The following is a 144,179-nucleotide window of genomic DNA, read 5'->3' as shown; positions in this document are numbered from 1 at the left end:
AAATATTTCTCATCTCTTTTAAAACTATCGGTAAGGTGCCATCAGGGCCCTGCGATTATTTTGAGCTTAGCTAGGCTTTTTACGACATCAGCCTCAGTTATACATACATTGATCATAGAAAATACTGTATTCGTACTAAATGGTGGTAAGTTACTCGTGTTCTCTACTGTGAACATTGCCATTAACAAAGACCAGTTCCAATACTAAGATCACAAGATCAGAGGACGATAAAAATCCCCGGATGTTGGTCTTGCTTTACCCCAGATATCAGGGATGCATTGGGGGCATCCTTGCCAAACAAGAACAATCCCATGTTTTATTGCATGCTGTTGCGATCACGGAGGAAGAAGGCACTAGCCATAACTATACTACCTTAATCAGAGTTACTTTAATCGGAGTAACGCTTTTTATTCTCATATTTATTAGTGCAAATTTTGATGGCATACTACAGAGGCCCTAGTGCTATGCATGAGCACCTGAAAAAGAAACGAAAAGGCACTCTCCTGGACGATGGACCACCAGAGAAGGCAAAAGCACCCTAAGTGATGAATATTCATGTTTATTAAATTAGTATTAATATGGAGAGAATTTTAATATCTTACCTCCTTGTAGCTGCTAAATACACTCATTATTAAAGCCATAAAGTAATTTGCCTTACAATCTCCATCGAATATTGTTCAACAAAATGTTTAGCTAGAATCTGGGCTTATTCTACATTGATTGAGTGTGTGTTCGTGGCATTGGGTTTATTGTAAGTTTGGATCAGTGTTATTATCGTAACGTAAGACTTGAATAAAAATGGACACTAAATAAAAGAAAATAATTTGTGATCTGAAATAAAAATGAAAACTATATTTGCAAAAAAAATCTAAGAAAAAAAAAAATCTAAGTGCCACACCACCAATGTCTTTTTACCTTGTTTATCCACAATATTTCCTCTTTAAAAAGATGTTGTGGTTGCTAAGCTGTCCCTTTCTTCACTGCCATGTCAGTGCTTACAACTTTCCATGATTTATTAAAAATGTGGGTGATCCGCAAAATGAATTTAACAAGCATAAGTATGCACCAAATTTATACAGACTACTAACTTCTGGGCATCGCAATATACATCTCATTAATATTTTAGGCATACTACTAATTTTTTTTATCGGATTGTGGGTGAAAATAATGTCCATATAGTGCCGAAAAGCCAGTGTCCGTTATCAAAACATAATTAACTTTAATTAAACAATCTATTTGATCATCTGGAGGAAAACTAATCATTTAGATTAATCGACCAATTGGTAAAATAGTCAGTACATTAATCCACCGATAAATAGTTGGTAGTGACAGTCCTACTGGAAAGTAGAAGCTATTATACCAACAATGGGCTGACCAACTTCATGTTAATACCCTTTGTTATGAAACGAGATGTTAGAAAAGCTGGTGTCCATATACTTTTGTCCATGTTGTGTTAGATTCCTGGGGAATAATGGGGATGCCAGCCCAGCCATGGAACCAACTGTTTTCCATCCCACAACTCCAGAAGACATCTGAAGGTGTCCTGTGGCATATGGTACCATGATGATCCTTAAAGTGCTGTAACTTGTGAAGTGGGTTTTGTCCAGCATATCCCAAGGATGCTCATTCAGATTCAGATCTGGGGAATTTGTCAACACCTTGAACTTTCTTTCATGTTCCTCAAACCATTTCTGAACATTTTTTGCAGTGTGGCAGGGGGCGTAATTCTACTGATGGAGGCCACTGTGATAAAAGAATACTGCTACCATGAAGAGGTGTACTTAGTCTGCAATAATGTTTAGGTAGGTGGTATGTGTCAAAATAACAGATGAATGCCAGGACCCAAGGTTTCACAGCAAAACACTGCCCAGAGTATCATACTGCCTCTGCCAGCATGCCTTCTTCCCATAGTGCATCCTGGTGCCAAATCTTCCCCAGGTGGACAATTTAGATGCACCTGGCCATCCACATGATGTAACAGAAAATGTGACTCAGACCGAGCTACCTTCTTCCATTGTCCAGTTCTATTGCATACTAGCTCATTGTAGGTACTTTCAATGCTCAGCAGGGATCAGCAGGGGCATTCCGACTGGTCTGCAGCTATGCAGTCCCACAACAACAACAAATTTATTTTTATATAGCACATTATCACAACATTACATTGTCTCAAAGCCCCCAGTGAGTAAGCCATAGGCGACAGTGGCAAGGAAAAACTCCCTAGAAGGAAGAAACCTTGGGAGGGACCAGACTCAAAGGGGGAGCCCATCCTCCAGGGGCCAGCAGGGATAGTCAAATAGAGAGATGGTTAAGTGCCAGAGATGGGCCAAGTCACATTGTCCCAATCATAAGATTTGGGAAATAACTGGAGAGCAAGGAAGATGACAAGCCAATGCCGATGCCGAGTCTTCTTCCAATTGCCAGGCAACCAGAGGTAAGGCAGCGGGTCATACATGGAAGATCAGAACGGCGAGCTGGATGCAGGGACGTCACTGGTGGTGGCGACGTCACATGTGGCCGGGTGTGCTGGATATCTTGATAGATTGAGGTCTCCAGGCATCACCCCCCAGGAGGAGTAGGGGAAATAAAATGTACAATTAGGCAAAGTAGAGGAGGCTATTGGCAGTGCTAAAAGCTAGGTGAGTGCAATATGAAGTGCAATGTGTAAGCTCCAGCAGATATGGCTATGGCAGCATCAGTAGGAGGGAGAGGCAAGTGGGAATGCAGGCATGGGGAGTCCCTGAAATGTCAGCACTCCAGTTCCACAAGAGATTGCGAAGCTAGAGTGACAGCACTGATAATCCAGTTTATCCAAAGCCAATGGCACCGATCCCCACCCAGCTCTACACCTCACACTACAGGTCTGACTGGGAGTGAAGAGTTAGCTAGGGCTAGAACTAGTGTCCCTTTACGCTAAACTAAACAGGTGTGTTTTTAGTCTGGACTTGAATATTGAGAGTGAACCTGAAACCCGCACATCCGGTGGAAGACCATTCCACAGCTGAGGAGCTCTGTAGGAGAAAGCTCTGCAGCCTGCCGTAGCTCTTTCTACCCTAGGCACTAACAGATATCCCATGGCTTGAGAGCGAAGCAAGCGTGGAGGGTTGTATGTGGTCAGCAGATCACTAAGGTATTCTGGTGCAAGGCCATTTAGTGCTTTATAAGTTAATAGCAGTATTTTATAGTCAATTCGAGACTTAACTGGCAGCCAATGAAGAGAGGATAAGACCGGTGTAATATGATCAAATTTTTTAGTGTTTGTTAGAACTCTGGCTGCAGCATTCTGTACCATCTGAAGTTTATGCAAGGATCCAGACGGGCAACCTGATAAGAGGCCATTACAGTAATCCAGTCTGGAACTTACGAAGGCATGTATTAGTTTTTCTGCATCATTAAGTGAGAGCATCTTACGAAGCTTGGCTATGTTCCGTAGATGATAAAATGCAGTTCTAGTAATACTTCTTATGTGAGCATCAAAGCATAGATCTGAATCGACAAGAACGCCAAGATTTCTAACCACCATGTTAGGTTGTGTAGGAAGGTTACCAACGTTGAGGTGGTGAAACTTATTTCTAGCAGCCTTGGAACCAATTACCAGAACTTCTGTTTTTTCTGTGTTTAACATAAGGAAATTTTTTGCCATCCAGCACTGGATATCTAATAGACAGTCTTCTAACCGAGATAGCAGTGATATATCATCAGGGTTAACAGATATACTGAACAAAAATATAAACGCAACACTCTTGTTTCTGCTCCCATTTTTCATGAGATGGACTTAAAGACCTACAATTCATTCCAGATACACAATATTACCATTTCTCTCAAACATTTCTCACAAATCAGTCTAAATGTGTGATAGTGAGCACTTCTGCTTTGCTGAGATAATCCATCCCACCTCACAGGTGTGCCACATCAAGATGCTGATCTGACATCATGGGTAGTGCACAGGTGTACCTTATACTGCCCACAATAAAAGGCCACCCTGGAATGTGCAGTTTTTTGCTTTATTGGGGGTCTGGGGACTCAGAACCGGTCAGTATCTGGTGTGACCACCATTTGCCTCATGCAATGCAACACATCTTCTTCGCATAGAGTTTATCAGATTGTCAATTGTGGCCTGTGGAATGTTGGTCCACTCCTCTTCAATGGCTGTGCGAAGTTGTTGGATATTAGTGGGAACTGGTACACGCTGTCGTATACGCCGGTCAAGCACATCCCAAACATGCTCAACGGGTGACATGTCCGGTGAGTATGCTGGCCATGCAAGAACTGGGACATTTTCAGCTTCCAAGAACTGTGTACAGATCCTTGCAACATGGGGCCGTGCATTATCTGTCTGAGTGGCTGGTCTCAGACGATCTTGGAGGTGAACCTGCTGGATGTGGAGGTCCTGGGCTGGTGTGGTTACACGTGGTCTGCGGTTGTGAGGCCGGTTGGATGTACTGCCATATTCTCTGAAACGCCTTTGGAGACGGCTTATGGTTGAGAAATGAACATTCAATGCACGAGCAACAGATCTGGTTGACATTCCTGCTGTCCGCATGCCAATTGCACGCTCCCTCAATGCTTGTGGCATCTGTGGCATTTTGCTGTGAGACAAAACTGCACATTCCAGGGTGGCCTTTTATTGTGGGCAGTATAAGGTACACCTGTGCACTACCCATGATGTCAGATCAGCATCTTGATGTGGCACACCTGTGAGGTGGGATGGATTATCTCAGCAAAGCAGAAGTGCTCACTATCACACATTTAGACTGATTTGTGAGAAATGTTTGAGAGAAATGGTAATATTGTGTATCTGGAATGAATTGTAGATCTTTAAGTCCATCTCATGAAAAATGGGAGCAAAAACAAAAGTGTTGCGTTTATATTTTTGTTCAGTGTATGTATAACCGTGTATCATCTGCATAACAATGAAACCCAATACCATGATTTCTAATAATGTTACCAAGAGGTAGCATGTATAGGGTAAACAGTAGCGGGCCCAGGACTGATCCCTGTGGGACACCATATTCACCTTTTGTGGCCTTGGATGATTCATTGTTCACATGGGCATACTGATAGCAATCAGATAAATATGAGCGGAACCAAGAAAGTGCTGTCCCTGTAATGCCAACTACACCTTCTAACCGGTCCAAGAGGATATTATGGTCCACAGTATCGAACGCTGCAGTTAAATCTAGCAATACCAACAGAGATACACAGCCACGGTCAGAAGCCACAAGTAAATCATTCATTACTTTGAATAGAGCAGTTTCTGTGCTATGGTTTGGTCTAAAGCCAGACTGATATAATTCATTGGCATTATTTTTTTGTAGGAAAGAGGACAACTGACGAACTACAACCTTTTCCATGATCTTTGAAATGAAAGGAAGATTTGAGATAGGTCTATAGTTTCTATTCTGTTCTCTCCACTGTTCTGTAGCCTTAAGTCCATAGTATGTGTGCCTGTTCCCGCAGGCTGCCGAATGGCTTAACAGGCTACATGTAAGTGGTTTGCCACTGTTCGCCACTCCCCTATGGTGGTTGTGGGTTAGAGCCTGGCCATATCCTTAATAGCAATCTAGTAGTATGTTGTAAATCAGTTCGATGCCTGTTTTCCTGATATGCTGACAGCTGTTTGGACTTGGCAGTTTCACAGTAGTCCTACATGGTCATTTGCTATCTAAAACAGGCATATGGAGTATTTAAATTGACTGAAATGGAGAGTTATGTTCTACATGGACACATCGACTAATTGGGACTGGGACATCATCCCATGTCTTTAAGGATCCCTTTCTCTCCTTCACCTTTCTACATATCAGTTTATAAAACACTGATGCTCTAATTGTTTAACTCCATACGCAATGAACAAAGCAGTACAGGAAAAGTGCAGGAGTGTAAGTCTTAATGTTTGTTCATTCATTGGCTGGTTGTTTTTTTTAAAGACTTATTTGTTTCCTATTTTGTTTGCACCAACAAAAAAAGTAATACGTTCTAATGGCCCACATAACTATACATGGTCTCTTTTAAGATTCAGGGCCGATGTGTCAGTTCACGAAATAGTAATTGTTACTACATAGAGTAGTAATAGATGCATCTTTATAATGACTAATACTCACATCTAGGTGAAATTTTGTGTGTCGGGCTATTTTCTTCATGAAATCAGACTCATCTCATTTTCATGGGTAAAAACAGGAGATGGAAACTTTAAACAAATCACTACAGTCACATGGAACGATGCAAAACCAAGCAAAGAATCACATGGCAGATGTGGTCATGGTATGCTCCTTACATAGCTATGTCTCTCTCATTACCTGCTCAGTCCAATGTTCAGGAACGTGCTGCCCACACTCAGCCACACAACCATGGATACTCAGCATTGGCTGCCAGCCCTGCTTCTAGGTGAGTAGATTCAGTAATATATGCTTATCTGTGATACCTGAGAAATGTCATATTTTTCCAGAATTAATGATATTTCAAAGATAGTCACTTCAATGGTGGATGGCTGTGTAAGGTTACACTCTACCTTCCTGCATTAGTGTATTAATTAGCTTTAAGTAATTAATTTTCTATGTAGAGTTTACGATTAACATTGTTTGTCAATGACTTTAGGAAATTTCAATATTGCATTATGGAAAATCAAGACGTAAGTAGTATAAAATATTTTAATCCATCTTCTAATTGTATATTCCAGTGAGGGGTATGACAGAGGTCTGGAATCTATCCTAGACAGCCATATGTCTGGGGTTTCATTCACAGTAGCCTACTCTAGACAGGGGTATGAGGAGGGCCTGCAGCCTATCCCAGGCAGTGTAAGGCTGGGCTAAATCCTGGATGGGATGCCACTCCATTATAGGGCACGTCAGGGGCGCCGCTAGCAATTTTGGGCCCTATGGCAAAATATGAGGTTGGGCCCCCCTACCACACCCATTCAGATCTCTGGGGGCCCCTAAAGGGCGTGGGCCCTTAGAATTGTCCCAACTTTCCCCCCCTTAGCGGCGCCCCTGGGGCACGTACATGCACTACCTGCAATTTTGAGCCACCAGTTTCCCTAAGTGCATGTTATTATACATGAAATGGAGAACAAGCAAACTCCACACACACATACAGTAACAGAGGTTAGATTTCAACTTCCATCTCTGGAGCACTACCCACTGAGTCACATAAAATATAAAAATAGATTTCCAAGTTGACTAAAATAATGGAAAATTACTGTCAAATTTTTGCATACTTTTTTATAAAATTATTATTTTGTTCATATCTTATATAAAAGGCATAGCTCTTACCGTTCTATTGTGAAAGAGGTCACAGAATCAGTCCTTTTCCATTCCTGGCTTTGCTTATCTTACAAACTGGATATAAAGATTCCACTTTGGCAACAGAAATTGATTACAACTGAGAAATCAGGTTCTAATGGAAATTCATCAAAGTTGTATGTAAGTATGTATGTTGTATGTAAGTCACTTGCATTCTGCTAAATCATCAAGCTTGCATAAAAGCTCTCCTGTTTGTCTCCCCCCAGTTTTTTCCACGCATTTTGATTGCTTTCAGGCTACTTATTATTACGTAAATCAGTACCAAACCTGGGAGGATGCACAAGCGTACTGCCGCAAGACCTACACTGACCTCGCTATCGTCAATAATTCTGAGGATCAAAGCAACTTCATGAAGACGATGAAGGGTGCATCATATGGCTTGGTTTGGATAGGACTGTATCAGACGTCCTCCAACTGGAAATGGAGTAACGGTGACATGGTCACCTACCAGGCATGGAACAGATACATGTTCTGTGCTTTATCTGATACATATGGTTTCTGGAGAGACACTATATGTGACTATGAATATCCTTTTATATGCTACAAAGGTACGTGATTTCAACTAATAGTAATAATAGAGTGTAATATTTGATGCATTGTTTTTGCACCAAAATTATTATTATTATTATTTAATGGCGACAAATACCATTGGTTTTGTTCACTATGGAAGAATTAGATTTTTGTTCTCTTATGTACAATAAACATGGAGACTCATGTGCTGTAGTATGTGTAAAATGCACAGTTAATTCACATTTGATTTACATTATGCAAACTTTGTGAAGGGCAAATTAAATAGAAAAAGCAGCATGCATGCACCCATATTTTATCTGGTTATTCTGTACAGGGTTGCAGGGGGGCTGGAGCCTTCATGCAGCACAGAGCACAAGGCACACCATGCTTGGGATGCTGGTCCATCACATGACACATGGTCACTCAGACAACCTGAGCACCTTAGGAATGCCAATTCATCTAACTGCATGGCCTTGGACTGTGGGATGAAACCAGAGAAAAATCTGCATATACAAACCCCCACACCCAGAGCAGAGGTCAGAGTTAAACCCCAACACTAAAAGTGTGAGGCAACAGTGTGCCACCATACAATTCTATTGAATAAGTTAATAAATATTTATTAGGAGAGCAAAGCAGCTTCACAACTCCTGGTTATTGGGGTTTGAATCCAGCCCTGGCTATGTGTGTGGAGTTTCCATTTTCTCCCTGTGTTCGTGTGGGTTTCCTCTGGGTGCTATGGTTTCCTCCCACAGCCTGAAAAACACAGTCAGGCAAATTGCTGCCTCTAAATTACCTATAGTCTTTGATTGTATTTTGTGTGTGTGTGTGTGTGTGTGTGTGTGTGTGTGTGTGTACAGTATGTGTCCTGTGATGGACCATCCAGGGTGTTCTCTGTCTTGTGCTCTATGCTTCCTGGGATAGGCTACAACCTCATCATGACCCAGCATTGGATGATATTCATATGGATAGGTTGATTGATCAAATAATGTTATCAAATTATGTTACGTGTATTTAACGTTCATCCATTTACAAAAAAAGTTCTGTACTATTGATGTAATGAAAAGTTGCATAATATCTTACTAAATTTTATATAGAATGTGGCTGTTATGGCAGGGCATGGCGAAGGTGGGGAAAAGAGGGACAATCCATGGAGTGGCTCATGAGATAACAGGGTTTATTAACAAAAAAACCTGAACACAAAGGGGTCAATACAAAAGAGATAAGAACTAACTAAAAAAAGGCAACACCACAAGGGAACTGAACAAAACAGGGAAATAACCATAGCTGCTGACATTCAGAGTAACACCTACAATGACTGACTGAGGAAATGAACAATGGCAGGCACTTAAACATATGGATAACGTGAAATAACAAGGGGCAGGTGTTGACCGTCACAAAAATCACCTAATCAAAAATACAAAGGCTTGTACTGTGAAGGGGGTTTAACCAGATCAGATTTAACCCGGAGTTAATTTGCAAACACGGGGTTGACAAAATCAGGTCGTATTAATCAGTGCTAATCTGGGGCCTGTACTACGAAGAGTTACAGTCTTATCGGGGTAACTTGTCGGATTTATGGTAGTCTGGGCAAAATGTAAGTGAGTGAATATGAAGTCCATTTAAACTGTGGTACCTTAGATCCAACAAGTTAACCCGATAAGCCAGTAACCCCATTTCGTAGTACAGGCCACAGTACTACGATGCCGGTTAAGAAGTTGATTTGTTCCATCTGTGTTAACTGAATTGGAGTTTGTACGCGTTCACATAAATGGAGCACGTTCGGCAGCATAAGTCCCTGTTTGACTCATGGCGTGATCTCCATATTTCACGGAGGTAGCCTGCATGCTAATTATGCAGGGATATGAGGAGTTTAAATCAACGCTGCAAAGAAAGTCCAATACCCCTGCAGCCAAGAAAAGCAGGCAGGCTTGTTAGCAATGTATTGCCGACCGAGTAAATGCATAATTACATTTTCATGGTCATATTAAGTATATTAGTCATATTAGTCAAGTATTAGACTATGAAGTGTTGTTTGAAAAGAATTGAAATACTGTTAATAAATATAAAGGCTCACAGATGCGACACAATTCAGAAGTTACCTATTATTTGCTGTTAAGTAATGTAATGCTCCCTAAAGTTCCATTACTGTGATGTTACTCATAATGTAAACCTAATGTTAACAATAACTTAACTGATCCGATTTCGAATGCAATAGTAGTGGAAAGCGTACGTGGCAGCAAGTCAAGATGAAATATAAAATCATGTCAAGTGGCAGGGCTATATGTATTTATATTTCTACTCATTACGAAGCATTTGTTGTGTCTAGCCTCCACTTAATAATGTGTTTCTATGTTTTACAGCTAATAAGAAAAAGGTGTCTGTTCATATTACACTTTACAAAACAGAAGCATATGTGTAGTGATAAAACGACTAGGAACTTGTCAAATTTTTCCTTAAAGTGCAATACTATCAAAATTGTAGACCAGTCATAGCAAATACATGTTACAGAAGAAGCTAACAAATTCCAAATCACCACCTAATGTGATTCCAATAAGTGAAGAGAAGGTGAACCTAAGGTAGACGTATAGCCCATATATCAGATCTAAAAGCATATTATGAGACAAATACCTGTACACTGATGCTGTGAAAAGATTTGCGATTCACATAATCATCTTCATGCTCCCCTAGGGGTGCACTAATTGGGATGGGTGTGCATTCGATGATTCTTATGACCCTTGGGAATCCTATGAGAAACTGTGTTCCATAAAAGCAATTTCCCTAAGAAAATAGAATATTTTAATGCTGCGATTTAACTGTGATTGCATGAAACCATTAATTCCGCAGAGCATTTAAATGACCATGGAAAATCAAAAATGGATCCAACACTTTAGGTAGAGCACGCAGCACTTTGTGAACCGCAGTATTCTTGCTCAGATGTTCAGCATCACCTATGGAATACATAAACTGGCCACTGGAAAAATATCGCAGAAAGCACATTGTCTCCTCAATCGTGAGGGCATTGCTATGGCGAGTGGAATTAAAGAGCTCTGGACCATTCAACGGACAAAGCTAACAAATTTCCTTGGATGAGAATTTGTACCTTTCATGGAGAATATTGTCTGGGTATGCCAGCAGATTCTGGCAGTTTCTAAAACCCCTGCCCTGTGGAGAGAGCCTCCCATGATTCGCGTGCCAATGTCATCTTCGGAGAAATTGTAGGGCTGGAAACCTCGACTTAACCAAGAACATAACCTGGGGCCTGTACTACAAAGCGGGGTTATTGGCTTATGAGAGGGTAACTTGTCGGATTTAAGGTACCACAGTTTAAATGGACTTCATATTCGTTCACTTACATTTTGCTATGCGGCAGCCTAGGGATGAACATGCTAAGGATTTAGGGCTACAGCGACACCTGCTGGCCAAACAGAGGCAAAACAAAAGGGATACGTCTATATGGGCACTGATTCTGACAGTAACATATTAATGTAATACTTTCCTACAGTAACACATATCTTTTTGTAGTGTAATGTTTGTAATATACGATTTTCCTGATTTACTTCTATGGCTGGATTGACTACAGTCCATAGTCAATGTTATTAAAATATTTAATTTGAAAATGTATACTCACAAATTGTTTACGTATCAAGATATTTTAAATCAAAATCTGCTGATGCTGGCAGACATTGTTAATCTTTCTCTAATCCACAGAACTAACGAATGGAGTTATAAATTACACCCTAATCCAGCAGCCAAAATCCTGGACTGATGCTGTGACGTACTGCCAGACTCATTACACAGACCTGGTGTACATTAATAGTTCTTCTCAGAACGATGAGGTGACAAATCTTGCACAGGGAGTTTCATACTTCTGGATAGGACTGAGCAACAATCCCTGGACCTGGGTGGATGGAGGCACCTACTCGGTGCGGGACTGGGGAAGATACCAGCCAAACAATCTTGGAAAAGACCAAAAATGTGTCCTGGCTTCAGAGTCTGGATGGAACGACTATGAGTGTTATGTGTATCTTCCATTCTATTGTTGCAACCGTGAGTACAGCTTAATGTGGGAGAATGCTAACAGAGCTGAATGGCATCAAGACACAGCACTGTGATTAAATTTAATTAGCTCACTGAGAGAACTACTGCATTTGCACAGGTACAGTATTTATTTTACATCTATTCAATTTCTGCAGCTGCCTTGTCATCAGCCCTGGCAACCAGATGCACTCTGGAAGTTTCATATCTGCGCTGGGAAGACAGTTTAACATACTGTGCCAAGAAGAACCAAACTTTGTTAACTATGAAGGTTTCCACTGATGCATTTGACGTCACCGCAACCGGGCTCACCATATGGATCGGGCTCAATAGCACCAGACTGAACTGGACCTGGTCCAATGGACAGCAGGCAGCCTATACCAGCTGGTTGCCCAGAGTCTCTTCCTCAACAGGAAATTGTGCCATGGTCAATTCTGATGGGTACTGGGAAGATGACGCCTGCACTGCAACACATCCATTTATATGTTCCACAGGTAGCATTTAAACCATTACTGCATATATTAAATATGAATAAATGTGAAACATCCCTTACCACCCAAATGTTTTAAATTCAAGTTATGAGTTGAAGCCAACATTTATTGCTTTTATTTGTGCTTCATCTTTCAGAGACCAATGGCACCCTTAACTACACTCTAGTCGACCAATGGATGGCCTGGAAAGATGCAGTAACATTCTGCAGAACGCACTACATTGATCTGGTGTCTATAAAGAGTATCAATGATAGCATAGCATTGAAAAATTTGGTCCCAACAGGCAGCTGGTACTGGATAGGCCTGTTCAATGACCCCTGGGTGTGGTCAGATGAGCAGGATCCTACGTTTAGTTCCTGGACGGACGTTATAACTAACTCCGGACGATGTGTGGCAGTGGACATTTATGGTGTTTGGAGGGAATACAACTGTCTAGCCCAGCTACCCTTCATCTGCACTGGTCGTGAGTACTTTTTTCCTCATGTTTTCATCAGACTTGAATGACTGTGCAGAAGTTTAAATCGAACCATTACTAGTATTTTAGAGATTTATTTAAAATGATCTTCATAATATTTATGCTAAATGACTCTGTCTCTCAGTGCCTACGCTGCATAAAATTGTATTGAGGGTCAACCTCGGGAATGTGTCAGAAGACCTGGATGTAGATGACCCTTCAGTGGCAGATGATGTTCTAACTTCGGTATAATTTCCAGTCATTATGAAAATTGTAACATTTTAAAAAAGCAGCATCATTAAAAGCTATTCAGAAATAATGGTTTTACATATTTTTTTACATTCCACCCAATAAATTTTTAGGTAAAACTTTAAATAAAATATTTTTCCCCACTAATAACAACCTAGTGAAATCTCCACAAATTTTGAGTAATGTATGTCTTATCATGTGGTCATGTTAAGTTCTGTGGTTAAAACAAAGATATATACTGTAATTGCTAATTGTATAATTAACTGACTTGGTAAATTCTTCACTGTCTTCACAGATAAAAGGAAAATTGTCCCGTTATACTTCACTGGTCAATACCACTTTCCTCTGGAGAGACCAGGATGGACATATATTTCATGAAATATATACCAATCGTCCTGGTGATTACCATTCATATCTCAATTTCTTTGCAACTCCATTACATTCTACTGTAAACCTCAATATGAATCTAACTTGGTTCCTTTCTTTAAGATAATTTCTTGAGCTGATATCTTACTAAATGTTCTTTTTTATTTCCAGATGAATGTACAGTTTGATGATGATCTACAATCCCAACAAACTGCATTTAATACTACTGCAAGTGACTTACAGAATTTCTGTAGAATATATATGTGTGTGGAGTTAATGCTGTTAAATAATAGGATTATAAATGTTGCAGAGTAAAAACCAACATCAACCCTTTTACCCATAAAGTACAAAATTTTGTGTAATCCATTTGTGTAACTCTAAACTGAAATATGATTTTTTTTGTTTGTGACAAAATAATAGGTGAAAGACCCAGAATTCAGTTATTTGATTTGGGTGGACCTGGAGTGCTGCTCTGTGCAGATTTTCATTCCTCAAGCTTAAGCTTTTTATTGAGTAAACTAGACATGCACAGACTGCAATTTTGTTGGCCGATTCAGATCTTTTGCAAGTGTGACCAGCCAATACCAATTTTTGAGGATTCCAATTTTCTTTCTAAGAACTGTAATTGACAGCATATACAAACAAAGACCAGCTTTTCTTTAATGCAAATTTTTTTTTTCATAGAAAGAGAACTTGTTAAATTTTACAATTTCCTCCAAACTGCACTAAGATACAGGATCATCTCTCACTTAAGTCTCAAAATAAAGTGCTCTGTTACTGGAAAGAGGCACAAATAACAATTAGCTGAAAATGAGTTGCTGTATACCCAACTTTGACATATTTTACTTTACCAAACAAGAGCAGGTGTAACAGATTTTCCAGTATGTGTAAATTCACCAGAGAACACAATATTGACCTTTTAATTATTTTTTTTTTTTACTTCTCTTAAAATAAAAAGTCCATTGGTTACAAATCAAAATACTATAAAATACTATACTCTTTCAAATAGGTTCAGTGTAATATAATTAATACCAACACTGCATGTTATGGACATACAATTCTCACATCACCAGTAAGATAGATTAAGATCAGGCTTTTTTATACCTTCGTACTGTACGGATATTATAGCGCAAGGGTTCACTAAAACATTCCAATCCAATTCATTTCCAGGACAAGGAGCTTTTCCAGAAAAAAATCTTAATCTGTAAGCTGAATGCATATGAGATGCAGATTCATTATCCCTCACTATGTGCTGAACAACCACTCACTGAACCTCAGGATTGATCCATACCTGAATCATATCATATGGATGTCTGCTAGGTGGAGTTCGGGGCACTCTGCTGAACCGTGAATAATGGTATCGAACAAATCATTACAGTGACAGGCGGACATTCAACATATTTCTTTAATTCTGTGCTACGTGGGCGACATGGCCATCTGTGGGGCCACCTGAAAGTCTGTCTCAATACAATCAGTTACAGTGATTACAGAGTGCAGCCTCGCCTCATTTTGGTAAGACACTAGAGGCCTCACTGTTTTTTTTCCATTGTCACTTATGCTGGGCTAGCTTGTGATGAAAACTTAGGGCCTTCAGCCATTTGCGATTCCGAGAGGATGATCTCTGGATCCTTAGGTATGGAATCACCACATTTTGAAAGCTCATCTTTTAGGATATCCTCAAAGGAACTACCACTAAGCTTTGCTAGGTAACACTTGGTGGTGCTACAGTACTTGTCACAGCTGAGATATAAACACTTGAGAGGGCTGTAATTTTATACACAAAACCAGTTTGACTACAGCTTTCTAAGCTGTATGGAAGCTGTGGTCCCAAACTCCCAAAGTCCACTCTCAAATTCAATGATAACATTCTTGTGATACTGTGACATAGGATCATCTACACGAATAACCCTGCTGATGCATTGTCTGCTTTTGTATTAATAATTGCAATAATAAGGACTGAATTTGACACTTTAACGTTTTCTCAATCAATTATATCCATAGATATAAAAGAAAACTTTTAGAATATGAGATCTGGCTGGTCTCTTGTTTATGAAACTAGTTTACCAAAAACCACTCCTGGCTGGCTCATCAAGTTTATGTTTACCCAGTTTACCCTGGGTTACATAAACTTCCCAACAAGAGAAAGGAACACTTCTGATCAAGTCTCCTTCAACATGCCTACAAACCCAACCCTCTGCCACATCTGAGACTCTCAGATCATCTAACTCTTCCCTGATCCGAGCATACAAACCACTCAGCTGTACAATGTAAAAAAATTAAAATATAACAAGATGGAAAGTATGCAAAGTCATTGTCTCAGAAAAAATAAGTAAACTTAAGATGTTAAGTTAGAGTAATTTGTTTATTCTGACTGTGCAATGTTACGTTAGAGTAATATGTTTATTCTGAGTGTGCAGTACTTAATTTCTTATTAATTAGTTCAAATAACATAAACTTTTTAAGTGCTGTGTGATATCAGATTTTTTCGTTTTATGTACACTTGATAGTTAAATCAATCACTAACCACAATCTACCACTTAGTTCTACTCACTCGCCATTTTTAGGTTCAACGAAATTAAATAAAATTTCTTTGAATCGAGAATTATACATTAATAATCCATCTATAAATATTGAGTAAGGCTAAATAAAACCATGTTTTTATACATTAATTCCTTGCACAAGAAAAGGAAGATATGTCTCTCACAATATTAAACAAGTAATACAGTTAGCCCTCGTGCATTTGCGCTTTGTGATTCGCGAAAATTTCATTGGAACCAAACTTATTTGCATCTGTGATTTTTTTCGCACATATGCGTTCCTTTTTATGTACATACTGTATTGTACCTTTACAAGATGTGAATCCCATTCATAAAGTATATTCACTTTGGAACTGTCATGACCTGCTCGTCCAATAATCCCGTGTGCCACGCCCCCACATATACCTCCTGTGGAATCCCTGTGTGATCAGCGCTGTTTTGAGTTGCTGTCATTAGTCCTGTGTATTTAAGTCTGCGTTTAAGTATGTTTCCCGAGTCCGGTCATTAACGTCATTTTGCCTGTTCCATTGTCCTGCTTGTCTTTACCTTTTGATTAAACCCTTTGTTCCCCGATTCCTTGCGTCCTGTCCCTGCTTCCCTGGCAATATGTCGCAGGAACGTTAATTGTTACATTAAGGCTACGTTCACACTGCCAGCCATATCGTTCAATTACGATTTTTTGCTCAGATCGGATTTGTCTATCTTGACAATTCACATTCATAACTACAAGTGACCTGTATCTGACTCTAATGTGAACGCATCGGTCCTCCGAAATGTCACGCATGCGCACATTGATACGTTTTTACATGGGTCAACTGTGTCACCAACAACAAAAAATGTCATATCTGTGGGCTGACTCATGGCATTAAAAATGGAGGCATTAGTAGCTCATGCATGTATCACACTTTGCTCTGGAGGACGACAAACAGTGAATCAGCTGTACATGAGCAGGTTGAAAAGGAGAAAAAAAAGTCAGGCAGTTAGCTTTTTCTGTTTTCACAGTTATTCCTGGAACTGCTGCACCATGAGTTTATTCAGGTATGGGCAGGACGGAACGGAACAGAACAAAAGCTCGAACATCAACTAACATCAATGATGGACAAAGAACTAAGGCAAGACATGGACTGAAATAGACAGGACTGGGTAAAAATAATCAGACACAGCTGGGCTAGATCGGGGAAGCACACATGGATAATCAGGGGGCGTGGCACACACGAGGATCGTATGAGCCGGGCATGACAGAACTCCCCCCCAAAGGCGCACTCTCTGGGCACGCCTCAGGGGAGGCGATGGATGAGACGAGGGATATGGGACCTGGAAAAGAAGAACAAAACCATTAATGGGGCACAGGGAACAGGACGGAAAAACAAAACTAACACAAGGGCATAAGCCACGACAGGACCTGACACATGACGGGGAAGGTGGACAGACAGATCAGGAAAGGGGACATGGAGGGAACAGGCGGAACAAAAGGGCCAGGAGTGAATGGAGGGAACACTGGGGAACGAGGAGCAGAAACGGGAGGAACAAAGGGACGAGGAGCAAACAAAGGAGGGACAAAGACGGGAGACCAGGGAGAGGAGGGGGAATAAAGGGGAGCCCGAGGGAGCCCCAGCGGGCGACGGGTGGCGGCTGGAGGTGCCGCTGGCAGCCGGGAGGCTGGAGCAGGAGGGGGCCTCGGAGGGGCTGAGAAGGCAGGGTGAGGGACAGATGGAGGGGCCGAGGAGGGAGTTGGAGGGAGCACCAGGGAAGGGGATGAGGGAACTGAAGGGGACCCTGGCGAGGGCAAGGAGGGGGGGGACGTCGTCCGACGCGCTGGAGTGGGGGGACCCGCAGGGGACCGAGGAGCCGTCGCCAGGGAGCCCGCAGGCGACCGTGAAGGAGCCGGAGGTGGGAGCGAGGCAGGGCGACGAGGCCTCGGAGGGGGACCCGTAGGCGACCGCCGACCCGGAGGCCCAGGACCCGCAGGCGCCATCCGAGCCCCAGCACAGGCGAGCGAGGGGGCAGGGCGGGAGGGACCCCAGCCCTACGTCTGTGTCCTCTCCCCTTCTTGGACAGGGACATTAGGATCCCTGGCCGGGGTCGAGCTCGCCGTAGCGAGGGCAGAGGAGTCACCAAAAGGGTCCCCGAGGGGTCCCATTCAAGCTCCTCCACCTCCGAGCAGGGAGAAGTGATGGTTGGACTGTCGGGGACCTCCTCGGAGACTGGGGCAGAAGGTACAGGAGTGGGGTCAGGAACAGGAGCCACAGGGGTTACAGTCACTGGGGTAGGCTGAGGGAGCGCCTCAGGTGTGGGCGCGGGAGCTGCAGGCAGGGGCGGCTGCTCGGGCGCTGGAGCCACAGGCAGGGGCAACTGCTCAGGCTGCGCAGGCGGCTGCTTGGGCTGCGAAGAAGCTGCAGGAGGCGGCGGCGGCTGCTCGGGCCCCGCAGAAGCTGCAGGAGGCGGAGGGAGCGCCTCGGGCCGGGCGGATGCAGCAGGCAGAGGCGAAGGGAGCGCCTCAGGCGCAGCTGCCTCAGGCGCAGCTGCCGCAGGCGGCGGGACTGGCAGGTCCCGTGCAGGCAAGACGGGTGTGGCCCCTTTAAGCATCTGGGGTACACGTGGGATAGTGTACCGCACCGCGCTGGCCCCCTTATTAGCCAGCCGCTCGGGCCGGAAGAAATACCGCTCGAGGGGCGGTGGCAGCTCGAGGGGCGGTGGCAGCTCTTTGCGGTGGCTGGGCGCTTTCCCCAGACGGGGGAAGCTGCCTGCGCAGGCAGCTTAGCAGCGCTGGTGACTTTCGGATCAGCTGGGGAGTCCTCCAGCTCACCAGCAGGAAGCGAAGCAGGGATGAGCGTGCATGCCCCCAGAATGATCGTCGGGTGGTTGCTTGCTTCTTCTTGCTCCTCCGCCGACGAGTCAAAGTTGCTGCAGGAGCCCGTGCCAAGTCTGGCAGGGCGGACAGCAGGAGGACAGTCCCAGGCTCGCGCAGCGCGACCCTCCGCTCCGTCCGGAGCTCGGCCAGCTGTCAGCGTCCTCCTCAAGGGACAGCTGGTCCAGGATATCCCAGTTCCAGCTCACTCGATTCCATGCCGGGAGATCCTCCCGGATGCCAGGCTGGGCTATCCAGAACAACATCTGGTCAACGTAACTAAGGTACTCCTCCTCGGTTACGGAAGGTGCTTTTGTCTTCGGGTCTGTCATTCTGTCACGATCTGTCGCGAAGCGGGTTATCGCACAGGCAGGCGAGCGAGCAGAAAGCAGGCAGGCAGGCAGGCAGAATACGGGGGAACTGGGGTTTATTCAGGTACGGGCAGGACGGAACGGAACAGAACAAAAGCTCAAACATCATGACAGATCCCTGGTACTGACACCGACAAACATCAGACGTAGACTAACATCAATGACGGACAAGGAACTGAAAGACATGGACTGAAATAGACAGGGCTGGGCAAAAAAAATCAGACACAGCTGGGCTAGATCGGGGAAGCACACGTGGATAATCGGGCGGGGCACACATGAGGATTGTGTGAGCCGGGCATGACAGAACCAGATTGTAAACATGGATCCCTGTTTAAGAGAGGCTTTACTTTTTCAAGGTATGTTGCATCCGTTTTCGTGCTGCAGTGAGTTTGTTGATGTCTACTACATTTTTTGGATAACCTTTATTACAAATTATTTTAATAATTTTACCAGCATGACAGATAGATAGTAATAAGCATTTTTTTTTAATAAAGATCGCTGGTTGATTGCTGTGGTTTGTCTGTAGTCACAGGCTTTCAGTTTATTTTAGAGGTTTTTAATATTTACTTGGAGCTTTTTTATATGCCTGCTATCAGTATGGAATAAATTGCTTAAATACAATTTCATTCAATTGATTTATACTTCCCTTTTTTTGCGTGTCCCAATGATCCCAGGAGCTATGTTGCCGGGGCTTTATGCCCCAGGTAGAGTCACCCAAGGAAAACACGTCCTGGGTGAGGAACCAGACGAAGTGCGGCTCAGAAGTCCCTTAATGAAGAGAAATATTTTCAATCCATGGTTTCCCTTGCCCAGACGTGGGTCACCAGCGCCCCCCCCCCCCCCCCCCCCGGAGCCAGGCCTGCAGGGGTGAGGCTCGATGGCGAGTGCCTGGTGGCCAGGCCTAGTCGGGTACAGCCCGAACAAGGTATGTGGGTCCCCCCTCCAATGGGCTCACCACCTATAGGAGGGACCACAAGGGTTGGGTGCGATGTGATTTGGGCAGCAGCTAACCTTGGCAGTCTGATCCTCGGCCGCAGAAGCTAGCTCTAGGGACATGGAATGTCACCTCTCTGACGGGGAAGGAGCCTGAGCTGGTGCTCGAGGTTGTGAAGTTCCGGCTTGATATAGTCGGACACACCTCGACACACGGCTTGGGCTCTGGAACCAGTCTCCTTGAGGGGGGTTGGATCCTTTTCCACTCTGGAGTTGCCCACGGGGAGAGGCGCCGAACATGGGTGGGCATACTTATTGCCCCCTGGCTGGGTGCCTGTACATTGGGGTTTACCGCAGTAGACAAGAGGGTAGCCTTCCTTCGCTTCACTGTTGTTTGCGCTTATGCGCCAAATGGCAGTTCACAATGCCCACCCTTTCTGGAGTCCTTGGAAGGGGTGTTGGAGAGCGCTCCTCCTGGGGACTCTCTTATTCGGCTGGTGGATTTCAATGCTCACGTGGGCAATGACAGTGAGACCTGGAGTGGCGTGATTGGGAGGAACGACCCACCCAATCTGAACCCAAGTGGTGCTTTATTATTGGACTTCTGTGCTCGTCACGGATTGTCCATAATGAACACTATGTTCAGGCATAAGGGTGTCCATATGTGCACTTGTCATCAGGACACCCTAGGCCTCAGTTCGATGATCAAATTTGTAGTCGTGTCGTCGGACTTCGGCTGCATGTCTTGGACACTCGGGTGAAGAGAGGGGCGGAGCTGTCAACTGATCACTACCTGGTGGTGGGTTGGCTCCGCTGGTGGGGGAGGAAGCCGGCCAGCCTGTCAGGCCCAAGCATATAGTGAGGGTCTGCCGGGAATGTCTGGCAGAGTCCCCTGTCAGGAAGAGTTTCAACTCCTACCTCCAGCAGAACTTCTCTGGGGGGAGGCAGGGGACATTGATTCCGAATGGGCCATGTTCCGCGCCTCCATTGTGGAGGCAGCTGACCAGAGCTGTGGCCGTAAGGTGGTCAGTGCCTGTCACGGCGGCAATCCTCGAACCTGCTGGTGGACACCGATGGTCAGGGATGCCGTCAAGCTCAAGAAGGAGTTCTATCAGGCCTTTTTGGCCTGTGGGACTCTAGAGGCAGCTGACAGGTACCAGCAGGCCAAGCGGGGTGCGGCTTCGGCAGTTGCTGAGGCAAAAACTCTGGTGTGGGAGGAGTTTTGCGAGGCCATGGAAAACGAGTTCCGGACGGCTTCGAGGAGGTTCTAGTCCACCATCTGGCGGCTCAGGGCGGGAAATCGGTGCAACATCAACACTGTTTATGGTGGGGATGGTGCCCTGCTGACCTCAACTCGGGACGTCTTGGGTCAGTGGAAGGAATCCTCAATTAATTGAGACCTCCTCAATCCCACCGATGTGCCTTCCAATGTGGAAGCACATTCACCCCCAGAGAGGTCACTGAGGTGGTTAAAAAGCTCCTCGGTGGCTGGGCTCCTGGGGTGGATGAGATTCGGCCGGAGTTCCTCATGTTGTGGGGCTGTCCTGGTTCACACGCATCTGCAGCATCGCGTGGACATCGGGAGCAGTATCTCTGGACTGGCAGACCGGGGTGGGGGTACCCCTCTTTAAGAACTATAGGGGGATCCACATGCCTCCCTGGTAAGGTCTATTTGGGGGTTCTGGAGAGGAGGATCCGTCAGATTGTCGAACCTCGGATTCAGGAGGAGCAGTGTGGTTTTCGCCCTGGCCCAGGAACAGTTGACCAGCTCTATACTCTCCGCAGGGTTTTGGAGGGTTCATGGGAGTTTGCCCAACCAGTCTACATGTGTTTTGTGGACTTGGAGAAGGCATTCGACCGTGTCCCTCGGGGAGTCCTGTGGGGGGTGCTCCAGGAGTATGGGGTGCCTGGCTTCCTTTTAAGGGTGGTTCGGTCCCTGTATGACCGGTGCCAGAGCCTGGTCTTCATGGGCGGCAATAAGTCAGACTCGTTTCCAGTGAGAGTTGGACTCCGTCAGGGCTGCCCTTTGTAACCGATTCTATTTATAGCTTTTATGGACAGAATTTCTAGGCATAGCCAGGGTGTTGAGGGTGTTTGGTTTACTGACTTCAGGATTAGGTCTCTGCTTTTTGCAGATGATGTGGTTCTGTTGGCTTCATTGGACCGTGACCTTCGGCTCTCACTGGGACAGTTCGCAGCCGAGTGTGAAGCAGCTGGGATGAGAATCAGCACCTCTGAATCCGAGACCATGGTCCTCAGCCGGAAAAGGGTAGAATGCTCTCTCCAGGTTGGGGATGGGGTCCTCCCCAAAGTGGAGGAGTTTAAGTATCTCAGGGTCTTGTTTACGAGTGAGGGAGCGATGAAGCGGGAGATCGACTGGCAGATCGGTGCAGCGTCAGCAGTGTTGCAGGCGCTGCATCGGTCTGTCATGGTGAAAAAGAGCTGAGCCAAAAGGCAAAGCTCTCGATTTACCAGTCGATCTACATTCCCACCCTCACCTATGGTCATGAGCTGTGGGTAGTGACCAAAAGAACGAGATCCTGAGTGCAAGCGACAGAAATGAGTTTCCTCCGCAGGGTAGCTGGGCTCTCCCTTACAGATAGGGTTAGTCATTCGGGAGGGACTCAGAGTAGAGCCGCTGCTCCTCCACATTGAGAGGAGCCAGATGTGGTGGCTCGGGTATCTGATTAGGATGCCTCCTGGACTCCTCCCTGAGGAGGTGTTCCGGACATGTCCCATTGGGAGGAGGCCCCAGGGAAGACCCAGGACATGCTGGAGGGACTATGTCTCTCGGCTGGCCTGGGAACGCCTCGGGATCCCCCCAGAGGAGCTGGATGAAGTGGCCAGGGATAGGGAAGTCTGGGCCTCCCTGCTGAGACTGCTGCCCCCATGACCCAACCATGGATTATGCGCCGGTGCACACTACCATGCCGGGACAAGGGACATTATCACTGTCCTTTGTGCAAAAGGACAGTTATTTGTCGGGTTGACATGGAAAGGCATTTAGTGCTGTGTCAGAGACTTCCTGTTTCCTGTTCAGAGTTTGCTGTACCCACTGCAGCAACAAGGCTGCCACCCACTGTACCCTCTGTAGTAACAAGCCTGCCACACGCTGTACCCTCTGCAGCAACAAGCCTGCCACCCACTGTACCCTCTGCAGCAACAAGTCTGCCATACGCTGTACCCTCTGCAGTTGTGGTGGAACACTCATATGCGCTGCCATCTCCAACTGTGATGACTGAAGCAGACATAAACACAAATCTGGTCAGATGCACTCAATGTAGCCTTACTGTTCTTTGGAAAAACTTAAAAACACACTTGCTCAGGAAGCATGTAGATATGCCACAAGATATTACACAGATGAGTCATTTATGAAGTGTATGTTTTGATGAAAAAAATGGCATATTTGCTGTACTAGACATGGGTTTTCAGTCCCAGTACATGTACATGTACATGTGGGGTAAAACTCATCAGGTCAGATGTGAGTTAGAGGAATGTCACCAGTATCATCTACTGGCTCAGAGGAGTGGACTTAGCTATAGTTTATGTGAGCATGTCCGCTCTATAGATTACTGCAGAAAAACTGTTCCAGAAATATTTCTCAAAGAAGACATCCTGAGGGTGTCTCTGAAATTCTTTGGCGAGGCAAAGGCTGTAACGTGTATAAATAGGCAAAAAGTTGCTCAGGTGGCACATGTTCAACTTGCAGTGATGGTGGAGTTTGGGGAATCAGCATCACAGATATGTCTTTCCATTCATGATTTTAAAATACAGAGTTTGGTAGATTATTTGTGACATACAACAAACAGAAGAACACCTGGCATAGTGCCTGTGCCAAGCTGCGAACATTGTGTCCTCACAAAAGCATTTCAAAGTGGTTTCTCTTTCAAACACAAAGAGATATCTTCAGGACAAAGGTTCCACCATCACCAGGATCACCCTTACTGACATCAGAGGATGCGTCTGGATGTCTACATAATACTGCTGTGGAGCGAAGTGTGTGCTACATATTTAAAGAAAAAAAAAATTCCTCAGACACTGAACAAAAACATAAAATGGAACCTCAAAAACAGTTTGTTCCTGTTGAGACAATGTGTCAGTTATCCCCAGGTCATCCTGTAAACGATAAGGCAGTGCAGGTCACTAATAAAACTTGTCAGTTGGTGGGCCTTACTGAGAATAAGTCTGGGGAATCAGATGCCTATTATGGATTTATTCCTGTTATGATTTGTCACTAATACAAACATGATACTCAAACACATTCAATGTAATTTGTCTTTTAGATGTTACATCCTTTCATAGGAGGTGTCCTCAATGCACTATGGTATAGAGGTACCATGAGTGGAAAGATGGCCTTCACAACTTTGATGACCATATTTTCCTACCTCTTGAACTGTGCCTTTTTCTCAGGGAAAATATACAGGTCAGGGTGTCACCAATTTGTTCTCCTTAGAATGATTAAATTACTGGCACATGAGTGTGTTGATTGATTTTTTTTTTTTATTTCATCCTGTTTGTTGTTGCTGTCTAAATAAATTTATCGGTTGATTGAGTATAATTATTAAATGTTGATCATCATTTATACAACTAGTGTATGCATGTGTATATATATTATATAATAATTATGTGCAGAGTGAATGTGAGAAAAGAAGCTGGTTCAGATGGAATCACCGGAGGGATCTTTAACACCTTCACAGATCAGCCAACAAAAGTATTTGCCACCATCTTTAACCTCTTGCTACTCAGTCTGTAGTCCTCATCTGCCTTAAGTCAGCCACAATCTTCCCAGCAAATACCACAGAAAAGTACTGTGAACTTGCGTCAATGACTATTGCCCAGTTGCTCTAACTCCCATCAACCCAAAATGTTTTGAAAGACTTATCCTTTCTCACATTAAGTCTGCCATCCCTGCTGACCTTCATCAATACCAGTTCGCATGTCAAGCAAACAGATCGTCAGAAGATGCAGTTATCACAACTCTCCACACAGCTCTTACACACTTGGACCAGGAAAACCCCTATCTAAGAATGTTGTTTGTGGACTTCAGCTTGGCTTTTAATGCAGTCATCCCCCATAAACTGGTTCAAAAACTGAGTAATCTGAGCTTAGGTAGAATACTGTACACATGGATACTGGACTTCCTGAGCAGCAGACCCCAGAACGTCAGGATGGGAGATGCCACATCATCTACTCTCATCCTTCACACTGGTACACCACAGGGGTGTGTCCTCAGCCTGTTGCGGTTCATCAGAGAAGTATGAACCAGCCTTAACCGTTGGCCAGGAGAAAAGCCCACTAGATTCCATTCTAAGTGAGGCACTACAATACTTGGCTGACCAGATAACTAACATGGAGCACAAACACCCGGACTCCCTGTTCATTGTTCTAGGGGACTTTAACAGAACAAACCTCAGATGAAAACTGAAATAATACTGACAGCATAGTAAATGTCCTACCAGGGACAAAAGGGACCACTGCTATACCACATTAATGGACCCCTACCGCGCTCTCCTCCATGCTGCTTTGGGAGTCGGTGGTCAAGACGGTAAGGAAATGAATCAGAGAGGCTAAGCTGCAATTACAGGACTGCTTTGATTGCACTTGTTGGAGTGTTTTTAAGGCTGCAGCTACTGACCCGCATGATCTCATTGAGACAGTGACATCCAGCCTCAGTTTTTGTGAGGACAGTATTTTAGTCTGTCGAAAATTTAAATGTGACTGAATCTTAGGGGTATACTACCAAGTTAGTTTTTAATTACAGACATTTGATGTCCACAGGCAGATATGCACACCAATCATCTTTGCATTTTGAGCCCTTTTGCTATATGTGCTAAGTATTATTACTATCTATGAAAAGAGGTGATCTCTGCTGTGCAAGATATTGTTTCAGCATTTTAAGTTACAGTACTGTAATAGCAACTCTTGCACACCCCTTGGTTTGTCAGGTTCCAAGCAATTAATAAATTAATTTTAGAAAGTTCACACATGCACTTTGTGTTGAATAGCAAAGTCAGTGTCTTTGAAGAAGCAATCCATGAGAAAGTGTACATTCAAATATTTGTCCTGCATGCTCCTTCTGTGTGCCACGCCCCCTCGTTAATCCCGTGTGGATTCCCCGTGTTCACCAGCTGTTTCCAGTTGCCGTCTTTAGTCCAATGTATTAATCCACGCTTCAGTTTGTTTCCCCAATCCGGTCTAATGTCCGTCTGCGTTTGCTTTGCTTTTCATTAAAACCCCATGTTTCCCCGACTTCTGGCAGCCTGTGCTTCTGTCTGGACTCCGGGCGCCTTTTTGCACGACAATATTCAAGGATCTGTTAAATCTGCCACTTTATTTGCTTTTAATGTTGGAGAATGCAACATTGAATTCATACGACCTGTTGCACTAATGTGGAATAGTGATAAGTTTTGTTCAATTTAAAGAACCAATTCTATCAAACTGTTCATTTAAATGAACTAAATGTTCAATACAAAGAATGGGGGGGGGTACACATTTTGTTTGACAGTTAGGACCTACACTGTATACCTTATTATAAATTACACAATAACCACACTCCTGTCCTTGCTGTATACCTATTTTATTATTTATGCATCTTAATACAAAAAAAAGCTACTGTATCTAACTCATTTGAAAAAGAGCTAAATTTTAAAATATATTTTACATATTTTAATTAGTTATTTACATATCTAGTTCCCTAATTTTGTTAATATTTGTACAAAAGGTTCACAGGGACTTTCAGTTCAATTTATTTATAGAGCACATTACACATGACAGCAGTTGGACAAAGTTCTGAACAAAATCAAAATACCATAAAACCCACATACTATACAAACAGAAAGAACAAAAGAAGCTTCTATACTGAGTTAAAAGCCAAACAATAAAATTGTGTTTTAAGACAGACTTTAAAAAAGGATAATGTTGGGGGAAGATGAATATGCAGAGGCAATGCATTCCAGTTTTGGAGCTAGAAGAGACTGATCAGCCGATCTAAGTGTTCTAGATGGAACATGTGGCCTTAAAAGGTCAAGAAGTTGAGGCATATAAACAATAAAATCTGATGATAAATCCGGAAGCACACTGGGAGCAAGTGAAAAGAGGCGAATATAGGAGTAATGTGGTCACTTGGTTCCTGTTAAAAGCTGAGCTGCCACATTTTAAACTAGTTGTAGGCATGAGTGAAAGCCACAAAGAAATAAACACATATATTACTTTCAAAATCCTGGAAAGATAAAAAGGGTGTGATCTTAGTTTTCCAGTTTCAGCTAGAAAAAGTTAGTTTTGACAACAAAATGAATATGTTTATCCAATTTAAAACCACTAGCCATTATCACACCTAAACAGCTGGCCTAATGAATAGTTCCAGGGGACAAAGGTCCAAATAGTGGGCGTGATTGTACCGGACACAAAAATCAGTACCTTAGTTTATTTTCATTTAGATTCAAGAAGTTTAAAGCCATCCACAGTTTAACTTCTCCAAGACAGTCCAATAACAGTTTTAACATATTGGTGTTCTTCCGATTCTGAGGTAGGTAAATTTGGGTGTTGTTTGTGTAACAATGAAATGAAATTCCTTAGTTCCAAAATATGGATCTTAAGGGGAGCATGTATAAGAATCTTATACTTTTTTTAGTATAAACTAAAAAAAGAGCCCCAAGGAGCTCCACACAAAAGGGGTGCTGAAAATGAGACAAAGGCCCCAAGGCTAACAGAAATCTTCTGTCAGAAAAGTAAGATCTAAACCACCCTAGGGTGGTTCCTTTTGTACTGAGACAATGCTCCAAATGAGAAACTGAAAAACAGTGATCAACTGTGTCAAACACCGCTGTAAGATCTAAAAGGATTTGGATAGCTGACTCCCCAGTGTCCGTAACTAATAACAAATCGTTAAAAACATTAAAAAGTGCAGACTCTATGCCCCCTTCTCCCTCTCTGGTTGCACTATTGCATGTGTAAACTGTCTTGGCACAATGCCAGAGGCCAAACTGCTATTTATAATATTGTAACACTGGCGGGGCGCATGTCCCAGCATGCCCCACGCGCAGTTGTAAATAGCCCTTGTTGTGTTTTTGCTGTTATTGTTAATGGTTAATTCCTTACTGTTGTGCGTCACGCCAAGCAGAGGTAAATAACATCCAGACTGCAGGGTGTCATGCAAACCTCTTTGTGGGGGAGGCTAAAATAATGGGCAGGACGTGACAAGGTGGATAAGAGACACAGGCTCAGACTGGTTAAGAAAAGCAGAGCAGGTGACAATGATGGGAGGATCATGAGATGGTTGCGAGGTAAACGCTTTAATACTTATAATCTAAACTAGAAAAAAAAAATCACGAAATTTATCATAGGTATCTGAGGACACATGGGTTGAGGGGGTGTTAATGACAGTATTAAGAGTATTAAAGAGAACACGGGTTTATTGGAATTTTTGGAAACAATATCTGAAAATGTGAAGGATTTCAATGATGGAAACCTTGGTATTTAGATAATCTCCAATGATTCAGTTTTTATAACAATATTTGAAATCAGCCATTAGTTTATTGATTTCTATGGTTTTATGTTGGGCACACCTGGCATGAATCTATTGTTTCCTTTGTTCTGTTCGGTTAGAATTAATACCTGCGATTCTAACTGTGAATGCTTGTTTACTTTCTGTTTTGTGTGTAAATTACCAAACACCACACTTATACAAACCTACCCGCAGTAATATTAAGAAATTTGGGAACCCTTCTCAGCCTGCATAATTATTTACTCTACTTCCACCAAAAAAGATAACAGTGGTATGTGTTTCGTTTCCTAGGAACATCTGAGTACTGGGGTGTTTTCTGAATGAAGATTGTTAGTGAAGCAGTATTGTATGAAATTAAATCAAATGTGCAAAAATTTGGGTATCCTTGTAAATTTGCTGATTTTAATGCAAATAACTGCTCAATACTGATTACTTGCAACACCAAATTGGTTGGATTAGCTCGTTAAGCCTTGAACTTCATAGACAGGCGTGCGCATGGGATCCTCAAAGCAACTCTCAAAAGATCTGAAAACAAACATTGTTCAGTACAGTTTAGGGGAAGGCTACAAAAAGCTATTTCAGAGGTTTAAACTGTCAGTTTCAACTTTTAAGAATGTAATCATGGAAGGCCACAGGCACAGTTGCTGTTAAACCCAGGTCTGGCAGGCCAAGAAAAATTCAGGAGCAGCATATGTGGAGGATTGTGAGAATGGTTACAGACAGCCCATAGATCACCTCCAAAGACCTGAAAGAACATCTTGCTGCAGATGGTGTATCTGTACATCATTCTACAATTCAGCGCAATCTGCACAAAGAACATCTGTATGGCAAGGTGATGAGAAAGAAGCCCTTTGTGCACCCATGCCACAAGCAGAGTCGCTTGTTGAATGCAAAAGCTCATTTATACAAGATTTTGGAACAAAATGCTTTGGACTGATGAGAGAAAAATTGGGGCGGCATGGTGGTGCAGTAGTTAGTACTGTTGCCTCACACCTCTGGGACCTGGGTTCGAGTCTCCGCCTGGGTCACATGTGTGTGGAGTTTGCATGTTCTCCCCATGTCGTCGTGGGGTTTCCTCCGGGTACTCCGGTTTCCCCCCACAGTCCAAAAACATGCTGAGGCTAATTGGAGTTGCTGAATTACCCATAGGAGTGCATGTGTGAGTGAATGGTGTGTGAGTGTGTCCTACGATGGGCTGGCCCCCCATCCTGGGTTGTTCCCTGCCTCATGCCCATTGCGTCCGGGATAGGCTCCGGACCCCCTGCTACCCAGTAGGATAAGTGGTTTGGAAAATGGATGGATGGATGGATGGATAAACAAATATAATCATTTGTTGACCAATGACAAAGGCAAACGGTGATTCCCGAGAAGGACACAAGCTTTAAGATAGTTCCTCAGGAGTGCTCCCCATCAAGGCAGGCATGTGAATGAGTGAGTCCAATCCGTCCACGCCGAACCATATCTGTTATAGCCTCTCCCATTAACAGAAGCACCACCCATCTCCTCAGCACCCTGCAATACACACAAAGAATACAAAAAAGGGGCAGAGCCATCCCAACAACCTAAGAGGATCGTAACTGTCATGACCTGCGCATCAAGTCCTCGTGTGTCATGCCCCCTCATCATCCACATGTGCTTCCCCGATTGTGCCCAGCTGTTCCCTGTTATTTCGCCCTGTCTTGTGTATATCAGTCCACGTCTTCCTCAGTTGGGGGTTGACGTTATGTGATGTTCATAGCGTCTCCCTTTCAATAAATCCCCGGTTTTCCCTGTATTTTGCCTGCCTGCCTCATCCTTCCCTGCTTCCTGCCTGCCAGTCTGTCCATCCAACCCGCAATCATAACAGAATGATGGACCTACAAGAAGAAGCCCCGCAGCAGACCGAGAACTGGCGTCTCAGTCTGCTGCAAGAGGTGATATTCTAGTGAAACCAGCCCGAGGTCCAAGAGGACTCGGTAGTGCTGGATTTGGCCAGTAAAAGCGGCGATCTTCTGGCGAAGATGTCCCCACCCGAGGGCTTGCACTTAATGAGAGAGGTGCATGCAAACCTCCAGCGGTTGATATAGCGCGTGACGAAGCGGAGGTTCCAGCCGATCGCGCCGCTCATCGCAGAGGCTGTCCCCCCACTGTCCATCCCATCAGAAATGGCGCAGCCTCCCTCAATGACCACGAACCGGAGGAAGAAGAGAAGAAAGCCGGTGAAAGCCCCGACGACCGTCCTCCTGGGAGCCGCTTCTCTCTCCCCTGCTTCTCTCCCTGCCGGTGATCGGGAAGTCTCCCCAATCACCCCTGTCATCACCACCGCCACTAAGCTGCCTTCGCGGGCGGCTTCCCCTTTCTGGGGAATGCCCCTGGCTCTGAAAGGGGCCAGGGCAATATTGGATGCTATTCTGCTTGTGAGGCAGCCACGCTGGAGCCCGTGCCGGATCTGCCTGTCCTGCCAGCGCCTGATCTGCCTGTCCTGCAGGCGCCTGTTTTGCCTGTCCCGCCGCCTGCTGCACCTCCCGAGGTGCTGCCTCCGCCGCCTGCTGTAGCTCCGCCCTAAGCCCCTCTGCCTCTGCCGCCTGCATCTCTGCCCGAGGCCCCTCTGCCTCCGCCGCCTGCATCTCTGCAGGCTAAAAATGTGGCTCCTGTCCCGGTCCCTGACCCCACTCCAGTCCCCCCAGCTCCAGTCCCCAAGGAGGTCCCGGACAATCTGACCATTGCTCCTTCTTCCTTGGACTAGGAGGAGCTGTAGTGGGACTCCTCGGGGACCTCCTTGATGACTCCTCCCCGGCCTGAACCCCGCATGTCTGTGTCCCGGAAGGGGAGAGGACACAGGCGCAGGGCTAAGGTCCCACCCACCCTGCCCCCTGGCTCGCCCTCGCTCGCTTTGGCTGGGGCTCGGGGGGCGCCTACAGGTCCTGGGGCTCCGGGTCAGCGATCGCCTGCGAGTCCCCCTCCGGTGCCTCGTCGCCCTGCCTTGGCCCCGCGTCCGATGCCTCATCAGTCCCCTGCGGGTTCCCCCGCTGTGGCTCCTCCATCGCCTGTGGGTCCTCCCACTCTGGCGCGTCGGGGGACATCGCCTTGGCCGGCTGTGGCTATGCCGTCGCCTGCTGCATCTTCTCCTCCCTCCTAGACTTTGCCGGTGTCCCCTTCAGCTCCCTCGTCGCCTCCCCTGGTGCCCCCTCTGGCTTCCTCCGTGTCCCCTTCGCCTGTCCCTTGCCTTGCCTCCTCGGTCCCCTCCTGCTCCGGCCTCCCGGTCGCCTGCAGTCCCTCCGGCTGCCGCCCGTTGCCTGCCGTGACTCCCTCTGGCTCCCCTTTGTCCCCCATCCTCTCCTCTTTTGTGTTCTGTCTCTGCTCCTCGTCCCAGTGTTCCTCCTGTCTCTGCTCCTCGTCCCCCTGTGTTCCCTCCGTTCACTCCTGGCCCTTTCGTTCCAACTGTTCTCTCCGTGTCTCCATTCCTCATCTGTCTGTCTGTGTTTCCTGTCCTTTATCAGGTCCTGTCTTGGCTTTTGCCCCTGGGCCTGTTCTGTGTATCTGTTTTGTTCCCGGTGCCTCGTTAATGGTTTTGCTCTTGTTTTCCAGGTCCTGCGCTCCCGGTCTCGTCCTGTCCACCGCTCCCCTTGGGGCACGTCCTCGTGTGTGCCACGCCCCCTCATCATCCACGTGTGCTTCCCCGACTATGCCCAGCTGTTCCCTGTTATTTCGCCCTGTCTTGCGTATATCAGTCCATGTCTTCCTCAGTTGGGGGTCCATCATTGATGTTAGTTGACATTATGTGATGTTCGTAGCCATCTACCTGCATCTCCCCTTCAATAAATCCCCGGTTTTCCCTGTATTTTTCCTGCCTGCCTCATCCTTCTCTGCTTCATAACAGTAACACTGCATTCCAAGAAAAACATCTGCTACAGTACCTACTGTCAAATTTGATGGAGGTTCTATCATGCTGTGGGGTTGTGTGGCTAGTTCAGGGACTGGGGCCCTTGTTAAAGTTGAGGGTCAGATGAATTCAACCCAATATCAACAAATTCTTAAAGATAATGTTATGCATCAATCACAAAGTTGAAGTTACGTAGAGGTTAGATATTCCAACAAGACAATGACCCAAACACAGGGTTGTCAAACGCCAAACTGTAAGACACATACACGGTGGGAGATGTACGTAAGCTAATTACACACGAGAATCGGACAGGGTACACACAAGACACATGTAAACACATGTATAACAATAAAGAATTAACCATTAACAATAACAGCAACAACACAACAAGGGCTATTTACAACTGAACGCGGGTCATGCTGGGACATGCGCCTCGCCGGTTCTACACTGCCCCCTCCTTAGAAGTCGACCATCCCAGTGACTACCACCCCTAGCCCCACCTCAATTACGAGTCCCAGGAGTCCATTTGGCAGCCGCCTCCGACGACAGGGTAGGTCGCTCCCCGCGCTGGCGTGCCTAGCTGCTGGCTGGTGCCGGCATGCCAAATCCCTGCCGATGCTACAGTATATTAAAAGGAATTTGCTACTTTGAAATTTCAGCCAATGATAAACAAAAATCCAAAAAATTAAGAGCTTCCCAAACTTTTTCATATGACTGTATGTATATGCTTGTGAAGACACATATTACCTGAAGACCCTGAGTTATACCAGAACTAGACTACAGGATGATTGTGCCTGAGTTGAGCAATATAGGTTCTCCAGGACCCTGAGACTTAAAGTGGTGTTCTGGCCGACACTCTGATATACACACAACTTAAATTAGACTCAGTGCAGGGAGAATGATCCCAGAAGTTTCTCCACTACATTGATGGTCCTTTGAGCGAGATAAAAACAACATAAGAAATTCACAAATGAGAGGAGTCCATTTGGCCCATCCAGCTTGTTTGGGGAGAACATAACTAATAGCTCAGAGTTGTTAAAATCTTATCTAGCTCTGATTTAAAGGAACCCAGGATTTTAGCTTGAGCTATACTAGCAGGTAGACTATTCCATACTCTAACTACAGTATACACTGTGTAAAGTAGTGCTTACTCAGTGCTTACTCCGACTGGGAGGCCGGAGCAGGAGGGTACCTCGGAAGGGCCCAGGAGACAGGCCGAGGGACAGGCGAAGGGGACGAGGAGGGAGTTGTAGGGGGCACCAGGGGAGGCGACGAGGAAGCAGGAGGGGACACCGGTGAAGGCAAGGAGGCAGGTGGAGCCGCAGCAGGCAACGGTGTAGCCACAACAAGCAAAGGCGACGTCCACCGATGCGCCGGAGTAGGGGGACCCGCAATCGACCGAGGAGCCGATGCGGGGGGATCCGTAGACCGACGAGATGTTGGAGGCGGGACTGAGGCTGGGCGACGAGGCGTCAGGGGGGGACCCACAAGCGACCGCTGGACTGGAGCCCCAGGATCCGCATGCGCCCCCCGAGCCCCAGCCAAGGCGAGCGAGGGCAAGCCAGGGGGCAGGACGGGCAGGGCCCTGCTCCTGTGTCCTCTCCCCTTGGAGAGTCTAGACACCTAGAGATGTAACACAACATCCTATTGGCCTTTTTTATTGCTTCCCCACACTGGCTAGAGTGGGATATGGAAGCATCAACATACACACGGAGGTCTTTACTTCAGTCAAACCCATAAAATATCTGTACTTTATATTTCTGCTCCCTATATGAATTACCTTACATTTATTTTTGTTAAATTTCGTCTGCCAGGTATTGTCATGCCCGGCTTGTGCGATCCTCGTGTCTGCCACGCCCCCTGATTGTCCACGTGTGCTTCCCCGATCTAGCCCAGCTGTGTCCGATTATTTTTGCCCAGTCCATGTCTTGCCTTCGTTCCTTGTCCATCATTGATGTTTGTCGATGTTCGAGCTGCTGATCTGTCCTGCCTGTCCCGTCCTACCTGAATAAATCCCCAGTTTGCCCGTATTCTGCCTGCTTGCCTGCTCCTTGCTCGCATCACTTACCCGTGCGATCGCCCGCTTTCTACGGTGATCGTGACAGAATGACGGACCAAATAAAGAGGAGAAAGCAGAGCAGAAGGAGGAGACCAGAGGCGCCGACGATCCACCTGGGAGCTTGCTCTCTCGCCAGGCTTTGGCTCCTAACTGGGAGCGAGGAGGCGCTTTATAGCATATTTGGGCGTTTTATTAGCATGCTTCCAATCATAGGGTATCACACCAGCAGATAACGATTTCTGGAATACTTAAGTTAAAAGTTGGCTAATAATATCCCTCATCTCTTTTAAAACTATGAGTAAGATGCCATCAGGGCCCTATAATTTATTTATTTTGAGCTTAGATAGGCTTAGTACCACATCAGCCTCAGTTATACATTTATTGATCATAGACGACGCTGTATTCAACTAAGTGTTGGTAAGTTACTCGTGTTCTCTACTGTGAACACCTGTGTAAAATAATCATTAAACTCATTTACTATATCACTTTCATTTTTAATTAGAAGGCCCTTACTATCCTGCAAATTAGTGATTGCAGCTTTTAGAGCTCTTTTGGAGTTAAAATATTGGAAGAAGCTTTCATTGTCATCCTTAGCCTCCAATGCAATCTTTCTACATTCCTCTTGGAGAGTCTGATGTTATTTTTTAACTCAGCCTGTAGACTTAGATACTCCTGCTTTATTTTGAAATCATTAGTTAATTTCCATTTGTGGAAGAGAGCCCTTTTCCTCCTGACTTTATTCTTAATCTCCGTAGTAAACTACCTTGGTTGTAGTTTCCGAGATTTAGTTTTGCTGGAAACAGGTATGAAGTCCTCTTGCACTTGCAACAATGTGTTTTTAAAAAATTCCCATGCCTCTTCAGCTGTTTTTCTATTTAACTCTATCCAGTTTACAGTTTCTAGTTTCAGTCTCATACCAATAAAGTTAGCTTTCCTAACATTGTATACTTTTGATTTGGACTTTGCTCTTTGGACACTAATATTAACCTCAAATTTAACCACGTTATTATTACTACCATCCAGTGGTTCTAAAACCTCTAATTTTCCAATCCTATCCTGATTTTTTAAAGAAACAAGATCCAGAAGGTCTTCTACAAACTGAGAAAAAAAAACTTGTACTAATTCCATCATGTCGAGTTCACGTATAGAAGAGCCAGGGACTGTGTCCCACTGTATCCCATGTAAATTAAAATCACCCATAACCACCACATCATTTTTATTACTAATAATCCTGATATCATCATATAACATTCTGCTTTCCTCTGCAGCTACATTAGGTGCTCTATAACAAACCCCGACAATTAGGCCATTTGAGTTTTTAGCATCTAGTTCTATCCATACAACTTCTGTAGTTTTATTTTTATCAATGAGCTCCCTTGCCTGCAAGTTTTCTTTTATATACACTCCAACACTGCCTCCCTTCTTGCCTATCCGGTCTCTATGGAACAATGTGAAATCATCCAGATCATATTCTCCATCATCATCACTGTTATTCCTATAATGTCGTAAGTGTCTGATGAAATGAAGGCTTCTGTCACGCTCGTGGATTGCGGGTACGGCGCACGGACAGGCAGGCAGGTAAGGATCAGGCAGGACGGCCAAAGTCGGGGTAAACTAGGGGTTTATTCCGGGGTAGAGGCACGAACATCGACAAACAGCAAGTAACATCAATGACAGACAAAGGCTTCAGGCAAGACGTGGACTTAAAAAGACAGGACTGGTTGAAAATAATAGGACACGGCTGGGCAAGATCGGGAAAGCACACGTGGGTAATCAGGGGGCGTGGCACACACGAGGAGCGGACGAGCCGGGCATCACAGCTTCTAAATCGTGATTTTTTTTTGTAATACTCCTAGCATTTAAATACAGACCACAAAGGCTAGGCCTTTTACAGTGCCCACTTTTAATATTAATATTAATTGGGGCTTTCCGTCTCTCTCCACCTATATTCTTAACTAACCTTAAAGCGGTTAGACAACGTCACTTCAGGTGATGCCGCCTCTCTGATCTGTGTTGCCCTTTTCTACGTCTATGACCTACGTTCACCCAGCTCTCTCGACATACCTTTGCATCACTCTCCGCCCCCCCCACCCCACGCATAAACTCTCACCTCTAATTCCGTGTTGTGTCACATGAGAGCCAGTTGCTCCTTGAGGTCACAAATCTTGACCATGAGTGAGTCTACTAGCTTAAATCGCTCGCAGATGAAGTCTGACCAGATGCAAACATCCAAAAGGGAAAACATGTTGCTGTCACGCCCACACAGGCGGGGCAGAGCACCTGCCGCCGATCACAGAATGATCGTTCGGCCATTTAACCACAACTCTCCCAGCAGGCTATGCGAAGTATTGTTGCCATACCTGTGATGAGCCTTACTAAGCGTTTTCTCTGTTCTTTGTCCTCCCGGTTCGTATTGCCTGCTGTGTCCTCCCTGCTCGTTCCCTGCTCCCTCGCCGGCCATCCTGCATCCTCCCCGGATCCCCGTCTCGTCTGTTCGTACCTGACTGACTTCAACGGTTCCCAACTCTCGCCTGCCCCTTGACCACGCTTCAGCGTCTCCCTCTTGGCTTTTGTTACACCCGATCGGAGAAATAAAGCTCCCAATTTCGGGGTCTGCCTCCTTCCAGCTCAGCCGTTATAACACTTGCAAACACAACACTGAGCTGGCCCCATAATTAACTACCTCACTATGACCCGTCCTTTACTGCCAGCCCAGTATATCTATATAGCGTATTTAACTTTTACTTGATCTATTTAACGTATAGTTAAAACAAAGTGCAGAGTACAATAAAACACTAAATTATCCAACAGCGTGAGAGAAACCTTTGAAATTAAACTTATAAAATAACCGAAATAACCAAATTAACAATTACCTACCCGAAACCGTGCTGAACCATGTTTAACACTCGCGCTGTCTATTAACAAGGACAAACAAGTTCTCATGTAGACCGAGAAAAAAAAATGTAAATAAAAAATGAAACAGCAACCACCCACGTAACCATACTGCAGTGGTTCTCAAAGTCGGTCTTCGGGCCCCACTGCCCTGCTTGTTTTCCTGCTATCCCTGCCCCACACACAAGTCCCAGCTGTCTTTCAGCTTCTGATTGACTGAACACACCTGACCAGGTAATCAGCAGTGTGTAGGGCAGGGATAGCTGGAAAACTAGCAGGGCAGTGAAGCCTGAGGACCGAGTTTGAGAACTACTGCCGTACTGGCACACAAACACTCAAATATACTTCCAAATGATTCTAGTCAACCACTTCTACAGGCGCAAAATACAACACAAGTGCACACAGCGTCTACACCACTCCCTCACAGTGCAGCAATCCCAGCAGCCTCTATAGCCAGCAAACAAGCTGCATGTCCCAGGAGTTGGATTCGTTCCCCTTGCCTGTTATGATATAGATTACAAGTTAGGGTACATCAGTTGACTTTATGACTGGCATGGGCAAAGAGAGTGGACATCTTACTGGGAGGGCAAGGCCAAGAGACCCCCCTCACCTCCTTCCAGGGTTTTCCATCCAGCTAGAGGTTAAGGAGGGTTACAAGTCTTCAAGAGATGGATGAAGGCTGTGTGCCTGGAAGTCAACAGCATAGTCCAGAGGATCAGTAGCCCCCTAGCTGCAGGTGGTGCAAGAACAGGAGCAGAGGCTAAATGACAATCCTACTCCTCAGTGTCCAAACCAGTACCTTGAACACTAATGAGAATATGAGAAGTGAGTAATAGTGGCTTCAGCAGGAACACCTCCTGATGCATCAACCACAGCAGCGCGTGACATCAGAACTGGCATAGCTCTGAGCCTTTAGGGCATAGATGAGGTAGTTGGTGAATGCTGCCTCTAGCCTTCAGCTCCATCCACCTTCCTTCTGCATTCCTCAACACCAGGTTGTAAGCACTCGGCCCCTGCTCCGGCATACTCTCCTTGGCCTTCATCTAATCAACCCCTGCTCTGGGGCATCCCTCTGCAGCCTTCACTTCGTTAGACCCTGCTCCGGCGCGTCCTCCTATGGCCTTCGCCTTATCTGCCCTTGTATTGGCACATTCTCCAATGACCTTCTCCTCACCTGCAGACGTTGCCTTCTCTGCTCCGGCGTGCTCACCCCCCTGAACCTGACCCTCTGCTGACCTCTAGCCTTGATTCTGACCCTTCACTGGCCTCCAGCCTTGGCCATGACTCACTGTGGGCCTCCAGCCCTGAACCTGACTTTCGGGCTGCTGCTGGATCCAACGAGAGGTACTCAGGGAACGACCCTCCCGATGACCTGGAGTGGAACCCTTTGGGTCTGGCCCTGAGTTCCGCACTAGGGACCCCGGTGCCTGCCCCAGACTCAAGCTACACAGGTTTCCTATCTGGAATGAACCACTGGTCTACACGGGGATCCAGGAAGGGAACCGGCCATGTCTCAATCTCTCAGAGAGGGAGAAAGGGGCACGCCATCCAGGGTCGCTACTTTGGTGCCTCGGGGCTCTGTTACCCTGCAGTCCACTCGGATTCTGGTTCATGTTCCTGTCCCCATTCCTGTTCTCATCGTACAGATTCCCCTGTCTCTGGTCCTAGCCCTGTGGTCCTGGTGATGCCTCCTTGCCCTGTGGTCCCAGCAACGCCTCCTTGCCCTACGGTTTTGGTGACACTTCCCTATTCCTGTCCCACAACTCCCATGATGCCTCCTAGCTCCAACCCTGCCATCCAGTCAGTTCGACCTGGCTCTACTGATCTCCCAAACCCCAGGGAGAATCGCTTCCTAGGGTCCATACCTTGTTTTCAGGGAGGCAGCAGAGCCCCTGGCCTGGTCCTTTCAACTCCTGTGTTTCAGTTTTTGCACCAAAGTCCTGTAAAAACTGTAAAAACTCTGTACTCTTTTACACTGTAAAAAAAGACAATTTTTTCAGAATTTTAAACTGTTTTATATCAATTTGACTGTAATTCGCGTTTTTTTCCTGTTATGTTAAATGACAGACAAATTTTATTAAAACTACATTGCATAAACGTATATTTACGCAGTTTGTAAAATAACAGAGAAATCCCTTCAGTGAAACTGAACAATTTCTTTTCTGTATTTTGACTTATGGTTACATGCTTTATCTGTAAAATTTAAATGTTTTTACTGTACCAACATGTGCTGTTGTTTTATTAAAACGCAACAGCACTTTTTTGTGAATTTTCTTTCATTAACTTTAATTTTGCATTCAATGTATATAAAATCTACATTGGTTAACCGTTCTAAAACCTGTTGCACATTTCATTCTTAAACATATATCTACCACAATTATACTGTGTTGTTGTATATATATTAAATGGTTTATGTAGAGTTAAGGTTACAAACATTACAAAAAATAATAAAAAAATTGATAATACGGGGGATGTACGAGTCACCGAATTGGTATTTAGTGTAATTATATTATTAAATAATTACTCATCGAATGCTTAATCCTGAGTCTGCAAGTAGATAAAAGTAGATTGTCATAGCTCAGCTTATAGCGTGTTTATCTTAACATGAACAATCAGGAGCGTTTATATTGGACTTAAAGAGATTTATAACTTCTACATTCACAAAAGGTCTATACTGTGATGGACCGGACGCTTCCGGTCGCAACAATTTCAAACTTGTGCACATACGCAGAGGTCAGTAGAAGGCTCTATTTATCTGTTTAAAGAAATAAAAGGTTTGCAGATCAGAACTGATGGGATCATCTGAGAATTGATACAAGAAAGCACTACGAAGTCAGAGAAGGACTAAGACACATATTAAGGTATGTATATTTAGACTTTTTAAAATATATGCTTTGTTTGACAGTGTTGCCACCAGGCAAATTTCGCGTATGCACCGATTGCAAATGAACAGACCGTTGGAAGTCATAGAAGTTTTAGATTTGAGTGGATTAGATAATTCGCCAAATAATAAAAGCACAGCTAAACTCACAGGTCAGATAAGGACCGGGGAAAACTGGTCAGTGTAAGATATATCTTTTATAGATATATAGTCCGTTTATTCCTTAGTATTAACGGTTGGTTGCGTTGTTTTATTTTGCAGATAGATAATATTATATTAAGACTATTGTAGACATAGCTAATGTTAAACAGGTTATAATTAGCTAACGTGAAATACTAGCATATCATTTGTAATATTAAGATAAACATCTAACATTATGTAAATATTTTTAAGAAAGTGTCTACCATTACCCTGTTACGAAATATATATTCATAGTTGCTAATTATGCATTACAAAATGGTGATTTCTGCATTTGGTTTCTGATTAAGATTTTTTTTCCCCCCTCAGATACTCAGATTCCATCAGATACCATATTGACCATCGTGTCTGAAGTAAGTTCAATGTAATGAGCAACTGTTCCTTCAACATCTTGAGATGTCAAGTTTGCATTTATACATATACAAGGCTTTTGCCAGTTTATGTACACTGAAAAAAATGACTTGCAGGATTTACTTAATAAAATCCTCGTAACAATTTGCACTAGCACTTTTAAGTAGATTTTACTGCTGTAAAATGAAGTACAACTCACATGCCAATATCAATTTAAATTTACTTATTACTCAACATAACATTTATGAAGATAATAAATAAATGTTACATAATTATATTTAAGTAGCAAGTTTTAATTAATTTAATTAAGTAAAATCAATTTAAAAAATCAAGTAAAGTCAGTTTATGGAGAATAATATTACTATAAAATATTAAGTAAATCTTACTTTAATATAATAAATATTACTGTTATGATATAAATATTTTTTATTATATTTTCTCTATTGAACTCTTTCAGTTACTTAATTGTATTAAGTTAAATTACTCAATATAATTATGAAAATCTTACAAATTCTGTCCTGATAAATGTTACCAAATGAATGATTTTTTTTCTCTGCATTGAATACAATTTTATGTCAGACCACACAACTAAAATGCATTGCAATGACTTTATTGTCAAACATCATCAATACAGTTATCACAAAATCAATATAAAACATTTCAAACCAAAACATACAACCACACTCTCACTCTCTGTCACACACATGTATTAACAATGTAAAAAGGCATTTCAACACTTCAAAAAAACAGCTGAAATATCCCTGGGGAGCACCGGTCTTATTTTAAACAAATAAAACATCTCTCTGACAAAGCAATCACAACAATCAAACCATTAATTTTCAACACACAGTATGTCACTCTCGCACACACTCACACACGCAGACACACAGAGAAATTAAGTATATAACAATTAAAAAAAACTTCTTAAATTTCTCTGAGGACTAAAACTCTTACTTTACACAAAATGTCAACAGCTAGAATTACAACCTTAAAACTCTGCTACAGCACAACTACAACATTTAGACATTCCTGCAATTTAACATTTAAACCATCTTACAAACAGGAAAATAGTTTTCAAAGCCAACAATTAGATATTTAACTTCTAAGACAGCAATTTCAACTTTAATGCTTGCACTTTTGGGGACATCTTGATCACATCTAATTCCAGAAATAGTTTCTGAAATACCTCAAAAGTGTAGCGCAGTTTTGGGGGGTATGCAAGGTTGAGGCCATAAATGAGCCCCATAAGCAGCATGCAGGCTTTCGCAGTACTGCCACGTCCAGACATCATCTCCTGGCCTTCAAGAAGGATGGACACATCCACTGGCTCCTCTCCATCAGCACCATGGACGACCAGGATCTTGAGGACGTGTTGAGTGGCATCACTGCGGCTGTCCTCCTGATCATTTAACAAAGATCAGCTTACATTAAACTGAGTGAAGTCTATTTACAGTGAACCAGCATTAGTAAAACATTTGTTGCAAGATGTCTGCACTCCACTGAGTGACACTGAGTGTCACTGAGTATCCTCTGAGTGACAGCTGCTTTAATATTTCTCTCAGCCTCTGCTGTGAGCAGTCAAAGCCACCATACTTTACAGTGGCAGAAAACCCTATGACCTTGTAACCCCAGAGCAGGTTTATTTTTTGTCATTATGCTTGTGAATCATTGACAAATCTCTCTAATTTGTTCTTCTAGATGATATATTTCCATTGTCTTATTTGGTTGAACAGAATACTTCCATCCCCTCATCTTCCGTCCTTTCTTATTTAAGAAGCAACTTGCTTTATTTATAATACATTAAGTTTTGAAATTGAATCATAAAACAATTAAATTATGATTTACCAGGCAATCTTCAAGAAGTTCCTCCTCTTTCTCCCCAAGGTACACAATGAGGCTACGGATAACAGCTTCACGTCTCATCTCAAGTCTTTGGCTCTGTGAACAAATTATGATGTCAACACTAAACAACTATTTACATACAATGAACAGTCAATTGAGAGCAGACATGTGCAAAGAGCAGTGATTTCTGCACATGAAAAGCTAAAGTTCCAGAGTGTAAGGGCTTGTGCTATGCATGTGGACATACCACATATATAGCATGAATCTTTGCGCTCTATAGCTTCTCTGCCCCTGCACATGTCATCTTTTCAAACATGGCTCTTGCTCCATGTGTGTTTGAGAGAGACAACAGGCTCTTCTCTGTTCATAAAAATATAAAGCCAAATTTTGAACAAACTTACCTGGCTCAGTTTGTCCAGGAAGGGCCTCAGCTTGGTACCCATGACACCTCCCTTGGCCTTCATCAGGGCAGTAAGTTTTGGTGTGTAGTGGTCAAGTTTAAACATGAACCTCTGCTCCAGGGAAACTGTTGTTATTCTTCTAAATTCCTCCTTGACCTGAATTGACAAAAGATTCAAAAGTACAAAATTAAGAACCATGTCAAATACACACTCATCACTTTCTCTTTCACACACTCACTCGCTCTCACACACTTGCAGTCTCTCTCTCTCTCACATACAACATTAGTAACCAGGCCAAATAGTCTGATGCGAAGTAAAGGAAGGGCAAATTCTACATAAAGCTGCACATACAATGCTCAGCTTAAAAAGAGTAATTTGGTCTACAGTCGTAACTGGGAAAGAAGTACATTTCCAGTATATATTACATAACAGTAGTTCAAAATATATCATTCTAAAATCTAATTATTGTTACTGGCCTACACACCTTTAAGGATTTAAAAATGTATTTACCTCAGCTTCACAAAAAAAAGCAGGCCATCTCTCTTTGAAGTCATCGGCTCCTGGACTACCACTCACAACCTCAAGCCTTCGATAGAACGTTTTGGCCATTTTTTCTTGAATCACCCTAGTGTTGTTCTTCTTCTTTACCTCGCTAAGAAGCTCCTGTCTCTCCATTTCCAGTGTGTCATTAGTTTCACCACTTGGATGTGGTGGAAGATAGTTAACCTCTGCTTTCTTCGCTCTCTTGCAGTTTTTTGCAGGATTTCTCTCACTAGGAGATTTCCTTTTCAAGGAGTTGATATCAAGTTCAGGACAAGGTACTCCACGCCTTCTCATTTTAGAACGGTAATTAGCCATCTTCCATTTAAGACGCTGCTGCCATCCATACGTGCCTGAAAATGAAGTTGCAGGCTCCCTTAAGCATGGATGCTTTTTTAACAGAGCTTCTACGACTGCCTCAATCTGAGGAACAGAGGGATAGGCAGTATAGCGGAATATTGTTTCTGCTAGTATTTCAGGTATGTCAGAGTTCAAGCTTGGATTCTGAAGAAGTGAACCATCACTTTCATAAGCCCTATTTCCTTCATGAAGGGGCATTTCAACATTAAATGAAAAGTTGGGTATCACAAAATTAGCAGGCCATGGGTCTGTTCGATACTCTGGGGACTTTTGTAAAATGTTGGTGTCAGATGAACCAAGTGAGGAACTGTCATCCTGGCAAGACTGATCCAGTGACACTGGAGATGAGGAAGATGCAGCATCCTGGATGGGAGTTAATGTAAGAATAACAGAAGGTTCTGTTTTCACCAGTTTGATTGTGTCTTTGTCCTTAACCTCATCAGTTGAAGTTAGAGTGAAGAATTGACAAAATCTTTGTCCATGTACATAACAGTATAATTTCCCTGGAGTTGAAAGTTATCTTTTGCAGCCGCCCAAAGTTCGTCTACAGTGCTAGGGAATCCATCTGGAAGGGTTAACTTGTGAACCTTAGTCTCTTCCATGATGACTCGTAGCTGGACAGGTGACGACATTATAAGTTTTGGCAAGTCGACCTGCAAGAAAAAACAAAAAAACAAAAAGATGAGAAAACATATTTCAAAAGTACAGTTGGGTTTTGTAGGCCTGGGTGATAAATTGATAATGGAACAATAAGACATGGTCAATACAGCTTCGATGGACTAGTCAGGATTAGATCTGTATTATACTAAAAAATGCACATTTAATAAATACAAAAAATTTAACATATTATAAATAAAATACATGTATGTATTGCCTATTTTGAGTCTATATTTCTACAGTATAATGTTCTACTACTACAACACATTTGTCATATTCAACTTATGTTAGAGTGTATCTGTGTATTTTATCATATTATTATCCTCCTATATGTGTACGTGCAACCCTTAACAACTAACCCATGGCCCAGAAAGGGTTGCAGACAAGATGTCCTCACAGGGGCCTACCAGATTGTGACGCAGGAATAAGAGACCTTGAGAAAGGAAACAGATTCTGTCAACATAGCAGGGGGCCCACCTTGAGATATGTAATGCTTTGTATTAACCCTGTTTCACGGAGGCCTCACACAGCATTGACTAGTTAAAGACAAGACCCATGTAACCCCTCCCCTACCCTATAAATAAAGAAGCCAAGGGACTGTCCGGTGTGACACTCAACAGAGGCGCAGATACTGTCTGTTGCACCTGAAGTGGGCACCCTTGCGCAAGTAAAACAGAAAGACGTGTGCTGTCTCGATTATTCCTGGGTCCTAGAAGTGGAAGTGTGTGAGTAGTAAGCTGCGGCGCTTCCTCACACAGGAGATTGTAGGAGTGAAAGCTACGGCGCTTTCTCCAACATAACTAGATTGTAGGAGTGAAAGCTACGGCGCTTCCTCCTAACATAAATTGGTCCTTCGAGCCGGATCCGGAGAGAGATACCAGAGGGCGCCGACCAGTCCGCCGACGAACGACACCGAAAGCTGTCGACAGTCTCGCTCATAGGGAGTGAGTGAAAGACCTGCGACGTGAATTCGCCACAGGCCGGTGGTTAGAACCGTTCCCTGACGGCTGGGCTGGCGCCTGACGGGTCCCCGGACAAGAACTAGAACCACTTCGTCATAAAGGAAGGACCAGGTGAGAAGCACGACGCTGCAGCAGGGAAAGCGGGTGTGAGTTGAGAGGGCAGTAGCGGCCCCATACACCCGGCCTAGGTGCAACAACATACTGGTGACCAAGGGAAAAAGGACGGGTTTCACCCCTGAAAACTGACACCGCTGTCTCTTTAGAGGACAGTAGAAGGCCGTGCCAGTGTCCTCCCGAGGTCTCATGCCAGGGACTTGCACTTAGGGGTTATTATTTTTTGTATATAAAAAAAAAAATGGGGCAAAGTCAAAGCAAGGTAGAATTGGCGGGCGATGAGAAATTCATGGAAAAATATAAGGAGGGGGCAGGAATAATAAGCAACCAAAAGTGGCGAAAAAAGCATGGGTTTTCAGGAACCCTGAGTACAGAAAATATTCTGAGATTACAGACAGAATTGAAATTAGAAATGATGTCCGGCCGCTGTACAGGCAAGGACAAAGTACAGAAAAGACGAGAATATGTCTTATCCGATGTTTGGTTAGAACAAAGCAAACTCCGTGATATAGCCAGAAAAAAGAAACAGGAAAAGAAAAAGGAGACGCTGCAAGCGGCCCTTGTTAACATAGACGAGGAAACACCGCCGTCTGCTCCCCCGCAGACACCAGCGGACGGCCCACCAGTACTACAGCATCCCCCACCATAGCATAACATGCCAGACCCCCCACTTCCTGCTGTGCGGGGAGCTGAAGGAGGGAGTGCAAGGCCACACCAAACGAGAGCGACAGACCCGCATTTACGAATGCGAATAAATCCCGAGAATAAAAAAAAACACAATGGTACCGTTCGGATTCCGAGGATGAATCTGAACTGCTTGCTCCCATGGTAGAAGTTGCAAACCCCCGTATAGCCCCTGGCGAAGGAGGCCAAGCCTCACCAGCAACAATATTAGTATACCGCCCCTGGACAGCGGAAGATAGGGCTGCTGCCCTAAAAGGCATTCCACCCATAGAGGATGGAGTACCTGAATTCTGGTCCGCCATGACTGAGTTGCAGGTCAGTTTTCACCTAAATGGAAGAGAGCTGTTCCGCTGTTTTAGACAATTACTTAATCATAAATGGGGCCGGGTGGCTGGAGACTTTACTGGACAAGGAGCAAACAATTTGCCCCTCGGTCACGATGACCCACAATTACAACTAGCATTGGGCGACTTGAGACAGAGACTAGAAACAACATTTACAAGACGAGTTGATTATGGGAGAATAGCCCAATGTAAGCAAAAGGAAGGCGAAGAGCCAGAGGATTTCTTGGACAGGGTACGCCCGTTGTTCAGGACAAACTCTGGGATTCCTCATGGGGAGGACGAGAACGGGGTGTACCAACAACAATTAAAACGGGCTTTCCTAGCAGGGTTAAAACCTGAATTAAAGAAGTATATTGATAAATACTGGGTCCATCAAAACACAGGTACAGTGCAGCAAGCCGTTGAGTATGCCCAACACGCTCAGAAAGCTAAAAAAAACTAAACCAGAAGCAACATTCGTAGCCCGAGGAGATCAAATAGTGGCGTATGCAAAACTGAGATACAGGAACAAACTAAACCTCGTGCTGACATTGCACTAACTCCAATTCTGGGCACCGTGACCCTGTTCGTCGATGGCTCTGCAGCCAAAGACCAGTATGGGAAAAACAGAGTTGGATATGCAGTTGTGACTAAAGACAAAGTAATAGAGGCAGGGGCCTTACCATCCACATGCTAAGCCCAAGCAGCAGAATTATATGCTGTAATCAGAGCCTGTGAAATACATGAAGGACAGGAGATTACAGTATATACGGACAGTCAATACGTGTTTTCTGCAGTATACCACTATGCAGCAGTATGGAAAAATAGAGGATTTAAAAGCTCCCAAGGAACATCCTTGACACACGCAGCACTTCTACTTCGATTGTTAGACGTTGTACAAAAACCAAAGACACTCGCGTTATGTAAATGCAAAGCACACCAGACTGATAATTCAGAGGAAACGAAAGGCAATGCGTTTGCTGACCAAGCCGCAAAGGCAGCAGCCCAGCAAACGCCAGAAAAAACAGAGAAGGGGTTATTCCTTATAGAACAAGATGTACTATATGATGCACAACAACAAGCTCCTACGTCAGAGAAAGACAAGTGGATTTCGCGAGGAGCCACACAAGAGAAAGATCTATTCAAGTTAGACGGAAAACCTATCTTACCCCGCAGCCTGTATAAAACCGCCGCGGTTGTGAGTCATGGGGTAACCCATGTCTCAACAGGAGGGATGGTACATATAATACAACAACATTTTTACACTATAAATTTTTCCAATTTTGCAAAAAACTACTGTAGAGCATGCCTTATATGTTGTAAACATAATGCGCAGGGCAATCTAAGACCCAAACGAGGCCAATTCCCTAACCCCGCACAACCATTTCAAGCAATACACATGGATTTCGTAGAACTAACTTGGTCACAAGGAGTGAAATACTGCCTAGTAATAATAGATACCTTTTCAAAATGGGTAGAGATATACCCAGTAAAACATTGCGATGCAATCACAGTTGCCAAATGCCTGGTGTCCCACTGCTCATTCTGCCCTTACCAGACGCCTCACTCGCGGAGTAACAGTGGAAGTCCGCTACAAAGGCACGAAGAAACAATAGGTTTTCGTTGTCTCAACCCGGTGAAGAAAACAGCTGAACTGTACTCCTTTAGGATGGCTCTGGTAGGGTGTCCGTGGTGGGCTAAGGGAATATTGGGAAGTCTTTTCTGTCTTATGGTAATGTTGATTCTATGGCTGGTACCAGACACTGAGGTGCAGGAGAAGAAAAGGTGGACTCCGGACGGAGTGCACCTCACTAGCATAAAAGGAGACGAAACCCATCCATTCCTACGGAACTATTGGTATCGATATGTATATGATGTGGTATCCAATAAGAATTTGACTAACTGCTACAAAGGCAAATGGTGATAGAGAATCGCATGGCGCTAGATCTTCTCACTGCAGCGCAGGGAGGAGTGTGTGTATTGTTGAACCAAACCTGTTGTACATACATTCCTGACAATGTGCATTCACCCAACATGACTAAGGCAATGCAAAGGCTGAAGGACTTGTAAATTGCTATGACCACCGACACAAGGACGCAGAACGACTATTGGATGTCCTGGTTCACTACCGGGGCTTGGTGGTCCATATTACTCAAATTGAGTATACCATTTTTTGCATTCTTTGTGATGTTCTTCTGTTGTTGTATCACAGTGATACCTTGTTTTCGTATAATGATTAATTCTGCCCTGAGCTCTGCTTTCCGAGCCCAGGAGAATATGTTTTTGTCCCTCACCCAAAACATGGAAACAGATGCAGATGAAGAGGAGCAGGGGTGGATGCATGACGCACCATGACGGACGGGCCGAAATCCTCACTGGCATGGCCCAGTCCCGAAGTTTAGAGATGCTACACCCTTGTCTCTTTTTATATCACAGCAAATGTATAATTAACATGATAAACAGGAGGGACTGTTAGAGTGTATCTGTGTATTTTATCATATTATTATCCTCCTATATGTGTACGTGCAACCCTTAACAACTAACCCATGGCCCAGAAAGGGTTGCAGACAAGATGTCCTCACAGGGGCCTACCAGATTGTGACGCAGGAATAAGAGACCTTGAGAAAGGAAACAGATTCTGTCAACATAGCAGGGGGCCCACCTTGAGATATGTAATGCTTTGTATTAACCCTGTTTCACGGAGGCCTCACACAGCATTGACTAGTTAAAGACAAGACCCATGTAACCCCTCCCCTACCCTATAAATAAAGAAGCCAAGGGACTGTCCGGTGTGACACTCAACAGAGGCGCAGATACTGTCTGTTGCACCTGAAGTGGGCACCCTTGCGCAAGTAAAACAGAAAGACGTGTGCTGTCTCGATTATTCCTGGGTCCTAGAAGTGGAAGTGTGTGAGTAGTAAGCTGCGGCGCTTCCTCACACAGGAGATTGTAGGAGTGAAAGCTACGGCGCTTTCTCCAACATAACTAGATTGTAGGAGTGAAAGCTACGGCGCTTTCTCCTAACAACTTATGACAGAAAAGGTATATAAAAACCAAAATTAATCTTTAGATCTCACACTGGAGTATAAAGGAATGTTTACCGTTGGCAGAAAGTGATTTTAATTATATCGTTATATATCGATATCTAATTATATGGAAAAAAAAAATAGTTTTAAGATTTTTTTCCATATTACCCAGCCATAGGTTTGCAGCTGAACTTCACCTACTTCCAAGGTGCAAGAATAAAAAGATAAAAATTCTAAAGAGGTTAAAACTCCAGCAATACATGTAGTATATTGAACAATGTTATTTTTTTTAAATCAGTGCTTTTCATCTTGTGGTTTCCGGTAGGTAATTAAGAAACATATTACAAACATCATTTAAATAATGTAGAGCCAGATGCCAATCTAACAATATAGTTGTGTTATATTGAGCAAGCACTGGTGGAGTTTTGACCTCTTCAAACAAATGCATGCTCTAGACAGATCGGAAAAAATATGCAATTTTTTATAATTAAAATCTGGAATAAAAAACACAAATAGGATCTGACAAGATGTTACACAATATGGAGCACATCATAAAATATATTATCTAGTTTGACATGAAGATGTGGTGTTTCAGAGAAACCATTCGTGCAGCGTCCAGTGTATAGGTAGCCAGTGGGTACAAGTCAGTGAGGTGTGACTGCTCTATTACTTTGACTAGGCTTGTGGACTCCAACTTGAAACATCTTAAATGCTCACAGTACCATGCACCTTGTAATTTTACTACAAATGCCAAGCTGTCGTAAACAACAATGATTTGTACTATTTCGGCAAAGTCGGGCAACCCACCAGTAGAGCCATATACCAATATCATGCCAGTACAGTAACTGGTGCCCTGAAATTCTGCCTTCTTTGTCAACTGAACAGCTGTCTCTTCAGGAAATTTCTGTGAAAAAAAATCCTGTATGTTCTTATTTACAACATCTAATGGAACTCTTGAAATCTTCGATACAGAGACTGCAGGTTTTTTGACATTTGAACCATGGAGATGGTATGCTATCATGGACTGGTGTTTTTTTGCCATTGACTGCAAAATGTTACGATAGCAGCCAGTCTGTCTCACTATCTTCTTAAAGAAGCGGTGCTTGGCTTCAAACCTCATTGTCCATAAGGACACTAGTGGGCCAAATGCTTTAATGAGCTGTGGGTAATGTTCTATAAAATTGTGTTTTGGAATCAATTTCTCTGCTGGAAAAACACTGCAAAATCTATATCTATGCTCAGCAATCAGGCTATCTAGGTATCCAATACTTTCATCTGTGAGGACAGGACACATTATCAATTCAACTACATCTTTTAGTATCATCAACAACTGCCATGCCTGTTCGTCTTCTGGAACTTTGGGGCCCACCATAAGTGGAAGCAGCCTCAGTAGGCACCAATTTTCATGTGCATTACCACCAATGGTTTTACGAGAGACAAAGGTTGGTGGTATAGTTTGGGGATAATTTGTCTTGTCTTTCCACTTATATGGGAAAGATTTAATGATTACATTAAGCTCTTCAAGACAGAAATATTTTTTCTTTATCAAGACATCTAAACACAATGCCAATTCTACAGGTACAAGACCCTCAAGTAAATCATGAAGCACATCAGGTGGGTAACCTGTGGTGACATGAAAATGACTTAACCTTTGAGTAATTGCACAATGCCTTTTAACTCCATGGCTAGGCGTCTTACTAGCCAATGCTGCTTCAACATCCAACTGGTGTAGCTGTTTTGTTCTACCAGGGAACGCTCCTGACCTGACCTCAAGTTCCTGAAACTGGGATCGCTCTCCCATGCAAAATCGGCAAATGTACAACCCACTGAAACTTTCAACAAACCCCCCAACTGAATGGGCACCAAGGTTATCTGCAATCACAGAAAATACAGTGCCTTTAATAAATTTTCCTAAATAAGGCACAAAAATACCATCCTCTTCAAGGCTTTTCAAAACACTTAATAATGGCCCAAGAACTTGAGGGTAGCCAAATTTTTTTTACATCATCTGCCTTGCATAAAACAGCTAAGTATATTGATGACAAAGTGGACCTTAATACTGATGGCACATCAGCCAACACCCAGTAGACAGCTGTTACCTTGTGCTTCTTGCGAGAGGTTCCTAAGGGATTACAAATTTAAAAATCATCAGAATAGAGAAGTGAAAGTCTAAACTCCTCTGCAGACAGAAATTTGTTTTCCTTGAAGTAGGAACCATCACGAAAACTGGTATACTGACTTAAAGAACCACAATGGCTCGCAGTCAACACATTCATTTCAATGTCATATTTTGTTAAAATTTGTGACAAGGATTGCAAAATTGGTACATATTGGAATGTCTTTCCCTCTTTTGCATCAAGTATATATTCTACTGATTCAACAACACAGAAATGTTCCTTTAAGTATCTGTTTCTTTGGTATGCTGTACCAAGAGGACCTTCTTCACTTAAGGCTGCATTAAGAGGATTTAACTGGCAAATGTTGTTTACCAAATCTGTGATCACCAATTCTTCAACAGTACAGTTATGATTTACTAAGGTGTTATAGACAATGTTTCTGATAACAGGTGCAGATGCTGAACATGTGATAAACTGAAGCTCCTCTACAATCTCATCTCTACATCTACTAGGCACATTGAAGATGCAGTCTAATTTAAGCAATAAGGAGCCAATTTTATCAACTATGATTTTACCTAAATCCTCACCCTGTTTGACAAGTGTTTCAACAGAAGTAGCTTCACTTTCATCTACCAACCAACTGTTCTTCTGTTGCCTGACTTGAACATATCTGAATTACAGTATGTTTAAAATCCTCAATACAGTGAGGATTATGCTTTCTACTTTTATGTGATGCAAAAGTTGAATATACATTAGTACTGTAGTCACAATCTTTAAAAACACAACGAACAGTTTCATACTTTTTCAGATGAGCTCCAAGGTGTTCAAAATATTGCCTCTCTGTGTGAAAACTAAACGAATACATGACATGAAAAGGAAACAATCTGCCCTGTCTGTTCAGTCTGTGTATGATCTCTAGACAAATGGGTGCGAAGTGCACCCCAACTTTTAAATGAACAAGGACAGTCTGTGTAAAAACAGGGTAGTGACCGCCCTTGACCAGCATGTAAATGTTTCAATCTATAATGTCTTAATAGCTCTAAACGCTTTGATGTCCTAAAATTGCAGTTTTTGCATGGCCATATCATTTTAATATGAGGCCTACTGTTTCTCCCTGATAACACCTGCCTAGAAACCTGTCCTCCGTAGACCTGAACTGTCCTGTCCAATGAGCAAGGCCACCCTGTAAAAACAAAATTTGTGATATTAACACCACAAAACATTTAACCACAATTATATGCTACATTATGCAGTTAAGAATAAGGAAACACATAAGCAATACAATATTCTGCAAATCTACAGATAGATTCATACTTACCTAAATGAAGCTAATGTTGAACGTTACATAAATCAAATTACACACCACTGGCTTATCCTGCAGCCTATCCTGGCTTGACACAATAACGACCCACTGCTGTGCTGGTCTGGTTCCTGTTGATAAAACCATATGCTTTATTTTAATAACATTTATTGAGCAATAAAAGTGACTGAATTGACTTGCATGAGGGGCTTTACATTTGGTTGACTGTTCAATTAAGGTATATATAATATCAAAAGCTGCAAAATAAATAAAATACTGAGTAGAAAATTGCATACTGTAAATAGTTGTGCTTTAGGTGGCATATTAGGTTAGCAAATTGAATTTTACTTAAACATTTCATTTAAACCCATCAGTAGTTGTTATATACTGCTGTAGGAACATGGTGGACTTTGTGTAACAGGACTCGCTTGTTATGAGGATATGCAAGGCTCATTCTAAGCTTAAAAAAAGACACACTATTCTTAATTCCAGGTTATTGTACAGTACAGTATATTCTAATTATGAAATTTACATTCGTTTTCTGATAAATCCCCTTAAATCCCACACACTGGATATTTAAGTAATTTTAATTATTTCTATCTAATTTTAAATATTATCATGACGCCATTCATAACGGCAGGATGGACTGCACTGCTATCTTTACAGTACGACGTGGTTTTAAAACGTTGACTTTACGTACAAGTTATGTCCAACAGTTAGACCTACTCGCAGCACCTATTGGTTTTAACAAAAGTAGCCGCACCGTGTTTAATAGTCGGCATACACCAGCCTAGCAATTACATTATGTTTAGCAGCACATATTAAAATCATCACGAGCTAAATTACCGGACGACTTTTCGCAAAAAAGCGGCTACACGTTCACCACTTTTCCACCCCACTGATTTTAACGATGTAATCTCTTTTCGGCAACTTTTACTATATTCAAACCATCAAAATGCACATGGGCACAATTATTATTCTAAAATAAAAGGTAATAACTTAAGCAGGGGATAGTCCAGGTACGCTGCTTCTTCCAACAGATTCAACCGCCAAACTTCAGATGTGTGATGAAAATAAGAACATAAGAACATAAGAACATAAGAACTATACAAACGAGAGGAGGCCATTCGGCCCATCAAGCTCGCTTGGGGAGAACTAAACTAATAGCTCAGAGTCGTTAAAATCTTATCTAGCTCTGATTTAAAGGAACCCAAGGATTCAGCTTGCACTACATTATCAGGAAGGGTATTCCATACTCTGACTACACGCTGTGTAAAGAAGTGCTTCCTTAAATCCAGCTTGAAGTGTTCTCCCGCTAATTTCCACCTATGGCCACGAGTTCGTGTATTTAAACTAATGCTGAAGTAACTATTTGCTTGAACAGCATCCAAACCTGTTAGAATCTTATATACCTGGATCATGTCCCCCCTCAGTCTCCTTTGCTTGAGACTGAACAGATTTAGCTCAAGTAACCGTTCCTCGTATGACATTCCTCTAAGACCAGGAATCATTTTTGTGGCCCTACGCTGCACCTTTTCTAAGGCCACAATGTCCTTTTTAATATATGGTGACCAAACCTGCACACAATATTCTAGGTGAGGTCTCACCAAGGAATTGTATAATCTTAGCATTACCTCCCTTGACTTAAACTCCACACACCTGGAGATATACCCCAACATCCTATTGGCCTTTTTTATTGCTTCCCCACACTGGCGAGAATGGGACATGGAAGCATCAACATACACACCAAGGTCTTTCTCATGATCAGCTACCTTTATTTCAGTGACACCCATGAAATACCTGTACTTTATATTTCTGCTCCCTAGATGGAGTACCTTACATTTATCGATGTTAAATTTCATCTGCCAGGTATCGGCCCAGTCACTAATTAAATCAAGATCCCGCTGTAGCTGCTGAGCCACTAATTCAGTATCTGCTACACCACCCACCTTGGTGTCATCTGCAAATTTCACCAGTTTACTGTATATATTGGTATCCATATCATTTATGTAAATTAGGAACAATAGTGGTCCTAAAATCGAACCCTGCAGTACCCCACTATGAACGCAAGCCCACTTTGACATTGTGCCTCTTATAACTACTCGCTGTTTCCTATCTGTTAACCAGTTATCAATCCAGGTCGCTACGGTACCTAAAATACCTGTCGCTTTGAGTTTAAGTAGGAGCCTCTTGTGGGGGACAACATCAAAAGCCTTTTGGAAATCTAAGTAGATGACATCATAGGCCTTCTTATCATCAACTTCCTGAGTAGCTTCCTCAAAAAACTCCAACAGATTTGTTAAACATGTGGGTATCTAAAACGCACATCGCGTTTGAATCCACACATGCGTATTTGGACATCAAAAGTGCGCATATGCCAATTCAAATGTGGTATTCAATTTTAAGATTACAATTTACTTAGAATTTCTGTGTTTATTTACAGTGACAATAAAATAATTAAACGGTATGAAAAAATATATAGTAAAGCTTATTATTTGCATACAGTTCACTTATTAAGTGAATAAAACGTGTACATATTCAAAATTTTACTTCAGAAATTCTAGTTATCACTGAATCTTAATTTTACAATGTAGAAATTAAACAGTTAATTTAATAAATTGTACTCCACCACAAAGTTCTTTTTTTTAGTGTAAGCATGTTTCTGTGCTTGGTGTTTTTCAGCTTGTTTATGTGAGCATTTTTATGTGAGTACTTTACACACCATTCACTCACACCATGCACAGCTACGGGCAATTTAGCAACTCCAATTAGCCTCAGCATGTTTTTGGACTGTGGGAGGAAACCGGAGTACCTGGAGGAAACCCCACCACGATATGGGGAGAACATGTAAACTCTGCACACATGTGACCCAGGTGGAGACTTGAACCTGGAACCCAGAGGTGTGAGGCAACAGTGCTAACCACTGCACCATCATGCCGGCCCCTATATAGTTTTTTTATATTTTTCTTAATATGTATAAGGATCATTTTGTTATAGTGAAATTTACTGATATAAATCATTTAGGCACTAAGAATTGAGAAAGAACCTAAATAGCGGCTAGAAATGACCGACCAGGCAGGCAGAAGTGTGCTTTTGTTATCTCACAAGCCATGGAAGGGTGGGATGGGGACACATAAGTGTGGGGTAGGAACTGTTTCCTCATTTCCCTAACGGTAACCAGAATTGGAGGGCCCTTAAAGACCTTTCATAAGACTTTATTAAAATAACTAAGGCTTTATTCTGTCAATTTTTTTTTAAATAACACCAGCGGATAAACGGGCCATTATAGTCAATCTCTAGTCTCGCTGCATAGTGGATGACCGCTGACAGTGACACTGTTGAATTTGGACTGTTTCATTGTCTTTTCTTTAAAATTTACAAGTCTATTTCTATCTGTTTTTTTCACAATAAGTTAATGTGTTTTGGGGGCTTGGATATACTTTCACAGACCTAACTCTAAAGCCCCTTATCACTGGTGTGTGTGTGTGTTTGTGCTCATGAGCATGAACAAACATTTACTGAAAACAGCGTGTTTATTAAAATAACTAAGTCTTTATTCTGTCAAAGTTTTTTTTTTTTTTTTAAATAAGGACTAGCGGTTAAATGGGGCGCTATAGTCACTCTCTAATCTCGCTGCATAGTGGATGACCACTGACACTGTTGAATTTGGACCATATTTCATTAACTATCAAGCAGGCTGCAGCTCAGTTACCATTGTCAACTTAATATGTTACTCCAGCAAGTATCTCAAAACAAGTTTGTAGATGATATAAGCAGGGGCCGTGGGGCACCTTGTCAGATGTCTGACATTTACTGAAGAATGTCTTTATTAAAATAACTAAGGCCTTATTCTTTAAAGTTTTTTTATCGGTATTTGAGGCCTGATGATGAATGCAGCTTACTAGTTCCTATTAAATGTAATTAAATAACCATGTCCACCTTCTTTAAAATAACAAAAATATATCCTAAATTCTTACCCCTTGCCTGATTCCGCAGTTCCTACACCCCATTTATGTGTCCCCTATTCCACCCTTCCATGGCTTGTGAGATAAGAAAAGCTGACTTCTGTCTACCTGGTCATTTCTAGCCACTATTTAGGTTCTTCCTCAAATCTTGTTGCCTAAATGACACTCATACTAATTTAAAATTTTGCTATAACAAAACGATGCGTATACATTTTAAGAAAAAACATAAACTATATATGTCTGGTGTTTTTTGATTGAGTTTGATTATCAAACTCTAAGGCCAACCCTTGGGAGCACGCTTGTATGTAGCTAAATTCCACTCAGTATAGTTCCTATCTGGGACGACGGTGCCATCTCTGGATCGAACGGACTCCTTGCGGTGCCGTGTTTTATGAAATGTGCAAAAATTTGTCAGTTACCTTCTATGTTGAAATCTTGAAGATGTTTTTGATGTATGTTGCTAAATACCACTCACTAGTTCCTACAGCTATTAAATGTAATTAAATAAACCGGGGGCATCTTAAATAAAACTAACAAAATACAACTAAATTGTTTTGTTCCTTAAATCTTATTAATTTCAAAATTTATACAAATTCTTCATACAACCGTTTGAGCTATGGCACTTTATACCGCTGATTAAACAATTGTAGTTAGATACTTCATCCAACCCCCAGGCCCTCAAGGGGGGTGTCCAGGCCTATGCCCGAGCCACAGAGCTGTGGTGTTAGAGATTGACTTTTATGTAAATTAGAAATATATTATTTTATACTATTTACAAGTAAGACAGATGAATAAATAAAGGTAATATGCTTTCTGCCAGGATTGGAATGCTGGCTGTCTGCTTCTCACACTCAGGACCAACGGTTAAATGAAATGTTACAGTCACTCTGCAGGCACCGTGCAACAATTTGTCAACCAGCAGCCATTTTGTTTCATTGACGCTTCCTTCTCATGGGCTTATTGCTCATGACTGCAAAAGCTCTTGCGCCGACACCCCGTAAAGTTTTTCTTCTTTAAACATTTTGGTTAAATATAATGGGTTTAAGTGCTTTCTTCTTTTAAAATTTGCAAAGTGCCCAGGGCTCTTGTGCCTACTAACATGTGGCTGCGGACGGATCCCCGCTGGACGTATATGTTCTAGCTTTCATTCATCCTACTACAGTCGAACCTCGTTACTACATACAAGACGGGATATCAAAAACGTGTACGTTATAAGCATAGAACGTTGTAACCACTTAGTGCAAGATGGATGAAAGAACTCACGAAATATCCATGTAAATGATAAAAGTTTAATAAAACAGACCCTTAAATTGACTACAAAACAAACGAACACATTATTACTTGTTAAATAATTCAACAAAGCTCATTTGGATCCTTGAAATTTTTCTTAAATGACTCACGATTACTTAGTGCCGGCCGGCGATAAACAGCAACGAAAATACATAACGGCTGGTCAAAATGGATTTTTAAAATAAACATTCGCATCCAAATTGGCATTTGGCCTGAAAATATTAATGAAATATTGGTCAAATTAAATCATAACGCAATATGCATAAGCAACGCAATAGACAAATGTGCATTATTGGGCGAAGATCATTTAGATACAAGTAGAGAGCGGGGCGAGCGCTGTACGTTGTAACGATGGTTAGTTTTCGTATTTTCTCTAGAAATTTGGATGTTGTATCGAAGTTTACGCTGTAAGGGTGTACGCTGTAAACAATAGCTGCTATTGGAATAATACATAGGCTAAAAACGGGAATTAGAAACCTGTACGTTGAAAAGGTGAAAATGTATCCGGGGTACGTAGTAACGAGGTTCGACTGTATATGTTTTTTTATTCCTTAAAACGTAATAAAAAAGAACACATTAATGGTGAATAGATACATCCGTAGATGCCCTGGGACACATCATCAGTGATGTTTCCTGAGATCTTTGGGTGTTTCGGGTCTCGCAACATCAGACACCCTCCTTCAGGCGACCCAGCCAGGGCTGATCAGGCCCCAACTTGTGTCCCAGCAGCATTGGCCCACGTTTCAGACCTCTTCATCCAAATCCACCTGGAGGCTCTCTCTGCAGCCTCTGTGGTGGACTTGATGGCTTTTCTTTTTGCAGCTCCAGTGATGCCAAGTAAGGTGTAGACTTTACATAGGGAGCGAGCCGCAAAGCCTCGACATCCCACCTCTATTGGCTCGCAGCGGGCTTTCCAGCCTCTTCTCCGACATTCCTCTATGAGCTCTTGGTATTTAAGCCGCTTCCGTTCGTTGGCTTCTTCCATGCGGTCCTCCCAAGGGACTGTTAATTCTAATAAGAGGACTTGCTTAGAAGAGACAGAAGTCAGCACTACATCTGGTCTCAATGAGGTTGATGTAACATACTCTGGAAACTTGAGCTGCTTGCCCAAGTCAACTCGCAGTTCCCAGTCTGATGCCGATGAAAGTAGGCTGGATGTTGGAATTGACTGTGGTCGTGGCTTCTCTCCAGCTTTCACAAAGGGTACTACCCTCCGGCTTCGGGTGTGTATATTGTTAGCCACTGCAGTAGCTATGGTCTCAGCTACTGTCTTCAGCACCTGGTCATGGCGCCAGCGGTAGCGTCCACCTCCAAGGGCTGCTGGGCAGCTGCTAAGGATGTGCTCCAATGTGCCCCTTCCTGGGCATTGGGGACACGTTGAAAGGTCGCACTTCCCCCAGACGTATAAGTTAGCAGGGCTTGGTAGCACATCGTACACAGCTTGGACCATGAACTTGATACGCTGTGGCTCTGCCTTCCAGATGTCATTCCAGGTCAGCTTCCTCCCCAGCGCTCCTTCCCATCTTGCTGATGCTCCTTGCTGCTGCATGCTCACCATCCTGCTGGTCCTCACCTCCTCAACACCTGCCCGTACCTCCTCCAGGACAAGGTGGCGTCTGTCCTTTCCCTGGGCCCGGTGGAACCGTGGCTGTGGGAATGACCCCAGCCCTGCTCGTCCAACGGCCACCGTGCCCACCAAAGCCCTGTGCCTTAGACGAGATTCTGCCAGTTCTAGCCCCTCTTGAGCTCTGAACTTCCTGCCAGTCTTCACCACAATGCCTGCTGAAGCAACTCTGGAGTCGCTGGATTCTCGATAAACAAGTGCCTCTCTTGTACGAGAAACTCTAAATTCCTCCTCCAGGCTGCTGAAAGGAAGCTGGAGTTTGTTGCTTCTGCTGTATAATGCTGCACTAGTTAGACTGCGTGGCAGGCCCAGCCATCTTTGGAGGAAAGAGCTGATCTTTCTCTCCAGGGTCTCAACAGTGGACATAGTCACCTCGTACACTAACAGCGGCCAGAGGATGCGGGGCAGAATGCCATGTTGGTATAACCATGCCTTGAACCTGCCAGGAAGGCCAGATTTATCTACTGTGGACAACCAGGCTTCAAGCTTCTTAATGGTAATTCGGACCGATGCTGTGTCTCTGAGGCTGCAGTCGAAAACCTTGCCTAGGCTTATGACTGGTTTCTCAGTGATCGTTGGTATCGTTACACCGTCCACACAGAAGCGAAACTTGTCCACCACTTTCCCTCTCTTCAGGACCATGGACCTAGATTTGATTGGTTTAAAGCTCATCCTAGCCCAACAAATGAGCTTTTCCAGGCCTTGAAGGATCCACCGGCATCCAGGCACTGACGTAGTGGTAACTGTCAGGTCATCCATGAAGGCTCGAATGGGGGGCTGACGAATTCCAGACTTGGACAGGGGGCCTCTACACTCCATCTCAGCTGCCTTCACCAACATATTCATGGCAAGGGCAAACAGGATAACTGAGATTGTACAACCAGTTATAATCCCTTTCTCGAGCCGATACCAATTGGATGTTATGCTCCCTGATGTCACTCTCAACCTGAAGTTCCCATAGTAGTTCAGGATGAGGTCCTTGATCTTATCGGGTATGTAATGACGGTCCAGAGTGGTTTCCACCAGCTTGTGGGGAATTGACCCATATGCGTTAGCTAGGTCCAGCCACAGCACTGCCAGGTCCCCCTTCCCTTCTCGTGCCTCCCTGATCAGCTGGGTAATTACTCCGGTGTGTTCTAGGCAGCCAGGAACTCCAGGAATGCCACCTTTCTGTACTGAGGTGTCGATGTACTTGTTCTTCAAGAGGAAGTCTGTCATCCTTCTGGAAAGGATACTGAAGAAGACCTTCCCCTCCACACTGAGAAGTGAAATGGATCGGAACTGCTCCAGCCTGGTTGAATTCTCCTCCTTAGGTATCCAGACACCCTCCGCCTGTCTCCATTGGTCTGCAATGGTTCCCCTCCGCCAAATCACTCGCAGCAACTTCCATAGAATTCTGAGGAGGTTTGGACAGCGCTTGTACACCTTATAGGGTACTTGACTGGGGCCTGGAGTGGAGCTGGCTCTGGCTGCTGTTACCACCTCCTGGACTTCCTTCCAAGTGGGTTCTGAGGTGTTAAACTCCACTGTAGGGGTTGGCATGACCCTAAGGGCTGTCTGTGGTCCAAGTCCTTGCTCTCTGACTGGGTCGCTGAGGGTGTTGTGCAGAAAGTTGTCCACCTCTTCCTGGGAACACTCGAGACGTCCGCTTCGTTTCTGTCCCAACAACTGCTTAGCAAAACGAAAGGGGTTGGCTATGAAGGAACTTCGCTTCCTGGCTCTCTCCACCCTCCGTCTCCTATGCCATTCAGCTCTGCGCAGGGTCTTAAGCTGCTTCCGGATAGTGTGTCGAAGCTCCGCGAGAGGTGGCTTTTCCTCTTCATCTGCTACCTTGAACTGCTTTGCCAGTGTACGCAGTTCTTTTCGTAAATGGTGGACTTTGTCTGCCCTCCGGTTGTTGATGTAAGTGGGCTTACTGGACTTGGCCTGCTCGACGCCAAACCTTTCGGCCCCAAAACTTGTTATAATGGTGGTCAGGTACTTCAGTCGGCTTTCTACGCCTCCCTTTGCTGTTGAGTTGACAATTCTAGATGTATCATCATCAAACTGCTGCCACAGCCCATGCTGCTTCGCTTGAGGCCACTTAATACGATGATTCTGGACTACTCTGCTGGGAGTTGGAGTGCTGGGCACTTGGAGGTTCTGGGCACTGTGGGTTGTCTCCGGGCCAGGCTCCTCCTGCGTCTCACCAGGCGTTATTCCTGTGCGTTGTGCTGCGCTCTCCTGCTCCAAGCATTTCATCCGGCTCTGATGGATCTTTAGGCCTCGGGCATTCTTGCAGACCTTGCCGCAAAAGCATCTGCTCGTCGTCGATATTCCGTTTTCAGAAGTTGTCGTCATTAGGTCCGTCCTAATGGGGTGCTCATTACATACATGTAATGTATTTTTATTCCATTAAAGTTTAACGGCAACCCTTATCTCCCAAATCATATGGCTCCCTATCGGCAACACGTGACATAAGCATGTATGATACTGCATATGGACATAAATCAGAATAAGGGATACGCCCCCTCCTGCTTATGATGTCATAAACTGAGCCATATTAAGCTCCACCCAATGTACCAGGTAATATCTCTCTCAGGGAGGAAAACAAGGAGATGGAGCAGACATGACACTGTGGAAGGGAAATTCCAGTAGGGCCTGGGGGGGAGGGTTATAATAGAGGGAGTGATGTTAATGTGTTAGGCCTTAGGCAAGAAGACTGTGTATGTCTGTGTCTGCCACTGACCCTGAAACTGGAAGCTGAAGCCCGTCTATATCTGGCTAGCTACCTGAGGCTAATGTTGCATGCACAGAAAACATGACGGGAATGTCATTTTCTCAATAACAAATATACTCATCAAAGTTTATGATAAATTGCCCAAAACAAGCCACCCTTTGGCTCAGCTCCTTCTTCACCATGATAGACCCATGCAGTGCCCGCATCACTGCTGACGCTGCATCGATCCGCCTGTCGATCTCCTGTTCCATCCTTACCTCACTCGTGAACAAGACCCCGAGATACTTAAACTCCTCCACTTGGGGAAGGACCCCCTCCCCAACCTGGAGAGAGCACTCTACCCTTTTCTGGCTGAGGACCATGGTCTCGGATTTGTAGGTGCTGATTCTCATCCCAGCTGCTTCACACTCGGCTGCAAACTGCTCCAGTGAGAGCTGAAGGTCACGGTCCAATGAATTCCAACAGAACCACTACAAAAAGCAGAGACCTAATCCTGAGGTCACCAAACCGGACTCCCTCAACGCCCTGGCTACGCCTAGAAACTCCGTCCATAAAAGTTATGAACAGAATCGGTGACAAAGGGCAGCCCTGACGGAGTCCAACCCTCACTGGAAATGAGTCCGACTTACTGCTGACAATGCGGACCAAGATCTGACACCGGTCGTACAGGGACCAAACAGCCCTTATAAGGAAGCCCGGCACCCCATACTCCCAGAGCACTCCCCACAGGACTCCCCGGGGGACACGGTCGAATTTTATTTTTATTCACCTTTATTTAACCAGGCAAGACAGATTAAGAACATGTTTCTTATTTACAACTGTGGCCTGGAAAGGGAAAAGCCTTTAAAAAAAAAAAAAAAAAAAAAAAGTAAAATAAAACATTTTAAGAAAAATACATATATACAATATAAACAAGTTTACGAAAGGAAAAGAAAATAGAAAAAATAAATAATAATGATAATAGTAATAATAGATAAATAAAGAAAGAAATGAAGCAAGAAACAGTGAATATGTTGCATATTTACGGAAAAATGTCATAAAATATTATATAAACAATAAGAATGTTGGAGCAGCAATGAAAAGAGCAGCAGTGAGTTGGAGCAGCTAGTCTAAATAACAGCGACACACGTCTTTATAATAAGCTGAAATCCGAGATTGGAAAGCTGATTTATGAATGAAATTATCCAGTTTTAACATTTTCTGCAGGTCATTCCAGTCTCTAGCAGCAGCGTTCTGAAAAGACGACAGGCCAAGTGCAGAAGTAGCCTTAGGAACTGTCAACAGAATCAAATTAGCAGATCGAGTATTATACACAGAAGTAGAAAAGTGTAACAAATCCTGTAAGTAAGGAGGGGAAAAACCAACGAGAGTTTTGTAAATAATCATAAGCCAATGGATTTTACGGCGGGTGTACAATGAAGACCAGTTGAGAGAAGAATACAGGGTACAATGATGGGTTTTAAAAGGGGCATTTGTTATGAACCGAATGGCAGAATGATAAAGAACATCGAGCTTCTGAAGCAGGCCTTTGGATGCTGATCTGTAAATAACATCACCATAGTCAAACATGGGAAGGATTGTCATTTGAACCAGAGTTTTCCTTGCAGATGATGTAAATGCAGAACGCATTCTATAAAGGAACCCAAGTTTTAATTTGATCCTAGACTGCAAATTGTCAATGTGTTTTGAAAAAGATAGAGTATTATCCAGCCAAATTCCCAGATATTTGTATTCAGTAATCTGGTCCAGTGGTGTCCCGTCTAGGGAACAGATACCTGGAGAGCTTGATGGAATATGACCTTTTTTACCGAACCACATAACTTTAGTTTTGGAAGTATTTAACTGGAGGTGCAAATTGGAAAGAATCTGTTGCAAACTATTAAAACTAAGTTGGAGTTGCTGCAAGACTGTAGCAGGGGAAGGACCTGTAGAATAAAGAATTGTATCATCAGCATAAAGATGGATAGATGAGTCCGTAACCGAATTAGCAACAGTGTTAATATAAATAGAGAAAAGTGTAGGTCCAAGTATTGATCCCTGCGGGACACCATTGGTGACTGGGAGAGGCTGGGAAAGGAGTAGTTCAGATTTTACAGACTGCACTCTGTCAGTAAGATAATTGGAAAACCAAGACAAGGATTTTTCAGAGATGCCTGTGTCATGTAGCCTATCAATAAGACGTTTATGATTGACAGAGTCAAAGGCCTTGGCCAAGTCAATGAAAATAGCAGCACAGTATAATTTAGAATCCAAAGCAGAATAGATATCATTTAAGACTTTAAGAGTAGCTGTTATACACCCAAACCCAGTTCTAAATCCTGATTGAACAGGTGATAAGATATTGTGTGCTTCCAAATAATCGGTGAGTTGACCATTTACAAGTTTTTCCAGAACCTTGGAGATACATGGCAAAACAGAAATAGGCCTGTAACAGTTGGGATCTGACCGGTCACCACCCTTAAAGAGAGGAAACACTAACGCTGACTTCCAAGCACGAGGAATTTGCCCTGTGCATATAGACAAATTGAATATATCTGTGATGGGAGTGGCGATAATGGAAGCAGCCATTTTGAAAAAGACAGGATCCACCTCGTCAGACCCAGCAGATTTATTGGAATCCAACCTAAGCAATTCATCCAGAACCTCTTCCTCTAAAAAAGCCCGCAAGGTGAAGCTATGAGAGGAGGACGGAAGTATTGTAAGATGAGGGAGACTTGGAGAAGATGCATTAGAGCAGTTACTAAGATAAAGAGGCGATGAAGCAGAATTTGGAAATTCAGAGATTAGTCCGGAAGTTATAAAGTGCTTATTGAGGAGCTCCAACATACACTTCTTATCTGATACTACACGGTTCTCTAAGTAGAGTGAAGTAGGTAACTTACAAGATGGTTTATTTTCCATCTCCTTTATCGTTTTCCAAAATTTAGAATGCCTTCTCCAAGTCCACAAAGCACATGTAGACTGGTTAGGCGAACTCCCACGCACCCTCTAGGACCCTGCTGAGAGTATAGAGCTGGTCCACTGTTCCACGGCCAGAGCGAGAACCACCCTGTATCCGACAGACCCTCCAATCCAGAATAGACTTTACCACCAGAGAATAGACTCCCTATAGTTGGAGCACAGCCTCCGGTCCCCCCCTTGGCCTGCCAGTCCTCGTCAGTTGCCAAAAAGGCACAATAGGACTCCTTCTTCAGCTTGATGGCATCCCTCACTGCTGGTGTCCACCAGCAGGTTCAGGGATTGCCACCACGACAGGCACTAACCACCTTACGGCCACAGCTCTGATCAGCCACCTCCACAATGGAGGCACAGAACATTCAGACTCAATGTCCCCCACCTCCCCCAGGACATGGGTGAAGCTATGCCAGAGGTGAGAGTTGAAGCACCTCCTGACAGGGGATTCTGCCAGATGTTCCCAGCAGACCCTCACTGTACTGTACGTTTGGGCCTACCAGGCCTGACCGGCTTTCTCCCCCACCAGTGGAGCCAACCCACCACCAGGTGGTGATCGGTTGACAGCTCCGCCCCTCTCTTCACCTGAGTGTCAAATACATACAACCGCAGGTCTGATGACACAACCACAAAGTCAATCATTGAACTGCGGCTTAGGGTGTCCTGGTGCCAAGTGCACATATGCTTGAACATGGTATTCATTATGGACAACTCGTGACGAGCACAGAAGTCCAATAGCAGAACACCGCTCGGGTTCAGATCGGGGTGGCCGTTCCTCCCAGTCATGCCACTCCAGGTCTCACTGTCATTGCCCATGTGAGCATTGAAGTCCACCAGCCGAACAAGAGAGTCCCCAGGAGGAGAGCTCTCCAACACCCCTTCCAAGGACTCCAAAAAGGGTGGGTATTCTGAACCGCTGTTTGGCGCATAAGCACAGAGAACAGTCAGGACCCTTCCCCCCACCCGAAGGCGAAGGGAGGCTACCCTCTTCTCCACCGCAGTAAACCCCAATGTACAGTTGCCCAGCCAGGGGGCAATAAGTATGCCCAACCCTGCTCGGCCCCTTTCTCCACCAGAGAGGTGACATTCCATGTCCCTAGATCTAACTTCTGCAGCCGAGGATCAGTCCGCCAAGGTCCCAGCCTTCGGCCGCTGCCCAACTCACACAGCACCTGACCCCTTTGGCCCCTCCTATAGGTGGTGAGCCCATTGGAGGGGGGACCCACATGCTTTCTTTGGGCTGTGCCCAATCAGGCCCCATGGGTGCAGGCCTGGCGACCAGGCACTCGCCATTAAGCCCCACCCCCAGGCCTGGCTCCAGGGGGGTCCCCGGTGACCCACGTCCGGGTGAGGGAAATCGTGGATCCATTATGTTTCTCTTCATAAGGGGTCTTTCTCTTCGTCTGGTTCCTCACCCAGGACCTGTTTGCCTTGGGCAACCCTACCAGGGGCAACTTAGCTCCTGGAATCATTGGAACTTGCAAACCCCTCCACCATGATAAGGTGTTGGCTTCAGGAGAGACCGCAAAACTACAATAAGCTATATTTTATGTACAATACAGTAGTGTATTATAACGTATTTGAATTATACAGTTCAGTTATTTAATTTGTACAATACTGTAATTTGAAAAGCGTTTCGAGCACCTGTACTGTATTTTGAAAAAGTCAATAAAATTCTGTACATAGCAGCGCTGTCCGTTCTTATTACCATATATGCATGTAATAAATATACAAATGACAATTAGATGGTAATATGCCTGAGATATGAAGATTAGATCTAATGATTATCCGCTTATAGTGATCAATTTCACCCAGACAGAGGTGATCGATATAAACGATTTCCACTAAACTATTTATTTTCTACTTTTTAGGGAACTTGCTTTTTACAATAAAACTAAAATGTGACATTTTTCATAAGAAGTTTTCATTTCAAGAGTGCTTTGATTTCAGTTGTTCAAAATATTCAATAAATAACCATAAATAGTTCATCTGTGTGCATTTCCGTCAATTATGTTTAAATGATATACAGTGTTTTATTAGAAAAAATATCGCAGTTTTAATAGTTTAGCATATTTACAGGGCAAAACTTGTCAGTGAAATATGAGGGCAAAAAAACCATCTGATCTGTGATGATTTTCCTGACCGTGCCAAACATGTACAATGTGGTGATAACTGCCCAAGACACCTCATGTGCAGTGTTAGACTGCAGAGCCTCTGCAATGACCCAATTCGTGTAGAAGTCAGTCTTGGTCAGGACATACCAATTACCCTGTGACGTCCCGGGTGGGGGTCCAATGAGATCTAACCCTAACCCTCCCAAGCTTCTTTTACCCAAGTACATACTACTGCACTACCTTGCATTCCGTTATATAGTTAAATTATGTAATTTAATGTAGTTATCTAAAACTGCATTAGTACTTAAGAACTCAGTTTTGATATTATCACATGCAGCCCCACCCCGCTTTCAATCCCTGCTTTCCCTCGGGTGTGGCTTCTGAACGGCCACACCTGAAGTTTGCTAGTCTTACCTCTTGTTCCTGCCCTCTTGTTAACCAGCCACAGTCTACAATTTGCATTGGAGGGAATCGTTGCCCTTTTAAATGAAAACCGCAATACAGATGAATAGCAAAAGTGATGTTATTCCTACTAGTAAGAACTTAATTACAGATGCCTCAAGTGCTCATTTTTACTCGTAAGAACTGAATTAGAGATATGTGAAATGCCAGTTTGTACTAGTAAGAATTCCAGATATTCCAGAAGATATCTTTTAAAATTACTATCCTGCCTACAATATGACTTTTTAATAATTAATAAACTGAATTTAGGATATGTGAGGCAAAAATACAATGCAAGTCAATGGGTATATAAAATTTTATTAGTCATAATTATACAGCTTTATAATACAAATTTTAAAAGTAAAAATACAATTCTTATTAGTAAAAATTATTATTCTTACTAGTAAGAATTGCATTGTAGATAACTTGAATTCATATTCTTACTAGTAAAATTTGCATTTTTACTAGTAATGTTATTTTTAGTAAATTAATTCTATTAAGTTAATTAGAGTAAGAATTAAGTTATGACGAGGAAGCTTTATACTAATTATAGACAATTTGGCTTGCCAAAAACAGGCATCTTAAATAGAAATGTGACTATGACTGTCTAAGTTACAGATATCTTCAAATACAGCGTTTACTGTTGAGAATAGAGTTCTGGATTTGGTTTATGACTAATAAAAATACTGTAGCGTAGATCGAGGTATCGGCGGGCAGCGCAACATGTTGGACTAATGCCAGATTGTAAATTGTTTCAGTAATCAGCCGTGTCATTATAAATGTGCTGTGTGTTACGTCATGTATAGTGGTTAATGTTCCTTGTTGTACATAGTGTGTGTGTATGTATGTGTGCTTGCGCCCACCGTGTGTATTAGGAGTAAGGATGAGCACGGTGGGCAGTGCGAGTGTGTTGATTGAAGTGATACGGATCTAATAAACGCCATCCAGTGATTATATCCCGAACTAACCTTGCTGGCTAATTATTGCAAATATGTTTCACCGACCCACTATTACAATACATTTCTTACTAAAATAAATTGTATTCTGAATATCTAAAATACAATTACGAAAGTGACGATTCTAGACCATTTCAATTTTGGAAACCAACAAGTTCTTTATGCAATGCTTTGCAGTTACATTTTACAGTTTTAACAAATATGTAACTCACTCTGATTTCTTGTTAAAACTGCCTCGCTTTCATAAGCTTTTTTTTCTGTCGTTAACTTCGCTTTTCAGCAACTGAAGCGACTCGATCACCCAGCGCACTCGCGTTGAGTCCGTCAAGAAAATGTGTTTACGTTTGTGTTTCTCTTTCTCTCAGCGAATATTTTAGACCACATAATAATAATAATAATAATAATAATAATAATAATAATAATAATAATGCGATGTTATTGATAATAACAACAAGAACGTATTATTATTTTTATTATTATGCATTTATTTAAGACCCTAGTAACATGTAACATTCACCGCCCCCCCCCGGAACCGTCCCTGAATTACAGAATTGGAAACGGCTTGCCAACTTTAAAATGGTTATTTTAAAACAAAGCTGCCACCGCGCATCACAAGTAATTTTGTAATTTCAGAAGATGATGGTTTTCAATCATTAGCTCGTATGGTGTAACGATTAATCCTCTTTGGGTTTTGATGTAAGTTTCCCCCAGCTGTCGCTAAATGGCTTCTCTTTATTTTTTATTTTTCCTTTTTTTTTTTTTTGGGGGGGGGGGGGGGGGGGTGAAAAATCAGACTATTAAACGCTCAGAGAAGTTGAAGAATGAGGAATGTACTGTATGATGCCCAAAAGTGTGATGGTGAAGCAGAAAATATCCTTATAAAACGGTATTCAGTCTTTAACTTCACTTAACTATGTATTCAGACCATAACTAAAGCAGTGCACTCAGAAAAATCCTAATTTTAGAATATATACATATAAGTATGAATAATTTTACCTAGGTTTAAGTGTACCGCAGCCGTAAACATTGCTATTCTAAATGTTATTACTTTACTTGTATCATTTTTCAGTTCCTGTTTCTATATTTGCATGTTACTTGTCACAATACGAAGGGCACGGGTCAGGGAAGCAGGCAAAGACAACGAAGGATCAGGGAATAACGGTTTTAATGGGCACACGGAGAGGCATACGACACAGAACCATAGTAACAATACAATGACATGACAAGGGAAACATACTCTGACGTGGACCTAAGTACACCAAACAAATGAAAACAACTCGAAACAGCTGGTAAACATGGGGAATTAACGCGAGATGAATGAGGGGGGCGTGGCACACAGGAGAATCGGACGAGCGGGGCGTGACACTTGTGTTTTGGACAATAAAATGTTGTCTAACTTTGCTTTCTCGTGCAATCCATTGCCAAAAGTGTCACCTAATTGCTGGAGAATGTGACTATCGTAACGTTTGCATTGATCGTTGATGTATGAGTGCTTCAAGAAATTTTAAATTACAACGAATCAGAAGAAGCGTCTTCATCTTCCCTTCATTGCCCAACGTACAGCCCGCGTTAAGTGAAACATTTTGCAACCTATTTCAGCAAACCTGGTGTTTCTAAACAGTTTGTCCGTGCAGCCTTTTTTTATGGCGAAAAGTTAAGTACGCAGTCTGACAGCCGTTAGTTACGGTTACTTCAAACTACATCTTGTCTTCTTCCTGGTTCTGGCCACAAGATTTCGTCAACATCACCTGCAATGTCTTCTAGTGCAAGGAACCATGGAAAATATCTCCTGGAATGCTGTATCTAGGCCTGGCATGGACCCTGGTCAATATCTCCACATGCCTCCTCCATTGCCTGTAAAAGGGCTATGCATTGATGGGGCTGATGGTCATACACCTTCCAGCGGCAGGCAGAGAAGAACTCTTCAATTGGATTCAAGAATGGAGAAAACTGGGGAAGGTTGAGTACGGTGAAGAGTGGGTGGTCTGTAAACCAGTTGCGGAGCAAAGCAGCCCTATGGAAACTAACATTGTCCCAAATGATGACGTACCTGATCTGCTCTGGTGTCTGATCATTAGTAAGTCTGTGATTCAGGGTGTCCAGGAATGTTATAATGTGTGCAGTGTTGTATGGGCCCAGGGTTGCATGATGGTGAACAACACCATTTTGGCTTATAGTTGCATACATAGTTATGTTACCCCCATGTTGTCCTGGGACACTGATGATGGCACGGTGTCCAATAATGTTCCTGCCACGTCTCCTTTGTTTTCTAAGGTCGAAACCTGCCTCATCCACAAAAATAATTTCAAGAGCCATAGCATCTGTCTCTACTGTATCTCCATCACTCTCTGGAAGAGACAAGACAGAACAATGTAGCTCAGCAGGCCCATGCTCAGCACTTCATTGAACAAGTTACTTTACTGATCGATTCTTATTTAGTAATGTCTTTATGATGTTTGCAGCAGTGTAGCAGCTCAGGTTAGGCTGAACCCATTCCCCAGCTTCTCTCAGGGTCATCCCATAGTTTATTACATGGTCTACCACAGTGGCTGTAATGTCATCAGTAATTCTATGTCTGACTCCTCTGACCCTTCCTCCTTCCCTCCCTCATCCTACTTCACTCCTTTCTTGTCTTCCTCTTGCTTATTCACCTTTTCATCCTCGTCCTTGCCCTCCTCTAATTCTTACCCTTCTCACTCCCTGTCCAATGTTGTCCTCCATTGTAGTCCAAACCAAATGCTTAACTATGGCTTATACTGTATATAGTGCTCAGATTGATTGAAAAGTGAACCCACTATCAAAGATTGTCTTCACATGTGTCAGTATGGCCAGGCAATTGGGAAAACAGTGTTAATAATAGACATAAATGTGTACAGTTTTGCTAGAAGTGTGCTGATAAATTGCAAATTAAGTATAAAGCAGTGGTTTGTGTTTACAGTTTTGCAAATAGTGTGTTACAAAATTACAAACTGAGTGTAATGCAGTGTTTGTTCTTGCGTTTTGTGAACTTAGTGAATTGTTTTGCTACAAGTGTTAATGGTTTCAGAAATTGTGCTATAAGAATCACTGTTAGAACCGCAGCAAGTCTCAGAGAAGTGTCCAGCTGACCGCCTTCAGGTAACAATTTAGAAGTGAGTTTCCCAGTCGGGAGCAAGGTGGAGTCGGCGGGACTCCACCTCCTTGGGGTTCAGCACGCTCACCACATCCCACAGGGTTTCAGGAATCCCTACTATGGCCACAGCTTCCTCCATGTGAGAGTCTGGGGAGAGGGCAGCTGTCCAGTGTGTTATAGGCTTTATGATTTAAGCTGGTCATTGCATGCCTGGAATTCCACTGCGAGCAGTTGCGCCGCATTACAGCAGCGACATGGTTTTCCTCCATCTACTGCATGTTCTGAACCCCCACCAGATAACCTGGAACACATTGGATGTGTGGAGTGTGCGTAGCAGCTGAGGAAAGTATTGATTTTCATCTCAGTGCCCATGATAAGAGGTCAGAGCAGCCACCCTGCCTGCGCAAACTCGGGTCCCATGCCTGCCCACACTGGCACCTATTTTTCACACATGCAGTAAGCAGTTCTCAGCAAAAATAGACAGTTAGAAGATCTGTTGATAGTCACACTGACATCATACCAGCAAAATTACGCAACTGACACCGTTCACCCTGTTTCAATGTCTAGGCTACATATCATAGACATTGAAAAATATAAATATTTTTGGAAATATTTTTTCCAAAGGGGCGGCATGGTGGTGCAGTGGTTAGCACTGTTGCCTCACACCTCTGGGACCCGGGTTCGAATCTCCGCCTGGGTCACATGTGTGTGGAGTTTGCATGTTCTCCCCATGTCGTCGTGGGGTTTCCTCCGGGTACTCCGGTTTCCCCCCACAGTCTAAAAACATGCTGAGTCTAATTGGACTTGCTAAATTGCCCGTCGGAATGCATGTGAGAGTGCATGGTGTGCCCCCTGCGATGGGCTGGCCCCCCATCCTGGGTTGTTCCCAGCCTCGTGCCCATTGCTTCCGGGATAGGCTCCGGACCTCCCGCGACCCAGTAGGATAAGCGGTTTGGAAAATGGATGGATGGATTTTTTCCAAATGCATGTTATTAAAGGAGAAAATAAATGGAGGTTACTTGTGTGCTGTGTAGTCAACATAAAACCCAATGTAGGCTGTAATAGAATTTATACTGTTGATAAGTTAACAGAACATTAGGTGAAATGCAGTAGTTTTCAGGTTTCACTCACTCAGAGGGTTAAAAAAAACCCACAAAATACAGCTTCAGGTTCCTTCTGGTCATTATCACTCAGTGGATCAATAAGTTAAATTGTTTATTTTTTTGGCCGTTTAAATTTTTTTTATTGCTGTTATTATGTACTTTGGTGTGCTGTACGCTACTGGCAATGTTAGTACAGTTAAGTTCAGTTGTGAATGACATGGATGAAGTATTGTGGCTGTAGTTGTTAAAAGTAAATTCATTCAAATTCATTCATATATTCAACACAATTATTTTGTATCTACATTTCATATTCAGTGCCTGTTAGCAGGAGGAAAACACTTTTATCCTCCTACTTTATGTTGAACATCATCTGGCAGCTGGGAAACCTCATGAATATTCATGAGAAAAGCACTATCTGATTGGCAAGTTGAATGGATCCCAGAAGCTGCATCTGACAAAACAGACCCACTCAGTGGCACTTCTGCTGGAATGACAATAACTAACGAGTGATGGCAAACATGCGACTGCATCACAAACGCTCTCAGTGGAATTCCGGGATTACACATGATTTTAGCATGCTACTTCAGTAGTGGATGTTTACGTTTTGCACAAGGACAAACATGGTCTACATACCATGAAGCTGAGTCTGCAAAACATCTGTAACTGTTTATCTTATTCAGGGCAATGGAGGAGGGGAGGGGCAGAGCCAATCCAGGAAGGCAGAGAACAACCAAGGATGGGGTGCTATGTCATCGCAGGACACACACACACCGTTCACTCACACATATACCTATGAGCAATTTGGTAACTCCAGTTAACCTCAGCATGTCTTTGGACTGTGGGGGGAAACTGGAGTACCCAGAGGTGACCCCACGACGACATGGGGAGAACATGCATACTCTACACACATGAAGCCATGGCTTAAACCCTGGTCCTAAAGGTACTGTATGAGGTACCAGTGCTAACCATCATGCCAGCCGTTATATAAAACAACAATTTTAAAAATAAAATAGAATTACCTGGCTATTTTTTTCATCTTGAAAATTCCTTTAATAGTTACAGTACACTAGCAACCCTATATTATTGTATCAAAGATACTGATTACTTTATTCCAGAGGCTCAAGGGTAAACATGGCTATACATCTTAGTGCGGAATCAGTCAGAAGACTCTGGCCACATCATGCTGCAGCCAAATTCCATATTCTTTCTGTTTCTCCTTATTTAATGGAGCAGAAAGTTTTATTTTTGGTTTCAAAAAGATTGCATCTTTGTTCTGTAACTGTGTTACCTACAGTGATTATTTAACAAGCCAGCCCTTTGCTTTGTGCTATAACTCATTTTGTAAGTTCCACAACCTTAGCAGTTAGCAAAAGCTAGCAGCAAAGATATAATGAGCACGTTGGACTTTTAAACTGCTTAGATGTGCAGATGTGTGGAGGTACATTTGGATTCAAGAATGAAAAACACTATATAGAAATATACAAAGAGACTTAAAAATTTCCCGGGGGGGAATTGTCTTTTCACGTATCTTATCCTATATTTTTTTGCAGCAGGCACTTTTATCCAACGCAACATATGTTTTGAAAAAGCAGCCCCTGTTGCAACTGGAGGTTAAGGATCTTACTCAAGAGCCCAACAGTGAAATCTTTCTGCTGATCATAGGATTAGAATCGGCAAAAAATGTTTCTTTAGATTACCTGATAAATACTGAAGGACTACTTTAACTGCTACATAAATCATAGTATAATGTAATATAATTACTAGTTTACTATTAGTATAATTCCATTTGCAACTCAATCAACAGATTAAGAAACAGTGGTCTTTAGGACCCTGCAACAAAACCATAGCCTGCAAGGGAAAAAGGAAGAAGAGCCCAATGATTGTTACAGTATGCAGCTGAACAGCACTGCGCTCTCTTAGATTGGAGAGAATAACAAATAGAAGGGGATTAAAATGCAGCTGAAATTCTGGGAAGAGATATTACAGAGCAGGTGCTATTATCTAGTGATATCGTCTTAAAGACTGAACATAGTGAATTATTTATTCAGTTAGAACTACGTGACACATCTAAAAATACATGCCTGCAGGCAGCACGCACGAGTGAAGTACAAGAAACGGAGGTGAGCAGAGCACCACAGTGCTTAGAGTGTCTAACTGTTCAGCAGCAGTGTACAGAACAAAGGTAAGCATGCTTTTAAGATACATACTTTTAAGTGTGGTATTGTACGACTATTGCTCATCAGGCCAGTACTTTGAAGCTTTTAGTGTAGGCATGGATATTTACAATTTAAATGATCAGAATGTAACGTTAATCTTTAATAATTTGTTTATAGGGACGTGAGTTGTACTCAGTATTGCGGTTTTAATGTAGTAATATGTTATGACATATTACTACAATGTAATGAGGTATGTTTGACATCACTGTTAAATGATGTTATTTATATAACTTTTACTGGTTCCAGAAATGTTAAATGAAAAAGAAATGGAACAGATTTTAGTTTTGCTTTTTTGGAGTATCAGTTGTATTATGCTGATGCGTTTTAGACGCTGAAAGTACTGGGCTAAAAGGAAGCCTCAGGAAATACCCTTATTAAGGGTAAGGTGATATCTGGTGATATCTGTTCAAAGGCTGATGAATGTTTTCAAAGGAAAAGGAAAGTGGGATGGAAATGAGAGCAGCTATATAATAGTGGTAACGGCAAATAATGGTGAGATGCTGCAGGCACTGTTGAGCCTGTTGCAGAAATTGTTACTTTGGTGAATTCCTCTATCCAGTCAAGTTGGGGTCATAGTTGAGTCAAAAATATATTGGTGTATTTGTTGTTAAGTGTAAATATTATGGTGATTTTTAGGAGCAGTTGTGAAATGGCTGACTTTCACAGACATATCATAGTTTTACTCCAAGTTTATTCCGAGTTTTACTCATTGTACTACCAGTTTCATCTGTACTTTCTATGATTTACTTAGTACTGCATGTTGAACATCTTTATATATATATATATATATATATATATATATATATATATATATATATATATATATATATAAAGATGTATTTATATATACATATATATATTGTATATATATGTGTATATATATATATATACACATATATATACAATATATATATATATATATATATATATATATATATATATATACACACACACACACACACACACAGTGAGTAACTTGGTTTGCAAGACGAGTGCAATTTTAAAATAAATTTTAACTTGATAAACGAGCGAGACCTTGCTGTATGAGTATTATGTAATTATGTATACGCTTTGTCTGCCTAGCGTCACGAAATCACAACTGAGCCGATGGTTCTTCTCTCTCTCACTGCGGTATTGTGGGTAATCACGCCCCATGCTCTATGTCAGTCGGCGTCCCTCACTCTTATACTCAAAATTTAGTAGAAAATTGCCGTAGCAGTGCGAGCGATGAATCTATTTAACAACAATGCAATGTCTACATTTCCGCGAAGTCGAAAAGGAGGCAAAAGCAGCTGTCATTGGATATGTTCCTTGTCGCACAAAAAGAAAAAGATTCCAGTGAGCCAACAGACAGCAGTGATTCTGTTAATTATAGGGAAAGTCCAAAAATAACCCTCCTCTCCTCTCTCATGTCTCCCTCACACCATCCACGATTCTGTCCAAAGGTGAAGTGCAGGTTAATTTGTTTTATGTATTTTTACTTTATATTTTGTATTAATCATTTTTATATGAATATTTTTGGGTTGTGAAATGAATCATCTGAGTTTCCATTATGTGTAATGGGAAAATTCGCTTTGATGTACGAGTGCTTTGGATTACAAGCACGTTTCTCGAACTAGTTATGCTTGCAATCTCAGGTTATATATATAATATATATATATATATATATATATATATATAATGAAAAGGAGTGCGAAAGCCTCAGATTTTGTTGAGGAAAAGCTAAAGATTGGCTTTGTCACTCCGAACGACACATGTTGGAATTCTATGTTCCTCTCAATGCAGCGCCTGGCTCACATAGCCACCTTGACTTCCCAGACCAGCAATCTAACAGTACCATTGGATGCCACTCCTGAGTATGACAGACTCCTTCTGCACACCATCTGTGATGAGTTTGGGCTTCGTTGATTCACTCCAGAGGAAATAGACTTCATCAACAAGTTTGTGAGTGTGATGGGTCCCTTGGCATGTGCTCTGAACATCCTTCAGGGGGAAAAAAACACATTCCTCGGCTACCTGGCTCCTACCATTGTGCAATTGAAAAATGATTTGGATGGTCTGTTGGATGAGAGTTCAAAGCCTACAGCTACACAAGGTCTGACGGCATGCCGCCCCCTCATCCCAACCTTGATGCAGTCACTCTCTAGAAGACTGGAAGGCTGTCTTGAAAACAAAGATCACATTCTGGCAGCCATACTACTCCCAGTGTTCAAGCTGGACTGGGTGGAGGATCAGAGTAAGCGAGTGCAGTACAGATTGATGTTGAGGGAAGAGCTGCGATCTGTGAATGTGCCTGAGTCTGAGCAACCCCCTGATGACCTTGAGGGGAAAAAGAGTGCTTCATCCTTTTTTAAGTTCAAGCAAAGCCCATCAGCTGTCAATAAGTCTGAGGTGGACATCTATCTGGACGCCCCAACCACTGACGAGTTTACTGAATACATGCTGCTGCCCAAACTGAAGAAGCTCTTCATCAAATATAACACAGCAATCCCACCAAGTGCTCCAGTGGAGAGACTCTTCAGTACCGGTGGCCAGATATTTAGGCCCAGGAGAAACCGATTGGGAGATGCCAACTTTGAAAAGCAACTGCTGTTAAACGTGAACAAAAAACAGTTTGGACTGAAGCCGTAGGCATGGTCTGTGAAGTGTTCATTACTTACTACAACAATGGCTTCTGTATGTGAAAGTTTTTATTTTTAATAGTTCAGTGAGATGGTGCCACACACCTTCAAGAAGCGTGAGAGTTTTTTTTTTTTTTAAATAAAACTAAAGAGATATTTTGCTGAATAATAAATATTCTGTTCTGTCTAGTTTTCATTTGAGATGGATATGATGCCGATATGTGTTTACAGTACTTTTCTTTTCCTTCCCTTGTCTAGTATTGGGGCAAGAGATAAATAAACCATGAATAAGAATCATATTTTGTGTCCTTTGTCTATACATGTCCATATATGCAAGAATGTAGGTAGGTTATAGATGTATGTTAAAACAAAATACATTTTCATTTAGACTATATATCGCACCTAAAAATAAAATGAACTGAACTTTGAACTAGTTCAAAAATTAAAATTACGAGCTATGAATGTGAACAGTTCACTTTGAGCATGTGTGAACTGAACTTTGAACTAGATCATGAAAAGTGTGAACTTGCACAACACTGTTGGATGGCTAGATGAACACCGCTTCAGTTCCCAAACTTCTCCTCAGGGGCACCTCAGCCGTTCCATGATTTTGTTAAATTTCACCAACAGCTCAATTAAATAATTAAATATATTGCTTTAAAAAGTCAGTGACAGATTGACTAGCTGTATGAGGTGTGCTAGTGGCCAAGTCAAAAAAATACATGGCTGCACAGGTCGGTCGCTGCAAATACTAGGATGATTTCAGCAGAGGTTCTGAAATGGCTAAGCGGATGCACTTTTCTCCCTCTCCCTCCCCTTATCTTCCCTGCTTTGCTCCTCTCGTCTCGTCTAGTCTACTGTCTTATACTTTGAGAGACTCTCTCAGCCCTGCTCTCCAAACTAAGTAAAATCATGGATTTGATCAGCTGGTCTCTCAACGCAATTGACACCATCTTCTCGACGCGAAGCCTTGGTTCGGGGGAACCCGACTGTCCTGTAGGAACGTATGCAGCTGGCTACACGATGGACGGATGATAGAGGTGGAGGGTCGTGTGCCTGGCAGCTGTTTCCGTGGAGGACATTGAAGACATCTACCTATTCGGAACCATAATTACAGGTATTATGCTGATTGGATTAGGCATTGCCCTGGTTTATCAAAGATTGAAGAAAACGGTGACAGCCGCTCAAAACCCCACTAGGCTGGCTGGAATGATTGATGGAGTGGGCAGAGCTGTTAGCACTCAGACTGTGACAATTGATCGCAAACTGGATAACATCACTGCGACCATGGATCGCAAATTGAATAACATCATGGAGAAGCTTACGGCTTTGCAAAAATTATTGGATGGCGGAGATCAGCGTGGACATTAGTGGAGCTGGAAATTACAGCTTCTCGCCCGGAAACCCAAACAACCCCATCCTATCAGGTTTTGGCTCCCCCCAATCAGCACTGGCCTCGGCCAAGGCCGCTGCTGAACTAACAACTCCCCCAGAAGAACAAGGCAGTGAGACTCTCTTGCATTCCTCTCCCCCAATCCCAAAGACTACCGCACCCTCCCCCCATCCCACGCCTTCGCCGCTTCATACCCCCAGCGTGAACAGGCGGGTCTGTGACCAGCGCCTCCATGGCTGCAGGACCGGATGGCTGTCTGTCTATGCTGGACTACCTCCACCTCCCCATTTCCCTCACCTGTTGCAAGTTGTGTCATTTTTATGTTGTAAGGTGTAGTGACCATGTGCTTATGTTGCTGAGGTGTTTTTTTCGGTTCCTACAATGTACTCCCCACTGGAGTACAGTCTGGGGGCTGTTTTTTTATTCTCCTCCTCTCTCCTCATGTTATTCTGTTTCTTTTCTTCTCTCTTCCCCTGTCTCCCGACCGGTCTACCCCCTACTGTGATGTTTGTGTAAATGTATGGTCGGTTGATGGCCAGTTTTTCGCTGGTACTTGTGACTAGTGACATGGTGTATTGCAACAGCAATAAAGGGTTCTCATCATCATCATCATCATCATCAAGCTGACACACGTTGACAGGCATAATATCATAGTATTACACCAACACGAGGATAATCTAAATATCATTTTCTTTGCCTACGTTCACTAACTGTTCCATGTTTACTGCCTTCGGTCTTGTGTATTTAGTCCGTGTTCAAGTCTGTTTCCCCAGTCCGGTCATTGTCGTAGTTTTCCGTGTGTATGTGTTTCTGCCTTAATAAGCCCTGTTTCTTGGATTACCGTCTACCTGACCCTCATTCCCCGCTCACTGCTTGCTCGCTCAACACGGATACCACAGAATGACCGGACTCATGAAGAAGACGCCTTCACTTACTGACGCTAAATACAGCGATCTGATCGAAGAGGCAGTTTATCTGCTACAGCAGCCGGAGGTCCGAAATGACACTACTGATTGTGCCTCGGCCGCACATACGGGACCAAGGGCTCATTCCTCATGGAGGAGGTCTGGCTGAACCTGCAGCAGCTGAGGAATGGATTGGCAGAGACAATGATGAGGCAAGTGGCTCTGGACAGCAGAGTATCCCCAGGTCCGTTACTGGACTCACCAGAGCTGTCCTCGACTGCGCCATCGAAGGGAAAAAAGAAGCGGAGAGACGTGAAACACAAGGAGAAGCTGGAAGAAGAACCGGCAATCTTCTTAAGGGCTGTCTATCCCTCCGCGGCTTCCTCCCCAGCCGCATATCGGGAGGAACCCCTCCCGATCCTGAACCCAGCGGTGTTCAGCCCCTGTACCATCACCACCACCGTTTCACCGTTGCCTGCTGCGATGTGGCCGGGATCAACAGCACACCCCTTTTCCAGGACTCACCTGGCCCTTAAAGGGGCCAGGTCCATTTGGTATGCCATCCCACGGGTCCCACAGTCTCTTAAAGGGGCAACGCCTGCTCTTGAGGTGCTAACCCTGGATGCAATGCCCGATGTTCCTGTCCCACCGGCGCCTGATGTTCCAGTCTCGCCCATCGTGCCTGACCTGCTGGCCACAGAGGCTCCGGTCCCGGTGGCTGACACGCTGCCCACAGAGGCTCGCGCTGCGTCCGTGCCCTTCGTAGCACCCTTAGTGGTTCCTGCAGTGCTACCACCCTGCAGGGTTCCAGTCCCGACGGCTGATGGTCTGCCTGCACCTCCCGCTACAGCGCCGCCCGCGCCTGCTGCACCGCCCGAAGCACCTGCTATGATGCCTGCACCGTCCGAAGCACCTGCTGCACCGCCCGAGGTCCCGCCTCCGCCTGATGCTCCTCCTGTTCCTGAGGCGCCTGCTCCGTCCGTCCCAGCTCTCCTGGCACCTGTCCTTCAACTTGCCTCCTCACTCCCACTGAGGTCCCCACCTGCTCCAGCCTCACGGTTACCTGCTGGCCCTGTGGCTGCCGCCTTTTCCCGCTGGGGTTCCCTCTGGCTCCCCCTTGTCCCCTTTTAACACCCTTGCTTCGTCCCTCCTGTGTCTGCTCCTCAGCCCTCTGTGTCTCCGATGTTCCCTCCTGGCCCTTTCGTTCCTCCTTTTGTCTCCTTTTCTGGTGCCCCTCTGCCTGTCTCTGTTCCCTATGGTCTGTCATTGGTTGTCCTGGTTTTGTCCCTGTGCCTGTTCTGTGTGTCTGTTCTGTTCCCGGTGTCTCGTTGATGGTTTTGCTTTTGTCTTCCAGGTCCTATGTCCCTGGTCTTGTCTCGTCTGTCGCCTCCCCAGAGGCACGCCCAGAGTGTGCGCCTTTTGGGGGGGGGGGGGGTTCTGTCATGACCTGCTCGTATGCTCCTCCCCTCATTAACTCCATGTGAAATCCCTACGTTCACCAGCTGTTCCACATTTCCTGCCTTCGGTCTTGTGTATTTAGTCCGCGTTCAAGTCTGTTTCCCCAGTCTGGTCATTGACGTAGTTTTCCGTGTGTATGTGTTTCTGCCTTAATAAACCCCATTTCTTGGATTACCGTCTACCTGACCCTGATTCCCTGCTCCCTGTTTGCTCGCCCAACACAGATACCACAACACATAACCTAATAAAAGTGTTAAAAGTTGCAGCATAATTCAAATATTTCTTTAATGACAAAATACCAAATATTTTCATGCCCAAAACACCGCAGATTTACCCACACATCAAAATCTGTGATGTTGAATGTGTCATAATAAAAGCAGACACAGTAATGCAGGCAAATGTTTATGACATGTTCTCCCTGAATTTCTCATTGTACCTTCATCTTCTGGTCCAATCCCCAGAATACATTCAAAATAAGGATCTTCTGAGACCCATCATCTAAATACAAAATAACATACAGAAAGAAAGAAAAGCACTGCATTTAGGACTGATCAAAGGAACATCCAACTGAAGTTCAAGAAGAAAAACAAGAATGTCAAAACAAGGACACTCCGGTTTAGTGTATTTGATTACGGGAGGCTGTGGTTTCCTTGGCCAGCATCTGCTGCGGACACTGTTAGAAAGAGAAGACGAAGTCATGGAGATTCGCCTTTTTGATCAACTCACCCGACCAAACCTAGTGGACCATAGCACCGGTAAGTGACTTAACCATCCATCCATCCATCTACCCATCCATTCTGAGGAGTGGCTCAGTAGGCTAAGCTTCCTCAGCCAGTTTGAGTCTTGTCAGAATAGTCACATGCCTGTGGACCCTTAAGCAAGGCCCTTAAGCAACCCCAGGGGCTCTGCATGCTGGCTGACCCTTTGCTGTGACCTCCAAACTTGCTCTCACCTTGGAGAGCCAGATGGGGTAGCTGAATAGAAGCATTCCAATGTCTCTGTACTTGTACATTTCATCTAACAAATCACTGATCCAGTACAGGGTTATAGGAAACCTGGATGCATTAGGCAGGGAAAACCCTGGATGTTATGCTAGTTAATTCATCAACTGAGTATCTTTCATGTGTTCAAAAAGAATACTTACTATATAAACCATTTACATGTAAGTCATATTCATGGTTTCTTTACTGTTTATATACATTCATTCACTTCTGTGACAAAGGCAAACCTTTTGTCACAGCTTGATTTGTGTTTCGCCTCTCCTGCTTATGACTCTCTTAATTCTTTGAACTGATGCACCTCTTTAGAGACTTGGAGTTATGAATACAAGATTGTCATCTAATGAATGTCCAGTGGAGTTAGTAAATAACTATATGGCATATCCCACAATTCCTACCTTACCATCTCCTAGAAAGGGTGAAAGTGGTGTTGATTCAGGGCGACATCACGGATTATGAGAGTGTGCTGGTGGCAGCCACAGGGGCAGACCTGGTCATCCATACTGCTAGCCTGGTGGACGTATGGCATCGAGTCCCTGAGGAAACCATCCACCGGGTTAATGTTCAAGGTTAGTGAAAGAGCATCATTACAAAAAGGAAACATGGATGCAGGAGATCATTTCTAATACAGCGATTTAATATTGTCTGTTTAATATGTGTTCTGCCTGCTTTCTGCCCGTCTGCCTGCCCGAGCGATTCCTCGCTCCCCAGCAATCGCGGCAACCATAACAAGGAGATAATTTCTAATACAATGATTTAATATTGTCTGTTTAATATGTGTTCCTTCCTTGCTGATTGTCGCTGCGACATTCACATGTTTCTCGTTTGGCTCTCAACGGAGGCGGTCGCACTTCTTACCCTCTCCCTCCCCTTATCTTCCCTGCTTCGCTCCTCTCGTCTCGTCTAGTCTACTGTCTTATACTGTGTCTGTGAAGAGACTCTCTCAGCCCTGCTCTCCAAACTACGAAAAATTATGGATTTGATCAGCTGGTCTCTCAACGCAATTGACACCATCTTCTCGACGAGAAGCCTAGGGTCGGGGGAACCTGACTGTCCTGCAGGAACGTACGCAGCTGGCTACACGATGGACGGATGGGAGCGGTGGAGGGTCGTGTGCCTGGCAGCTCTTTCCGTGGAGGACATTGAAGACATTTACTTATTCGGAACCATGATTACAGGTATTATGCTGATTGGATTAGGCATTGCCCTGGTTTATCAAAGATTGAAGAAGACGGTGACAGCCTCTCAAAGCCCCACTAGGCTGGCCGGAATGATTGATGGAGTGGGCAGAGCTGTTAGCACTCAGACTGTGCAGATGGATCGCAAACTGGATAACATCGTGGAGAAGCTAACAGCTTTGCAAAAATTATTGGATGGCGGAGATCAGCGTGGACATTAGAGGAGCTGGAAATTTCAGCTCCCCGCATGGAAACCCAAACAACCTTATTCTATCAAGTATTTGGCTCCCCCATATCAGCACTGGCCTTGGCCAAGGCTGCTGCTGGAACTAACAACTCCCCCAGAAGAACAAGGCAGTGAGACTCTCTTGCATTCCTCTCCCCCAATCCCAAGGACTTACCCTCACCCCATCCCACGCCTCCGCCGCTTCATACCCCCAGCGTGAACAGGCGGGTCTGACCAGCGCCGTTTCTATGGCAGCAGGACCGGATGGCTGTCTGTCTCTGCTGGGTCACCTCCACACCCCCTTTCCGCTACCCGTTGCAAGTCGTGTCATTTTTATGTAAGGTGTAGTGCCCATGTGCTTATGTTGCTGAGGTGTTTTTTTCGGTTCCCACAATGTACTCCCTACTGGAGTGCATTCTGGGGGGTGTTTTTTTATTCTCCTCCTCTCCCACCATGTTATCTTGTTTCTATTCTTCTCACTTCCCCTGTCTCCCGGCCGGTCTTCCCCCTACTGTGATGTCTGTGTATATGTAAGGTCGGTTGATGGCCTGCTCTTCACCGGTACTTGTGACTGGTGCCATGGTATATTGCATCAGCAATAAAGGGTTTCCAATGACAATGAATGACAAATGACATCTCTGGTGACTCTTCCTAAGTCATTAGACAGATTAGAAGAGCACGGGGGGTCATGAGGTCACTGGAAGAAGTAGTGTGGCACTCCCAATGTCTTTGTAAGAGGGCGAAGGTCCAAGTCTTTAGAGTCCTGGTGCTCCCTGTTTCTCTGTATGGCTGTGAAACATGAGAACGTCGCAAATCATGATGCAAAGTGGTTTTGCTAGCTTTGTACATATTGCTAACTTTCATGCCGTGCAAGCATGTCATCAAAATGGCAATGGCATTGTCAGCGTTTTGCTATTTTAAGGCAGCAAAATGACATTGTGCTTATGACCAACAAAAACCATGTCTTAAAGAGCATAGCTCAAGGGGAAGTTCCTCCTTACTTTGTAACTTAACTGAAATTCTTCAGATTGGTAGGGAATGTTCCCCCATATATCCTATCAGATGGCCTTTATCAGTCAGCAACCTGACCCATTACTAGGGAATGAAGCCATATCACATATTTTTTTTACATTCTTGTTTCATAAAATCATCTTTAACAAAATCATCACCACAGTCAGGTTAACACAAAAACACACACACACACAGGATTATAATTGTTGGTTACAATATTCCCTTTATACCTCTTGAATACAAAATACCCTGCTTATAGATCATGCACATACATGGTTTATCAAGTAATCATTATGAGTAAAAGCAACACCAATTACCAATATTGATACTAATTAATAATATTGATTAAGCTCTTAATATTTACTGATTAATTTAAAAATCATTTCCACAGGAGTGTATGCATGAGCTGGATTTTGGAGAGTGAAAGAGAAGACAATGATTAATCATCATGATGATTTGTGCTTACCTGACAAAATATTGAAGGAAATATATTTTCCATGATGACAGCAATACTGACTGGTACAGATAAACCAAATTATTTGACTAGAAATTAATTCAATTATTTGACTTGTCAAAACAACAGCATTGTATTTTCTGGAGACGGACAATCATAATCATTTTAATTCTTGCTGTTTAAAGCACTCCTAGACAAGTTTGTGTGAAATTTATGCTGAACTCCCAAATATTTATTAAAACAAAATAACATTGCAATATTTGAAAAGTTTCCAATGCCGAGCTATCATAGTATATTAAACAAAATACTTTATTTCTTGTTATGATAGAGACCTCCCTCTCACCAGCCACCTCCTCCAGGACCACCCTGGGAATATCAAGGCATTCCCAGGCCAGCAAGAGATATAATCTCTCCAGTGTGTCCCAGTTGGACATGCCCGAAATACCTCCCCAGGGAGCCATCCAGGAAGCATCCTAGATAAATGTCCAAACTACTTCAACTGGTTCCTTTCAATGCAGAGGAGTAGTGGCTCTACTTTGAGCCCCTCCTGAATGTCTGAGTTCCTCACCCTTTCTCTAAGGCAGAGCCCAGACACCCTGTGGAGGAAACTCATTTCTGCCACTTGTATCTCATTCTTTTGGTCACTATTCAAAGCTTGTCACCATAGGTGAGGGCAGGAATGTAGACTGGTATATGGAAAGCTTTGCCTTCTGGCTCAGTTCTCTCTTTAGCTAAACAGAACGGGTACAACATCCACATTACTGCTGACACTGCACTGATCCACCTGGTGATCTCCTGTTCCTTTTCTCCCTCACTTGTGAACAAGACCCCGAGATACTTAAACTCCTCTGCATTAGGCAGTAATTTATTTTTAATTCACTCAGGTGTGACATCATTCCCAGCTCTGACTTTCAACATCTAAGGTAAATGGAATGCAACATTAATGCCCCAAAATTTAGTAAAAGATTCAAAGGGAGCAGTTTAGTAAAATGTAGATTATGCGTCAAAGCTGACCTTTCATCAGCTTTAACGTTCATTTTCATTGGCATCTCTGACCTGACATTCATTTCTCAAATTCTATCCCACGTTTTTGTATATTCTAATTTAATGCCTGAGTACAAATATAACTGATGTAATACCAAGGCCACATGAACAAACACATATGAAATAAACAGTATAACCAAAGCACTGAAGTCCATCAACAAAATACTGTAATTCTGGTCTTTGGATGAAATAAAAGAGTTATACAAATGAATGGTTTTAACAAACCTCGTATTATGGGAAGTGATATACAGTCCATATAGACAAAAGCCACATAAAAATGCAGACAGAGGTTTCACACCATTTAAGCTACATTTACATACATAGTATTTGGCAAATAAGTACAGTGTTCCAAATTGTGTGTATATTGAGTGATTGTCAAGATCCTTTTGCATATCAGGGCTAATTACTTTTTGAAAGTTACCGCATCTGTCGAGAGGGAACAATATTCACTGGCAATTGACTAGCTCCCCATATTAGGAGCCAAACTCGCGAAGTCGTCTTCTCCATAAGAGTGGTCAGATACTGTGTCCTCACCCAACATGTCACACATATCCCCATCATGTTGCTTGGGCCCTGGCAGAAGTGTGACAACATTACCTGTAACTGCCCACCACAAAAAAGGCCTGTGACAAAGCATGCATTGTGAATTTGTGTGATGACCTTCTTTTACCTGAAATGAACTGATGAGTGTGGAATCCTGCCAGTGGCTCTGGGGATGCACTTATGGGCCCTTTACCACTGGCAGATGGGCATTTTTGCTGAATAGCCACCTCTTCAGCTGCAGTGAAGTCTGGCACAGCTGACCCTCTCCAGTTTATGTTCAGCCTTCTTCCTATTTGCTTTAAAAGGAAAGAAAATTGATTGACCTCTAGCTAATACTATTAATATTTAGGTTAGAACTAATCCATGCCAGTTTAAATAATTCATTTTCCAAACCACTTATCCTACTGGGTCGCGGGGGGTCCGGAGCCTTTCCTGGAAAAAGCATGAGGCAGGGAACAACCCAGGATGGGGGGCCAGCCCATCGCAGGGCACACTCACACACCATTCACTCTCACACGCACAGGCAATTTAGCAACTCCAATTAGCCTCAGCATGTTTTTGGACTGTGGGAGGAAACTGGAGTACCCGGAGAAAACCCCACGACGACATTGGGAGAACACGCACATGTGACCCAGGCGGAGACTTGAACCCGGGTCCCAGAGGTGTGAGGCAACAGTGCTAACCACTGCACCACCACGCCACCCCTAGTTTAAATAATATTTTAGTAATTTACTCTAACTTTTCCCAGGTCCTTGGGGTGTTGGTACTTGCTGACTAAATATGATGGACTAAATAATTCACAGTGGAAATGCAAAGGTTGCGATATTAACAGTTAAAATGGGCATTTAAGTGTTTAATTTGCCAGTCATTTTTGCCAGCCACCCTCTCTTGTTTTGGCATCTTTTGCTGTGTTGCCTTTGGTTCCTATCATTTCCTTTAATTCCTTGTATCCCTCCAGCAAAAACTCTTGCTCTGCTAGGGATAAAGAATCACAGACTTTCCAATTACAGTACAGACGCTCCTCTACTTGCGAACGAGAGGCCGTTCGTAACTTGAAATGTTCGTAAGTCATTATTCAACATCATTTTAAGGTTATACACAAGTACAAAGAACTAGGATGCTGGGAGTACAGAGACTACGCTGCTGGTACAGCGGGAGTAGTGGCCAGAAGTCGTAGTAGGCGAAATTGGTGTGCAGAAAAAAAACTGATGTTGTGGACAGGAAATGGGAGCCGGATGAACACAATTTGGACTTACAGTCCTTTTCGTTCGTATGTCTGAAAGTTCGCAAGTTGAAAGTTCGTAAGTAGAGGAGCGTCTATATACTTTTGAGTGTCGATATATCTAGCCTAGACATTGATTACTGGAGCGTACAATTATCTTGGATGATTTAATCCAGCTTTTTGGATCCAATTCTCTTGTGGTTTTGAAGAACTGAAATAGCCAAATAACCGTGTCCACAATTAAAAGATCTGGGATGAATTCTCTGATCGACAAACATAGAACACTCCTCCCCCTCATTTTTAAGGTTAAGCCTGCTATAAACTTATCCTTTTCTTTGCTGTCATTGCCTTAAGTTTGTGTTAAAATTTGAACTGGTCTAGATCTTTGAACAGGTGCATCTAAGCAATGTACCTGCAAGTTTAGAAAGGATCAGATAGATCATTTTTGGTTAATGCTGACAAGATCAGGTGTTCAAGCTGCCCTTCGCTTGCTTTTACTGTGCTGTGCTGCTTTAATTTTGGTGTAGTTTCTCTAAAAATTTGAACACATCCATACAGTCACTATTACAATATGTCTGCAAAGGTTGGAAAATATCTGTCAAATATTTTTTGAGTTATCACGCTAAAGGGATTAAATGTTTTAAACTACCATTTTTTTTTGCTATCACGTTGTCATATTGCTTTGACTTCAGGGTGATCAGCCTTAAAATTTCATCACTTCCAGTTTTTTTTCCACTTAAGCAACTTTTCCCCTATAATCTATCTGGAAAGTTAGAAAAAGATCAGTAAAAGACTTTTAGAGTGACTATGTTCACAAGACCAAATGTCTTTTACAGTTGCCATTTAATTCCTGCCACACAGTGCTGCTGTTTAATTTTGGGAGCAATTTGTCTGAAAATAAGAGGTTTTTTTTTTGTTTTAGAACCAGCAAAGCAGTATTGTAATTGAATACATAATGTTTGTGTATTATGTTCTCAAGAACAGACTGGGGGCAATTAGGCTGTATGTAGGAACCAAGAAAATATAGATTTTCAACAGTTAATCACTATAAACCCATATAAAAAGGCACTCAATGAAATTAGTCTTCTACACTACTCATATGAAGGTGTTTTTGCATTCTTCCTAGTATGATGGTTGGTTTGGTTGTTTTATGTATGATCACTCAAAAGAAATATACGTTTATTGTTGCATTTCATTTCTTGTTTGCAAATGTGTGTAGAGGGTGCTAGAATTAGTCAAGTATGCATGTCAACACGGCACATTTTCAGGAAGAAAGTGAGAAACTCTATGGGGAAGGAACTGGTTTCTTTTTTTGTAAATGCTGAACATTTCTACATCAGTGAACCTTGACATGAGAAGCTGTCACCCAGCTCTCCTTGCAGTCACTTACCAATGGTTAAGTTGTTCCCATTCTTGTACCCAGTTCAGATCACAGCTTTCTCTATGGAATTACCTGTATAACTAAACAGTACCACACTGGCTATTACCCTCCATAGTCCTTCCTCACCCTGGTTTCACCATAATTTCCCTACTTATAATTAGAATTAACTATGAACTGAATCATGAGACCAAGTTTGTTCAGTCCCTTTACTCTGCATTGAGACTGGGTTACCAAAAGAATTCAGGAGGAAGTTCTGCCAATTCCATATATTAAACCTTCTCTGTGTCTCAGGAACAGCAAATGTCATCGAAGCATGTATGGAATCTGGGATCCAGTACCTCATTTACACAAGCAGCATGGAGGTTGTGGGGCCCAACATCAAAGGAGACCCGTTTATCAGGTAAGGCTCATAGTCTAGTGTAAAAGAAACCACCTCTAGTTTCTATGATTTTATGCCTTTTGTACATGGACTTCCTATACTTTCTGGCTTGTCCTCTTTCCTTGTATCTGCTTACTTATTAATCTTGTGGCACTCACAGTTATGTAACGTAAAGCCAAAGAGGGATAGCGTGATGCAAAGTATGTTAATGTGTTTCTTTCTCATTGAGAGTAATAGGAGTATAACCATATCTTAGTATAGGTCGGCTAGCTGCAACATTTCTGCAGAGAAAAGATGCAGGGATTCATTCAGGGTAAGAGAGAAACACATGACTCTAGTTTATATATTCAGTACATGAGTCATTCTATAATAAGGAGTATATGCAAATCAACCAAAAAGTCAGTAAGTCAGTGTACTTTTTTGCTAAATAGTCAAGTTGTTTCCACAGCCCCATGATGTGCTAAATGCATTAGTTACCAAGCTTGTGCTGTAATGATTTCTGAAATATTTAAATGAAAGTGAACATTCAATTCATTATCTTATCAACTGTGTTACAGACAAAAGTTGTGTCATACAAGACATGAATGAGATACTTCACATTTTATAAAACAAGTGTTGGAAAGATCTTGAGTCTATTCGCGAGTTGTTTTGAGGTTTTCTGTCTAACTGATTTGAAAATTTGAGTTTCACAATGGATTTTCTGAGGGCTGATGTCATCAAGGATGAATAATTTTTCCAACATAAATCCACATTACACTGTATTTAGAGTTATTCAACATCTTTACGTAAGACTTTCTTCTCTAAAAATGTCCCGTATGATTTTCATTGCAGTTTAGCAACATTTAAAAGATTTATGACACAGAACTCAGAGGTAACACAATTGACAGGATGCTTTAGGAGAAAGACAACCCTTTGTTTAATGGGTAACTCTCATTGAACAATAAAAATCATCTCATTAACTTTTAAACATATGCTGTTAATACTGAATTTTTCTCCTTCACAAACAGTCCTTTCCAACTTATCCTACTTATAGTTTACAGTATCTCTTTTGTTCTTTAATGTTTCCTTTGAATTCTGTAAAACTGACACACACAGCAACATGTGCATGATGCTCTTGCCTGTTATGTTATGTTAGATCATATTTTTTTTCTATTATATCCTTATGGACTATGGACGTTAACATGAATGGACATTGTTTATGCCTGTAAATTAACTGTAATTTCACTTGTTCATATTTTGTCATGTAATTTGTGTATGATAATAATACTTAATGAATGTTTTTATCAAAAACACTCAGTGTAAGCATAAACTATGACAATAAACCCTGTCAACATTGTCAATTGTGTTAATCCCTGTGAACCGTGTTACAATTGATTGGAAACACAGTTGATAGGTAACATAGTTGACATTCCATTCATTTTAGGTCCTTGTGCTAACTGCTAGGTGCACACATGTCACCTGATGGCCTTAATAATCTCATGTTTAAATAAACTTTCTCTGCATTTTTGTAAATATAAAATCTAAAGCAAGTACACAAGAACATGTTAACACAGTGTCCCTTCATTAAAGGAAGTGACATCGTGTGGTGTTGGTCATGTGACTTGGGAGCAAACCATTGCTAGTTATAGGGGTCTTGTCAATGGGTAACACAGTTGACTGAGATTTCTTGGACACAAAATGAATAATTTAATGTATATTAATGAGTCAAATAATTTTTTATGTTTTAAGGATTATTCTGATCAAATAATGATGAAAATAAAATACAAAATCATGTATCCTACTGTTAATTTGAAGAGTATGACTTGACCTTTAGCAAATTGGACAGTACAAAAAAATACCAGTATAGTGTTTGCATTTTCTGCAAAATAAATGATGAAACCAGTTGACTTTTTTGCATTAGATTTAAAAGAAATGTGCTCCAGTGTGAAATAGATCACTGCTTGAAGTAAATATTTAGTAAAATTGATAAAAAAAAAAACAACCTGTGGACATGTATGACATGTAACCCTGATTATAGAATGACTCACATATTCAACAAAATGTGGCAGAGTGTGTTTTGTTCGGCACGCTCACATTGCCTGTGCATGTTTGGGCAATGACACATATAGTTATGACTGAGAAAAGAGATGAGCTTATTTTGGAATGCCTGTTTGAGGGCAATAATTAGGGGCAAGTCTGTGCACATTGATGCCAGACAGGGTATTTCCCGCTATTTGGGGATGGAGACATGAGTGACTTCTGTTTTTACACCATATTAAAAGCAGAGTTAACCCGGTGGGTATAACAGGTGATATACTGGCTCCACTGGCTTCCTGTGGCTGCCCACGTCAGATTCAAAACACTGATGCTCAACTATGAAGCCAAAAATGGACCAGCATCCTCCCACCTAAAAGCACTCATCATACCACACACTGCACCACGCTCTGTCCAACCCTCCAGCTCTGCTCGACTGGTCCCACCATCTCCCAAGGCACAAGGAAGACATGCAAGACTCTTCTCTATTTTGGCACCTATGTGGTGGAATAACTCCAAACTATAGTCTAAGAGTAGTGTCAGGAAAGAGCAGTATAATGAAACTGGAAATTGGTACCAGGTGATTTCCAAAGACTGGCGATAAGGAGGAGGGCAGGGTTGCTGCGTTGGATACCAGATTTGGAGTGGAACTAGTCAGGATACGTGCCAATAACAGTGATGTGTGAAGTACAATGTAGGTGATCCCAACATGCTTCAAAACCACCACCATCATCCCCGTGCCAAAGAAGTCTTCAGTGTCCCGCCTCAATGACTATCGTCCCGTTGCAGTCACGCCCATCACCATGAAGTGCTTCGAGAGGCTCATCATGAGGTACATCAAGTCCCCACTGCCACCCTCACTGGACCCCCTGCAGTTTGCATACCGTCCCAACCACCCTACGGACAATGCCATCACCACCACACTTCATCTGGCCCTCACCCGTCTGGACAAAAAGGACACTTATGTGAGAATGCTGTTCATAGACTTCAGTTCAGCATTCAACACCATCGTTCCTCAGCATCTGATCGGGAAGCTGAGACTGCTGGGCTTAAACACCTCTCTCTGTAACTGGGTCCTGGACTTCCTGACTGGGAGACCTCAGTCAGTCAGGATCGGGAGCAACATCTCCAGCACCACCACGCTGAACACAGGAGCCCCCCAGGGCTGTGTGCTCAGCCCTCTACTTTTCACGCTGCTGACCCACGACTGTGCAGCAATGCACAGCTCAAACCACATAATAAAGTTTGCTGATGACACAACTGTGGTGGGTTTGATCAGTGGGAAAGATGAGGCACCATATAGAGAGGAGGTGCGATGGCTGACGAACTGGTGCAGAGCTCGTCCGCAGCACTAAGTTCCTTGGTGTCCACATCACGGAGAACCTCATGTGGACCCTCAACACCAGCTCCATTACCAAGAAGGCCCAGCAGCGTCTCTACTTCCTGCGGAGACTGAGGAGAGCGCACCTTCCACCCCCAATCCTCACCATGTTTTATAGAGAGACCATAGAGAGCATTCTCTGTGGCTGCATCACAGCCTGGTACGGGAATTGCAACGTCTCGGACCGCAAGACCCTACAGAGGATTGTGAGGACAGCCGAGAAGATCATTGGGGTCTCTCTCCCCTCTATTACAGACATCTACACCACACGCAGCATCCGCAAAGCCACCAGCATTGTGGATGACCCCACACACCCCCTCACACACACTCTTCTCCCTCCTCCCGTCTGGCAAAAGGTTCCGTAGCATATGGGCCTCCACTGCCAGAATGAGGAACAGTTTCTTCCCTCAGGCCATCAGACTCCTCAACCGGAACTGAACACAATCCCCACACACACACCTGTACATCTGTATATACTATTTATTGTTATTTATTGCCTCTCAACTCTTCACTCTTCTATACCACAGAATTTTTGCACAAATAATCCTCACTGCTATCATACAGTAACTCCACTGTTAATTTGCACTGTATGTTGTCTTGTCTTGTCAATCTGTACTGTTATGCTGTCCTGTCTGCATTTATGATGTGCTCTGTCTTTGTCCTGCTCTGTGTTGCATCATGGTCCTGGAGGAACGTTATCTCATTTCTCTATATACTGTGTGTATGGTTGAAATGACAATAATACCTACTTGACTTGACTTGAGGTGGTACAACATGGGTCGCTGCTTCATTTAGTGAACGTACAACAATATAGGATTGAGTCAAAGCAAATTGGGTTAGTGTCCTTCAAGCTGTGTGAGGTTAGGGACCTGGAGAGATTATACTGCACTGGCCTTAAGGAGGATCTGAAGCACTTAGCTGTGCATCTGTAGAGATTAGCATTACTAAGAAGTATGTGCTCTTTGTTGACTGGACAGGTCTTATTATACAGTTTGGGCACCCCCTCCATCAGCACATCCAAGGAGTGCAGACCCAGTCCTATCACAGTTTGTTCAGCTTAGCAGCCCCCTTCACCCCAATATCTCCTCCCTCTAGCAAACAGCGGCAAAGACAGTGACACTGGATAAGTAGGACTCATACAGCATGTAGCAGTTTGTCTCAGGACTTGAGCCTTTACTCTGCACTTTATTGCAGACTCTTGTGCTGTCGTACTGAAAGCTCTTCATACGTGATCTGAGATGCTGAAGGACCAATTCGCAAGTATCTTCATTATATGGAATGTCATTGCCTCTGGTCATTAGGGGCACTGAAGCATTCAGATAACAATCAATGGCCACGTAAAGCTAGAGCACATGTAAAGTAGCACAGCCATATAGACTAGTTTAGCCATACAACTGGGTAATGACTCTGGTTTCCGGTTGCTGTTAGATCTATGCATGCTGTTTTGCTGCTCTGTCTATGCATGGCCTGGTGCTATTTTATTTTAAATAACTGTTAACCCAGTACTTCATAAGTGGTCAGAAGACATGTGGATTATAGCTGTGTGTGTATAAGTACTTATGGCAGAGAAATCTGCAGCATTATCAAGTTGAATAACGTGCCCTAAATATTGATTTTTCCCAGTGAGTGACTCAGTGACTGCAGTTTCAAAGAGGACTCTGTATTCACCACATATTCTTTGTCTGCATACCAGCTGGTTGCAGCACTTCCTGTTTTGTTCCTGCTCTTGCCCACAGGCCCTGTCCCCTCTTTGATTGTCTTTGTTTTCTTTCAGTTCGCCTACATAACCCAGGCCTGCAGCCACATCATTCACTGAATAAGCTCTGGCTTTAGATACCGTCTAGCACGTCATTCCTTTCGGTCCTCTTTTGTTTCCAGCTGCATACTCTCTCATTTATGTTGTCACTTGATATTAACCCCCTTGATCCCTTCCAGTAAAGCTAAATCATCAAATGGATTTGCTCTGATCCCCAGAGGGAATGAAGACTCCTTGTATGAAGTGTGCCATGAGATGCCCTATCCCAAAAGTAAGGCGGAAGCTGAGAGATTGGTGCTGGACGCCAATGGCAAAAAGGTACACAGACAGTGACATTTCAGTCTTCAGGAGCACCAATAATGATCCCCATTTTCTTTATGGTGGCTGTATACTTCAGACAAAATCGACGGAATACACATTTTAGCAATACAACATCGTATGACCTGTAATTACCAAGCTGACCACAATTTGGCCACACTGTGCAGGGTCCCCAGGGCAAACTTCTTTGTTCGTTCTGATCTCACACACTGACCACGATTTCCTGATATAATGTGACATTCGGGGTTGGTCAGCAGGACTAATTATTCAGTTACCAGCATGCTTTGCACTGCACCGTGCGTATTTTAAAATTGGGTAAATAAATATATGTATTTGTGCATTTATGTTGATAGTAAATGTCGTAACCATGTCATGTTTACCATGAAATGCATGTATTTCATTAGCATGTAACATTGAGTGTCATGTAAATTGTTGGCTTCCCTGTCTGTGCTGCCTCCAGTATTAAACCAATAGTAATTATTGAAATAGAGACCAGCTTCCATTTTTAAAAGAACTGTTGTCTCTTTTATTAAAACAACTCAGGCACTCACCACAATATGTTTATCTGTGATCTGTACGCAGGTCTGCTGCAATGAAAACATTCTACAGCTTCTAGGGTTGTGGAATGACATAAAATGAACAAGGTGGCGGAGACTTTTTAAGTATGCTGCAGATTGTTCACACCATGTTCGATTTTGTTTTGTCCACCTTCAAACGCGTAACACTCAATTCAGTTATGAGGTAGCCCTAAAAAAAAAATAAAGAGCAGCCCATTCAATGAAATTAAAGCATTACAGCACAGGTATTTTGGTAAACGATGATTATACAGAACAAAGAAATTAGATAAATGGAATCTATAAGTCTTCAATACCATTTATATGCACATCAGTCTGCTTTGTAATATTTTGCAGTAGTACACAGTCTAAACCCATAGACCGGCTTTTCTTTGCCATCCCCACTGCAGGGGAAAGAAGGTCTTTCCCTGTGGACCTGTGCCCTGCGGCCCACTGGGATCTACGGGGAGCAGCACCAACTCATGAGAGAATTTTATCAGATGGGAGTGCGCACTGGGGGCTGGGTGATCCGGGGTATTCCACGTGACACGGAGCACGGCCGTGTTTATGCAGGTGTGAACTCTGGTTAGCGCTCACACAGAACACGGTCTCTCCGCCTGCAGACAGCCACAAACACATCTGCAGTTATTTTTGGACTTTTTAGCAGAACTACTTTGTGTTTAACTGTTTATACAGCTCCATATTTTACTGAAGTGATTAACATACTACACCATCAGAGACCCCCTACACAATACATTATAAACACAACTATTATAGTTATACCTTGGGATTCAAGCCGCATACTCAAATTCTTGGCTTAACAAGCCATAGATACTGATACCCATATATCATGTATCATGTATCTGAGTGAAAAAGACCAGGCATGACAAATGCCATTGTAGTTGAACCACATTAGAGAAATATTCTAAATATTTCTCATTATTTTTCGTTGTTATATTGTTTTTTATTCCTAACATTATCACAGTATGAAATGTAATGTATGCTACTGCAAAAAAAATAACATATAAGCATAGAAATCCGTAATATTGCATCATTAACTGTTTGGCAGTTAGGTAAACAGTGTTTAAAATATTATCATGCTCTGAAATAGGTACTTTTAAGATGATATGGATACTTTGGGGGGGATATTAACTGGGGTTTTTTGAATTGCCCCATAAGTTATAATAGAAATAGTTATAAATATTTGAGTTAACTATATTCATGTGGTTTCTAGGAATCAGTTACACTTGGACAACGGGGTATAGATGCACTTGCTTATGCACACCACCGAGTCACATGATATGAAGTGTCCAATCTTATCCAGTGTGCTCCACTGATACCTATTTCCACCACTTTTAGGCAATGTGGCCTGGATGCACCTGCTGGCAGCCCGCAAGCTGAGACAGCACCCCCACAGGCTGGGAGGGGAAGTGTACTTTTGTTACGATGACTCACCCTACAAAAGCTACGAAGACTTCAACATGCAGTTCCTGTCACAGTTCCACTTCCGCGAGGTGTGCGTGCCCGTGTGGATCCTGTGGCTGGTGGCGTGCTTCAACGACCTGCTACATTGGGCCTTGAAGCCTGTGTGGCTCTACACGCCGCTGCTGAACCGCTACACGCTGGCCGTGGCCTGCACCTCTTTCACGGTGCGCTCTGATAAGGCCGAGCGGCACTTTGGCTACCGGCCACTCTACAGCTGGGAAGAGGCCAGGGCACGTACACAGAGCTGGGTGAACACCTTCACGGAAAGCCCTAAAGATACCTGACCCAGCTCACATTACCTCCCTTTTAACCAAGCATTTCTCTGTCACTTTCCTCCTTGTCATATTTAAATTCTGTTCTCTAAATTATTCATTCTTCTAAGTCAATGACGACATTTTAGGTAAAGAATTTTGCTGTACTAACAGAAATACTACTAATAGTAATATCAGATAGTGTACAATATATAATATGACATGTTAAACAGTTTCATTTATAATAAATTAAATAATCCTTATAACCACAAATATGAATTTTGTTTCCACTGATGCGTGAGAGCACAGCTTCAGCATCTCTGTGTCTGAATTCTGAAAAATGCAGATTAATGATTAATAATTTCCTTTCTAGGGCGGCATGGCGGTGCAGTGGTTAGCACTGTTGCCTCACACCTCTGGGACCCGGGTTCGAGTCTCCGCCTGGGTTACATGTATGTGGAGTTTGCATGTTCTCCCCGTGTCGTCGCAGGGTTTTCTCCGAGTACTCCGGTTTCCCCCCACAGTCCAAAAACATGCTGAGGCTAATTGGAGTTGCTAAATTGCCTGTAGGTGTGCATGCGTGAGTGACTGGTGTGTGAGTGTGCCCTGCGATTGGCTTTCAGTCAGTATTGCTGTCATCATGTAAAATATATTTCAAACTGACAGAGGGGCAAAACCCATGACAGAACCTGACATAAGATGGGAAAGGCGGACAGACAGACAAGGAATGGGGACAGAAAGGGAACAGGTGGAACAAAAGGGCCAGGAGTGAATGGAGGGAATACAGGAGGACGAGGAGCAGGGACGGGAGGAACAAAGGGACGAGGAACGGAGACAGGAGGGACAAAGACGGGAGGAGTAGCAAACAAAGGAGGGACATAGGCAGGAGAGTAGGGAGAGAAGGAGGGGGAATAAAGGGGAACCCGAGGGAGCCCCAGCGGGCGACGGGTGGCAGCCGGAGGGGCCGCAGGCGGCCGGGAGGCCGGAGCCGGAGGGGACCTCAGAGGGGCGGAGGAGACAGGGCGAGGGACAGGCTAAGGAGACAAGGAGGAAGTCGGAGGGATGGCCCCGGAAGGGGACGAGGGAGCTGCAGAGGACTCTGGCGAGGGCAAGGAGAGTGGGGGAGCCGCAGCAGGCGGCGACGTCCTCCAATGCGCTGAAGCAGGGGGACCCCCAGGCGACTGAGGAGCCACAGCGGGGGAGTCCCCAGGCGACTGATGAGGCACCGGAGCGGGGAGCGAGGCAGGGTGACAAGGCTGTGGAGGGGGACCCGCAGGCAACAGCCGACCCGGTGGGCCAGGACCCGCAGGCGCTGACCGAGCCCCAGCGCAGGCGAGGGAGGGCGAGCCAGGGGGCAGGGTGGGAGGGACCCCAGCCCTACGTCTGTGTACTCTCCCCTTGTGGGACACAGACATGGGGGTCCTTGGCTGGGGTCCAGCTCGCCGGGGTGAGGGCAGAGGGGTCACCAGAAGGGTCCCGGAGGGGTCCCACTCAAGCTCCTCTACCTCCAAGGGAGGAGCGGTGGTGGGGTCATCTGGGACCTCCTCGGGGACTGGGGCGGAAGGGACTAGAGCGGGGTCAGGAACGGGAGTCACTGGGGTAAACGTCGTGGGAGCCGCAGGCAGAGGGAGCACCTCGGGCGTGGGCATGGGAGCTGCAGGCAGAGGGAGCGCCTGCTCAGGAGCCGCAGGCAGCAGAGGGGGCGCCGGATCGGAAGCCGCAGGCAGCAGAGGGGGCGGCTGCTCGGGCGCCGGAGCCGCGGGCAACGGGGACGGCTGCTCGGACGCCCAGAGCCGCGGACTGCGCGGGCGGCTGCTCGGGCTGCGCAGGCGGCGGGACTGGCAGGTCCTGTGCCGGCGGGACGGATGTGGCCCCTTTAGGCGTCCGGGGCACATGCGGGATAGCGTCCCGCACCGCGCTGGCCCCCTTGTTGGCCAGCCGCTCGGGCCAGAAGCAATACCGCTCGAGGGGTGGTGGCAGCTCCGCGGCGGCTAGGCGCTTTCCCCGGACGGGGGAAGCTGCCAGCGTGGGCAGCTTAGCAGCGGTGGTGACCTCAGGCTCGGTCGGGGAGTCCTCCTGTTCCCCGGCTGGGAGGGAAGCGGGGACGAGCGCGCACACCCCAAGGACGATCGTCTGGGCAATCGCCGGCTTCTTCCTCCTCTTCCGCCGTTTGGTCACTGCGGCCGTGAGAGGCTGCTCCATATCCAATGGGACGGACGGCTGGGGAACCTCTTCCGTGACACATGGCGCATCGAATTCCAACCTCTGCGCTGTCATGCGCTGAACCAGTTGGTGGAGGTTGGAGGGCACCTCTCTGACGCGGTACTTGTCCCCAGGTGGGGACATCGCCAGCAGGAGATCGCTGCTTCGGGTGGTGAAATCCAGCGCGATGGGGTCCTCCTGGACGTCGGCCTGGTTTAGCCAGTAATACACCTCATGCAGCAGACCAAGACGTTGGTTCTCGGTCTGCTCCGCCTCTCTCTTCTTTTGGTCTGTCATTCTGTTATGATCGCCGTAGCACGGGTGATCGCTCGGGCAGGCAGATGGGCAGAAAGCAGGCAGAATACTGGGCAGACTAGGGGTTTATTCAAAGTACGGGACAGAACAGCTAGCACGGACATCTACTAACATCAATGACAGACAATGAACTAAGGCAAAACAGGGACTGAAATAGACAAGACAGAGCAAAACAACAAGGTACAGCTGGGTACGATCAGGGAAGCACACGTGGATAATCAGGGGGGCGTGGCACACACGAGGATCGTACGAGCTGGGCGTGACACTCCTGCATCCATGTTTCATTTATGTACCGAAGCTCTTTCACTAACCTTGAACATTAACCCGGTGGATGGTTTCCTCAGGGACTCGATGCCATATGTCCACCAGGCTAGCTAACCTGGGTCCCAGAGGTGTGAGGCAACAGTGCTAACCCCTGCACCACCATGCTACCCCTCTGACTTTTGATATAATGGACTGTTTTGCCAGGTCCCTTGAAGTCCATTATAAATGGATTTTACTGTACTACCAGCAATTTGGAGATACCACTTAGTCTAGCTATATAAGACAGGGAAAATGTACAAACTACACAAACATAGAAGAGGTGTGATGATAGACTAAGAATAACTCTGATGACACATCCTAACATGAGTTCCAAAGCACACTAAGTATCCATTATAACACAAGATATTATAACATGTATTTACATAAATGATATAGATACCATTATATACAGTAAACTGGTGAAATTTGCAGATGACACCAAGGTGGGTGGTGTAGCAGATATTGAATTAGCGGCTCAGCAGCTACAGTGGGATCTTGATTTAATTAGTGACTGGGCCGATACCCGGCAGATGAAATTTAACATACACAAATGTAAGGTACTCCATGTAGGGAGCAGAAATATAAAGTACAGGTATTTTATGGGTCCCACTGAAATAAAGGTAGCTGATCATGAAAAAGACCTTGGTGTGTATGTTGATGCTTCCATGTCCCATTCTCGCCAGTGTGGGGAAGCAATAAAAAAGGCCAATAGGATGTTGGGGTATATCTCCAGGTGTGTGGAGTATAAGTCAAGGGAGGTAATGCTAAGATTATACAATTCCTTGGTGAGACCTCACCTAGAATATTGTGTGCAGGTTTGGTCACCATATCTTAAAAAGGACATTGTGGCCTTAAAAAAGGTGCAGCGTAGGGCCACAAAAATGATTCCTGGTCTTAGAGGAATGTCATACGAGGAAAGGTTACTTGAGCTAAATCTGTTCAGTCTCAAGCAAAGGAGACTGAGAGGGGACATGATCCAGGTATATAAGATTCTAACAGGTTTGGATGCTGTTCAGCCAAATAGTTACTTCAGCATTAGTTCAAATACACGAACTCGTGGCCATGGGTGGAAATTAGCGGGACAACATTTCAAACTGGATTTAAGGAAGCACTTCTTTACACAGCGTGTAGTCAGAGTATGGAATAGTCTTCCTGATAACGTAGTGCAAGCTGAATCCTTGGGTTCCGTTAAATCAGAGCTAGATAAGATTTTAACAACTCTGAGCTATTAGTTAAGTTCTCCCCAAGCGAGCTTGATGGGCCGAATGGCCTCCTCTCGTTTGTATAGTTCTTATGTTCTTAAGAGTTCAGCCAATCAGAGTTATAGCCAATCGATAATATATCTTAAGCATTACAATGCTTATAAATCTGTATTTTTGTCAATAGGCCATTATGCTTTGTCTGCATGACAAATTGTTCATAAATATCATTTCCGTTGGAAAATGTATTGGAAAACTTTAATCCTGTGTTGACCTATAATCTGATGAGTGTGAAATGATGTACTGCAAATTTAAAGTGAATTTATCAGTAAATCCATTAGCAAATGAATATTGTTGCTATTCGGCAATCCTGCTGCCTTATGAAATAGTGGCTATTCCAAGCACTGCAACAATTGCAGATATCTGAGGGACCGATACCTAGCACCTTAGGAAACATTTCTGCACAAACATGTACTGACTTCTCCTTCTACCATTCAGCAGTCTGTCTGTTTTCTAGTTATCCATGTGATATTGTAGTGATGCAGAGGCCATTGTGGAACAGTCTCTCTGAAACGCCCACAGTCACTGAAAAACATCTTCTAAAAGCTAATACTGCTCTTCTTGTCTAGAACGACTCATCCTTCTTGAACCACCCTCTCCCCTGATCTGAGTTTAATCTTCATCAACCCAGGCATGTACAGCATGTTATAGTCAGTACAGCTTGTGTCTTTAAAAATCACAAAGCAAAACAATTCCACATTAAATACAATCAGTATATTCATGTCATCACAATCATTTTGATACTGAATATACCACTGAGTGCAGCTTTAATTTGATGGGGATGAATTCTATTTTTCATTTTCTAAATTCTTAAATTAAATAACTAACTTATACAACTATACACATATTTATTTACATTTAACAACAACAACACAAATGAAAACTATCTTTACCCACCATCCATCTTCCCACCATTAATCCAGTGGAGGGTTTCAAAGAAGTTCATTTTTCAGTGTTTTTTTGTGTCCATTGTTAAAGATTTCATGCACCAGAACTGACTCAAATGCCTTTGTGTAGGATCATTCTTTAAGAAGGTATTCAGGCCTTTTTTATTGCAGAACAAAATAGACATTGCGACTGACAATGTGACAGCGCGATGGGGTCCTCCTGGACGTCATTGACAATGCCCACCTTGTCGCTGACAATGCGATAGACAAGCTATGTCCGCTTACTTTGATTAGTCCCTTCCTATTTAAGTCCTGGTCTTACCTGTTCCCCTTGTCCATCATTGTGGTTTGGTGGTGTGATTCTATGTTTCTGCTTCGCACCCCGAATAAACCCCAGTTTGCCCTGATTTCGGCTTGTCTGCCTGTTCATACCTGCCTACCCGCACGATAGCTGCTGTACCCGCCAGTGAAATTATTTCCTTAGCATTTTGTTTGTACATGTGAAAGCAGTTTTAAAAACTGATTTTATTGAAAGAATTGAAGGTGTCAGTGTTTGGTTGTTGAGATGTATTCTGAGGAACCTTACAAAATACATTGTAACCTTACAAAATATATTGTAGGAGAATTGAATAGAGTCACATTTTCTGGAGAGGTGGGGAGAGTGTGTAATGTGGGCTTGTAATAATATTTTCTTTAGACCCTGGTATTTACATTCAACAACTTCTCCCTCCCCCAGTCCGACTAAATTTATTGTGGGTTCATGGTCGTCTCTTGCATCATAAATTCGTTTCCGCCCTTTACCTTGCTGGTTTCTGGTCATTCCCAGTGTCTCCTGCTTCACTTTTGTATACTGCTGTCTTAGAAATTTCATTTTGAACCTGGAAGCAACCTGTTGCTCAGTGTAGCCTTCTGCCCACAGAACCACAATTAAACCAGGATTTAAAAATGCAAATTTGTTTAAAAACTTTTAGAGTTGTCTCAATTTTTTTCATGGCTATATATACAGTCATGTGAAAAATTAGGACACCCCATTAAATATTTAGTTCTTTATTAAGAAATGTGCCCTTGAGAGGTAAAGTGGGCTATCCCACATTTTTGACCCCTACTGTCACGATCGGTGCGGAACCTAGCGGTGATCATGCGGGCAGGCGTGCAAGGAACGGGCACACAGGCGGAAATCAGGGCAAACTACGGGGTTTATTGTGGGAACAGGGAACATCTAAACCAACAAGCATCACCAAACCACAATGACGGACGAGGGACACAAGCAAGACTGGGACTTAAATGGACAAGACTGATCAAAATAATCGGAGACAGCTGGAGACAATCAGGGAAGCACACGTGGGTAATCAGGGGGCGTGGCACACACGAGGAGCGTACGAGCCGGGCATGACACCTACCCCCTTTTTATTAAATATTTTCAATTGGATAAGTTATTATCTAAGTCATACCTCTGTGCTACCTATGATAAATATTAATTGTAGGGTATAGGCACACTGATTTTTTTGAAAAAAAAAAATCAACTTTGGAACTCATTTTCGCAAAACTTCATTTTTGTAGGATAGCCCACTCTCAAGGGCACAAATATCAGCATATTGTAGCAGTTCTCTTGAGATAGAGAGTCGCTAATGACACACTCGCAGACAAGTTATGGTCTTTGAACCAGTAATGGAACCGGCCAGGTTTATTGTTTGTTTTTACCAGCCTTTAAAAAGGCCAACCTATTACCAGTGTGTCCCCTAGAGACTAGGATACACACAAGCATAAACCTGTGAGCAAGCATGATGATAGAGCCCAGACTCACCGAGTTATCATTTGCCATACCTGTTACCTCCAATGTGAGTCTGGAAATCCATCATCAGCTTGCTCATACAACACAACACAAAGAACATGTGCAGCTTGCTCTTTTACCTGCAAGCCCAGAACATGCACACATAATGAGCAAAACTCCAGCATAATCCCTGTTCCCATGATGCACCTCCCACAACAGCCAATGAGAGCTCCCACAGAACCATTACAATATCAATATTAAATCTTCTTTCAAATTATATCTGTACATAAAGGTGATGTAATTTTATGACCAATGCAAAAACAAGAAACAATTTCACTTATTTAAAAGAAGTATTTAACTATGATGCCAATTTCCACTGAGGAAAAAGGTAGGACACCTTCACATCCATTACCATTTAAAATGCCTTGAATTAGATTCTGTTGCATCACATCTGGTGAAAATGATTAGAACATCATTACAGGGCTTTTGAGTGGAGCCTGTTGTATTTAAACCACAGACATTTAGTTTGGTTTGTTCTTGATTGTTGAAGTGAGTGGTATCACCATGATGAGATCCAAAGAGGTCCCCGAGGCCGTCAGAAAGAAGCTTGTAGATCTATATGAGCCTGGGAAGGGATATAAAAAGATCCCATGAGAGTTTAGAATCAGCCATTCCACTGTCTGAAAAATAATTTACAAGTGGAGAACATTTAAGACAACTGCCGATATGGCCAGGTCAGACCGAACTAGCAAGTTCAGCCCAAGAATAAACTGCATGATGCTGAAAGAAGTTTCTAAGGCTACGTTCACACTGCCATGCTGAAGTGACTCAAATGGGATTTTTTGCCAAATGTGACACAGATCCGATCTTTTAATTAAATTATACACAAAATCACAGCTGTCATTTCAGATATGCTATGGTATGGCAGTAAATTAAAAATTCATACCATACGGAAAATTATTACTGCTATATTGGATGAATGGGTATACCACCCAGAGCTGTTCTCAAGATTGCAAAATGTGTGTTTGCAAGGAAGAAATATACAATGATCAATAAACACACTAACCGGTTGAAGGTTATACCACTGGAGCAGAATCCACACCTGTTTCTGCAGCCAAAAGCTGCACAGTTTGAAAGATTGCTTCAACTTTTCCAATATGGCGGTCAAATCGTTGCACTTGGAGATATGTGAAGCAGGTCTAGTAAATATACATTATTGGCAGTTAAGCTCTGCGTGGGTTTTAGCTCAGGCTATTATTGGGAGCCCCCTTGTGGACTGACACAAGAATAACGTTTTACCAGTCTTCCAAATATTCACGTTCAGCCAGACTACTGAAAAGTTGAAAAGATGCAGTGTTCATATCCCTCCAGAGCTGAGGAAAAAACTCACCCAGAATACCGGTAAGAAATCTTCATTAATGTAATCAGTTTCTATAAAAAAAAAGAAAGAAGTTGTTTGATTTGGTAAGCCCTTAAGTAGAAATAATATAATATAATATAATATAATATAATACGGCGGCATGCTGGTGCAATGGTTAGCACTGTTGCCTCACACCTTGAACCAAGGTTCGAGTCTCCGCCTGGGTTACGTGTGTGGAGTTTGCATGTTCTCCCCATGTCGTCATGGGGTTTCCTCCGGGTACTCCGCTTTCCCCTCACAGTCCAAAAGCATGCTGAGGCTAATTGGAGTTACTAAATTGCCCATAGGTGTGCATATGTAAGTGAATAGTGTGTGAGTGTGCCCTACAAGGGGCCAGTCCTGAGTTGTTTCCTGCCTCATGCCCATAGCTTCCAGGATAGGCTCCGGACCCAGAAAGATAAGTGGTTTAGAAGATGGATGGATGGATGGATAGAAAATACAAATATTTTAATATACCCTATCCATGGTATATGTTATATATTAGGCAAGTGAACAGTCAGTTCTTGAAGTCGATATGTTGTAAGCAGAAAAACTGACAAGTATAAGGATATGAGATACTGACCAGGGCTGAATTGTGATGGTTAGACTGGATCGGAGCATCTCCAAAATGACAGGTCTTATGGGAGGTCCCTGGTATGCAGTGGTCAGTACCTACCAAAAGTGGTCCAAGGCCAACCGGTGAACCGGCGATGGGGTCATGAGCATCCAAGGCTCGTGAAGAGTGAAGGCTAGGTCGTTTGGTCCGATCCCACAGGAGAGCTACTGCAGTACAAATTGCTGGAAAGGTTAAAGCTGGGTATGATAGTAATGTGTCAGAACACACAGTGAATCTCAGATTGCTGCATATGGGGCAAACACATTTCCCATGCTGACCCCTGTCCATCACCAAAACTCCATACAATGGACATGTGAGTATCAGAACTGGACCATAAAGCATTGGAAGAAGGTGGTCTGGTCTGATGAGTCACCTTTTCTGTTACATCATGCAGACAGGTGGGTGCATGTGTCTCATTTACCTGGGGAAGATATGACACCAGGATGCACTATGGTAGGGGTTCCCAAACTTTTTCACCTGGGGACTCAAAAGGGAGATTTGTCATCGGCCTGAGACCCAAACCCAATATACATAATGAAATATCATTAGATGTTAACAATATAAAAGATAAAAATTCTTGGTTCAAAACAAAATGACACAGAAGCAGGATTAAGGGGAAACACAGGGACTTTATTGAAGTCAAAGGAACTAGGGCAAGAAACGAAGGGGATCACACAGGATAAAAACACTGACAAACAGGTCTGACCAAAGCCACAGCAGGGAGCCAGGAAGACAAGTCTAGCAGGCACTTGTACAATGAGTTAATGAGGGAATAGACAGGAGACAGCTGGAGTAAGTTAACAAGGGGGCAGTAAGGAGAGGAGAGACAAACACAGAACATGCGTGGCTTGTAATAACTCTGCTAGGGAGAAAGGGGAGGGGCAGGTAAGCAGGCCATGACACAAAACATAGACAGTACTGATCAATTATAACATCCTGTATCATTCCACACCTCTCACTCCCCCAATTTGGAGCAAACAATGTTAAAAATATATATATTTTAACGTTAAAATTGATTCTCAAAATGAAAACATTCAGATCGAAAGAATCAGTAGCCTGTCTTATTTGATGACAAGGGGCATGTTGAGCTGTTTGCAGCTGTTATGGCTGCTTGTGTTTATGTTGGTCATTAATTTTTTAAGGGTTCGTAATATGACTTAAATTATATTAAACTGCAGCTACTTATTAATATTTTAATTTGATTGATTTGTAGCCTTATCTCCTATAGCATCGTTATCCAAAAAATGCTATTAAAAGATTACAATAATAAGTGCTGTTTTCGCTATTCATGTAGTTAATAAACTGATAATAGATTATGTTGCTGTCATGTTCTTAATATTAATTTTGCTTATTCTGAAATACCGCTAACCCACTTTCTGGGACGAGACTGGAAGTTGGCTCCTTCGGAATTTCCGGTGCATCGGAATGCTGCGCAGCCGGATGCAATGACGCGACTGCGCCTGTAGAGGGACTCATTTACTAATTTCATTTGGCTTTCGATTCGTATGCATTGTGTGATGATTTCCAGGCAGGAGATAAACAGCCGACCAAGTACACCCCTTCATGACAACGGTATTCCCCGATGGCAATGGTCTCTTTCAGCAAGATAATGTGCCCTCCTACACTACAAAAATTAATCAGAAATGGTTTGAGGAACATGAAAAAGCGTGTAAGGTGTTGACTTCACCTCCAAATTCTCCAGAGCTAAATTATATGTGGGATGTGCTGGAAAACAACTATCTATGGAGGCCCCACTTTGCAGCTTACAGCACTTAAAGGATAAACGTCTTGCTGCCAGATACTACAAGACACCTTCAGAGGTTTTGTGGTGTTCATGCCTCAATGGGTCTTTCTTCTTCGTAATACTAATATAAACTTGGTCACTGTGGAGAAAAAACATGAACATGCCACACCTTCAAAAGTAAAGTCACTTGTTGATAAATGACAAACGAAGACACTTGCTATTTTTTGCAAACGATGACAACAATTCGTGAACCACCACCTTTCCAAAAATATTGCGTGCTGTAAAATAAATCGAATCATGACAATTCTAAAATAATTTTACCTTGAAAGTGTAAATTACATCAACAGAACCAAATTTTTTTGGGATGCTTATTATATGCGAACAAATTACTAATATTCCTCTAAGTAGAACATAAAGAGACATATAAGGATTAATTAGAAACATAGACACTCCTTCAGCATTATTTGAGGATAGTTACATCTATTTGTTTGCCATATTGACTTTTATCTGTTTTTGGAAACGGAAGGGTTACAGAGCTGTACCGAGGGGAAAGTATCCGCATATAAACTGACCGCTCAATGTGGCAGCGCGCCCAGGCCCCCACCAGCAGAAAATGTCAAGCGTCTCATGAAACATGCGTAGGAGCGGGAGCGCGCACGTAGCTGTCAGAGCACATGTAGGAAATGGGGACAGGAGATCTGTGTCCTGCCGGCAGATCGAAAGGGGAGTAAGTCAAAATGGTGGGAGAGAAGACACAGACAATTCAGAGAAGAAGAGCAGTATCGCAAAATGCGTAAATATCATTTAGATCCGCTGAAAAACATAAGCGCTGGGAAAGATAAACGGCTTGTTAGCAAATTATTTAGCCAGCTGGCTAATAATGCTAAGTCTATGGAATCGTACACCGAGGCGTTGCGCAGGGCGTGAGCCCTCTCCTTCCTCATCGTACATCTTTGTGATTAGCTGGACGAACACATTGTCTTCGATCTGATTGGCTGATCCTTATGGCGTTGCCTTGCATCCGGGGCCTAACGAAGGGTGAGTGTGTGCCACAAGAGTCTGGTTAGCGATGTCTTCTTACTAAAGTTATCTTGCTAAGTGGGGTGAATACCGCGAATGCTCCTTTTCGGAGATAATACGACACCATCCTGTTACGGCTAAACGCTTTACTGGGTCGTGACAGGGGGAATTGCAAACAGAAATGGACCAGAATCAGTTCACAAAGCATACCGCTAAATAATAAAATAAAACAACACTTGACTAGGTGGTTATTGCGTGTTTAGCAGTTACAGTTATGTAAGCTAAATCCAAGAAATACAATGCGGTTAATTATCAGTAATTAATTTTTAACAGCTAGCTAGCTAGCTAGATGGTCAGCGCGCGAGCGTAGAGCTAATAGAGAATATAACACAGTATACCTACTCTACATAGGTCATATTGCCTCTGTTTTTTTTTGTCCTGGGTCACCTAGAGCTGAGAAAATATTTGTATGGCACTCTGCTAAAAACATAATTTGGCAACGTGTGCTGTTCTCTGATGGGGAGTTTTATTTATTGATGTTTGTGATGTCCTATTCACCGTAGACAGCGGTAAATGTGCGTGCGTTATAGTATTTGCGTGACACAGCTATACACTCGCACATTCCTCGGACGTGTGCATAGTTTGACTTAAAGCCTGGGTTGTGAATATAAACTAGCTCCAATATATGTATTGCCATTTTACGCTGAGTACTGATATACTGATCGATGAGACGGAAAAAAACAAATTAACACGAGGGGAGAATGAGTTCACTTTCTCTGCATGTGTCTTCTCAATAGTTTTAAATAATTTTAAATATTTATAAATTGCGACTTAATATTAAACCCTATTTTTAATGGGATATCTTTCCCCAGGCACTGTAAGGAGCAGCCATGGCTGAAATCACTACTCTTACCCCCTCACCTCCAGGACAAAATAACCCTCACGCACCCTCCCCGCCTCCCCATCCCATAAGCCTGGCAGATTCCTCAAATCACTCCCAGATCCCTGCTTCTGCACTGTATGACCCGTATGCTGAGCTGGGCTCCCCTCTAATTCAGACAGGAGTATGGGCAGTTCCCACAGACCTACCTGATGGACAGAGACCTCTCTCCGCACATTTTGGTACAGCTATGGAGACAGCAGATAAGCCCAGTACTGCTGCCCCCTCACCTGACACTAAGTATGGAGATGGCATGGCGTCAGAAAGTGCAGTATTGCTACTGTCCCAAGAAAGCCAAGGTATGGCAGAAGGGGTGTCATCCGGCCTGCTGCGACCAGTCGGGGTCCAGAGTAACGATGGTCCAGAGGATCAAGCTGTGATCCTGGAGAAATGCCAACCCTCCGATATTAATCCTAGGCCAGATGATGGCTCAGCTACCGGAGAACACTGGATCCCAAATCATAACATCAAGCCTGAGCAACCTAGTGGGCACCTCAGGTGTACAGATTTGCCATTTGTCACGCAGGCTCCCTCAGATGGCATCCGCAAACGTGCAGCCTCAGCAACCAATTATAGGTCAACGATTCTGTCAATAACAATAACGGGAAGTTTGTCGCCGACGGCAGAATCGCGAGAACAGCCATCAGCCGAGCTCCGAAAACAAGACCCTGTCCCTGTGACTGCATCTCCTAAAATAGAGAGATCCTCAAGCTCCCCCAGAGGGGTGCGTCATCCTATCCCCATTGTCCAGGAGCCTCCTCCCAACCTAACGTTGCCAAGCTCCCAGGCAGAGGCAGCATCGGACACCTTGAGCTACCTGGAGTCGGCCAGTCTGATGTCAGGGACCCTGGAGTCCCTGTCAGGTCTAGGCGAGGACGGCAGCTCCGTGGGCTCCGACTCTGAAGTGAATGGGTTGGTGTACAGGCGTGCGGACAAGTATGGCTTCCTCGGGGGGGCTCAGTACACCGAGAGCAGGTGAGCTCCAGGCCTCTGTCTTCTTTTACTTAGGCATTCAGGTAGTGGTGGTGGTGATTCACTAGGTTAGATTGCTGTGCTTGCAATCAGAAGGTCCTCGGTTCAAATTCCAGCATAGACAGACTGATTTTACCTCTGAGTTTGGGAGATAAAGATGAAAAAAATCACAAATGTGATATTAGTACCACTGCCACTGAATACAAGTACACTGCTCAACCACTAGCAAAAGTGGAAACGTAATATATTTTATTCCTTACTAAATGATTCAGTGAGTTACTCTTTTCACAGTTACTAAATTGTTTTTTGCTCAAACATACAACTTACATGCTCCTACCTGGCTAACTCACAGTATGGTTTCAGTACACCTGACAGTGACTTAAAGTGTTATTCTGTCTGACAAATGAGTGTTAACACTGAGTGTAACGGTAAAGGTGTATTTAAACGTTATTGTATTGCATATTGTATTGCAAACAGTATTGTGTTGCATATTGACTCATGTTTGATATAGCATGTTGAAGACATCCTGTAAAATCCAGGTGTTTTTCCAGTCCTTGGTGTTGATAAATTTTAATTCGACATATTTCCAAAAAACAAATGGCCATTGCATTGCCCTTTTTGATTTTGATGAAAATTGGCAAGTAAATTACACATACTGTCCTGTTGATTGAAAAAGAAAAAAAAATCCCTATTGTGCCTTTTCTACACCGCAGAAAGCCAAAGAATTATAAGTTGGAGTGTTTTCTAATGACCTGTGCCTTTTTTATTACAGCCATATGAGTCAGCTGTTCCTTGTTGGAAAGCTCAGAAAGAGTGTGTTTTCATGATATGGTATTTAAAAATCAAATCCTCCTAAGCACACGCCACAGCAGTCGACTCTTCTGCTTCATTGCGGTTTTCACATATCGCAGGGTCAGCATATGAAATTAAACTGGAATTTTTTGGGAGTATTTGTAAGCTTTATGAAAGCCACAGATGACATACGAAAGCCAGCAGACAACATCCAAAAAGTTTAGCAACCTGTAAATGCATAAAATATACAGCATGTACTGTGCTCTCATGTGATACCTCACAGTGAGCTTGCACTGATCTGTGTATCTTAAGCTTCCCATATCGTTTCTCTCCACTTACCAAGGGGACCAAAACATTTTATGTGGTTTTACAAAATCATGGGGCTCTGTCCCCCTAACCCCCGCGATGTGGAAGGGTCGACTGTATATCTCAAAGGTAAACATTTTTAAAAATTGTGAAAAAATATTTCTTAACTCTATACAGTATGTGTAAATCACATGCCGAATTTCACCAAAATCAAAAATGGTGCCCAATTTGAATTAAAATGGAATGACTCCACTGTGAACTGCTTAGGAGAAGGAGCTGGTTTTATGCAATTGGCCCTTTACATTCCAGTGTTTTCTCTGATTGTCTTCCCCTTTCATGATAGTGGCCATGAGGTGCGGGTGGATGTGGCGAGGCAGAGGGAGATGAAGTGGCTCGAAATGTTCAGCAACTGGGACAAGTGGGTGTCTCAGCGTTTCCAGAAGGTACCGGTGTGCTGTCGCCCTGCCATGGCCCTGCATGCTTTCTGTGCTTAAATGAGATTCTGTGGATACATAGCACATTTGGACACTTATACACTATGTATTGTTGTTTAGATGTCGTTGTGTGTGTTGCTTTGTTGTGTGAAAGGGTCAGGTGTTGTTGGAGTGTGGAACCATGCCATATGTTGTCTAAGTGTATAAATTGTGTTTAAGATTAAGATGGATTTTGTTGATCCCGGTGGGAAATTCCACAGTGTAACTGTGGTCATGTCTATTGTCTGAGTTTTTGATTGTGTTTAGCATGTGGGGTGTGTAATTGTGGGTAGGTGTTGTCAGAGTGTGTATCTGCGGTTGTTTTTTTTGTCTCTGTGTAACCGAGGTAATGTTTTATTATCTGAGTGCGTGGACTGTGTTGAACATGTGGGGTGTGTAATTGCAGCTGAGGTCTGTCTGAGTTTGTAACCATGTTGTGTGTGTTGATCCCAGCTTAAGATGCGCTGCAGAAAAGGCATCCCCTCATCTCTCAGAGCCAAAGCCTGGCAGCTGCTCTCCAACAGTCAGGAGCTCTTGAACTCCAATCCTGGCAAGTTTGAGGTACAGTTTTCATTAAGTTACACTTCATTAATAAGTTCTAATTGGTGAACCCTAAGCTGTACTGAAGTTCTGATCTGCAGCTTCACAGTGTCAGTATCACATTTACCTACTTCTGGCAACAAAAAGATATTTTCTTTTCTGTCTGCTCTCATTCTAGTGGTTTGTGGGTTACTTTGTCTTGCTCGGATGTTAAACAGAACATAATAAATTGTTGATTTTGTGGAGAATAGGTAGCCATTAATTTAAGGAGTCAAATGATAGAAAGGGAAAACAGAAGCTGTTGTTGAAATGCTCTAAAAACTTACTGGTGGTTTTTCCATCACACTGTGCCCTGAGCTGCCTGGGAGTGCCAGCACTTACAAGATGGGTGGATGCATGAATGGATGGATGGGGTGGAGTTTTAACATCACAATGGCAATGATGGCTATTGCATTAGTTTAGGCTGCTGTTGCTCAGATGGTTCACACTGGGTTTATATGCCCACACGTTCCCCACAAAAGCTTTCTTTGTTGCAAAACAGCCGTCAGATCCATGAAATGCACATTGTGCTCGGCTTTCATTTTTTTGATGGAGCTAAATTGAACCCGTATCTTGAGCTTTGACTACATAATCTAGGCAGCCATCGAGTTTCCTTCATCAGCAACATTACTGAGTAGATTGTTGATATAAAATTCAGTAAATGTACCCCATTAAAAAAAAACTGTTTTTTTAAACCTATCGCCATGCATAAATGAACAATTTATGAGATAGTTCACTCGATTCTGTATCTGTGACTGAGTTTACTGTCTCCTGTCTGTGACTGATTACATCACATGGTCCTGTACTTGTGACTGATGACTTTACTTTATCATGTGTCTGTGACTGATGATTTTGCTCTCTCATCTATGAATAAGGATTTTACTCTGTTTTGTGTCTGTGATTAATGTCCTCACATGGTCCCATGTCTGTGACTGGTGACTGTACTCTATTCTGTGTTTGACTGATGATTTCACAGTATCCTATATATCACAGTAATGTGTCAGTTTGTGACAGTAAGGAACTGAAGCTGTTTTTTATGGGTCTGAATTAAGTGGCAGAAGTTGATTTATTGGTCCCCACTTTGGCTTTTAGATCTGCCAAGTTTGCCATCCACATTTGCCATTCATATTGGCCAGCCGTACTATAGCCCACAGAAATCGGGTTGCAGAAGGAACTGGAGACAGTAATCAGGAAGAATATGAAGCGAAAGGTGCATCCAGCCCACAGTTATCCTTGCTAAAGTCTTGAATTTTGTGCAGGCCTTTATGAAATTTTTGAAGAGAGATGTTTATTTTTAAGTCTAGTCACTAGAACTGTGAAGTAAAACATTTTTTTAGTATCAATTTGTTCTAAAAGATGTGAGGGAAAAATTACTAGAGTATAATTGTGCCCCAACTATTGATGGGCGTTTATACAAGCTGAACTACTTTTTCTGTCCTTTCTTTTAAGTGTTTTCTATGCACATTAAAATGAATTTGAATCAGTTGTTAAATTTTCCATTTTCTTTTCCTGTACACTGTTACTGATAAAGTTAAAACTGTTAAGTCTACTTCAAACAGTTTGTATCCTCATTTCATCATCTATGTGTTAGGCATTGGAGAGGGAGCAAGGGGACCCCAAATGGCTGGACATCATAGAAAAGGACCTCCACCGACAGTTTCCCTTCCACGAGATGTTTGCTGCCCGTGGTGGACATGGGTAATACGCTCTACTCTTGCTACAGTGCTGTTTACACTTGCAACTGGACATTCATCAGAAGGTCAGCGTAGCCCAGTGATTGTCAATGTGTGTGGTGTGTTCACCTGATCCCGGTGGGGTGGGGGGGGTTCGGCACAGGGGGGGAGTGAATCACAACAAATCCCAGCTTGAGAGTGTGCTAAAATGTATAGCAGAACTAGAGTATGTGAACAGAGCAGAGCAATGAAAATTTCCACTCCTCATTCAAGGAATGGTATGCTCCCCCCACTCTACCCACTCACAGCCGCTGCAGACCGCTCTGCTCATTATCGCTCTCCGCTCCAATGAAATCTCTCACCACTCACTCCGAAAATGAAAACAATCGGCACTGTGTTTTAACGTAAACTGTAGCCTGGCATCAAAGTAACTCATCAGCTAAATCCACATGCAAGCAGAAATGATTTATTTCAAGATGCAAGCAGGTTGCTTGCTTTGGTCAGCTGGTTGGGTGTGATTTTCAGTTCCAGACTGCACTCACAATTTACATGTATGTAATAGTTTTATTACCTTGTAAATAGACTGTAGGGTTTGCAAACTACCCAAACATTTCTGATATAGCTAAGTTTAGGTTTATTATAGTGTAGTATAGATTTGCCATAGGTTTTCTTGCATGTCATATCGGATGAAATTTAGGACGCCTGCAAAAGTGGAGCAAGACAGCAAGAGATTAAGGGATTCTTCAGTTTTTTTTTACAAATATGAGTAATACCAAACAGTGGCTTTGGGTTATTTTTTTTCCTTTTCTTTCAGATAGCGAAATAAGCATGAAAAAAAAACATGCGCGCACACACATACACATATATATATACACTATCTATGTATATCTACTCAGCCCTCCTCTGGCCTGCTTCCATTGACCAGTCACATGTCACCTGTGTCTATGGTAGCCAGCAGGACCTGTACCGCATCCTGAAGGCCTACACGGTGTACAGGCCCGAGGAGGGCTACTGCCAGGCTCAGGCTCCCGTGGCTGCAGTGCTGCTCATGCACATGCCTGCTGAGGTGAGTAGACTCGTTGGGGGGGGGGCGGGGGGGTGAGCATCTGCGTACAAGATGCTGATAGGTATTTTCGGTCTGTGTGCATGTGTTTGCAGCAAGCCTTCTGGTGTCTGGTGCAGATCTGTGAGACCTACCTGCCAGGATACTACAGTGCAGGCCTGGTGAGCACTCTCTTTACTCCGGTCTTTACCCCGGTTGAGGGCAGTTTGCATAAATCCATGTCAGTGTACATAGAACCTTATAGGATAGAGAAGACTAGTGGGAGTCCCTGAAGGAATATATGCATTGCACGACTGTAACAAGCACAGCCGTTTTCCTGAGGGCGGTATGTGACTCCATGGGTTAGGACTCTGTGCCTGTGATCAGAAGGTTACTGGTTCAAATCTCACAGTTGATAGAGTGATTTCACTATTGGGCCCCTGAGCAAGTCCTTTAACCCCAAATTATTCTAGGGACTGTCTGACCCTACTGTCTCAGTTGAATGTCACTTAGATTAACAACATCTGCTAAATGAATAAATGTAGAAAAATAAATGTAACCAGTCACTAATGATCAAAATTAGTGTTTTGCTGATAGGGATATGGTTGGGGGTGGTAGGTATTTGTACAAGCATTTCTCAATACTGAAGTCACTTAAAAACTTCACAAAGCGAGTACAACAACAGTCTGTGTGGACGGAACTGTGGATCATTTTTCATGGCTGTGACACAAAATGCATTTGATGGACGCGTCATAAAATCCATGGATTCTTTCCTCACTCAAATGGCAGCACCAGCAAAACATTTCGTGCATGCCTACCAACTGTTTTCAGAACTATTAAAATATATTCCAAACTGAATTATTTATAATTTGCTACATTTTTATGGTGTCGATTACTAAAGAAAAAGTACACAGAAAAATGAAAGAAAAATTAGACTGAACATAATAAATTCCCTTTTCAGCTGAATACCCAACCAAGTGTTTAGTTTTCTCATGAAACCCTCCATGAAACGCGGGGAATCTTCTCAAGATATACTTCTCCCACCCAGTTTCCAAAAAACTGATGCTGTGTAAAATGTAAATAAAGCATAATGCAGTGATTTACAAACCATGTAAACCCACATTTCATTGAAAATAGAACAAAGACAACATATCAAATGCTGAAACTGAGAAATGTTATTGCTTTATGACAAATATATGCTCGATTTGAATTTGATGCCAGCAACATGTTTCAAAAAAGTTGGGACAGGGACATGTTTACCACTGTCTTACACACTGTAAACATTTGGGAACTGAGGAGACTAGTTGCTGGAGTTTTAAAAGTGAAATGTCCCATTCTTACCTGATGCAGGATTTCAGCTGCTCAACGGTTCAGGACATCCTATGTCATATTTTTCGTTTCATGATGCGCTAAATGTTTTCAATGTGTGACAGGTCTGGACTGCAGACAGGCCAGTCTAGGACCCGGATTCTTGTCTACGAGGCCATGCTGCTGTAATACGCACAGAATGCAGTTTGGCAATGTCTCGTTGAAATATACAAGGCATTGTCTGAAAATGATGTTGTCTGGATGGCAGCACATGTTGCTCCAAAATCTGTAAATATTGTTAAATAGCATTAATGCTGCAAGCTACCCAAGCCATGGGCACTAATGCACCCCATGCCATCACAGATGCTGGCTTTTGAACTGTCTTCTGGTAACAAGCTGGATGGTCCCTCTCCTCTTTAGCTAGGAGGATGTGGCATCAATGATTTCCAAAAATAATTTGAAATTTGGTTCAGCAGACCACAGGACAGTTTTTCCTTTTGCCTCAGTTCATCTTAAATGAGCTCGGGCCCAGAAAAGTTGACGGCATTTCTGGAACATGTTTAGATATGGTTTCTTCTTTGCATGATAGAGTTTCATCCTGCATTTGTTGATGCAGTGATGAACTGTGTTCCCAGACAATGGTTTTCAGAAGTGTTCCTGAGCGTATGCAATGATTTCCACTACAGAATCATGTCTGTTTTTAATCCAGTGAGGACTCTAAGATCACAGCTATCCAATACTGCTTTTCAGTCTCGCCCCTTGCATACAGAGATTTCTTTGGATTCTCTGAATTTTTTAATATTATGTTCCCAAATTCTTTATAGTATTACGTTGAGGAACATTATATATATTAAATGGTTGCACTATTTGCCCATGCAGTCTTTCACTGAGTGGTGAACCTTTCCCCATCTTCACTGCACGGAGACTCTGTTCCTCTGGGAGGCTTTTTTTCAATCATCTTATTGACCCATTGCCAGTTAACTTAATAGAGCTATTCAAGCAGGTGTTTTGTTTCAGCATTACACAACTTTTCCAGTGTTTTGTTGTCCCTGTCCCAACTTACTCGAAACTTGTTGCTGGCAGCAATTTCAAATTGAGCATATATTTGTCATAAAACAATAAAATTTCTCAATTTCGGCATTTGATATGTTAAATTATTAAATATCAGTTTGTATGATTTGCAAATGATTACATTCTGTTTTTATTTAAATTTTACACAGCTTCCCCACTGTTTTGGAAATGCCGTTAGTAGTAAGTAAGTTGAAGGACAGTGAAAGAAGCAGCTGATGTTGCAGGCTGGAAAGGGGCCAACATCACTGTGTGCACAGTGTTTCAATAATGGTTTGATGTTGCATGAGCCAGCCGCTGTTCCCTACAGCACAGTTCTTAGATGATTTAGATGTTCTGTCTGAGAAGAAAGGGCGAGTTAGGAGAAATGTTGTCATTCCTTGCTGTTGTATTGGATAATGTGGCAGCACAATGGTTTGCAGCACATTTGTTTACAACAAATGACCTTGTTGGACTAATGAATACCGGATACCTAGGGACTGCCAGGGTAGAGTAACACAAGCTAAAAGATAATTTGACAAATGTGTCCCTCTAGAATACATTAGATGTAATGTGGATGAGAACTTGTGACCAAATCCAGTAGAGAGGATGGACTAACATGGTCATATACATATATGTATATGTATCCATATAGCGTATAGTGCGTGTGTGTGTGTGTGTGTGTGTGTGTGTGTATGTATGTACAGAGTCCTGTTGTTTATGGGACTCCATAGTTATGGATCTGAGCGCATTCCATGAACCTGGCTGTCTGCATGATGCAACAGAAAATTTCATCGCAGTAGGCAACCTTCCATTGCTCCAAGGTCCAGTTCTGTCACTCGTTTGTCCATCGTAGACACTTTGACAGTGGACAAGGATCAGTATGGGCACTCTGATTGGCCTTCTGCTACCCAGCCCCTTGCTCATTATCAAAGTTATCTGCAGTTTGTACCATAGTAGCTCTTTATTATGTACTGGACAGGATAGCCTTCATTCACATCCCACAATGGCGAGTCTTGGCTGGCGAACGCCCCGTCGGCTCTCAATAGATACTTAACCATGGATGACCGTACAAAATCCCACAAACCTTGATGATTCGGAGATGTTCTGACCAAGTCATCTGACCATAATAATTTGACTTATGCATTCAGCATGTTAGCTACAAGTACCAAATATTAGCTTACTGTCTAATATATCCCAGCACTTCATGCACCATTTTTACTAGATGGTCAACATTATTCACTTTACATGGGTGTGGTTTTAATGTTTTGGCTCATTGGCAGCACCACATAGTTTCCAAGCTGGTCATCTCTTTGCGATCACTATCTTTTCAGAATAATAATTCAAAAATTATTTGACCAATCTTCAACAAACTTTATATGAACATTGTATAAGTGAAGATCTTCTGAGACAAATTGCACCAAAATTGAAGTAACTGGGACAGCAGAAAGAGGGATGAGAGGATTATTATATACATATATTTGTGAACAGGATCAATCTTTTTCTTATGACTGTATCTATCTATTTGATCCTTGATGGGTCTTATTACCACTTCACAAAAGCATAATATCGATGAAAATCTACACCTAATAATATACACTTGATCAGATCCAAAACTGTACCTGCAACGACAGAGGGTAGCAAAACTGGAACTGCAAGAGAGAGGGGCAGCCCAGAGCGAAAATGGAGCCACCTGCCATCCCAAATTATCCCTTGGATCTTTTTGCAAACATCCCAGGAATATGGTACAGGTCAGTGATTTTAAAACTGTATTTGATTTTCTGAATATTGTACAATAAAGTTAATATTGATTTTTGGTCGCTGTCATTCCCATTTGCAATATATATATAAAATATAAAAATGTATATTGCAGAAATCTGTTGTGGGAGAATTTAATTGTGCCGAAGGGGGGGAGGTGTGTAAGGTAGGGTCGTAGTCATATTTTCTTTAGACTGCTGTGTTTTTATTCAGTGAAATCTATCTCAGAAAGTGCTCCAGGGTCACCAGATAAATGGCTTTACTATACACTCTCAGCTGTGTGTGTGTCTGTGTGTGTGAGTATGTCTAAAAAGGGGGGCAACTAACCACAGTAAAACATTCTAAGCATAGGTTCAATCACCAGGCAAGAAAAAGTCACTTGCTTTCTAGTTTTCCTTGTTGTTTTGTGGACAAGGAATTGGTAAACTCTAAGTGAAAGAGCCAAGAGTTTAAAATACTTTCATTAAATAGTCTTCTTGTTGATTGTAGCTTATGCTGTGCATAAACTGTAAATAAGAACATTTTTCTTTGGTTTTTAATTGTGCTAATGAAATATGTCAATATAGTTGTCTTTTGGTAAACAGGATTACACAGTTTGCACCTGTACCATATATTGCACGATTGGCCAGTTTTGAACAATAAAATGCTGTCTTGTATTGGACCTGTATGAGACCTGATTGCCTCATATTTTCTGACCGTGTGATCCTGAGTTTGACTGACTATTTTTTGAGACTGTTAAACTAAGGCAAGATTTAGTATTGTAGCAACAGCTCTCCTGTATCTCAAAAGATTGTGCTAACAATGTAGAGCTCAGTGGTTCAAATCCCAGGAAGCACACATATCGTACCTAGTCCTTTTATCATATTTATTTTTGGATAAAAGCACAAGTTAAATATAACTGAATTACATGTACATCATACACATGAAAAAAAATCTCCATTGCTGCCCCGGGCCTTGGCTGTGACAGTTCTTACTGTTGTGTCGCAGAAAATTAGGGGCATAGTGCAAAAATAAATAGAATATAAAAATTTAAACATTTTAAAATGATAAATATTGTGACATTTTCAAATATGGACATTAAAACATGCACAAAGGAATACAGGTAACTACCTAACTGGTAAGGAAGGATTTTGCTAATTGTCAGAGAAGTGGAATGCGCGATAAATAAGTATTCTTTCAGACTTACACATCACAACAAAGAGCATTCTTTGTAAAGTAAAAACACAATTAACAACATTCCAGGTGATCTATTCAGTATTTCTAGAAATTGTTCAAGTTGATGTGTGTGGGGCGCGTGCAGATTACTTGGGTGGATCAAATGACAAGACTGTCCGGGGAATACAATGCTCCAGCAGCAGAGATTTTGGTTTATGTGAAAAATCAAACATGCATACATCCATAAAGGCGTATACATACCTAAAAGTCTACTTCTTGTTGTTAGTGTTTTAGGTCAATGGGTGATGTGTGACACACTTTTCAGGTGAAAATGTTTGCCAGTGTTTATTTTGAGGCATGGATGAAGATTAACTGTTAGGCCAAGCTGGGTGTTGGTGATACAGACACTGTGAAGACTTTTGAAAAAGTGACTTCATTATAGAGAAATGCTTGTTAGCAATTGTAAAAAACTAGTTATATAGAATGTCCAAGTAATCCATGTCTGGGAGGACACTGAGCTACTTCAGATTTTACAAACAAGTTTAAAACTGAAAGGCTCCGGTGTTCGGCTAAATAGTTCAGTTCTTCTTGTGCTTTTACCATTTTTTTTTCCTTGATTGAAAGACTCATCCAGCTGCTTCATATTAACATTAGTGACACATGCGTGATTATAGGAGATTGACCATTCGGCACACAGCAAGAACTCGGTGTTTAAGTGAAATTCTGGCCCTTTTAATTGAAATGGTAGTTTACGAACCCTATTCTAGCTCAAAGTTCCCTCCCTGACATGAATTATCTGGTCAACCTAAGTTATAATAAAAGTTATTTCAGGCTGTATTTGTATTGGCATTTCCTGGTTTAATCAGGAGGGGAGTTATGGGTCATTTCTTGGTAACGTTTTTAAATTGGAAATGCTGACTGGAGCAGAAGCCATTTTTTAAACATCCCATATAACCCCCCAAAAAGTGAAGTAAACATAAAATTTGTAGCAACCTTTTCCACTTTGATGTGCTCCTTGAGTATTTACATTATTATTAGCTTGAGTATGTGAGTACTTCCTTTCTCATGTGGGCCAGCCTGTCTTGCACAAACTGAAACTTCCATATTTTATATCTAACCTCCCAAGGAAGCGATCCAGCTGGACGGGGATATCTTCTTCTCCCTTCTACGGCGAGTTTGCCCCATGGCATATCGCCACCTGAAGAAGTTCAAGATCGACCCCATCCTGTACATAACTGAGTGGTTCATGTGCATCTTCTCTCGCAGCCTACCCTGGACCTGCGTGCTGCGTGTCTGGGACATGTTCTTCTGTGAAGGTTCCAGCACTTCTCTCATTATTAAACTCCCTCCCCCCACTCCCATTTCCCAGCTTTCCTTCTTCTGGTGATTTGTGAAAGCAAATAAATCTGTATTAATTACTACACACAGCAGAGGGTTGTTGCATAATGGTACAGATTCTGAACTTGAGGTTTGGACCTTCCTCTGTGTAATTCGCATGTAGAGTTCATTAAAGACCAGAAGGATCAATGGGTTCAAAGCCTGGATGTCTTCCTTCCTCACTAAATCTCAGGAGTGAAGATAATGTTCCGGGTGGGCCTAGTGCTGCTGAAGCAGATGCTGGGTTCAGTGGACAAGCTGCGGGAGGTGCAGGGCATGTACGAGACCATGGAGCGGCTCAGGAACATCTCTCCGGAGACCATAAGGGATGACCTGCTTGTGCAGGAGGTGAGGCTGTTTGCTGGCATGGAGGCTCTCGCAGGGTGGATATCTGCTTCAGTCCTCACCCATCCCTGTGCTTCACCTCCAGGTCATCTCGCTGCCAGTGACGGAGGCCTTGATCGAGCAGGAGTGTAGCATCCAGGTGTCCAATTGGAGGAAATCCCGGGGCGAGCTTTCTCACAACCCTAGTCGGCGGCTGCATGGGGCGCGCGCTATATGTGAGCGCAAGCGGCGCTCTATCGCCCTTCACCACAGGGGCAGCTTCTCTTTCCTGGGCGGCTCAGCGCCCTCTCCTGGCCCTCTCCGGGCCTCTTCCAGTCTCCTGTCTCTCCCGAGCTTCCGCAGGTCAAAAGCCTCCAGCAAGGCGCAGCTGCTGATGGGTTCTGTCTCTGTGGAAACAGCTTCTGGGCCCAGGCTGCGTTTTCCAGGCCAAAGTTCTCCCCAGGTGGCCAGCTTGAGGCCTCACCCAGCTGAGAATCATCTGGCTGACTCCACTGAGGCCTCCACCCGTGGTGCTTCACTGCAGAGTGAGGCTTGTACCTCTCTTCCATCCCACACCTTGGCCCCCGCACCTAATAGTGTCCTGGAACCCATCAGTCCTTCTGGTTCATCTCTCACTGCCAGCAGTGCCTCTCCTCCATTTGTTGTGGCTGGGGAAAGAGATTCTGCAGGAGATGATGATGGGGGAAAGAAGAAGAAGAACAAAGAAGAGAAGAAGAAGGATAAAGAGGAGGAGAAGCAGAGATCCCGGGAGCTGAAGGAAAGGGAGAAGGTGGAAAAGGGCAAGCAGAAGAAGGAGAAAGAGAAGGTGGAGAAGGAGAAGAAAAAGGATAAAGGTGGAACCTAAAAACTACACTCTGCTAAAGACCTACACCCTTTCTAGACTAGTCTTCATCAAATGAATCTCCTACTACTAAATGTTAGTATTGTATGATCCTCCTGCAGTCCCAAAGACCTGAAGTCTGCACAGGTGTTGCTGAGCGTTATTTATTATATGAATGGGAAATGTTACTTAACACTGGCTCAATGTTGAGCAAAAGATGCATGTGGGAGTAGAACTTCCGTTTCATCCGTTTGAGGTACTCCGAGGAAATAACCTCTGACTGTATCTGCCTGTGGTTAAATGAGTCATCGTGGGAAAAACGTATTGTACTGTAGCAGTTGAGCACTAAGTCTAACATGATAACTAGGTGTTCTGGAAGATGTCAAGTATATTGCTATATTGGTGTTCTTCCAAAGTGTGAAAACTGTCAGTGTCTGTATCCTTCCTTGTCTTCTTTACTCATGTGATCTGTATATTTAACATAGTTTTGTTGTACTGTATCTGTGAAACACTAAGACGTACTGAGGTCTTCAAGGGAAATCCTGCAGTTGCAGCTAGGTCAGCCATTCATATTTATTACTTTGCTCAATTTAATAAGTCATCGTCTGGTTTTGATTAACCTGGATTCTGCTGTTGAAATGTTTTGCATTAGTATGTTTACAGTTAAAGATGAATGGGAAGCTGCTACTTTGCAGCTGGCACAGAAAAACTTCTACAAAGAAACAAGACCATATTGAGCAATATCCTGTGAATTGAAATGTGCACATGTGGAGTGGTAGCCAGAGATGTAGCAGTGTGTGCCAATTGTGGACAAACTTGATGAGACCGGGTTAAGCACTGGCATGCTTTCAGTATACTTAACCACCATATCATCAGCTGTTTACCCCGATAAGAGTGAAGCATATATACAATAACATACCGGAGGTTATCAGACAACAATTTCAGCTGAATTTACTAGAGAAATATGAAAATATATGAAAATTTGAAAAGAGATTAGCATGGAAGAGGTCTAGGCTTTGAAAAAAATAGTTCATTTAAAGCTAGCACCTTATAAGTGAAACATATTAATGTAGAAAATTAATATAAAATGTACATTATGTAGTACTATGTACCTGGGTAGTGTTTTACCTAACTGACCTACTTCACTGGAATAAGCTGAAGTTTTAGCAGTCATCAAGCTTTACTACACTGTTAATGGGAGCTGCTGAAAAGCAGACATCAGCACCAGCTTGCAAGTTCTATTTTTTTTGGACTGCTGTGCCACAGTGGCCTTTTTGATAAGAGAGTTGATGTCACTGTCCTTTTATGCCAGTACAAAGAGCTGTCCACACTTTTACTTTCACCCTGGGACCAGATGTACACCGTCGGATCAGAAGCCAGAGGTAGCTGCTGCTCAGGCTTGCGCTGACGAATGATGCTGCCATGTGTACCTCGACCCTTAGCGTAGTGGTCAGGCTGGTCTTTGACTTTGTCTGGAATGAAGCTGCCAACAACAGGTCTCAGTTCTTGATTAATTAACTCAGATCCATCTGAGTGTGTGGGCGCCATCCTGGTGTGTCTAGACGTGAGTAAATTTAGGAGAGAAGGTCTCTTTAAAGCCGTTATGCTTTATATTTAGCATTTTTCTCTAAATCTCAAGTGTGGAGAGGCTTTGGTATTGCAACATAACTCTTTATTGCGTTGCTTCATATACTGATCATTTTTATTTATTTTTTGATTGAAGACTGTGACTGTCACGAGATGAGAGCTTTACTTATGGCTATGTGTTTGTATAAATAGATTTTAATTTATTGAAGAGGAGAGTAAGAAAACTACAGTATTGAGAGTTTGCGTATGTATTGGGAGGCAAAGTCATTTATCAACAGTGTTGTTACTTCAGTTTAATCTACAGTTTGACTCATGACTCAGCATTAAGGCATCACATATTGTATATCACAGTCTTATTCTAGTGTGTCTATAAAATCCACAACTCCAAGGTCAGACCATCATAGATAGACTCCATCTTTCAGCTAGTTGACACACTGATGAATACTTATGCTGTCTATAAATCAAATACTTCATTAAATAACTACAATATGTGTGAAAGAGTTTCTGTGTGACTTCTGGTGTATTTACTGTCTCAAGGTTAGTTTAATAAAGAAATAACTTTCAGTGCCTATATGGCCTATAACCATTTAGTGTTGATAATATTTCTATTTGTGGCAAACCCGTATAACTCTATTTTTTGGCATCACATATTTTTTAGTCATGTTTCTGAATCTTTGAGCCTGATTTTCAAAGATTCCAGGGTGTGTTGGTAACATGTTATTAATAAAAAAATGGAAAATACAGTCAGGACTATTGATAGGTAACTTTGTTACAGTGTGTGGACAGTGATGATGTAGCTGATGTTGACTCTTAACCTGGAAATGTCCTTCTTATATTTCAGATTAAATCTAGTTTTCCATCTATTTTCAAGCAGCAGCTCGACATTCGTGGTTTGTTGGTTTTAATTCTACTGGCTTTTAGCTCTATTTAATCTGTATCTTTTATGTAAACATGGCTGCACCAAAACAGCAATGAAATGGGTGCGTAAGATTTGCTTTTGCCAGGATGGAAACCAGAACCATGGGGATGGAATAGACTTTATTTTGGCACAGGAGTGGGTTCAAGGGTGTGTGAAGCAGTGGTTTTAGCCAAGGTGGAATACAGCAAAACAAAATGGCAGTCCGGTCTGGGAAAGGGCTACAATGGGACATGAGACCAGCCATCAGGTCTGCAGGCCAGGTTTCAAAAAAGAACCTAGTTTACTGTATATAATTAATACAGTAAAGGTGAAGTGGATGAATGGACTGGTCATCTGACCCACCCCAGAACTAACACATATTTGAACACCATTGTTTTCTATGTGCTTTGAAATGTTAGCAGCCTCTAGATGTCCTTTATGATACAGGCATACAGAAAATAAAAACACCTAACAGCATATTAATATCAAGGACTAACGAAGAAGTTTGACCGCCATTTTCCTTTAGAACAGCTTCAGTCCTTCTGAATGCTGTCATTTTATTCTTGAACTATTTTAGTGGAATTTTGGTCCATCCAAAAAGAAAAATCTGCAATTCTTGAGAGATGAAGGACATGGGACTTTTTGCTCCAGTACTTCCAATAAAGATTCAATACTTTATAGACCTGGTGACTGGGGAGGAATATGACTTTGTCCTGCTATTCATTGATCCACCTGTATTCGTTGGGTGTGTCTTGGGGCATTATCATATTGGAATATGTGAATGATGGAACTGTCTTTGCACCCATTGGTTTCTGCAGAAAGGCATCATATTACTTGGCTCTTTTTCTAGAACCATTAACGACTTCCATAAGCTGACTGCTTGTATCATTACTGATCAACCATCACCTTTTACAGTTATCAGCAAGGCACTGTGAGCTGAACCATCTTTTGTCTTTCTCCAAAGGTAAACCCATCGGAATATAAGAAAAATTGTGAAAGATGACTCAGTATACCACATTATTTGTTTTATTTTTCTGGGGTCAGAGGTTTTCTTTGTCTTTCACTAACGTATGAGTCTTTGTGCAGTGGCCTTGGTTATACGCTGTTTCCAAATGGCAGCCCTGTCATCAATTCCAGCTTTGAGAAGCTCATGTCATACAGTCTTTGTAGAGAGTGAATCAGAGAGGTACTGATTCACTTCTGTGGTCATTCACAGGTCCACTTTTATTTAGAAACTATCCTGTCAGTGAGCTTTCACTAGAGACCACTATACCTTCTTATTCGTCTTCTTGTATCAGATTGATTTGTAGTTATTATGACTGAAGCCCAGGCGGCACAGTGGTCAGCACTGTGGCCTCACACCTCTGGTCCAAGTCTCCGCCGGGGTTCCATGTGCGTGGAGTTTGCATGTTCTCCCCATGTGGTTGTGGAGTTCCCTCTGGGTGCTTTGGTCCCCCCCCCACAGTCCAAAATGCATGCTGAGGCTGATTTGAGTTGCCAAATTGCCCATAGGTATACCTGTGTGGCTAAGTGATGTGTGAGTTGGCCCTGCGATGGGTTGGCTCCCCATCTTGGGTTGTTCCCTTGTTCCCCATATCCTCTGTGATATGCTCCAGACCCCACTCCCCTCTTTCCCCCTCCCCCCCCACCTGGGACCCTGAATAGGTCAAGCAGTTTCAGAAAATGGATGACTGATCCCCCTTCAGTTCCAACATGGATGCTTTGGCCCCTTTGGAACTCTGTTAGTTGCTTTCCATCATCTTGAAAACTCATATATCGAAATACTGATCATCACACCTCTTTTATAGCTGAAATAAACTGCTGATCACTGTAGCTTGGCATATCCAGGGTAGAGGGTTTCACCACTGCTTTGTGTGTGTGTGTGTGTGTGTGTGTTTGTATATGTACATGTATGTGTGTGTGTGTTACATATATATTACATTGTGGGGACCAAATGTTAAGGTTAGGGCTGGGTAGGGGTTAAGGTTGTCATTGCTGCGATTAGGGTAATCCCATATAAATGATTGGACAGTCCCCACAAAGATGTGAATACAAACGTGTATGTACATGTGTGCGTACATGTGTGTGCATGTTCGCCTGTTCCCTGGATACCCCCTGTTGCTTTCAGTTACTGACAGTGTATTACACAAACAGGAATGTGCATCATACATCCATTCAGCCACCCCTTGATTCCTAATTCATTGGTTTTACTTACAGTCAAAAAACCAAACAGAGAATTCTGATAAATCTCATTAATATTCACATTAGTGACTAGTTAGAAAGCACATTTTCAGTCCTCAAAACAAAAATCTATTTTTCAAAGTTGACAAAAGTTTTAGAGAACTTTTACAGACAACTTTTAGATTTACTTGGTTCAGGTTTGACGCTTCATATATTTACACACAATGGTTTATTTTGTATGGCATAAAACATTATTAGAGGTAATAGGAGTCATATTCATTACTGGATTACTGGACACTCTGGATGAACAGAACCACAATCTGACCTATCACTAATTATTTTCCTTTTTAATTATTTGAAATTTTATCTGATATATATGGAAACCATTCAAGTACACTTAAAATAAAATGAAAAATGATATTGGCAATAACAGATTTGAGTAAGTATTGACTATATTATCATTATGTCTGCACATTTTCTTATATTTTTTAAACAAGATATTTTTACCTTGTGTGGATGCTCAGTGGATGAGGTTTCTTACCCTTGTCTTATTTTTAAACCCGTATAGATTCCAAATTTCCTTTAGCAGCCATTTCACATTTCCTTGTCTCAACCATAGAGGGCGTAAGACCATTTGCTTTTTATAATATTTTGAGTTGTATTTAGAACAGAACATTGGCAAAAGAGCTCTTTCTTAACAAGGCCATCTGCTGTTATGGAGCCACGCTTCCTCCTGTGATCCTGACACTGAAATTTACCCTGAGAAATTATGCAGCTCACCCTTGTAGGGCATTTTTATCATCTCCTCATCACAACATGAGTATAGACACAGTGGTATGAAACAGATTTTATTGGTACTTCGGCTTTTTTTCTTACAGAGACTGTTGGACAGAAACTGGAGGAAATGAGAGACGGACAAAAGGAGGGAAAACTTGGAATGGGGAGATGAGTGGAAGAGGAAAGGGAAATGAAGATGGTATGTTTCTTTCATCTCTCATGCTCTTCCTGCTCTTGACTGTCTTTTTCACTCTCTCAAGTAGGAGACCATCCCTTTAAGGAAGCTTAGCCTTATTTGCATAGTATTCCCTCTCCATCTATGGCCTTCTCTTTCTTTAACTCCTAATAGGAGAGAAAAAAACTGAGAAGGGGGGGGGAGATATCTTCTATTATAGAATGAAATCCCCCAAAATTTCTGTCCTCTTTTGTCATTTTAAAGATAGAGGTGAACTGACTCTTTGTAGCCTTGAAGAATTACTTTTTTGCTTTGCACCACACTACCCTTGTATAAACCTTAAAACAGACTTAAAAGTAGGATGATGGTGGTGAGAATGGCACAAATTAAACGTGTGCCTTTAGCTCAACAGACAAAATGAGACAGATAGATGGAAAGAGGAGGAACTGGAGAAAGAGAGAAAAAGAGACTGACGTAATGGGATATTTTTATTGGTACTATATCCTGTTCCCCGGTTGTCACTCACATCGAAACGTCCTTGTAGCTTTCTCTGCTAACTGATGGGCCAGTAAAGTGTCTGGTGTTTTTTTGGGTTTGTGTGATGGAGAGCGGTAGAGTGAATGAGGTAATCAGCAGGGGAACAGTGCTGGGGAGGAGAAGGGAAGCCCAAGTTAGGGAGGAGCATGGGATTATTGCTTCTTGTACTCTTTCCATTACTCCTCCTTCTCCTCTCCGTGTGTGATGACGTAGCAGATGTTCTTGTAGTCAACGTTGCCAGCCACATCAGGGGGGAAAGCAGCCCACAGATTCTTAATCTGAACAGTGGAGAGTGCAAGAATGTTAGAGTACTCAAACGTGGGGAGAACTAGAGCCTAAGACACAATGTGTAGAATTCCAGGAACAACAGACATGGTTACGCAAGTGCTGACCAACATGCAGGCTTAGCCCTGGCTACAGTTAGCACAAATGGACAATGATGTATGGGTGAAGTCTCACCTCCTCAGCAGAAAACCTGTCACACTGAGTTGTCAGGAGTTCCTCAAGGCTGCACAGGAAAAGAGCATTTTCAGTGAGCGGAATTTCCTCAGGGTCAGTCATTCAGCACACGTGTCTATAGCCAAATGTAATCAATGAACGTACAATGCCTTCTTGATGGTGCCAGTACCCTCGGGGTCCAGGACCTTGAAGGCAGATACAATAACGTCCTCGGGATCAGCACCTGACGGAAGAAAGGAAGAAAACATTCTGAAAACTAAAACTATCTACACTGCAATTGGGTATAATCAGTGAAGAGACAACCGCATGGAAGGTCACTTGGTACTAAGGAAAAAGGATACAGGTGACAGTACTGAGACTGAGACAGTACTGAGACTGTCACCTGTACTGAAATTGTCACCTTTTGAAACTTACCCTTCAGCTTCTCACCAAACATTTGGAGGAAGACGGTGAAGTTGATGGGGCCGCTGGCTTCCTTAATCATGGCTTCCAGCTCCTCATTCTTCACATTCATTTGGCCTAGACAGGAATACAACGTGAGAGTAATTGTTACTGACTTCTTATAGCTTAAGTGAACATTGCAGGCACACAGGATAATGTGGTGTATTCTGAAGAACTTTTTTTCAGATTTTCATTGTACTACAGTTCATGTGTATCTCATCTCCTACAGTACTAGTAACTAATTAGCAAATAATTCCATTGCAAAAATAGGTAGTTACCCAAAGAGGCCAGCACGTCCCTCAGATCGTCCTTGCTGATGATGCCATCTCTGTTCTGGTCAATAATTGTGAAGGCCTGAACAACAGAGGGTGGTGGCAGATTGATACACTGGAACAATGCTAACTAATACTTTCCATTGCAGAATGAGAAAGAGCCTAGCATATAAAACAGGCAAAGACCAAACAATTTCAGATAGGACTCAATTATCATTATCATCATGCCTTTAGCCTGTCCCAGGCAGCATTCCGCACAAGGCTGGGGTACACCCTGGACAGGATGCCCTTTCACACGTACTGCACACGCACACACTTACACAAACTATGAGAAATTTAGAGATACCAATTAGCACAACTGCACGTGTCTGGACTGTAACAGGAAACCAATATGACTTAGGGGGAAACATGCACAGTCCACACACACACAAGGTACAAATTCAAACCCCAACACGTGTGAGGCACTACTACCCACTGAGTCACTGTGCTGCCCTGATCTCTTAAATGTAGTGTTCAATTAGATACTCAGCTTTTATAGTATAATCTGGATGTTGTGCATCCAATGTACAAGATGGAATTCGAAAATGAAAGCCAACCCTATGCATCCATAGATATCCATAAAGTACATATGAGTAGAGGATATAGCAGTAATTAATTTAGCTTGTCTGTTCTATACCCCAAGCACTGGATGTCTTTCCTTGCCCTTCCTTCAGGCGTATGAAATACAAGATGGGCTTTCCAATCCAAGACTTAAAAGGCAGCTGGTGTGGAGCTGTCTGTGCAGGACATTAACAAGCTCATTATTGCCATGTCGGACATTCCCTCTGAGATATTCAAGGAGTGGGTGTCAGTTACACTCTATCCTCAGCAGTGACAAACTCCCATCTTTTCCACACCCCATTCTCCTCCCCTTTTCTCTACACATAAGTCTCAAATACTCCTTTTCATTTGCTGGCTCTTATTCTAAAGGAGACAACATTCAGATAGGAAGTACTATCGCTCCCACAGATTCTCTCATCTTCACCTTTCCTGCCTCCTTCTCTTCTCTTCTGCCTTATCCCATCATGCCTTGTACACTGCTTCCATTAGCTGCCCTATGAGACACTCCCCCTTATGGAGAATAAAGACAGGGCGTAGGGAGACACCTGACAAATCAGCACTACTGAGTACTACAGGTGAAGTAGAACAGTGTTTCCTAACCTGGTCCTTGGGGACAGTCCACGTTTTTTCTCCCTGCTGGTAGGGAGCTGGGAAACAGCAAAAATGTGGACTATCTGGCAGAGAGCCAGGAGGAGCAAAACCTGACCAGTCTGGGGATCCCTGAGGACTGGGTTGAGAAAATCTGATGTAGAAATATGGTACCCATGCAGCACCCAGCCCTCCATAACATTTGGAAAGAAAGTGGTGAATGTAGCCTTGATCCAGCTTACTGCTGTCACTGTTCAGTGCTGTAAAGCACAGCAAGTTCAGATAAGTACAGTTCTGCAGTGATACTGACCTCTTTGTACTCCTGAATCTGGCTCTGCTCAAACATGGAGAAGACGTTGGAGGAGCCGCCTTCGGCCTGCCTCCTCTTGGCCTTCTTGGGTGCCTGGAGATCAGATATGCAGACTGCATTAAAGCTGGCACAGCAGGCAGACACAGCAAATGCACAGACAGACAGAAGCCAGCTCTGCTCTATTTCAAGCACAGAAACTTTACTAAGGCATATGAAACAAACCAAAAAAGACACCGGACAATGAAGACACTTCCTCTTTCAGCAAAGCTTTATCAAACTACCTTCTGGCATATTTTCAAGTATCTAGTTTTTCCTCACTCAATTATTTTTGTTGATCTCATGGTAAGAAATGGCTACTGAGAATTAGTTAGTAATACGTGATAAATGAGTAAATTCTTTGATGTTTCATTTTATAGCAGTTATCCATCGACTTGCATCCCATAAGAGGCTTAATAAAATCCATAGAACAAAATCCAAATCAGACTTAGTGGACAATAGCAGTATTTTACCACCTGTGCGGCATGCAGCAGGAACCAAAACAAACCCATCGTGCTGCCATATAGAGGTTTAGTTAAATGGGTGTGATGTTGTATCTTTTGCTATGAACAGTATATTTGACCTCTCCTCTATGATTGAGATTCAGACAGATTAATTTATACCCTTACTTCTGGGACGAAACCAAGACGATGTATACCTGTATACTGCCACATTCATCCTGACATGACAAATTTTCCAAAATACTTCATGTATTTAGTGCTACAGGCTTAAAATTCTGAAATCAATCCAAAGTAAAACTATGTATTCCATGCATGGTTTACATAAAATGTAAAAAAAAAAAACCTTAATTAATATGCTGTCAGAAATTGTTTTCCAAGCTGAGATATTCCAAGCTGTTTTTCTTTGAGCATGTATAAAAAATGTTTAAATATACTGACTTCCAAGACATTCACTTAAATTTGTATGCAGAATATTTCCTTTAATTGCTGAATGATCTAAACAAACTGTAAAGGACTTCTGAGTTGTGGTTATTTGTTAGTTCAGATACTACTCCTGGCCTTCCTGTAGATGTTTCTGTTTAAGGACAAGTAAGAGTGGAACACTCAGCTAGTGGAGGAGTGGTGTTACTCACCATCTTGAGAGCGTGTGTGTAGTTGGGCCTGTCAGGAAGAGAAGGCTACGTGAAGCTGCACACTGATGTGACTGACACACTGATGTATAATCTGGCTGCCCTGGGGGCTTATATACCAGCTTTGACTGGCTAACTATAGCCACGACATCAGGTTTGGTTGGAAAAGAGAGTGAGAGAGAGGCAAAGGAAATGATCAGAGGCAGAGAAGTGCTGGAATATCATCTTACAGTTGATCAAAAATAGACCTGTAGCATCTTGGAATGAAGTGAACTTGATACTGAGGTCAGGGCTGGCGATTAATGTGATTCGTGGACTAATATGGACACACCTGATATGAGGGACACATCCACCAATAAAAACAGTCCTCATTGTCATTTCTCATCATCTCATCTCAACCAAGGAGTCTTTGTTTCCTTTGTTTGAATCATGTCTTAAATTGCACAGCAGTGAGCATTTAAACTCAATTCATTTACATTCATTTTTACATACAGCCCTTCCCAAAGTTTCCCCAAAGTGCTCAACAGCAGCATGAACTGGCAAAACAATTACTATCCCAGTCACTGCCTAGTATTGCGTCTTACATTCCCAGCACTTTAATGATTTTCAGAAAACATGATCTTTCCACACAAAGATTCTATTTCCCACTTAAGCATCTGAAAATGCTTATCCATTTCAGCTTTTGAAATGCTTTAATAAGTACCTCAAATTGCTGAATTTAGCTTCCATACCTGCCTTAAAGCATACTGAATTTGCTTCAAATGATATCCCTTGTCTTCTTTACCATTATGAGTGCTGTTTACCTTGGACAAAATTGAAAATATACAATGTTCCTTATAACTCAGCTCGATCAATGTGTAACTGATTTAGTGGAAATGCATCCAACCACAAGGCGCACCCTGATGATGTCATATATTTCCACATGCCTGTGAGAATGGAATGTGTGCTTGGTATGCATGCATGTATGGCATGTACATACATATAGACATGAAACAGCCAGACAGGAAGTAATGTATAGTGTGCAGTCTAACTGCCATAATATTTACCTTTATATATATTTTAAGCACCTGCAAACACTGTTGCTGAACTCAATACATATATATAGACATTACATATAGAAATATATATATATATATATATATATATACACACACAGAAATATGCACATACATAGAAGCAATAAGCTTCAATATTATTGGTTTAGAATGAACTTCACTGTGAGGGCTTTTAAAATTCAAATGTATATGCAAAGAAGTTTATAAATAACCTGTGAAAGGCAGTGAATAGTGCTGCTGTATGTTTCACAGCCAAGTGCCCTTTTCAATTCCTTATAAGAACTCCATGTGTATCTGTCCAAGAAAGACTGTGCAGTAAGCAGTAAACACTGTCCAACAGACTGTGAAAATGAATCTCCTCTCTCGCACTCTCGTTACCACTCCCTCTTCGCTCTCACCAAAACTCTTGTTAAAGATATAGCTAAGGTTTTCGCACTGAGCCTTTTTCAATGGTGTTTATCATTATTTCATTTATGTCTGGCTCCATGCATTTAACAGAACAGGCAATTGACCTTTGACACAAATAATAAAACCAGACACCATACAGGGTCTTAATTAATGAACAGAGCAGTCAAGAGATAGAATTGCTAGGTACAATTAGTTTTCGCCTGTAAACTTTTTTTTGCAGATTTTTTTTTCACCATATAACCTAAAAGATTATCAAATTTATCATATAAATATTCATGCAAATCAGCCAAACTTAATATCAAAACTCGATGTCAAGTACTTTTCTTAAGCATATCTGTGCACTTTGTTCCTCAACTGCTATAGGCAAACAGATTTCAAAGAAGAGATAAATGAAGTACCTCATCATAGTTTGTAGTTACCCTTTGTATTGTATTCTGCATCGAGATCAGAAACTGGCACATATTAAAGTAAACATCACCAGCATTTTGGGCTGACTGCTAAATGCATTTAGCGCAGATGCCTTAAAGAGTGTAAAGAACAATCCCCAGCATCATACTTGATCAACCATCCAATATATATGCATGTGTGTATAGACAGAGAGCGAGCCTGTTGTCATACTGGCATGTTTTTGTTTATTCACCATTGTCGTATGTGATGGTTCCTGGTGCAGTACTATCCATTAGGCCTCATCAGCCTATCCCCCAGCCTCCGTCAGGTGTGTATTAAGCACTCATGACATTCAGCGCTCACTACATTCTGCACTACACTAGTACAGCTGCTTAGACCTACTGCCTTACTGCACAGTGAGAAAAAATAGAAACATTCTGCCACCAAAGCTTAAGAAATCATGTGCTAGTAACAGCGAACAAAAGCACATTTCTACTTCCATAGCTGACGGCCCCACCAGCAAAACCCACAGAAATGGGTCAAGCAACCCTACAATAATGAGATTTCTGCCATTCCCGTTATACTTTACATCTATATAAAATAGTGACGGCAACATTTATCCAGACTTCTATAAATACAAATGATTGACAAACGCAGGTTCACAGCTACACACAGCACAGTCATGAGTTTACGTAGCTTATTAAGACTGCAAATTCATTGCAGTCAAACAGCCATGGTCTCTCGCCACTTAATGGGTCTGCTTTACAGGTGCATGTACTGCATGAAAAATACATGAAAATCACATGAAAAATACCTGTATAATTTATATAATTTAGCCTTGTTTTCAAATTCAGTATGAGTAGGAAAGCAATCCATAGCATATTTTTTCTTGTTCTTAAAAGCAGTAAATCTGTATGCATTTAACCAAAATCAATTAGATCTCTTTCCAGCATAAGTGCTTCTTCCTTTCTCCTCAGCCAATCAGCTCGTAGCTCTTTAACTTCCTTCCCATAGTGCTCATGCAATTCAGAGAATTGCTCCAATTGTCCCGATCCCAACAAGGGCCATTCTCCAAGGGGCGCTGGTCCATTTATAGGTGTGACATGAGCGTTTCTCTTGGGCCAGAGCTTTGGTGATTTCTTATTGGGCTGTTTGCTCGAAGCTGGATGTGCTTGTAGGAGTGAGTTTGTACTGTGGTAGCGACCCTCTCTCACCACTGGCAACACGGAGCAGGCGGAGGAACCGGAGTTCAGGGAAGCCAGGGATAAGCTCAGCTGCTCTGCATCTGAGACAATCACTGTAGAGTGTGAGTAAGAGTTGCCAGGGTAGGCAGCTCGTTTAACCTCTGAAAGGAAATGGAAAAAATGAAATGATGCTTCATTTGCCATTTGTATGTGTACAAGAACAGGTACATTGGAAGGTGTTTTTTTTGCATATCCCCTCCTGCCCTCCTTTTGTCCATATCACTATAGACATACACATAGAGGTGAGACTGAAACTTGGGGTTTCATCACCAAGAGCATTGTATTTTTAATTGGGGAGGGTAGGGTAGGGTATTAACCTTACTCAAGGGCCCAATGGCCCAGTGGAGATGTGACTACAGGATTCAAACTGGCCACCTAAAAGTTAGACACACACCGCCACTGAATCTGCATTCAAACACAAAAACACTTTAAATCACGTTGATGTTATGTGGATGGAGAAGCCGTAACCAGCCAGAGACATTAGCTGCATCTGGAAATCACACACTACGCACTAAGTACTTAAATGAGGAAAAAGTACACACTGCGAGAAGGGTCACTTTGTACAAAAGTGTACTAAACTTTGTACGCTTTCCAGACGCACTACGTTACCTTTGAACTGTTGGACTTTGACCTGGATGGCTGTCCTCCATAAAAAGTTCCGAACAAACCTTAGAAGTTGCATCTAAGATTCTGGGACTGAATAGTGTAGTGTTTGCACACTTTGGATTTTCATGGGATGTAGGGTGCAATCAGGGAACTTTTTGTGCGCATAAGTGATGCATACTATGGTTTCGGACGCATTATTATGTCTTCTGTACTATTTTGGTGCACAATTCAGTGTGGAAGTGTGCAGCCATTATGTCTCTAACACACACACACATGAAATTCACCAGAGCACTGCGTGCCCTGCCTCTCACCGTCATACTGCTTCTCCAGGTCCTTCACCAGCAGGGACAGGTACTCGTGGTTGGCAGAGAGCAGAGCTTTTATCCAGCTCTCCTGGCTCTTCTGGTCCTCAGCGGCAAACTTATAGGTCCTATGACCGACTCCGCTGAAGACAAGCGAGAAGGCATGCTGCTCCTCAGACTCGCACAGCTGCACAGAGCAGCCCTCCAGCACAATCACCCCCAATGGTTCTCTCTCTCCATGCCGCTCTTTGTAGAAAAGGAGGTTCCCCTTCAGCACAAACCAGCGCTTCTGGTAAGAAGTGTTCCTCTCACCCTTTAGCATGCAAAACAACACATGCAGTTGTCATTATAGTAAATTAACAGATCCAAGTCAATTAAACACACAGTCTTTGAACCATGGATCAAGGAATTCTCCTGAGTGGTTTCATGAAAAGTGCAGATTTATTGCAAATTATGTTTGGACCTTAAACTAGCAGCAGAAGACTTTTAACCATCCCTCTCACAGTTTCACAGCTCCAGTACTAATTTTCACAAGTATGCTTCTACACTTAAACTCCGCCCTGGCCTAAAGTTGCAACCCCCCCCCCAACTATGACCACATCCTCTTGCCACTTGCTTCTCTTGCAAAATATGACCTTTCCGGTTGTTTCATCTTTGCACTAATATCAAACTAATGCAATGCACAAAAAATGTACACAATATTTTTGACAGGTGTATGTTTGTGTCATTAATGGCATTTTATTATATAGAAATATCCCAGAACTTTAAGTATTTATTTAAAAGTTTGCAAGACATTACATACACTTTAAATTGTTTTAATAACAGAAAAAAACCGTTTGGTTAAATGTTATTGCTTAAGAAAAGGTTTACAGAAATACAACAAAATGTAGATTGACCTTCTTACAGAGGTATCCCTCTTTATCGACAGGTGAGCTGCAGTACATGTAGTGGGTCAGGATCTTTTCATGGAGCTTCATCCCAGCGCTCCCCAGCAAACGGCGTTTCGCTGAAGAGGGGAAGCAAAAAGATAAAGCGTTTCCCTACAGAGTTGTTTTAAATTAAAGCGCGCACACACGCACACATCCAGAAAGCTCAAAGACCGCATTATCGATTCTTTCGTGCGTCATAAAATGCAAAACAAAAAACATGGATAATAATTTTTACAGGAAGCTCCTGAGCATATCCTTCAACATACATTTTATGTTTCTTTTCAGACGCGTTTTATTATTTCAGATAATAAACAATCCTAATTGCGCAACTGCGGTGGAGGCAACCGAAACTCCCTTCGTCCACAAACAGGATTTCTTAAAACAAATCATAAAAGAATTAAATTAATTTAAAGGCGATTCAAATGCACTTCATCTACTTTACCTAGCTAAATTAATTCTTCAAGGCCTACCTTTTAAAAGTTTCCCTTTAGAAGCTATTTACGAAGATCGCAGGTGGTGTTGAAGCTATCAGTTAGCAAAGGTGAAACCTTATAACCGTATACCCTCTCTGCCCCGTGTCACCTTCTCGTTTTCTTTCAGCTTCCGCACTTACAGTACGATCCTTAATAAATGTGCTGGAAACATAAAAACTTTAGTAATGTAAATATGAGTCTTGATCGCCGTTTAAAATATTTAGCAGTGAGTTTTGGTTTACGGACTAACGCAATTGCAATATCGTAACTTACCAGAGTACTGCCAAGTACAAATGATTATAAATTACTTCCTGGTGACTGACACACACCACAAGTCAACGCTGAACTATAATCTATCAAATGAGACGGGGTTAAAAATGAGATTACGACGAGAAGTACAGGATTATATATATTTTTAAAGTTATTATTGCAGCACCTGAGTAGTCGGGAAATGCGTTAAGGAATCATTATTTATTTACAGGTAGCTGTCAGTCTAAATAAATGTGTAATTATCTGGATATTGTATGTTTTCCATTTAAGATGATTTAATGGTTTTTATATTAACACCTTTTTTCAGAATTTAATTATGGATTGAAACAATTGTAAAATAAAGTATTAAGCACAGTTCCATTCGTGGGCGGTGTATTTTTTATCAACAGATTCTTTTATTTAATCAGACTTCAGCATCATTATATTAAAGAATTTTTTTAATCGAAGCAATTCATGTGTTTGCTCACATGTACCGCAGTGTTGTTTCGGTTGCGATTTAATCGAGCAACGCAACAAAACACATTTTTTACGGGGAGTTACTGGGATTACTTTATAATGAAGTTTATTCGCTGGGGAGAGAAGTTATTAATTAGTAATTTACATGTCTGTTTAGGAAAGCCTCCCAAGGCATAGTTTGCTTCGATTTTTGTCTGCTTCCTGAATAGCTGTGGGGTGAATTCACATTCACAGGGGTAACAGGTACAGACATGCCTTTATGTAGACAACACTGGTAAACTATCAAACTTTGTGCAGGAAAGTTAACACACAAAGCAACTGTTGTGACAGTTCAATTCCTCTTTTGTCTGCAGATAATATATGGGTTTATAAACCTCTAACTATAGCACTAGGGCTGTGGATAGACAAGCACCGTTAGGCATTCCATCCATGGTAAGAAAAACATGCACACATGCAACGGTTTCCTTCTTTCTCCTCTCCCTCTGTGTCTTCCCAGCATGGACTTTCCACCTAGACTGGGAACCTGATCCATCCACTACTTGTAGAAAACAAAATCATTTGTCAGCCATTGTCTGCTTAACATTTGTTGAGGCCAGTTGTGAGGAAACCATGGTTACCTCCAGCCTGTGTGGTGTTGACTTCCCTTTGCTAGTGCACATGGCCTCCCAACAGGACCTCTGCATGCTCTCCTCCTGGCTGACACAGCAACTGGCACAAAGGGACTGGTACTGCCATCCAATTTGATATTCAGCATGCCAAATGGTACAGAAAGGTCGGCACCTTCTTCCTGTCTGACATTCAGCACAGCAACTGGCACAGGAGGCCTGGCACCTTCTTTCAGTCTGACGTTCAGCACTGCAACTGGCACAGGAGGCCTGGCACCTTCTTCCTGTCTGACGTTCAGCATGGTAACTGGCACAGGAGGGCTGGCATTTTCTTCCTGTCTGACGTTCAGCACAGCATCTCTCAAAGGAGGGCTGGCATCTTCTTCCTGTCTGACATTCAGCACAGAAACTGGCACAGGAGGCCTGGCACTTTCTTCCTGTCTGACGTTCAGCATGGTAACTGGCCCAGCAAGGCTGGCACCTTCCTGTCCAGAGTTGGATCATGTCTGTGGGAAATCTCAAGCTTTGGTCCGAGTCTATCAGACCCTACAAAAAAAGGAAAATTAAAAATGTGAAGAGTGACAAGCATAAAATTCTCCTACTGCATATAGTACGTGTATATGTTGTGTTAGATGCATGTCACATGCAGGAGTGTACAGGCAGTCTCCAGCTTACGGCCGAGTTCCCTAAGTCTGTTTTTAAATTTGTAGGTATGTGATAAAATAATAATACAATACACAATAACACACATAATACATTAATAATAAAAGTAACTACATACAGAATTCTACTGTACCTTGAGCCGAAGAACTATTGAAGCCGTGTAATGTTTTCGTGAGCGTCACAAAGAAATGCGTGCCATCATTACAAACCAGTGCATTTACAGTCAATTCATAAGCACAACTCGTCCATAGGTTGGACATTCTTGAGCTGGGGATTGCCTGCGTTAGGCATTTTTCAAATTATTGCTTGCCAGAGTACAGTGAGCTCTGATGTAATAAGAGCAGTAATCTTATTAAATGAAAAAATACATTTCATGACGCATAAAACATTCTCCATATGTGTTCTTTGTGTTACAGCTGTACAGTATGATTGATAAAACAATCTGTTATGTCAACTCAAATCTCTCAGATTGCAGGCTGCTCTGGTACGTGGCGTATTTCCCCTCCATGCAGTTTGTAATTTACTACAGGTACTCTGTGCAAACCATATCAAGGAGAGATTAACTGGTAAACATTGCATGCTGAGAAAGCAAAATGAACAGACTTTAAGCAAGGAGGAGGGAAAATGACTAAAACAGATTTTTCTGTAGAATGAAGGTCAAGTCTGCTTCTCTGTTCTCCCTACTTCATCACCCATGCAGTCATGCTTCCAAGTGGTTCTGCAATGTATGACACAAAATAGGTTATAGTTTCATTATTAACAAGAAATCCTTTCACTACTTTTGTTGAATGTCTTTTTTTAAAAGAAACGAAAAAAGATATGCTTGTGAGCTGTTTTTCAAAACTGAAACTTTCAAGCAGATACAGATTGAACCTAGAAAGTGACAGTCTAGTGACAAGGAAGTGACAAGTGACAATGGCATAGACATGTAATTCAATGGGTAGAGTAATCCTTAAGTCCTTAAACCCAGCTGCTACTGGCTGACTGCACTGTTACCAATGTTAATAAATAGAGCATCTATCGTTAAGCTGGAAGATCAAAGAGCTTTGAAGCTCAGCTGGCTCCAATTCTTAATGTAAGTGTGCTATATTATTCGTCGATTATTGTATTTATTAAATAAAAATATATCTAAGATACAGAAACAACATCCTAATTAGCAAACAGTACAGAGAAAAAAAATTGTACTCTGATATTTTGTATCTGTATATATACACACGCGTGCACACACACACACACACACACACACACACACACACACACACACACACACACACATATATATATATATATATATATATATATATATATATCATAATATGAATTTATATATTTGTATGGGGCAAAACATCAATTCAATCTTCTGATATGAAAAGCTATTGTTCCCTTTTAATCCAAAGAAACGGAAAACAATGGTGAGTGGTTGCTCTGGTAAACAATGATGTCTGATTTGAATCAATATCAGCACCGTTGTCCCACAAGTTTTGGAGGTACACCATTCTGCTATTAGAACAATTTCTCTCAACTGGGAAACTTGTTCCAAACCATTGAAAAGGCTTTGAGAAGTATCACTGAAAATTACCAAGAAATATTGTTGCAGCAGCTTTGCTATTTGCAAGTATTAGTGAAGCCTGAGGATGTAACACTAACTTGAATAGACTTGGAAAAAATAGTACCAACAGGAAATTAACACATCTTTACTAAGAGGAAATACAGATCAGTGTATTCTTAGTTGTTCAGATACCATCTCACGGCAGCTGTTTGTACAAAAGGAACATTTAAATAGTTTTCACTTGTTCTCATAAAACCATTGCAAAATTGAACACTTTTAGGATTTTATTTCTACAATGTGAAATGCTCAGTAAACAGTAATCCAGCATTGCGTGGCACTTCATTTGTAATGCACTCTCTTCAAAACTTTTACATTTTTTTAATAGCAAGGTCAATATGATTTCCCATCTGCAAAATATATTTTTATATCACAGAGCTCCTGAAGTCTGCAAATTCTGTATCTCTCCACACATCAATACATTCTCAAGAACTGCTAGTCCAGTGAGGACAAGCGGTGACCACAGGGTGTGCAGCTCAATACAGCTGTGACTTTCCCACTGTCCCTTATCATGCCCAGATTAGTCATGACTCGCCTGCACTCTGCGTTTTTGGAATGTACCGTAGAAGGAGACCACACAAAGCCCACGAGAACATAGCAATGCCACTCAGCAAGAAATAACCAGGGATACAAAGCCACTGCCATTGAGCTGCAAAGCTAAAGTCCTCGCCGAAACAGCTCAACATCTCCATCTCTGCTGAGAATTAGCTACAGTAGTTCAAAATTTTCAAGGATGCGTATATCACCTTTCAAAGTCAAGCTAGATTTTTTGTGAAATACATTTTGCCAAATAGGACACATCCATCACATTTAAGCCTAACAGTTAAATCATCTAGTGGGACTGTGAGAGAAAAAACGATGTTGTAACTAAATGTGACGATGCCTTTCAAACCACTG

The 144,179-nt window shown here is 42.9% G+C and overlaps 8 protein-coding genes across 13 annotated transcripts; 3 read left to right on the top strand and 5 right to left on the bottom strand.

Annotated features, from left to right (window-relative positions):
• Nucleotides 1-2,231: 2,231 nt before the first annotated feature.
• Nucleotides 2,232-3,691, bottom strand: LOC125741682 (uncharacterized; the record flags this gene model as incomplete). Its single annotated transcript, XM_049012900.1, has 1 exon — nt 2,232-3,691. A coding segment is annotated over one exon (786 nt), but the record flags the coding sequence as incomplete, so codon positions are not given.
• Nucleotides 3,692-6,198: 2,507 nt separating this feature from the next.
• Nucleotides 6,199-13,866, top strand: LOC125741661 (macrophage mannose receptor 1-like). Its single transcript, XM_049012860.1, has 8 exons — nt 6,199-6,381; nt 7,502-7,843; nt 11,514-11,852; nt 11,999-12,334; nt 12,468-12,794; nt 12,931-13,031; nt 13,330-13,432; nt 13,572-13,866. Exons 1-8 carry the CDS (start codon nt 6,306-6,308, stop codon nt 13,586-13,588), a joined length of 1,641 nt encoding a protein of 546 aa, XP_048868817.1. The 5' UTR covers nt 6,199-6,305; the 3' UTR covers nt 13,589-13,866.
• A 27,909-nt stretch (nt 13,867-41,775) lies between these two features.
• LOC125741668 (uncharacterized) lies at nt 41,776-44,437 on the bottom strand. Of its 3 annotated transcripts, none has more exons than XM_049012880.1 (4): nt 43,589-44,437; nt 43,079-43,234; nt 42,681-42,773; nt 41,776-42,234 (listed from the first exon to the last, which is right to left on the bottom strand). In XM_049012880.1, exons 1-4 carry the CDS (start codon nt 44,174-44,176, stop codon nt 41,938-41,940), a joined length of 1,134 nt encoding a protein of 377 aa, XP_048868837.1. In that variant the 5' UTR covers nt 44,177-44,437; the 3' UTR covers nt 41,776-41,937. The 3 variants fall into 3 exon arrangements, with proteins under 3 accessions (XP_048868837.1, XP_048868838.1, XP_048868839.1); XM_049012881.1 differs by having other exon boundaries at nt 43,727-44,437; XM_049012882.1 differs by lacking the exon at nt 43,589-44,437 and having other exon boundaries at nt 43,079-43,563.
• A 14,565-nt stretch (nt 44,438-59,002) lies between these two features.
• On the bottom strand, nt 59,003-62,296 carry LOC125741657 (uncharacterized). Its single transcript, XM_049012851.1, has one exon. It carries the CDS (start codon nt 62,279-62,281, stop codon nt 59,120-59,122), a length of 3,162 nt encoding a protein of 1,053 aa, XP_048868808.1. The 5' UTR covers nt 62,282-62,296; the 3' UTR covers nt 59,003-59,119.
• A 12,842-nt stretch (nt 62,297-75,138) lies between these two features.
• On the top strand, nt 75,139-99,092 carry LOC125741671 (3 beta-hydroxysteroid dehydrogenase type 7-like). Of its 3 annotated transcripts, XM_049012886.1 has the most exons (8): nt 75,139-75,619; nt 81,423-81,502; nt 82,492-82,785; nt 83,442-83,597; nt 90,379-90,487; nt 95,835-95,934; nt 96,899-97,061; nt 97,848-99,092. In XM_049012886.1, the coding sequence occupies exons 3-8, from the start codon at nt 82,623-82,625 to the stop codon at nt 98,255-98,257; spliced, it is 1,101 nt and encodes a 366-aa protein (XP_048868843.1). In that variant the 5' UTR covers nt 75,139-75,619; nt 81,423-81,502; nt 82,492-82,622; the 3' UTR covers nt 98,258-99,092. The 3 variants fall into 3 exon arrangements, with proteins under 3 accessions (XP_048868843.1, XP_048868841.1, XP_048868844.1); XM_049012884.1 differs by lacking the exon at nt 81,423-81,502; XM_049012887.1 differs by lacking the exons at nt 75,139-75,619; nt 81,423-81,502 and adding an exon at nt 81,530-81,606.
• Nucleotides 99,093-109,325: 10,233 nt separating this feature from the next.
• Nucleotides 109,326-126,412, top strand: LOC125741659 (TBC1 domain family member 10B-like). The gene is made up of 10 exons (XM_049012855.1): nt 109,326-109,758; nt 110,613-111,655; nt 113,094-113,193; nt 113,677-113,784; nt 115,394-115,500; nt 116,427-116,541; nt 116,634-116,699; nt 122,912-123,101; nt 123,356-123,510; nt 123,593-126,412. The coding sequence occupies exons 2-10, from the start codon at nt 110,631-110,633 to the stop codon at nt 124,349-124,351; spliced, it is 2,625 nt and encodes an 874-aa protein (XP_048868812.1). The 5' UTR covers nt 109,326-109,758; nt 110,613-110,630; the 3' UTR covers nt 124,352-126,412.
• Nucleotides 126,413-129,825: 3,413 nt separating this feature from the next.
• Nucleotides 129,826-134,440, bottom strand: LOC125741680 (myosin regulatory light chain 2, skeletal muscle-like). The gene is made up of 7 exons (XM_049012896.1): nt 134,282-134,440; nt 133,153-133,245; nt 131,661-131,736; nt 131,356-131,460; nt 131,086-131,164; nt 130,942-130,990; nt 129,826-130,760 (listed from the first exon to the last, which is right to left on the bottom strand). The coding sequence occupies exons 1-7, from the start codon at nt 134,282-134,284 to the stop codon at nt 130,659-130,661; spliced, it is 507 nt and encodes a 168-aa protein (XP_048868853.1). The 5' UTR covers nt 134,285-134,440; the 3' UTR covers nt 129,826-130,658.
• Nucleotides 134,441-136,350: 1,910 nt separating this feature from the next.
• pheta2 (PH domain containing endocytic trafficking adaptor 2) lies at nt 136,351-140,014 on the bottom strand. 2 transcript variants are annotated; one of them, XM_049012893.1, is made up of 4 exons: nt 139,956-140,014; nt 139,177-139,286; nt 138,290-138,593; nt 136,351-137,473 (listed from the first exon to the last, which is right to left on the bottom strand). In XM_049012893.1, exons 2-4 carry the CDS (start codon nt 139,255-139,257, stop codon nt 137,049-137,051), a joined length of 810 nt encoding a protein of 269 aa, XP_048868850.1. In that variant the 5' UTR covers nt 139,258-139,286; nt 139,956-140,014; the 3' UTR covers nt 136,351-137,048. The 2 variants fall into 2 exon arrangements, with proteins under 2 accessions (XP_048868850.1, XP_048868849.1); XM_049012892.1 differs by lacking the exon at nt 139,956-140,014 and adding an exon at nt 139,680-139,949.
• Nucleotides 140,015-144,179: the final 4,165 nt, after the last annotated feature.

This window comes from Brienomyrus brachyistius, chromosome 5, assembly GCF_023856365.1.
Source record: "Brienomyrus brachyistius isolate T26 chromosome 5, BBRACH_0.4, whole genome shotgun sequence".
Classification (NCBI taxonomy): Eukaryota; Metazoa; Chordata; class Actinopteri; order Osteoglossiformes; family Mormyridae; genus Brienomyrus; species Brienomyrus brachyistius.
This window is presented reverse-complemented; position numbering and strand designations above follow the sequence as displayed.

Bases quoted from the DNA above. Each gene is read 5' to 3' on its own strand.
- LOC125741680 (XM_049012896.1), bottom strand. The intron at 131,737-133,152 runs GTCAGTATCACT...TCTGTTGTTCAG, and splicing joins AGATTCAGGAGTACAAAGAG to GCCTTCACAATTATTGACCA. The intron at 130,991-131,085 runs GTACGTTCATTG...TTTCCTGTGCAG, and splicing joins GGCACCATCAAGAAGGCATT to CCTTGAGGAACTCCTGACAA.
- LOC125741668 (XM_049012880.1), bottom strand. From the start codon at position 44,176: ATGCCCCTTCATGAAGGAAATAGGGCTTATGAAAGTGATGGTTCACTT. The intron at 43,235-43,588 runs GTAAATACATTT...TTGTCAATTCAG, and splicing joins CTTTTTTTTGTGAAGCTGAG to GTCAAGGAGGAATTTAGAAG. The intron at 42,774-43,078 runs GTAAGTTTGTTC...ATTTGTTCACAG, and splicing joins TCCTGGACAAACTGAGCCAG to AGCCAAAGACTTGAGATGAG.
- pheta2 (XM_049012893.1), bottom strand. From the start codon at position 139,257: ATGAAGCTCCATGAAAAGATCCTGACCCACTACATGTACTGCAGCTCA. The intron at 138,594-139,176 runs GTCAATCTACAT...TGCATGCTAAAG, and splicing joins AGGGATACCTCTGTAAGAAG to GGTGAGAGGAACACTTCTTA. The intron at 137,474-138,289 runs GTGAGAGGCAGG...ATTTCCTTTCAG, and splicing joins CCTGGAGAAGCAGTATGACG to AGGTTAAACGAGCTGCCTAC.
- LOC125741659 (XM_049012855.1), top strand. From the start codon at position 110,631: ATGGCTGAAATCACTACTCTTACCCCCTCACCTCCAGGACAAAATAAC. The intron at 116,700-122,911 runs GTGAGCACTCTC...TAACCTCCCAAG, and splicing joins GATACTACAGTGCAGGCCTG to GAAGCGATCCAGCTGGACGG. The intron at 123,511-123,592 runs GTGAGGCTGTTT...CTTCACCTCCAG, and splicing joins ATGACCTGCTTGTGCAGGAG to GTCATCTCGCTGCCAGTGAC.
- LOC125741671 (XM_049012884.1), top strand. From the start codon at position 82,623: ATGTCAAAACAAGGACACTCCGGTTTAGTGTATTTGATTACGGGAGGC. The intron at 82,786-83,441 runs GTAAGTGACTTA...ACCATCTCCTAG, and splicing joins CCTAGTGGACCATAGCACCG to AAAGGGTGAAAGTGGTGTTG. The intron at 97,062-97,847 runs GTGTGAACTCTG...CACCACTTTTAG, and splicing joins GCACGGCCGTGTTTATGCAG to GCAATGTGGCCTGGATGCAC.
- LOC125741661 (XM_049012860.1), top strand. From the start codon at position 6,306: ATGTTCAGGAACGTGCTGCCCACACTCAGCCACACAACCATGGATACT. The intron at 11,853-11,998 runs GTGAGTACAGCT...CAATTTCTGCAG, and splicing joins TCCATTCTATTGTTGCAACC to CTGCCTTGTCATCAGCCCTG. The intron at 12,795-12,930 runs GTGAGTACTTTT...TCTGTCTCTCAG, and splicing joins ACCCTTCATCTGCACTGGTC to TGCCTACGCTGCATAAAATT.
- LOC125741657 (XM_049012851.1), bottom strand. From the start codon at position 62,281: ATGAAATGCTTGGAGCAGGAGAGCGCAGCACAACGCACAGGAATAACG.